This window comes from Heteronotia binoei, chromosome 12 (genome assembly GCF_032191835.1).
Source record: "Heteronotia binoei isolate CCM8104 ecotype False Entrance Well chromosome 12, APGP_CSIRO_Hbin_v1, whole genome shotgun sequence".
NCBI lineage: Eukaryota > Metazoa > Chordata > Lepidosauria > Squamata > Gekkonidae > Heteronotia > Heteronotia binoei.
In genome coordinates, this window is record NC_083234.1 from 82,842,355 (window position 1) to 82,985,848 (window position 143,494).

At 49.0% G+C, this 143,494-nt stretch overlaps 2 protein-coding genes across 2 annotated transcripts; one reads left to right on the top strand and one right to left on the bottom strand.

Moving 5' to 3' along the window:
* Window positions 1-41,308: 41,308 nt before the first annotated feature.
* On the top strand, window positions 41,309-64,028 carry AGPAT2 (1-acylglycerol-3-phosphate O-acyltransferase 2). Its single transcript, XM_060251222.1, has 6 exons — window positions 41,309-41,605; window positions 56,947-57,080; window positions 58,192-58,367; window positions 61,558-61,653; window positions 62,731-62,803; window positions 63,219-64,028. Exons 1-6 carry the CDS (start codon window positions 41,400-41,402, stop codon window positions 63,383-63,385), a joined length of 852 nt encoding a protein of 283 aa, XP_060107205.1. The 5' UTR covers window positions 41,309-41,399; the 3' UTR covers window positions 63,386-64,028.
* Window positions 64,029-64,968: 940 nt separating this feature from the next.
* Window positions 64,969-104,069, bottom strand: EGFL7 (EGF like domain multiple 7). The gene is given in 11 exon segments (XM_060250872.1): window positions 64,969-65,719; window positions 66,175-66,343; window positions 66,654-66,724; window positions 68,078-68,227; window positions 70,632-70,727; window positions 75,532-75,647; window positions 76,856-76,913; window positions 76,916-76,962; window positions 77,302-77,493; window positions 99,924-99,994; window positions 103,896-104,069. Coding segments are annotated over 11 exon segments (1,083 nt in total). The 5' UTR covers window positions 103,950-104,069; the 3' UTR covers window positions 64,969-65,660.
* Between the last annotated feature and the right edge of the window lie 39,425 nt (window positions 104,070-143,494).

A 143,494-nucleotide genomic window follows, 5' to 3' on the forward strand; every position in this document is an offset into this window, starting at 1 on the left:
GCCGATGTAATATCTTCTTTAGCATTTTCCAAAAGATATTGTTTGACATTTAATTCCAATTCATTTGTATAATATGTTGAGTAAAGTAGCAATTTATCAAGAGACCATGACCTTGCCTGAGGAGAATCATTATCTGTAAGCATCACACAAGATACCCACACATGGTCAGACTACATTATGTTACCATATCAGCTTCCACTATTTTACAAGCCAAAGTTTTTGAAGTGATGATGTAGTCAGTCTGAGTGTATACACCATGTCTCGGCGAGTAGTAGGCATAATTTTTTTCTGATGGGTGTAAATGCCTCCAAACATCTAAAAGATGAGCTTCTTCCAGAAGCACTGACAAACATGTGAGCAGAGATTTCTTGTTCCCTTGGTTTGGTGTAGTAGATCTATCAAGCCCATAGTCAACAATCAGATTTAAGTCTCCCCCAAGAATTATTTCACCTTCCTGAAAGGACTGCAGATATGTGAAAATATTATCAATAAATGTCACCTGATTATCATTTGGAGCATAAACAGTAGCTAGGGTATACATTTTGTCACCCAAAAATCCTTTAACAAAGAGGTACTGGCCAAGTGGATCCTTTTTCACTGCTTTGTGTTGAAACTGAACATTTTTTGAGAGCAAAATTGAAACTCCTCTGGATTTAGATGATCCATTGGCATGGGATTGTTGTCGAATCCACAATGTTTTTTAAAAGGAGGGGGGGAGAGCTTGAATGCAGGTGTGTCTCCTGAAGAAATACAATTTCAGCATGAAGTTTGTTAAGATTTGTTAAAATCTACTTTCATTTGATAGGGTTGTGAAGACCGTTAACATTCGGATCTGCCTGTCCCGCATTGTCAGCCACCAGCGAGCCTGCAGCAGACGTGGACTACTGCACCCTTCTTAAATCTTCGTTCGCGAAGTCAAGCCGAGAGAGAGAGAGAGAGAGAGAGAGAGAGAAGACCATTAACATTCATAGTAATTATCTTCAAAGAATGAGACATATTCACACTGGGACAGAGTGTCTTGAAGAATTCGCTGTAAGGTTGCAATAACAGGCAATAGCAGGCAACTTGGGCAAAGCAGAAATACAGAAAGACAGTATAGGAAAATAATAGTAATACTAATAATAATACTAGAAATAATAAATGAAGAATCAAAAGGATAAAATAAATAATTTTATTTATTTTTTTAAAAATAAAGATATCTATCTATCTATTAAATAAATGAAAGAATAAATGGATGGATGGAGCTTCGATCAAAAGAAAGCACTAGATTTGGGGTGAGTCAGACAGCAATTTAAACCTCAGTTCATATATACTGTATAAGTACACAAATTATTAATGTAAATATAGTAGTTCTATCTAACTTGCTATTGCAATGAATTTTTAATTTAAATGTCAACTCTATATTTACTAGTAAATATGTGAAGAACACACAGAATTTAGTATAAGAATTAATTCACAAGGAAATTTAATCAAACTGTAAATTAGTGCTCCTATAATAAATTTATTTTAATAAATAATTATTCACCCTAAGAATTAATTACTATAATTTTCTAAGCGGTATTATGATTCAATGAATTATACAATTAATATCTAGATTATTAATAACAATTAATGAATAATATAAGTATTTAAGGTTTTTATATAAAGCGTATATAAAAGTTTAAAGTACAGAAATGGCTTTTCAGATCAAGAGAAAATCTTAAAAACTGTGAAGAATATTAAGAAGTTCTGGAACTACTATCTACTACCTCAAACAAAACTCACAACACTGGAAAAATAATTAAATACACAAGAAGCAGAATTAATTATTGTTATATATTTTTAAAAATGATATTATTAAAATGTATTATCTAATATTATGTTTTTTATTTAATTTTTAAAAAAATTCCCCTTCAATTGATTGGAGTAAAAATTAAACGTATACCCACACCAACCCATCTATACACACACAAACAAAGGAATCAATGTTCAAAGACTTTTCAAAGCAAGTAAAAACTTGGAGCAATAATAATAGTCCTCCCCACTCCTCCCCCCAAACCCATATATTCATTATAAATATCAGTAACAAGTAACCTGAATGTCAACCATTGTAATCATATAGACAGAGGCACTTAATGCTATTGTAATATTACAAAAGCACTGCAGTTTAAAGTTGAATAATCAAGACTTTTTTATCTATCACTGGAGAAGGTGTCTGTTCCTGTTTACACTTAGAGGCTGGCTTCCCAAAATCAGCAGGCATTGGCACTTGGAGATTCTGAAGAAGGAGTCTCCCAGATTCCCACTGTAGGGTGGCCATAATGTCTGAAGGCCAGCCAGGGACACCTTTGGGGGGGGGGAAGGTAGGGGGGCGTGCGCGCGAAGCGCGCGTGTCACCAGAAACAGGAAGTGACATCACTTCCTGCGACATCATTCCCTCTTCCACCCCCCCCCCACGCCACCTGCCGGAAACGGGAAGTGACATCACTTCCTGTGACATCATTTCCCCTGCGCCACCTGCCGGAAACGGGAAGTGACATCACTTCCTGTGACATCATTTCCCCAAAATGACATCATTTCCCCCAAATGCCAGTCAGATTCCAGTGAGATTCCAGTGAGACTGTGCTGCATAATGCAGCCTATTTATTTTGTCCTGTTTGCCCTGTTGGCTCTATCTGCGCCACCTTCATCACTTTTGGGGTGTGGATCCCCCAGTGGGGTGGTCTCCCGACTCCCTCCGCCGGCTGTTTCTGATAGCCCTGCGCCCCCTCTTTCATTTGATATGTGTCCCGTGCAGGTGCCACCCTCCCGCCGGGAGATGCCGCAAAATGAGCCCCCTTGAGGCTTATGGCGGCAGGGCTCGGGGGAAGCGAGCTAGACTGCTGTTCTTTTGAGGGGTTATAGAGTATTTCGAGCCTGTCCCTGTGGCATCGGTCCCATCGTTGTGGGACCCAGGGGGCCGGCGCAGCGGCACGCCGAAGCAGCCTGTCACTAATAACACAGGTCGAGATGCAGGACAGGAACCCGGAAGTGACCGACAGGCTGCTTCAGCATGCCGCTGAGGTCCCGGTTTAGCCAGCCCCGGAGGCGGTGGGCCGCGCGCGCCGGCGGGGAAGGCGGCGAGGGAGGGAGGGAGCATCCCTGCGCGTGCGCAGGGGCGCTCCCTCCCTCCCTCGCCGCCTTCCCCGCCCGTGCGCGGTGCCCGGCGGCGGAGAGGCCGGCGCTGGTCGCTGGAGGCCCTCCAGAGACTCTGCAGGGCCTCCAGGGACCAGCGCCGGCTTCTCCGCGGCCTCCACTGGTCACTGGAGGCCCTCCAGAGTCTCTGGAGGGCCTCCAGGGACCAGCGCCGGCCTCTCCGCGGCCTCCGCTGGTCGGCGCTGGTTGCTGGAGGCCCTCCAGAGTCTCTGGAGAGCCTCCAGCGACCAGCGCCGGCCTCTCTGCCGCCTCCCCGGCCTCCGCCACTGCCGCCGGGCCCCGCGCGCTCCCGTCCTCACTCGCCGCCTTCCCCACCGGCGCGCGCGGCCCACCGCCTCCGGGGCTGGCTAAACCGGGACCTCTAATGGTCCCGGTATAGCCAGCCCGGGAGGCGGGAATAGGGGGCCAGAACCGGGACATTCCCGGGTGCCCGGGACGGTCTGGCCACCCTAATTCCCAGTCATCAGCATTATATGTGTGTTCCTTGTGAACTACTTGTATTTTGACTAGATCTTTCCAGCGATAAGGAATGTGTGCATATCCTAGAGCAGTGATGGTGAACCTTTTAGAGACCAAGTGCCCAAACTGCAACCCCAAACCCACTTATTTATCGCAAATGCCAACATGGCAATTTAACCTGAATTCTGAGGTTTTAGTTTAGAAAAAAGAACTCATACATGAACACCTTTTGTCTTAAAAGAAAAACACGATAGCAGAGCTTTCAATGATACAAACAACTTTTTATTGAAAGGTAAAAGTGTTCATTTGGCATGCTTTTGAACAATGAATGTGATTTTTGCTGTTGTATGCATGCTGCTAATTTGTCTAACCTTGGCTCATACTTTGTAAGTTTGAGAGCAACATATGCAGCACTCAGGTTAGTCTGTTTCTGGTGTCAGATTTGACATAATTCATAGCTGAAAACAGCTGCTCACAAGCATAAGATTATCCAAACAAAGTAAGGAAAGCAATCCCCAGTGCTTTCATTGACTTAAAATTATTTGGCAGAAAATTCCACACTTTAAGGATTTCATTTCAGAACTAATTGTGCTGTCCTTTGTCATCCCTGCTATCTTCTCAAGAGTTTCACGCAGGTCATAGAATTTATTTTTCCAGATAGAGTTTTCTTGAAATTCCAATAGCTCCATTTCCAAATTTCCTAAATCTAACCAGGGTAAGCAGGAAAGAACAAGTTCTTCAAATCTGGCTTTATCTGGATAAATAAGAAAACACAGGGTTGTCTCCATCTTACGGAACTGTAAAAATCTGTTACTAAAATTCACTTTTGCAGCTGCTACAATGCTAGAAAATTCCTTGTAGATTTCCCGATGGCTTGTAGGGTTGTCTGCAAATGTTGTAGAATTTTCTAAATGCATTTTAAGATTTGGAAAATATTTCAGCTGCCCACTTTCAAGGTCTCTTTCAAAAACCTGCGGTTTTATCTCAAATGTTTTGATATCACAAAACATCCTTTCTGCTGTTTTCCATATACCTTGTAGTTGTTTGTTCAGTACATTGAAGTGTAGTGTAAAATCTGTGAAAAACATGAGGTTGGTAAGCCAGGCCATATCAGTGAGCTGTGGACATTCCTGCCGTTTTTCATTCATAAACAGCCTAATTTCATCCAAGCAGGCTACCAATCTCTCCAGGACTCATCCTCTGCTCAACCACTGGACATTATTGTACATAAGTAAACAATTATACTGTGCCTGAACCTCCTCAAGCAGTGCTTGAAACTGTCGACAATTCAGAGCATGAGCCATGATGTAATTCACCATTTTTGTGACATCTTTGAGGACATCATCAATTTTTTTTGCCGCTTTCCCTGGCACAGAGAGCTTCTTGATGTATAATACAATGGAACTGAATGCCTTGATGTTTTATTCCTTTAACAAAGAACTGTATGAAACCCTTACCATAGAAGGTGCCCCATCACTAGTAATTGAAACCACTTTTTCTGGTCTTATGTTTTGTGACAAAAAAGTCTCCATCACAGCACTGTAGATATCTATTCCTTGTGCTCTTTCAGGCAAAGACACCAGTTTCACCAGCTCTTCTCTCATGTCACCAACAGCATAACACAAAATTACTGCTAGCCTTGCATGATTATTTATATCTGTGCTTTCATCCCAGGCTGCCTTTTGTAAGGCACTGGTGAGCTGCTGACTAACATCACTTGCCATGTGCTGGACTCGATCTTCAACAGTATTTCTGCTAAGTGGCATCTCAGAGATGCGTTGAAGAATTTTATCCTTGTTTGGGAAATCATGAAAAAGGGAATTGCTCCCAGACAACATGGCTGTTTTGATAACATTCCCATCAGAGAGGGGCTTACCATGTTTTGCTATGCACAGTGAAAATTGAAAACTGGTAGCTGTCAGATGATTTGTTCTAGAAAGATATTTGCAAAAAATAAGAGATTGGAAATGATATTTCCTCAATTTCACTTCAAGAAACTCTTTTTTCAGTTTCACCAAGTTTGGCAACACTTTTGTGGTTGGTGTCAAAGTGCCGTCTGACACTTTATGTGCGACACACAACACTTTCATTGCACAGAATACATAACGCTTTCCCATTGTGTTTAGTCACTCCAAATGACTGTCCAGGACTCTTGGAATGATCTTCCACTATCTATTTTTGCCATACTCATTTTTGGGTGTTCAAGACTTGGAGTCTACAATGACTTTAAGAAAGTTGCAGAGACCTTTCTGCTGGGATTACAAATGGAAAAATTTCCAAAAGAAGATAGAATTCTAATTTGGTATTTGCTCTCAGCTGCTAGGACATTGTATGTGCAGTTGTGGAAGCAAGAAAAAATACCAGAGAAGTGGACTTCCGGTGTAATGGCGTGGTGAGGCAGAGCGATCTTCCCGAGCTCCGGGGAAAGCTCTGTTTTGATGGGCATTTGAGAGGGCTTTCCGGAGGGGAAGTACCTCTTAAAGAAGTGTCTGGGGACACTTCGTAGTTCGGGGAGCTTTTGGGGAGTGGAGGGGGAGCGGAGGCTCTCTATTCAGTCCCAACTTGTCCCTTTGGCCGGTGACTAACCGGGCCACCGGGTAAGGAGCTGACGGAGACAGCGTTTTAATTTCCTCAAAGAAGACACCGACAAGAGGGAAAACTATAAAATTGATCCCAACTGGAGCTTATGGATTAAAAGAAGAAGGGACGGTCTTGCAAAAGAAGAAACTCAGTGGCACTAACGGAGACCAGGTGAAATCCGCGGGCGAAGCGGGGGAAAGCAGGCCATGGATGGTAGCAGTGGTGGTGGCTGAACCTCCAGTGTTTGTGGAGTTGGTGAGTGGATGAGAGGAAAAGAGACGGAGGGACTGAGAGATGGGAAGAGGCAGAAGGAATAATAACTGGCCAAAAGGACGGAGACAGGGAAGCAGAGATGAGGTGAAGTCGGCGGGGAAGTGGACGGTGGACAGCGGTTGTGGTGGCAGCAGCTGAACCTCGAGGGCTTGCGGAGCTGGTGAGCGAACGGGAGCAGGGAATGGCTGAGAGACGGGAGGCGGAGAGGCTGAGAGACGGGAGATGGGAGAAAAATATAATAACTTGCTGAAAAGAGAGAAAAATAAGGGGACAAAAAGAAGAAGGAAGTGGCAAGTGGTGGAGAGGTGGATGGTGTGGACAGAGACGAGGGTTAATGGTGGCGTTGGTGCCTTTGATAGTGAAAGTAGAAGGTAGAAGGAGAAATGGCAGTTCCTGGCAGTGAGAAGACTGAGCAGACTGAGCAGAGGGAAGACTGAACAAACTTAACTGGCCAGGTTTTGAGAAGACTGAGAATAAACAGTTGTCAAAAGGAAGTTAGAAGAAAAAGGATGGAGGTTTGAAGATATAGAACTTTGTAAAGGGTGAGGAGGTAGTTTTTAGCAGTGGCTTCATTGCGGCTGTCTCTTCACCGAAGATGGGTTTAGAGACAGTGTAATAAATTGAGTAAATAGTGACAACAAATAGATTTAGAACAACAGAAGGGAATAGTTGGAAGAAAGAAAGAAGAAAGAAGGTGGTGGATAGAGGAAGAAGAAGAAAAAGGAGTTAGAGGAAGAAGAAGGAGGAGGAGAGAAAAAGGAAGTGAAAAGAGTGGACTGAGCCTAATACTGAGTAGAGACTGTAGACGGAATAGTTGAATACTTGTAAGAACTTCAAGTAAACATCTGTTAAATATCTATTAAGCAAAATTGATGTATATAGCTGAGAGAAGTGTTTAGTAAGTAACTAATAACAACAATAACAAAATGCATAGGTCCATACAAAAAAGCCCAGCAGGAACTCAGTAGCATATTAGACCACATCCCCTAATATTGTATATTAGGCCACACCATCTAGGATAATCAAGTGCAAACTGAACTGTGACAGTAATTTTTCCAGGCCCTGCAGAAGAAGATGATATTGGATTTATATCCTGCCCTCCACTCCAAAGAGTCTCAGAGCGGCTCACAATCTCCTTTACCTTCCTCCCCCACAACAGACACCCTGTGAGGTAGGTGGGGCTGAGAGAGCTCTCACAGCAGCTGCCCTTTCAAGGACAGCCTCTGCCAGAGCTATGGCTGACCCAAAGCCATGCTAGCAGGTGCAAGTGGAGGAGTGGGGAATCAAACCCGGTTCTCCCAGATAAGAGTCCGCACACTTAATCACTACACCAAATTGGCTCTCCGCAATTCTGGCTGGCCAGCAATTCTGGCCGGCCAGCCAGGCCCCAGGGAGGCTGCCGCGCAGTACATCTGGGCCCTGTGATCCCTGCCTGGCCCTGGGGAGGCTGCTGCACAGTGCGGCTGGGCCCCACGATCCTCGCTGGCCAGCCAGGCCCCAGGGAGGCTCCCACATGGCTCAGTTTGGTCCAGCAATCCCCAAGGGCCACACCAAGTGACGTCAAGGGCCATATACAGCCCTCGGGATGGAAGTTCCCCATCCCTGGTAGAGCCTGCTCTCAGTATTTATACAGACATCACTCTACAGATCGCCAATCCTCCTCTGCTTCTCCAGCTTGATACCATTACGCAGCACGTTTCTAAGCACATCTTACAAGGTATAACTGGCAAGAATTTCTGAGGATGCATTCCCATTTGGGATCGTGTGACTGAGATGCACCACTCCTGCACCCATCCTGATCCATCACACTCAACCTACCGCCACCTACAGCCTGCAACTGTAGTTTCTAAACCATCTGCAATTCAGGTTCATCAGATGCCTGCACAAACCTGGCATCACACTCAACCACTCAGCGGCTTTGAGAGCAGTCTCGGGACCAACCATTTGAATCCATGCCTGATGACCACATGGGAGTGGACATTCCTAGTTCCAATTTGAACACAGGCGACTCAGATCTGGCTTCCAATGATGAAGATTCAGCCTCTGATGATGATGACTCTCCATAGAAACCAGTTGATGTAGACATATGTCCTCCAGGTACACTCTCTCCCTCAGAAGGCTCCAAGGCTTTCTTGGAGTTCTTACAAAGGATGGCCACAGCACTTGAGATATAACACACACCTGAGATGCCAAAAATATCAAATGTTTCATTACCTGCTCCAAACAGATGTGCCACCAGCTGCTATAAGGTCCAGCACAAGGATGCCGAGTTCCTATTCCACTGCCTACCACCTAACTTTGTCATCATACAGTCTTCAACAAAATCAACGCAAGGACAACAGATGGCACCACCTGCCAAAGATGGTAGGAAAGTGGACATCCTTGCCAAGAAAGTCTACTTCTTATCCACCAAGATGGCAAAACTACAGACTTATACAGCATTCTTTGTAGCTTACAACGCCCATCTTTCTGCCCAACTAAAGACTATGGTTCCTAATCTGCCTACGGACAACAGAGAAGATGCCACATCTTTGACACAGGAGATTGTCCATGTATCAAAACAGCAAATCAGCACAGTCCACCACACAGTTTTCTGCCTTTCCAAGACAGTGGTCATGTCAGTAGCCTTATGTTGATACACTTGGCTGAAACCCACAACTTTATAAGCTGATGTGAAGTCAAAAGCTGTCCTTCAGTGGGGAGGGCTTGTTCAAGTCAACTACAGACAAGACTAACCTCTGTAGATGACAGCTGTAAATGGGCATGAAATCTGGGAGTATCAAAAGCTTCCACCCACTGTCAAAACAAGCTGAACTATTCAAAACTCTCACTTCTCTCATTCCTTGGATCCTTGGAAGAAGAGAAAACTATCTTCCAAGCCAGTGTATCAACCCAAAACTAAGCAACCTCCTTAAAAATGTGCAACCCATACCACCAAACAATCGCTCTGAGCACCATCACCCCTCCCCCTGCCATAAGAACCAGGTTGCTTCCTTATGTCAACACCTGGGAGGCAATACTATCAGATGCCTGGGTCCTCACCATCATCAGAATGGGGTATGCCATAGAGTTTGCTTTGCTACCAGTGATGCCACACTTTACTCCTGCCATAATTTCGACTTTCCTCATCCACAAAGTCAATGCACTCTTAAAGAATGGAGCTATAGAACCAGTTCCCACTCCTCTTCATCATCAGGATGCTCCCCGTCCGTTCTCTTGGTGAGCTTCGCGGGGGCCGAGAGACCTCTGGCGATCTCAAAGGTGGCCTCTCATGCGGCTGTCGTCGGTAATCCTGTTTGCGCGTAGGTAGCATTCGACCCGCTCCGTGTAGGTCTCCCACCTCTTGGGGTTGGCGGGGTCGAACTCAGCAAGATGGCCTGTCGTTACACTCGGGTTCGCCATGGCGGCGGCGGGCGCTTCTGTCTCTTGCAGCTCCGTGCCTTCCTCGTCTCCAGCCAGGTCAGCGATTTCCCGCTTGGGGAGTTCTCCTAGCTAGATCCCATCCTCGTTGCCAGTATAATGTACTCGAAGACAAGATGTGTTGAAGGCAACATACTTTATTAGCTGGTACATCACAAGAGGGCGAAATGCGGGCCGGTCCCGCTTTATATACACTACCTGGAACAGCCCTCCAACTGGCCCAGTCCAATCCTGGCCAGTCAAACTTCCCACCACAGATCTTAATTGGCGGAGTACTTTCGCGCGCTACACCCAGTGACCAGGGGATTTACTCTGGTCACTTCTGCCGCATCGCTGTGCAGTACTTCCGGATTTCATTGCAAGACACAACAACCAGCTTACATCTGTTGTCATGGAAGACTGCATTCCTCATTGCTGTTACTTCAACCAAAAGAGCAAGATAATTGTGTGTTTTTCATGCATATGCACCATTTATTTCATTCCACAAAGTCAAGGTGGTACTTCACCCAGATCCAAGATTCATCCGGATCCAAGCCTAAGGTAATTTCCCCTTTTCATTTTGGACAGCCTATGGTGTTACCAGTTTTCTTTTTAAATCCATCTGATGATGCCTAAAGGACACTGCACTCCTTGGACTTTCATAGGGCACTGGCACTTTATCCGTGATGAACCCTTGAATTCCATGTGGACTCACAGCTGTTCATTTTTTACTCTAATCCTACAAAAGGGTCACAAGATTTCAGCCCAAAGACTTTCAAATAGGTCTCCTTGGCTATTGAACTGTGATATAAATTAGCCAGAGAACCCTCACCTATGATTCTTAGGGTTCACTACACAAGGGCCATCTCCACATCTGCTGCATTCTTACTGGGTGTCCCAGTTTAAAGTCTCTCTCGGGCCATGACTCGGTTCCCCCTCAATCTTTGCATGTCACTATGCCTTAGACATCAGGGTCCAACTTGATGCATCCTTTCGATGGGCAGTCTTACAATCCATTTTTAAATGATTGCCATAGTGGACCTGTTAATAAATGACATACTGTTGTTATTATGTCCACTGACTTGTTTTGTTGGTGATTTTTTGGAGCTGCCAGCACCCGCCATCTGGTCAGGTTCAGCTCGCATGTCACCCATATGCAGGACTGCACAGAGACCATGAAGAAGAAAAACAGGTTGCTTTCCTGTAACTGATGTTCTGTGAGTGGTTATCTGTACAGTCACACATGTTGTAGTGAAACGCTAATTAAAACAAGGTTTTAAGTCCTCTGGTGTGTCGCTTCTTAGGTTACACTAACAAGCAATTTCTTTTTTATCTGCAATTACAATACAGCTGGATGGGCACTGTTGACCTTGAGAGAGGAAAAAAAAAAAGCTTGGGAGTTTGAGCACTCCTTTTCTCAGACCCCCTCCCGTATCCAAAATAGAGCAGTTTAATCTAACTCTCTGAGTGCCAGCCCATGGAAATTGCATGGCTTTTTATTGTGATTACCTAAGCTGGCAGGAGTCTTCTGATTGGCTCTTGGGTTCCTGCCCTGAAAGATATTTCCTACCTATGATTTCCCCTGGATGTGGGGTATCTTCAGGATGCAGACTGTCACCACATCAGTTTGAAAGAAGATTCTCCAGGATTGCTTCTCTTTTATATATCTGATAAACTTCTTCTCTGCCTCCTTCTGGTATAAAAAATGCAAACAGGTTGCTTACCTGTAACTGATGATCTTTGAGTGGTCATCTGTGCAGTCTCACATATGGGTCTGTGCCTACACTGCATTCAAAATCAGAACTTTTAAGACTAATCCCCTGCCTTTTGGCAGGCTTTTCCCTCTGCTCCCGGGAGGGGAAATAGACTGTGAACACATAAAACAGGGAAAATCTAGCATATAAAAGATAATGTTGTATTATGCTAGATTCAGGTCAGTAACTCTTTTGATTTAATTAAAACCCATCAGTTCTGATCCTACCTTCTGGGACAACAGAAAACAATTCCACACCATCCTCTATATGACAGTCCTTCAAGTACTTGAAGATGGTGATCATATCACCTCTCAGCCGTCTCCTCTCCATGCTAAACATCCCCAGCTCCTTCAACATTTCTTCATAGGTCTCCAGACCCCTCACCCTCTTTGTTGCCCTCCTCTGCACCCGTTCCAGCTTCTCTATATCCTTCCTAAAATGTTTTGCCCAAAACTGAACACGATACTCCAGGTGAGGTCTTACCAGAGTAGAGTAAACGGATGGTACAAGACAAGGGTGTCCGTTGTCGCCATTGCTGTTTATAATGACTCTTGAAATTCTTTTGATGCAAATACAAGATGATAAAAAGATAGAAGAGGAAGGTAAAGGAGATTGTGAGCCACTCTGAGACTCTTCGGAGTGGAGGGCGGGATATAAATCCAATATCTTCTTCTTCTTCTTCTTTAAAGGACTTTCTTATAAATACAGAGCATTTGCAGATGATATTATGTTTATAAATGAAAATCCTTTGCAAGTAACACCTTTGTTGCTAGATAAAATACAAGAATATGGAGAACTGGCAGGACTTTATATTAATAAAGAGAAATCAAAGCTTCTATTTAAAAATATGCCAGTGAACAAACAAAAGGAGCTGCAGAAATTAACTGGATGTGAAGTAACCCCTAAAGTAAAATATTTGGGGGTAGAAATTACAATGAAAAATATTGATCTGTTCAAAAACAATTATGAGAAGCTGTGGCGTAAAATGGATGAGGACATGATAAAATGGAATAAACTTAATTTGTCATTGCTTGGAAGAATAGCTGCAATTAAGATGAATATTTTGCCAAGAATAATGTACTTGTTTCAAACTATTCCGATTGTGAAGGATAGTAAACAATTTAGTAAATGGCAAAGGAAGATTTCTGAATTTGTATGGGCTGGGAAGAAACCAAGGATCAAAATGAAAGTATTAACGGATGCTAAAGAAAGAGGTGGTTTTCAACTGCCGGACTTAAGACTGTATCATGATGCAGTTTGCTTAGTGTGGATAAAAGATTGGATGATGCTGTTGAATAAAAAACTTATAATGTTGGAAAGTTATGGAAATAAATTTGGCTGGCACGCATATATGTATTATGAGAAGAAAAAGTTGGATGGTCTTTTTTCTTACCATTACATAAGGAACAATTCGTTAAATACTTGGGTGAAATATAAGAGATACGGTGATGAAAGAAAGCCATTATGGATAGTACCAGCAGAAGTGATAAAAATAACAGTTGAGACAGATGAAGGAAAGCAGCTGTCATACAATCAACTATTGAAAATACAAAGTGGCAAAATAGAATTAAAAACTGCTGAAGAGCTGAATAACAAATACGATTGGTTCCAGATGCAGCAAATAAAAAGTTTGGTGGAAAATGATATCAAAACTGTAGGAATTAGACAAGAACGAACTGAAATGGAGAATGTCTTGCTTGGAGATAATGAAAGATTAACCTCAAAAGTATATAAATTATTGTTAAAATGGTCTACAGAAGATGAAGTAGTGAAGTCTCAAATGATTAAAAGGGCAGTTAATGTAAATAGAGAAATACAGATGGATACTTGGGAGTATTTATGGGAAAACTCTATGAAAATTTCAACATGTCATAGTATAAAAGAAAATTGTTACAAGATGATGTACAGGTGGTATATGACTCCTAAAAAATTGACAAAGATGAACAATAAGATGTCAGATAGATGTTGGAAATGTAAAAAACATGAAGGTTCTTTTTACCATATGTGGTGGACTTGTGAAACAGCAAAACAGTATTGGCAGATGATTCAACAAGAAATTTCTAGGATCTTAGGGTACGAATTCAAGAAAGTGCCAAAGATCTTTCTCTTGGGATTACAAATGGAAAAGTTTCCAAAAGAAGATAGAACTATAATATGGTATATGCTCTCAGCTGCTAGAACATTGTATGCGCAGTTGTGGAAGCAAGAAAAAATACCAGAAAAATGGGATTGGATAGTTAAAGTTATGCCATGGAGTGAAATGGACAAATTAACAAGAACTTTAAGAGACTATGATTTGGAGGTTTTTAAGATGAAGTGGAAAAAATTTAGAAGATATGCAGAAAAAGAGTGGAAAGTAAAAGAACATTGGACAATTTTTGATAATGATTAAGTCTTAGAAGAAAGAAGAATATTAATTTTTGGTTTTAGTAGTTAAGTGGATCTTTAAATGTTAGTAGTTTTTGATAATGATTAAAATTAAGTTTTAGAAGAAGATAAATATTGGTTCTTGATTAGAATAGAGTACCTTTAAATATTATTATTTTGAATTATTTAGGGGGGGGAGGGGGTGGGCTCCCTATTGGGTATCCTGCCCCCTCAGGGAAAGTGTATGCGCAGTACATAGCCTCTCCTTCCCGGTGTAGTGAACGCCGCGTGGTCACTGTCCGGCTATGCCTGGCAGATGGTCACTGCAATGGCCTCTCCTGCATTACTGCATCCGTGGCAACACCTTCCCACTGGTCCCCCCCATTTCTCACAAAGTTTGCCACGTCATGGTGCGACCGAATGTCCGGCGGTATAACCGGATGGGCAGGCTGGGCTCACCAACCTCGCCAGCCAAGAGAAGGAAAACTCTAACATCAAACCTGGGCAGATAGAGCTCGTTAATGTAACACCTACCACCTGGAGGACTCGCTGCCGGCGTCCCGGCTTACTGGGTCATGGCAGATGACCCCAAGGTGAAAGGGTGGAGCCAGTACCACGCACACTGTGCTTCACCTAAAAATTCCTCTGCGCAGGCCTGAGGGGCATATCCACATCCACAACCCACAACACACCAAGTCCTGCAGTGATGGGCAAGGGGCGAAACGGCAGGTGGAAGATGCCACTGGAAGCCGCAGTCCCGATCCTGCATGTAGGCGATTCAGGATATTGGTCGCCTGATGCTGACCCGGAGACGAAAGCATCTTTCGGCAGCACCCTGAACGACCAAGCAGCGTTATCTAGGGACAGCACTGCTTGCTCCACACGGAGAGGGGCCTAGAAAAGGTGGCCTAAACAAAGCTCGTCTCTCCCACCCCAGTTGGCTAGCCGCGGTCAACAGGCATCTTTACTTGCGGTAAAAAAATAACAACAAAGAAAAGGCATGCACCTGCCTCACAAAGTGTGCAAAGACTTAAGCTTGCGTGTTGGAACATCAGAACCATGCTTGACACAGTAGACAGTGGTCGCCCTGAACGACGCTCTGCTCTAGTTGCCCACGAACTTCTCAGGTTGAATATTGACATAGCAGCTCTCAGTGAGGTCCGTTTCCCTGAGGAAGGTAGTCTTCAAGAACATGGTGCTGGCTATACCCTCTACTGGTCGGGTAAGTCAAAAGCTGAGAACCGCCTTTCTGGCGTTGGCTTCATGGTCAGGAACTCCATTGCCTCCAAACTCGAAAACCTGCCAACAGGTCACTCAGATCGCATCATGTCCATGCGCCTCCCACTTCAAAACAAGCAGCATGCAACACTCTTCAGTGTGTATGCCCCAACCCTTCAAGCAGATCCTGCAGAAAAGAACAAGTTCTATGCTGATCTACGCAACCTCATACGGGAGACCCCTACAGAGGACAAGGTGATCATCCTTGGCGACTTCAATGCCAGAGTAGGTAAAGACTCGGAAGCCTGGAAAGGAGTACTTGGCAAACACGGCATTGGCAACTGCAATGATAACAGGCGCCTCCCGCTAGAATTCTGCACGGAGCACCAGCTCACCATCACCAACACTATCTTTCAGCAGAAGAACAGCCTGAAGAAAACCTGGATGCACCCACGGTCCAAGCACTGGCACCTTATCGACTACATTCTGGTGCGCCAGAGAGACCTTCGAGATGTCTTACACACCCGAGTAATGCCCAGTGCGGAATGTCATACGGATCATCGTCTTGTATGCTGCAATCTCGTCTTCACTTTAAACCCACACCCAGGAGAGGAGGTATCCCTCGGAGGAAGCTTCAGGTTGGCAGCCTTCAGTCAGCCGAAGTTAAAGCTGCCTTCCAGGCAAAACTCCAGTCAAGAATTGAGGACCCCAGTTGCCCCACAGACCCTTCTCCAGAAGCACTCTGGGAACACCTAAAAACTAGCATCCTGTTGATCTCTGAAGAAGTCCTCGGGTTCTCCGCAAGGAAAAACAAGGACTGGTTTGACGCGAACAATCAAGAGATCCAAGAATTACTAGCGAAAAAGAGATCTGCCTACCAAGCACATCTTGTTCAGCCCTCCTGTCCCGGGAAAAAAGCAATCTTTCGCGCTGCATGTAGCAACCTCCAGCGCAAGCTTCGAGACATTCAGAACGAGTGGTGGACCAAGCTTGCAGAGAGAACCCAGCTGTGTGCAGACACTGGTGATTTAAGAGGGTTCTACGAAGCCCTGAAGGCAGTATATGGCCCATCATATCAGGCTCAAAGTCCCTTGTGTAGTGCAGACGGCCACGTGCTCCTCACAGACAAGGCATCCATACTGAACCGGTGGTCGGAGTATTTTCAGGTTCTCTTCAGTGCCAACCGCATAGTTCAAGATTCAGCAATCCACCTCACCCCACTTCAACCAGTGAAAACAGAGTTGGATGAGATCCCCACCCTAGAAGAGACTGTTAAAGCCATCAAGCAACTGAAAAGTGGCAAGGCAGCGGGAGTTGATGGAATCCCACCAGAGATCTGGAAGCATGGGGGCACAGTACCACATAGCACACTTCACAAAGTACTTGTCACCTGCTGGGAACAAGGCAAACTACCACAGGACTTTCGCGATGCAATCATCATCACTCTACACAAGAACAAAGGAGAAAAGTCAGACTGCTCCAACTACCGGGGGATAACCCTGCTCTCCGTCGCAGGCAAAATCCTTGCTGGAATACTCCGGAACAGACTGGTGCCCACCATTGCAGAAGAACTCCTCCCAGAGAGCCAGTGCGGCTTCAGAGCTAACAGGAGCACCACTGACATGGTATTTGTTCTCAGGCAGCTCCAAGAGAAATGCAGGGAACAGAACAAGGGTCTATATGTGACTTTTGTCGACCTTACCAAAGCTTTCGATACCCTTAGCAGGAAAGGCCTGTGGCAAATCTTGGAACGTTTAGGATGTCCCCCAAGGTTCCTCAGCATGATCATCCAGCTACATGAAGACCAGCGAGGCCAAGTCAGACACTGCAACGACCTCTCGGAGCCCTTCCCAATAGGCACAGGTGTAAAGCAAGGCTGCGTTCTCGCGCCAACTCTCTTTACGATCTTCTTTAGCATGATGCTTCAAAGAGCCACAGTAGATCTAGATGATGACGATGGTGTCTACATCCGCTATCGCACTGATGGCAGCCTGTTCAACCTGAGGCGACTAAAGGCTCACTCCAAGACAATGGAAAAACTCATCCGAGAGCTACTATTTGCTGATGATGCTGCACTCGTCTCCCACTTGGTATCAGCTCTGCAGCATATGACGTCCTGCTTTGCAGAGGCTGCCAAGCTATTCGGCCTAGAAGTTAGTCTGAAGAAGACAGCAGTTCTCCACCAGCCTGCACCCCAGGAAGATTATCACCCTCCCTGCATCACTGTGGGTGAATCAGTTCTGAAGACAGTCCAGCAGTTCAGTTACTTGGGGTGCATCATCTCCTCAGATGCCAAGATCGACAAGGAGATTGACAACAGGCTGGCAAAGGCAAACCGTGCATTTGGCCGACTGCACAAAAGAGTGTGGAGCAACAAGCATCTGAAAAAAGGCACAACGATCAATGTTTACAAAGCGGTTGTGATGACAACCCTCATCTACGGGACCGAATCTTGGGTTTTATACCGCCATCACCTGCGACTCCTTGAGCGCTTTCATCAGTGCTGCCTTCGCACCATCCTCAACATCCACTGGAGTGACTTTGTGACCAACACTGAAGTCCTCAAGAGGGCGGAGGTTACAAGCATCGAAGCACTGCTGTTGAAGACGCAGCTGCGCTGGGCAGGGCATATTTCTAGGATGGAAAACCACCGCCTTCCCAAGATTGCTGTCAGAACTTGTAACTTTCTCTGCCTATTGTTAGCCAAACTGACTCCATGTTGTAACCTAACTCTAACCCAGAATATATAGCCTAAGCAGTTAACCCAAGTGCCTTGCAAATATTCTAAATACTCTGTGCTCACTGAAGGGTGATAGATAGGCTCTGGTCAACATCCACAGGTGCCCTTTGAAGCTGGGCCGTTTGGCCTTCGAGATGGGAGAGCATCCTCCCTTCTGATAACAGAGCTTGGGAAAGGAGACGCTTGTCTGTAACCCGTGTGAATGATCTTTTTATTGTACTTTTGCTGAAGGCATAAAATGTAACCAAATGCCGGACTCGGCATTACTGTTATCTCGTAGCTCTAGCACTGTAGTTCTCTAATAAAGATTCTATACTTTGCAACAAGTCTTGGAATCGTCTGAAGTTCATTCCAGTTCTGACATTATAACAGTAATCCTTTATTCTGGGACTTATCTGAACTGGCAACCTGGCTGAATGGCAGCAAAGGCTCCAGACAACGGAGAGCCCAGCACTCCCACAGAAGAAGAACCGTTAGACCCAAAAGTGACGGGGGTGAGACGCAAGCTCAAGGTCCCAGCACCATTCTCTACCGACGCCTTCCCCTCGCGGAGTTGGAGCCCTCGAAAGTCCACGGCAGCAATGGAGGCCACGGAACAACGGTACGGGTTCTCGCCACCGGCGCAGGGGGAGACGAGGAGGACGAAGACAGAGAAGAAGGGACCGGCGCCAGCTCCTCCGCCTACGGCGGAGGGGACCCGATCCGAGCACTATGCATCGAGCTGTTCGATTGGGTGAGGGACATCCACGACCAGGTCCACATGTCCCGGGTGCAAATGGCTGAAGAAATGCAGCAGAACCTGGGCGCAATTCGCGACCAGATACGCGCCCTGCAGGGAGGCGTGCCCGCGGCCCCGCCACCGCCAGCCCCGGCGCCTGCTGGCCCGGGTGACGGAGGAGGAGGGGGCCCAGCTGGACCACCACCCGCAGCCCCGCCGGCCCCACCACCAGCGGGACCAGCACCCCCCGCGCCGCCACCAGCGCCAGCGGCCCCGGCAGCGCCCGCCGCGCCCGTGGCACCGGCGCCTCCTGGCCCCGCGGCTCCGAGAGCACCAGTACCGGCAGCTCCAGGGGGACAAGTCGGAGCTGACGGAGGGGGGACCCGAGAACTGAAAATCACGTTCGACGGGGATGGAGACGAGGTGGAATATTTCACCATCCAGTGCAACAATTTTTTCACACACTGGGGAGCGAGTTACCCTACGGAAGCGAGCCGAGTAGACCACATTGCATCCAGGCTGAAGGGAGCGGCGCGAAAGTGGTACGTGGGGTTGTACACCGGGCGCAAGCCCGAGCTAGCCACAGTGGCAGACTTTCTCCAGGCGATGCTATGGCAGTACGGGGATCCCCTGCGGGAAGAGAAAGCCATCGAGGCCCTACAAAGGATCGAGCAAGGGAACCGCACGACCCGCGAATACACCACCGAATTCATGGGGCACTGCGCGGCCGCGAGGGGTTGGAACGAGGTGATGAAGTACACCGCGTTCAAGAACGGACTGAACGCGAACATCCTCGACCGGTGCTACCACCAGGGACGACCCGACACCCTGGTGGGGTGGATCCAGCTGGCGGGAGAGGTAGAAACCGACCTACAACATGTCGGGATGCGCTGCCGGCAGCAAGGCAAGAAAGGGGGGAAGCCGAGCCCAGCACCCAGTAAGACCGACGGGAGGCGGCCCCCCGCAACATCTACTCCCGTGGCTGCCGCCCGGAAATGCTTCAGATGCGGGGACCCGGGTCACCTGGCCGCCAACTGCCCCGTGAAGCAGACGCCGACCCCCACTCCGCCCAAGGGCCCCGCGACCGCGCAGAAGAAAGGAGGGGGCCGCTCCAAAGAGCCCAGTCGGGGCACCGTCGCCGCTTCCATGGCGATTGACGAGGAAGTTACCACCATTGGGGAGTCGAGCGAGGAGTCGTGGGATCAAGAGTCGGCGGAAAACGACAACGACCTGCTTTAATTGGTGCCGCAAAGCAGGTCCGAGAGACGCCGGCACCAGTAACGGTGAGAACTACCGGGGGGCTCTTGTTCATGGCAGTGACCCTATTGAACCCCAACCTCAAACGATTTATGCACACCCGAGCCCTAATAGACTCCGGGTGCACTCGAGACATTATCACCCCACGGTTGGTAGAGGCGCTAGGCCTAGCCACGTCCCCCCTGCCCCACCCGATCCAATTCGAACAAATGGACGGGTCCGTCATGTGTGGGGAACCCTGCACCCAGGAAACCCAAGCAACCCCCATGGGGACAGAAGATCACTGGGGAATAGAGACTTTTGTAATAGCCCCCTCCTCCTCATTCGACGTGGTGGTGGGTGCAGGGTGGCTCGCAAGGCATCAACCAGACATACGTTGGGCGGAGCAGAACGTGCGCTTCCCCGACTGGCGCTGCGAGCACCACCACTGGAGAACCGAGTGGGGCCCCAGTGCACCTCCCCAAAACGAAAGGATTTGCCTCACACTTGAGGAGGTAGGGACAATCCCAAAAGAGTACCAGGACTTGAAAAGGGCTTTTAGCGAGCGGGAGGCGGACGAACTGCCCCCCCACGGCCCCACCAATTGCGCCATCGAATTAATACCAGGGCAGTGTCATGCCTGCCCCTGCTGACTCGGAGCAGGTGCCTGCTTCAGACCCAGCCCCTGCTGTGCAGATGCCTTTACCAACATCGGACGTAAGTCCCGAAGGAGCAAGCCAGCAGCAGGGGCCACCTGGAACCGATCAGGCTACACCAAGCACTAGCTCATCCCCTCCTGAATCACCACCACCTGGAGACCGGCTACGCGAGAGGAGACGGCTGGAGTTCAGGAACAGGCGTAGAGAGGCACGCAGGCGTGCTAGGAGGGATCTGAGCCCAGAATACTAACAAGCTAATTAGCCAGCACAGTATATCTGGAATCCTGGCCTCAGTACAAACTGTGCTGGCAACAAATGATCACCCTCGGACGTGACCGCGCCCTGCACCCTCTTGCCTGCTGAGCAAACCTGTCTGTTCCCGACCCGGCTTGACTTTTGGACTGGACACTGGACCCTGCTTTGACTCTGCGACTTGGCTAAGTACTTTGGATATATTCGGCTTGCTTTCCCCGGTTATTGACCCTTTGCATTCCTGACACCGTGCTTTGCTACTCCCTTCGGCTGGACTGATTTATGGTGAAGACCAATTAGGACTGTTAAGATAACGCTTGAGCTCCCTTTGCAAACACTACAGACGGCAGCCCGCGTCCTGGCCGATTGCCAGGGCAACAGAAGCTGCCCGTCGCTGCCTGCAGGTCTGGGTCGTGACAGGCAGGAACTACCCAAAACCAAACTCTACTCGATGGGTTGGGTGGAGAAGGAGGAACTGAGAAAATTCATTGACAAGAACTTGAAGCGGGGGTTCATCCGGCCCGCCACGGCCCCCCACGCTGCCCCCGTCCTGTTTCGCAAGAAGAAGGACGGAAATCTGAGACTTTGCACAGATTTTCGCGGGATAAACGGGATTTCTATGTCCAACGCTTACCCGATCCCGCTGATAAAAGAGCTCCTAAGCACAGTAGCCGAAGGCAAAGTCTTCACCAAACTCGACCTCCGCGACGCGTACTTCCATGTGCGGATCAAGGAGGGGGATGAATGGAAAACGGCGTTCAACACGCCAATGGGACAGTTCGAATATCTAGTCATGCCTTTCGGACTACAAGGGGCACCAGGGGTATTCATGAATTTTATAAATGAAGTACTGCGGGAATATTTGTACAAGGGGGTGGTGGTGTACCTTGATGACATCATTATTTATTCGAAAGATCTCGAATCGCATGTTCCATTAGTACGAAAAGTGTTAACCACCCTGTATCAGAACAAATTGTATGCCAAATTGTCCAAATGTGAGTTCAACAAAACGGAACTAGACTACCTGGGGTTCTGGGTGTCGGGGGAGGGACTAGCCATGGACCCTGCGAAAATCCAAGCCGTTCTAGATTGGGAACCACCTCGAACCCGACGGCAGCTCCAATCTTTCATCGGGTTCGCAAATTTTTACTTCATGCGAACAGTGGTGGGAGGGAATGCGTAAGGGGTGGAAGGTAATTCAAGAAAATCTGGAGGAGGCGAAGGAAGAGTACAAACGGCACTTTGACAAAAAGCACGCCCCCCAATGGGAGCTGAAGGAGGGGGAAACAGTGTTCCTGTCAACCAAGAATCTCCCTCTCCCTCAAGGATGCCGCAAACTGGCCTCCAAATTCCTAGGGCCCTTTAAGATTAAGAAGGTTATCAATAAGGTGACCGTAGAACTGGAACTGCCCAAATTACTGAGTAAGATCCACCCTGTGTTTCATTGCAGCCTGCTTCGCAAAGATCCTGGAGCCACATCCTATCACCCTCGCCCTCCAGAACCGCCTCCTACTCGAGTGAGGGGCCAGAGCCACCATGAAGTGCAAGAAATCCTAGATTCCAAGATCCAGCGGGGGGTTTTGTACTATCTTGTCAGGTGGAAGTACTTTCCCCCGAGCTGTGATGAATGGGTGAAAGCATGTGATGTATCCGCTCCGCAATTGCTCAAAAAATTCCACCTACTGTACCCACACAAGCCCAAGGCGAAGAGCTTAGGGGGGGCAGTATGTCAGAACTTGTAACTTTCTTTGCCTATTGTTAGCCAAACTGACTCCATGTTGTAACCTAACTCTAACCCAGAATATATAGCCTAAGCAATTAACCCAAGTGCCTTGCAAATATTCTAAATACTCTGTGCTCACTGAAGGGTGATAGATAGGCTCTGGTCAACATCCACAGGTGCCCTTTGAAGCTGGGCCGTTTGGCCTTCGAAATGGGAGAGCATCCTCCCTTCTGATAACAGAGCTTGGGAAAGGAGACGCTTGTCTGTAACCCGTGTGAATGATTGTTTTATTGTACTTTTGCTGAAGGCATAAAATGTAACCAAATGCCGGACTCGGCATTACTGTTATCTCGTAGCTCTAGCACTGTAGTTCTCTAATAAAGATTCTATACTTTGCAACAAGTCTTGGAATCGTCTGAAGTTCGTTCCAGTTCTGACAATTGCTCTGTATGGCGAACTTTCCACTGGCCATCGAAATAGAGGGGCACCAAAGAAGAGGTACAAGGACTCCTTGAAGAAATCCCTTGGCACCTGTCGCATCAACCATCACCAGTGGTCTGACCTAGCCTCAGATCGCAAAGCAGGGAGGCACACCATCCACCAGGCTGTCTCTTCCTTTGAAAACGCACGCATAGCTGGTCTTGAGGACAAAAGGAGATTGAGGAAGAATTGCACTGCTACAGCACCAACCCCAAATCAGACTTTTCCCTGCAGCCACTGTGGCCGGATCTGTCTGTCCCGCATTGGTCTTGTCAGCCACCAGCGAGCCTGCAGCAGACGTGGACTACTGCACCCTTCTTAAATCTTCGTTCACGAAGTCAAGCTGAGAGAGAGAGAGAGATTTTGAATTATTATCATCAGCAGGAGCCAAGTAACGGGGGGAGGGTAATTAGAAAGTAATATAGGGGATGCTGGTGAAAAATGATTAAGGATGTAGAAATAGAAATTGTTACCTTATGTTACCAATGTTTATAATTAAGACTGGGGGGGAAGGGGGAGGGAAAAGGGTAATGTATGGGGAAGGCATTAAGTGATTATTAATATTTTATTAGTATTAGATATAACTGCCATATGTTACCAATAAAAATTGTTTTAACTCAGAGTAGAGTAAAGGGATACCATCATTTCACATGATCTGGACACTAAGCTTCTGTTGATACAGCCCGAAATTGCATGTGCCTTTTTAGCCACCACATCACACCGTTGACTCATGTTCAGTGTATGGTCCACTAAGACCCTGAGATCCTTTTTGCATATACTATTGCTAAGACAAGTCTCCCCCATCCTATAACCATGCATTGGATTTTTCCTACCTAAATGCAGAATTCTAAATGTATCCCCATTAGAATTCATTTTATTGGTTTTAGCCCAGTTTTCCAGCCTGTCAAGACCATTCTGTATCCTGTTTCTGTCTTCTACTGTATTTGCAACCCCTCCCAATTTAGTATCATCTGAAAATTTAATAAGCATTCCCTCTATTTCTTCATCCAAATCATTTATAAAGATGTATAAAATCATTTATAAAGATAAAGGCCCCAGTACAGATCCTTGAGGAACTCCACTTGTCATTCCTCTCCAAGAGGATGAGGAACCATTCACAAGCACTCTTTGGGCGCAATCCGTCAACCAGTTACAGATCCACCTAACTGTTACAGGATCCAAACCACATTTTACCAACTTGTCAACAAGGATAGTATGTGGAACCTTATCAAAAGCCTTACTGAAATCAAGGTAAACGATGTCTACAGCATTCCCCTGATCCAGCAAGGTAGTCACTTTCTCAAAAAAAGAGATCAGGTTAGTCTGACATGACTTGTTCTTGAGAAACACATGCTGGCTCTTAGTAATCACAGCCATCCTTTCTAAATGTTCCAGGTGTCAAGCCCTGATATTCCAATAATGAGATCCTTTGGGTTTTCAAATAGATGCATTTATAAAATGACAGGGGATGCTTCACTGTCACTTGTCAGTAAAAAGACTGAGGCAATACAGGTTACACGTTCACTATGTAGGATAACATAAGCCATTACCAAATGGCAGCAACATTCAAACCTAAAGGTTACCAGGTTAATATAAACACCATAACTCTCCAGTACAAAGCATTCTAGCAGGGACCTATGAATAGATAAGGACTCTGGGAACCGGAGAGGATGACATGTTGCATTCCTACCGGAGACACAACAGGCATTATCTTGGGTTATAAACAACAGCATGCCAGATTTCCAGGTCAGCTCAGCAGTAAATAACAAGGTAACGGGAGACCTTGAGCAATAGTTAAAGAGAAAATGGAGGGGCTTGACACCAGGACTGACTGACTGATCATTTGTTCTAAAACTTTTCCAGGTATAGACATCAAGCTGGCGGGTCGGTAATTACCCAGATCCTCCTTTTCCCCCTTCTTGAAAATGGGGACAACATTTGCCCACCTCCAATCTTCCACCAAGAATTCTCAAAAATAATGGCCAGAGCTTAGAAATTACATCCCCAAGTTCTTTTAATACCCTGGGATGCAGTTCATCTAGACTTGAGGACTAAGACCGTTTTCGCACACAGCTCACCTCGCAGTCACAATCCTGTTCCCTCAGCAGCGTCTGGTTGGATTTCCCACCATCTGCACCAAAGTTACAGGAAGTGCCGCAGCTTTTGCGTAGCAAACATAAACCACTAAGACCCAGTTTACATTTGCTATGCAAAAGCTGCGGCACTTCCTGTAACTCCAGCGCAGATGGTGGGAAATCTGACAGACGCTGCGGAGGGAACAGGATTTTGACTGCAAGGTAAGCTGTGTGCGAAAACGGTATTAGTTTCATTTAAAGAAAATAGGTGTTTATGTACTATCACTAGGTTGCAACTCCCTACCCTCATTATATGTTCTGTTTTTGCCATGTTAAGTACTGTTTCCCTCAGAAGAGAAGACTGAGGAAAAGTAGGAATTGAGCAGTTCCGCCTTCTCTTCATTACCTGTTACAATTTCACTTTCCTGTCCTTGCAATGGACCTACCATGTCCTTGCTCTTTTTCTTAATTTGAACATAAGAAAAGAATGCTTTTTTGTTTTTTTAGCATCTTTTGCTAGCTTAAGCTCATACTGAGCTTTAGCTTTCCTAACTCTTTCTCTACAAGCACTGGTTATTTATAAGGCCCTCTTTCCATTTCCTAAATGAGTCTTTAGACAGCTGTTTATGGAGCCACTTTGGTTCCTTTAGGCTTCTCCCGTTTTTTTCTTCTCATAGGAATCATCTGTGATTGTGATTTCGATATTCAAGAACTCCCTTCTTCTTAAGACAGCTAGTCTGGTTTAGTGGTTAAGTGTGCGGACTCTTATCTGGGAGAACCGGGTTTGATTCCCCACTCCTCCCCTTACACCTGCTGGAATGGCCTTGGGTCAGCCATAGTTATCACAGAGCTCGTTCCCATTGGAACAACTGCAAGCCGATTCTATCTGCACCTATTTAGAAGGCCCAGCGGCTGACTGGTTTGTGGCATTATATGAAACCAACGTTCCCGTGCTATACTCCATGCAAGAATTCTTGTGATCGTTGCTGCGGCAGTTCAAGGATCCGATGAAGGAACCCAATGGCATTGCCCAACTAGAAGCCATCAGGCAAGGCAAATGGCTGGTGAGGGAGTATGCTCACAAGTTTCGTTTGCTTGAGGCCAAGGTGCGTAGTTAGGATGAGCAAATGAAAGTGGCCGCCTACAAATGGGGGCTGTCAGCAAATTTGCTTCAATGGCGTTGGTGCAGGGAGATCTGGATAATCTCGTGGATTGGATACAATTAACAAGCGAGGTCGACACTCACTTATGCCAGGTGCAGTTACAAGAGGAGAGAGAGCACCTGAGAAAACCGAGCAAAGCCTAAACCTCCAGGGAAGCAACCAAGTACAGGGAAGAATGAGAGGCTGTGTTTCCAGTGCGGCTCTCCAACACATTTCACTGTCAATTGCCCACGGGAAAGAGGCCCGCTGCCCCGGGCCACAAAACCAACCCTAAAAAGGGAAAGGGAGGCAAAGCACTAAACCCAGGAGAGACCAGTGGGGGGGCTGCAAATTCTGGAATTATCCCACTCTGGCAGTACTTGCAAGAGGTGGAGGGGGGTTCCTCTCCATCCGATAATGAATGAGGAGCCCTGCTGGGAAGCGAAACTGCAGGCACGGTAAGAGTCAAAACTTCAGGAAAACTTTTATACCTGCCAGTAACTCTTTTCAACTCAGAACTAAAACGCTACACTCACATGTGAACGCTGCTGGATTCAGGCTGTACCAGGGACCTGATTACACCCACCTGGTCGAGGCCCTGGGGCTAAACACAATGGCCTTACCCCCACCCAATGACTTTTGAACAAATGGACGGATCCCTGATGAGAGGGGAACCATGTACCAAAGAGACTGCACCCACCCAGGTGGGTCTAGGGGAACATTGGGGGAAAAGACCATTTGTAATAGTCCCCACAGCAGTGTTTGACCTGGTCTTGAGTGTGGAGTGGCTCAGAGACCATGAACCTTATATCAGGTGGGAAAGCAGAATAGTGTACTTTGTGGATGAGGGCTGTGACACCCATAGTTGGAATAGCAGCTGGGCCCCTCATCCTCCCTCAATAGTGGAGAGACTTTGCCTTACAATAGGTGAAAAAGCCAGCATTCCCCAGGAATACAGAGACATATAAAGTGTTCAAGGAAGGAGAGGCGGATGAACTACCCCCACACTGACCCATAGACCATGCCATAGAATTGAAACCTGGAGTACAATTGCCTAAAGCAAAACTATACTCCATGAACCGAACTGAGAGGGAGGAATTGCAAAGGTTCTTGGATGTTAACCTAGCACGGGGTTTTATATGCCCCTCATCCTCCCCCCATGTGGCCCCAGTTCTCTTTAGGAAAAAGAAGGGCGGGACACTAAGACTTTGCACAGACTACCAAGGGTTGAACACGGTCTCTAGGTCTAATGCGTACCCCCTGCTGCTGATCCAAGATTTGTTAAGCACCGCCTCTCAGGGCAAGATTTTTACTAAATTAGACTTGTAGGAAGCCTATTATAGAGTACGCATTGGAGAGGGAGATGAATGGAAAACTGCATTTAATACACCTGTGCGACAATTTGAATACAAAGTAATGCCATTTGGATTACAGGGAGCCCCAGGAGTTTTCATGAACTTGATAAATGAAGTATTGAGAAAGTATTTATTCTAGGGAGTGTTGATTTATTTAGATGATTGCTTAATTTATTCAAAGGACCTCCCATCGCATATAAAGTTGATCCAGGAGGTACTAAAAACGTTATACAAAAATAAACTATTCGTAAAGCTGTCCAAGTGTGAGTTTTATAAAGAACAGCTGGATTTCTTAGGATACAGAGTATCTGGCAAAGGACTAGCAATGAACACAGCAAAAGTCAAGGCTGTAGTAGATTGGCAGGCACCTCGCACCCAGCGGCAATTACAACTTATAGGATTTTGTAATTTTTACAGAACCTTTATTTCTGATTTCTGTCTTCTACTGTATTTGCAACCCCTCCCAATTTAGTATCATCTGAAAATTTAATAAGCATTCCCTCTATTCCTTCATCCAAATCATTTATGCAGATGTTGAACAAAACAGGTTCCAGGACAGATTCTTGAGGCACTCCACTTGTCACTCCTCTCCAAGAGGAGGAGGAACCATTCACAAGCACTCTTTGGGTGTGATCCGTCAACCAGTTACAGATCCACCTGTTACAGGATCCAAACCACATTTTACCAATTTGTCAACAAGAATAGTATGTGGAACCTTATCAAAAGCCTTACTGAAATCAAGATAAACGATGTCTACAGCATTCCCCTGATCCAGCAAGGTAGTCACTTGTTTCTGCTCTTTTTCTTACTCTGAGCCAGTGGTGGGATTCAAATAAATTAACAACAGGTTCTATGTCCTAATGACCATTTTAACTATACCAAAAGATATACTGAAAGGTAGTTTAATAATTCACGCATTAAATACTGCAATAAGAACAGTAAAAGAGGTAAAGACAACTAGATTATGTTTAAAGAAAGATTTATTGAAGATATTTCCATATTGGGAGTTCTGGCCCTCACATTTAAAGGGACGGCACACCTTTTCAATGCCTTCCTTTCATAGGAAATAATGAAGGATAAGGGCACCTTCTTTTGGGGCTCATAGAATTGGACCCCCTGGTCCAATCTTTTTGAAACTGGGAGGGTATTTTGGGGAGAGGCACTACCGTCCTCCACTGCGAAGACTGCCCATTTATACTCACTCTCTGTTTCCTATTACTCAGCCAGTTTTTGATCCACAAGAGGACCTGTCCTTTTACTCCATGACTCTCAAACTTTCTAAGGAGCCTTTGATGAGGAACTTTATCAAAAGCTTTCTGGAAGTCAAGGTAAACAACATCTATTGGGTCCCCTTTGTCCACCCCCTCAAAGAACTGTAAGGTTAGTGAGGCAAGATCTTCCCTTACAGAACCCATCCCGAGTCTTCCTCAATAACCCGTGTTCATCAATGTGCCTGCTCATTCTGTCCTTGATAATGGTTTCTAACAACTTTCCCGGTATTGAAGTCAGACTGACTGGCCTGTAATTTCCCGGAAATCCTCTGGAACCCTTTTTAAAGATGGGGGTGACATTTGCTACCTTCCAGTTTTCAGGAACGGAGGCAGATTTCAATGAAAGATTACATATTTTTGTCAGAAGATCAACAAGTTCAACTTTGAGTTCTTTCAGAACTCTCGGATGTATGCCATCCGGACCTGGTGACTTATTAGTTTTTAATTTGTCTATCAGTTGTAGGACCTCCTCTCTTGTCACCTCAATCTGACTCAGGTCTTTCAACACCCCTTCCAAAATTAGTGGTTCTGGAGCAGGCAAACACTTCTCGTCTTCCACAGTGAAGGCAAAAAATGCATTCAACTTCTCAGCCATTTCCCTACCCCTGATGTAGCCCATCTTTGTATTCAGGTACTCATGATGTTATACATGGTTTACTAGCCTTCCCCTTTAAATCCGCACAACCTTGTGCAGTAGGTGGGGCTGACAGACACAGCACCATCCTTAGGAGATCTAACTCAGACTCTCACGCAGGTCTATGCAACTGGGCTGCATAGGGAAATGGCTTTAGGATTGCGCTGATAGTGACTGATTGAAATCAGCCTGTGAGCTTTGCAAGAATCTGACCTTCAGTCTTCCCAGTCCAGAATTCTGATTGCAACAAATCTTGGCTTCTTCTTCTGGCCAATTAAATAAAACACGATTGCTCCTAACTTTGAACAATTTGAACAATTGCTTTGAACAATTTTGAGGAAGAGAAGAAGAAGAAGAAAAAAAAAAAGAAGACCATAGATTTATACCCCACTCTTCTCTCTGAATCAGTCTCAGAGTGGCTTACAATTCCCATTATCTTCTTCCCCCACAACTGACTCCCTGTGAGGTAGGTGGAGCTGAGAGAGCTCTTCCAGAAGCTGCTCTTTCAAAGACAACCTCTGCAAGAACTATAGCTGACCCAAGGCCATTCCAGCAGCTGCAAGTGGAGGAGTGGGGAATAAAACCCATTTCTTCCAGACAAGAGTCCGCACACTTCACCACCACAACAAACTGGCTCTTGATAGAAAGGATAAACAGGATAGAAACCTGGTAAACTAGTCACTAACTGCTGTTAATACACCTATGTCCTTAGTAATGTTTCATTTTTTCCCTCTTCAGTGTTGGATCCAACCATTTTCTCGCCATAAATACCAACAACTGTCCATAGCAATATAATTCCCAGGGTCCTGGGTGGGACGTGCCAAAAAAGTACCTTTTCAGGTTCAGGTATATTGGACTGGGAATAATAATTCCAATATTCCTGAATTCCAGATACCTGTATGGTAATTGGATTTGGAGGGTCCCCCCCCCCATTTCCAGTTTTTTCAGGACCATTATTCTGTATGGGGAATGGCTGGGGAAATGGAACAGTTGTTTTGAAAGATTTCCAGGTGGCCGGGGGAGTTGTTTTTAGAAGAAGAAGAAGAAGATATTGGATTTATATCCCGCCCTCCACTCCGAAGAGTCTCAGAGGGGCTCACAATCTCCTTTCCCTTCCTCCCCCACAAAAAACACCCTGCGAGGTGGGTGGGGCTGGAGAGGGCTCTCCCAGCAGCTGCCCTTTCAAGGACAACCTCTGCCAGAGCTATGGCTGACCGAAGACCATTTCAGCAGGTGCAAGTGGAGGAGTGGGGAATCAAACCCGGTTCTCCCAGATAAGAGTCCGCACACTTAACCACTACACCAAACTGGCTTTTAGAGGCACAAGCACCACAATCACAGGGAAGCTGCTGGTGCCTGTCCTTTCAATCAGTGGCTCCCAACCTTTTTGGCACCAAGGACCAGTTTTGTAGCAGACAATTTTTCCACGGACTGTGAGGGGTGGTGCAGGGGTTCTTGCTGCCCCAGGCCACCCTGCTCCCATGTCCCTGCCCCCATGGGGGTCTTTAAATACGGGGGAGACTGGGGCTGCTTCTGGCCACCTCCCCTGGAAGGGGAGGCAGTTTCAGAGCGAGGCCACACTGCCTCTTTCATCCACCACGGTCTTTGGAGTGAGGCTGTGTGGGTGGGCAAAAGGGGTGGTGGAGCAAGCCTGCTCTCCTCTATGCCTGGGAAGCAGGGCTTGGAGGAGAGCACACGCCGCTGATCCATCCCACCGCTCTCAGCTTCCCAGATCTGTGACCCAGGAAGCCAAGAGTGCTGTCCCTGTGCAGCCTGGATGCTAACACACCACGGACTGGGACCGGTCCATGGCCTGGGGGTTGGGGACCCCTGCTTTAAATAACCCCCAAGTTTCAAGTTGATTGGACCAAGGAGTGAGTCCAATTTTATGGGCCTCTGAACACTATTTCCAGTGGAAGGGGGGACAGAAAACCCTGCAAGCTGCTTCCAGGGCAAACCCCACCCCCATGTCTGCAAGTAGGAATCACTGACAGACAGCAAGTTCAGCAGAACTTCTACAGAACTCAGTAATCCCAGAGGAACCACAAGCCAATGTGTCAAGCCAGAGAACCAAAATCAAACCAGAGAATCTTGCAGTGGAACCTGAAGCGGGGTGGGGGTGGGAGGTTCAAGCCCGTTACAACCAGTGTACAGACTGCTATGGAAGTGTCAAACTCATTTTGTTATGAGGGCCGAATCTGACATAAAGGAGACCTTGTCTGGCTGGGCCATGTCAGGCTGGGCCATGTGTGTTCCTATTTAAAGATTAGGTAGCAAAGATACAAACTTTATAAAGGACACAAACACAAATATATTTCCTAAAAAACTTAAAACATGCTAAAAGCATTAGCACTTGTTGGTCTTAAAGGTGCTTTCTTTGTATTTCTCCCATGGGATCCAGGGAACTGGGCAAAGGAAGCTCTGGCTCTTTCCTTCCTTCCCCAGGGGACTGGGGGGGGGAGCCTCAGCAAATAGAAGGAAGAGAGGCTTCACTCAGTATCTCTGCTGTGCGATTGAGGGAGCCTGGCAAAGCAAGCTATTCCTCCTCCTTCCTCCCCAAGGGAGGAGCCTCAGCCAATGGAGAAAATAGAAGTTTTGCTCTGCAGTTCCTGTGCAATTGAGGGAGCCTTGCAAAGCAAGCTGTTATACAGAAAGGAGAAAGAAGGAAGCAGATGACAGTCAGTTGCTCAGGGGCCTGATAGGAGCCCTCCGAGGGCCTGATTCGGCCCCCAGGTCAGATGTTTGACACCCCGGCTTTGCAGAACCAAGTGTCACTCTGGCAATGTGAGCTTAAAAGGCTGGCCTCCCTAAAAAAGCAGTGTGCCAACCAAAGCTGGTTATACAAGCTTGAGCAAACACGGGTGGAGGACTCACATGTCCAGGCAGAGGGGTTTTTTTACCATCACCTGAAAGCTACTACAGTTGGGGCACCCAAACGCATGCCACAGAACCCATCTGAACAGATCAACCGTTGGCTGGGGAAAAGCCCGGCTATCAAGCCTTGTTTTGCATACATGGCAACACGCTCCAATATTTATCTCTCTGCAAAAAGAAAAATCTGTCACCTAATTTGACTGCCATTTGCAAAAAAACCAAACAAGCCCAACGCCCCACAAGTGTTTGCAGCCCACAGACCTTCGCCTACTCATCCTTCCAGGAATGAAAGTGGGCGGGGCTTCCTGACTCCGCGAGCGCGCACGAGCGAGCGGAGCCCTTCTTTGCCGAGGGGCATGCCGGGTCTGGTAGTCTTTTGAGCCTCCTGCCCGCTGCGCTACCGAGCGCAAGGACTACGAGTCCCAGAAGGCGCCGCGGTGGTTAGCTTGAGCTGCTTTTTCCTCGGTGCCTGGGTTTTAATCACACGTGGGAGTGGTGAAGCTGGAAGGGGCTGGAGGGAGTGAGATGCAATTCCTGGCAGGGCGCGCGTCTAACTTGTTCGCTTGGGCTTTTTTGCAGTCTGGTGGGGAAAAGAAACTGGTGAGTTTTAGGCACTTAGAGGTGAAAGTCCCCGTTGATTCGAGGGCGCCCGACCAATAAACGGTTCTATAGAACCGATAGCGCATTAGGTAACGGTTCCATAGAACCGGTGCAAACCGGCTGAATCCCACCACTGCTCTGAGCATAAGAAAAGAACCCTTTTTTGTTGTTCTTAGCATCTTTGGCCAGCCTAAGCTCATACTGAGCTTCAGCTTCCTAACTTTTTCTCTACAAGCACTGGTGATTTGTTTATATTTATCCTTGGTTATAAGGTCCTCCTTCCAATTCCTAGAGGAGTCTTTTTTATTTCTCAAGTCTTTAGAGAGCTGTTTATGGAGCCAACTTGGCTTCTTTAGGCTTTTTTCTTCTCATAGGAATTGTCTATGATTGCGCTTTCAGTATTTCGCTTTTAAGAACAACTTCCTTCAGTGGGGAAGTTGTTCGGCTACACTCGGAGGTGGCCCCAGATCATTACTAAGAAGCAGCCCAGTTTCGCGGGGTTCCCATCAAAGCGGGCTTCATGCACTTTGGGGCCCCCGGTAGCAGGAAGTGGTTTGACCGGCCCCTCCGGGGGCCTCCTGGATAGGATCTGTCCCATGGGTTGGACTGGTACTTCTCAACTGGCTGGAACGTCCAGTGCTCCCCCCCCCCCTCCGGGTGCTCCTGCACCATCCAGAGGGACTGGGGGGACAGCGGGTGGATGCTGCTTGGGAGGCGCCCCAGGGACCTGAACAGCCAAGTCTTGTAGCTGACAGATGAGGCCACTCACCTCCCGCATGAAGTAGTCATTCATGACTAGCATCTCTTCCTGTATCTGCTGGCCCTGCATCAGCATAGCATCTTGGATCCCCTCAGGCATTCCTTTGCTCCCTCTCCGGCACAAGGTTCGAGCAGCATCCTCAGCTTCATCATCTGATCCCCAGGATTGAAAAGCCCGGTGTAGGGCCAAGGAGCAGGATTGGTAGTGAGGTCCCCTAGGCTCTCTGGCATCTCTCCCCACCAGGCTCCCGGATCTCTGCTCCTTCTTCCTGACCATCACAAACATAGGTACCACTGGAGGTCCCTCGGGCTTTGGTACCTCGTGGGTCAGTTTGAATGTCCTTAGATTTGACTTTTTCCTCTTCCGACATACTCGGTGATGGCTAGTCCACTAAGGATATAGGAGTCTTTGCAATATGTCAAGACCTCCCTGAAGTTCTGGAAATCACACAGTCCATTCCAAAAAATAGCAGGTTTATTCACTGACAGACATGGAGGCTAAACGAGTTTTGCAAAAACTGGCACTCTCCATCAGAAGTCCCCTTATATATGGTATCATAACAATTATAATTTCAAGTAAAAGTGGGAATGCTAAGTGAGAACATTTTGCGGGCAATGTACGACCCTACAACTGATAGACAAATTAAAAACTAATAAGTCACCGGGCCCGGATGGCATACATCCGAGAGTTCTGAAAGAACTCAAAGTTGAACTTGTGGATCTTCTAACAAAAATCTGTAATCTTTCATTGAAATCTGCCTCCGTTCCTGAGGACTGGAAGGTAGCAAATGTCACCCCCATCTTTAAAAAGGGTTCCAGAGGAGATCCGGGAAATTACAGGCCAATCAGTCTGACTTCAATACCGGGAAAGTTGGTAGAAAGCATTATCAAGGACAGAATGAGTAGGCACATTGATGGACACGGGTTATTGAGGAAGACTCAGCATGGATCCTGTAAGGGAAGATCTTGCCTCACTAACCTGTTACATTTCTTTGAGGGGGTGAACAAACATGTGGACACCCAACAGATGTTGTTTACCTTGACTTCCAGAAAGCTTTTGATAAAGTTCCTCATCAAAGGCTCCTTAGAAAGCTTGAGAGTCATGGAGTAAAAGGACAGGTCCTCTTGTGGATCAAAAACTGGCTGAGTAATAGGAAGCAGAGAGTGAGTATAAATGGGCAGTCTTTGCAGTGGAGGACGGTCAGCAGTGGGGTGCCGCAGGGCTCAGTACTGGGTCCCATGCTCTTTAACTTGTTCATAAATGATTTAGAGTTGGGAGTGAGCAGTGAAGTGGCCAAGTTTGCGGATGACACTAAATTGTTCAGGGTAGTGAGAACCAGAGAGGACTGTGAGGAACTCCAAAGGGATCTGTTGAGGCTGGGTGAGTGGGCGTCAACGTGGCAGATGCGATTCAATGTGGCCAAGTGCAAAGTAATGCACATTGGGGCCAAGAATCCCAGCTACAAATACAAGTTGATGGGGTGTGAACTGGCAGAGACTGACCAAGAGAGAGATCTTGGGGTCGTGGTAGATAACTCAATGAAAATGTCAAGACAGTGTGCGTTTGCAATAAAAAGGCCAACGCCATGCTGGGAATTATTAGGAAGGGAATTGAAAACAAATCAGCCAGTATCATAATGCCCCTGTATAAATCGATGGTGCGGTCTCATTTGGAGTACTGTGTGCAGTTCTGGTCGCCGCACCTCAAAAAGGATATTATAGCATTAGAGAAAGTCCAGAAAAGGGCAACTAGAATGATTAAAGGGCTGGAACACTTTCCCTATGAAGAAAAGTTGAAACGCTTGGTACTCTTTAGCTTGGAGAAACGTCGACTGCGGGGTGACATGATAGAGGTTTACAAGATAATGCATGGGATAGAGAAAGTAGAGAAAGAAGTACTTTTCTCCCTTTCTCACAATACAAGAACTCGTGGGCATTCGATGAAATTGCTGAGCAGCCAGGTTAAAACGGATAAAAGGAAGTACTTCTTCACCCAAAGGGTGATTAACATGTGGAATTCACTGCCACAGGAGTTTAGATAAAGAGGGGTTTAGATAAAAATAGCCACCTTCAAGAGGGGTTTAGATAAAAATATGGAGCAGAGGTCCATCAGTGGCTATTAGCCACAGTGTGTGTGTATATATATAAAAAATTTTTGGCCACTGTGTGACACAGAGTGTTGGACTGGATGGGCCATTGGCCTGATCTAACATGGCTTCTCTTATGTTCTTATGTTCTCCCTCTAAAGTCCTGGGAATGCAGGTGTTTTCTAATCAGTGTCTGGTTCAGCAACCGGCCTTGAAGTTGTGGTTCAGGCCGATGGAAAGGGTTGGAGTAACTCGCTACAAAGATAAGTGAGGCCAGAAGCAGGGAAGCAAAGCAGCAGTGTTAATGAATAAGTCACATTACAGAAATGGTAGAATATAAAATCATGGCAAGACACTTGACACCTGTCCCTTGTGAAATCCCCTCCTGAGAATATGCCCCAGGCTAGCTACCATCCACTCTGATCAGGATGCCCCAGGTTAGCCTGATCTCACCACATCTTGAAAGCCAAGCAGGGTCACTCCTGGTTAGTACTTGGACGAGAGATCACCAAGGAAGTCCAGAGTCACCACACAGGCTGGTGATGGCATAATCTTAATTAACATTGAGATCCTTTGGGGCAACACAATCCATTTTAATTCTTGCTATTCCAGTATGAAGAGAACATCCTTGTAAGATTTTTTGTTAAATGAGTGTTGCTTTTATAGCTTTTTTGCAAAAATTCATTAGTTATAACCCTTTTGCAAGAATTAAATTGGGTTTTGTAGCCCCAAAGGGTCTCAATGTAAATTTAGATTATTCACTTTTTTCTGTAAGAATGTCTATCTCTTTAAATGAAGTGTCATCTGCTATAGCCTCCTTGTAAGATTTTTGGTTGCGTTGTTTTTATAGCTTGTTTGTAAGAATTCATTGCATAGAACCTGGTTGTAAAAATTTGGGCCAAATGTAGCATCATCTTTGAGCTTTTTTGTAAGCTTTTTTTAAGAACTGTTTATATATATCCCTTTAAATGAAGTGGTTCTTGTTACAACTGTAATCAACAGTTTTGTATTTAGAATGGGAGAGCTTCTGTCACACAGAATAGGTTTGAAAATCTTTATTTAAGTATTTTGCCTACAATTTTCGGCCATTGTCCACTTGGTCTTTGGCACTATGATCACCATTATCTACAGGCTTGTTCACTTTCTCAAAGAATTCCAAAAGGTTGGTGAAGCAGGACACCTCTTTGCAGAAGCCATGCTGATTTTCCTTTAGCAGGCTTTGTGCCTAATAATTCTATCTTTGATTACAATTTCTACTAATTTGTCTGGAATTGGTTTGGCTGCCTTGAGACAGAAGTTGGGTTAAACTCCTCACATTGTTTTCAGGATTATTATTTTTGCTGGTATGAAGCAAGGCAGTGGGTTGCCTGATAACAAGGAATGTGAGTGATTGGAGGGTGTGAGTTTGAATGGGCTGGCCAAATATGTTTGCATACATTTCAAAAATAACAAATAATACTTTGGAAGAAAAGAGTATACCTTGCTAGAGGAAGGCACCATCTTAGATGGCTTTCTCGCCAGCATGCGAGAGAAGTCTTTTTGCACAGGTACTTCTACATGATTTCTTTCTTTCTTCCTTCCTTTGAAGGATATGGCTCTTTATGGGGACCCCCCCTCCATGCAGCCAGAGGATCTTCAGTCCCATGGATGCCCTTGCTGTCTTGCTTTTCCCTCCCCTCTACTCTCTGTCATCCTCCTGACTACTGAGATGAAGCTCCTTGAGGCAGGAATCTTTTTCCTTATGTAGCTGTACATTCATAAAGATAGCCATTGCAAGCAAATGAGAGGGTCAAATTTCTGAAAATTTTGAAGCCATGGAGGAAAAAAAACATGGGAAAATATTACTTTCCTATCAACCCTAAATTTACTTTGCTGCTGTAACAATATAAAAAGCATAATTTGCAAATTAAAATTGCACTCACTGGCATATTTATGGAAATATAAATGTTCTAGTGTTCTACAAACAAAACTGCAAATATAACTGTTCCATCTTGTGCTACCTTAGCACAAGTACCTTAATTTTTGCAATATGAAAAGAAGGGGGGAAGTTGAAATTAAAGAACAAATTTTATATTAAGGAGGTCCTCCCCACAGTGGTATCATGATCCTAGACCCAGTACGGTCTACAGGCCTCAGGGAAGCCTGTATCAGAGTAGCTACAGAGCCTACATTTCCCAGGATCCGTTCTGTCCTGATCGAGTGGGCAGAAGTTCTGGAGGAAAAACTTGCCAGTAAAGAACAGAGTGGATAGGACCTGGGAGAAAAACAATACAAGGACTAGGTAGAGAGGGAGCAGGGGCAGCCCGACACCCCGTGGCACCCTAGGCAGACTCACTGCCTGGCGCCCCCCCAAGCACCCCCGCGCCTCCCCCCTCCTCACTGCGCCTGCTCCTCCCTCCCTGCAGACCCTTCCCCACCCCATGTCAATTTCAATGCCGGAACTGGCTCTAGCGCTATGTTCCAGCTATCTAAAGCCGATCACTCAATTGTGGGTAAAACTGCGCTGGGGGGCTGGGAAGCGCTTACAGTCTGTCAGGATCAGCATCCTGAAAGCGCGATCCCGCTGCCGCTGACTCCTCTCCCATCAAGGAAGCGGGGAGGGGAGGAGTCAGTGGCAGCAGGGTAGCGCTTTCAGGAAGCTGGTCCTGCAAGACTGCAATTGCCTTCCAGCCCCACGGTGCAGTTTTACCTGCAATTGAGTGATGGGTTGGGCAGCCGGAATGTGGTGCTAGAGCTGGTTCCAGCATTGAAATTTACATAGGGTGGGGAAGGGTCTGAAGGGAGGGAGGAGGAGGCGCAGTAGGGAGGTGCGGGGGGCACGGAGCCACGGGGAGGTGAAGGGAATGGAGGGGGGGCAGCAGCAGCGGTGGTGGCGGGTGACGATAGCGGCCGACCGGTGGGGACGGCAGGCAAACAAGGTGCTTGCCTGGAGCACCAGGAGGGGAGTGGGGAGCCCAATTTGGTGCCCCCACCCTCTGGACACCCTAGGCAACCGCCTAGTGGTTTTGCCGGCTCTGAGAGGGAGGGTTGTTCTCTCTGAAAAAGGCTGAGCTGGGGAAGAGGCTGCAGTTAGGACAGCTCCCTCATCCAAAGAGTGGTGAGTTGGAATCAGAGGCAGGGAACATATAGTTAGTTGTGTCAGAGCTTTTATTTCTTTGCAACACATTTACTGTTTCCATGTTCACTATTGCACTAAAGTTACAACTCACTTGTTTGTTCTTGAGCAGTTAGAATAAACTAATTATTGTTACACTGCCTGAGTCTGCACGCCTCTTCAGTCACAGAAAAAAGGTGCTTGATGAGAAGGAAGAGAGGGTTTGGGTGGGTGCTCTGGACCCTCCCAGACAGTCCCTTACCAGAGTGGTAGCAGCCAATAGAAGGCCTTCCTTGGTCCCCAGCTTGTGACAAGTGGCCCCCAAAATTTCCATTTTTCCATCTCTGACAGGGTTATTGTGAAGAAAAAACGGAGCAGACAGGAAGTGCAGCATACAAATGTAGAGATACGGAGAAGACCCTGTTACTTGGTATGATCCCTGGTCACTTGAACACAAGCAAAGCAAGTCTGCTCTGGTTTTTATCTGATAAAAATTCTAAGATCACATGCCAAGTTGCTATATTGTGTGCATTCATTCTTAAATTACAACAGGGGTGGCCAACTCCCAGCCAGCATGGCCAATGGCTGGGGCTGATGGGAGTTGTAGGCAAAAACATCTGGAGAGCTACCGTTGGCCACCCCTGAATTACAAGAATTGCATTTTAAAGTTTCTTAAATTTGAATCTGTATTGTTGTATGTTATGTTTGATTAAACTGTATGCTGGTCTTAAGAAGACCATAAAAAATGAATAAATGAATGGGGGGGGGGGATGAACCCTGTGACAGATGCTGAGAGTGACTCGCCCTAGGTCTCTGCACCTGAATTTGAGACTTGAAGGCAGATCTCCCCACAGCCACTCCACCCCAAAAGGTCTTGGACAGACTGGAGAGGAAGGCCTCTTGCATAATTGTCCAAGTGGGAGGGGGGTGGCTTTGCGGGCTGTGAGGCTTCTGAGTAAACTACTAGGCTTGCATCTCTTTTAAAGTATTAAAGCAGCTTAGTGATCCGATCCTCTTTTAGAGAGAGGGTAAAAATACACACACTCACAGGCCTTGGATTTCGGTTGGATTGTGGGGGGGTTTGGGGGGAGGGGGTATGTGCTCACTAAGTAAAGGTCTCCTGAAGTTAAAGATGAAACTCTGAGGATGAGAGGATTCTGGAGCGGGTGAAAGAAAAGATTTACCAAAAATAGCTGCACCCTGCTCGTTATCCTGAGCATGACCCACCAGTAATATTGGCTGTACAAGCAGAGTCATTTGTACAAGCAGAATGCATTTGTCTAGGGCTCATAGAGGGTTCAAAATGCACCCTCAAATAGTGCATGCATCAGCATGTCCCCCCTCCTTTCATTTAGCCCCAGGTCTAGACAAGCCACACAACCGAGCCACCTGCACACAAGATGGGCTTTCTGCTTCCTCAGGGCCCTCCCCCCCGTCTGCAGAAGCTGGTGATCAGGTAAATGAACCAAAAGAAAAGAAACCAGAAACACTAGTCCAATGAAAGTCAAGTAGGTCCCAAGAGGGGCAGGAGGCAGCAAATGAGCTGGCTCAGTCCCTCCGTGTCAGGGGTGGCCAAACTTGCTTAATGTAAGAGCCACATAGAATACACCTCAGAAGTTTGAGAGCCGCAAGACATGAGCATCAGATGTTTGAGAACAGACAGGCAGGCAAGCAAACAGATGGGGGGAGGAAGGGAAACATAGAAAGAAAGCAACTTGAACTTGGCTGCTGGGGCGGTGGGGGCTTCCAGAGCCACACAGTGTGTGAGAAAGAGCTGCGGTTTGGCCACTTCTGGTTTGCAGAACTTGGAAGGGGCCGCCAAGTTACTCTCAGAGTATGATGACTTTTCCTAAGAGCCTTGCTCAAGGCTCAGGAAGAGGGCCCTGGCGGCTTCCTCGGTGGCCTGCTCCATCCATCTCGCGTCGTCTCCGTCTTCTTGTGCAGCAGGCGGGGCGGCTGCCTTCCACTTCCCTCAGCAGGAGGGCCTTTCTCAGCCTTCTCATGATGGGAATCAAGCGCAGCCGCCTTCCTTCAGTCACTGGAGCGTCTAGGGGAGTTCGGGCACGACTGGCCCTAGGACCCTCGGCTTGCTCGGGGGGGGGTGTAGGGCGCACGCAGCATTTGCAATGGATCTACTTCCGGGGGGGGGCTAGACAGAGTCCCCCCCGCCCCGGGTTTCCCCAGCGGGTTGGCGCCGAGGTGACGGGGAGTGGCGGAGCGCGTGGTGCGGAAGGAAGGTCGCCTGCAGGGCCCCGGGCCAGGCCAGGCTGGGGCTGAGCGGCTCGACCTGCGCGACGGCTGCAGAACCGGTCCGGCCCCCGTGCTCGGCGCCGCGGCAGGCCGAGGAGGGCGGTCCGCGAAGAGCCCGCCCAAGCCGGCGGACACGTGTGGGAAGGAGGAAGCAGCAGCGGGCAACTTTGCCGGGCAGCAGGCAGGCCGGCCAGTCGCCGACGGGACGGGAGCCGCGAAGCAGCCCATGGAGTCGTCGTCGTCCTCGTCGTCGGGCTGGCTGGTGTGGGGGCTGCCGCTGGGGCTGCTGCTGGCGCTGCTGCTGGAGCTGAGCCCCCGGCTCAAGTTCTGGGCCAAGGTCTTCTCCTACTGCACGCTCTGCCTGGCCGCCTCCACCTTCACCGCCCCCGTCTGCCTGCTCCGCCACGGCGGCCGCACCGTCCACAACATGAGGTAGGCTGCAAGGCATGGGGCCCCCCTCCCCCCTCCCTCCGCCAGCCCCAGGTCCGCGCGGGAAGGAGCCTCCTCGCCGCAGCCCGCCCGCCCGCCGACGCCCGGCTCTGGGGTGTGCTGAGCGGGCGTCGAGGGCTCCCGCCCGCCTTCGGGAAAACAGACCGCGGGGGGGGGGGGGGCTTGGCCGGGGAGCGGGAGGAATGGGCACGGAGGGGCGGGGGGAAGCGCACCTGCGGGAGCCGGACTGGGCAGGAGGAAGCAGCCTTTCGCCGCCGCCCCCCCCCCCCCCCCGGGCCTTGTGGTGAGCTGATCACGACACGGGGGGTGGAGGGGGTTGGATTGGAAGGGAGGCATGAGCACCCCCCCCCCCAGGAGGGGGGCAGACTTCCAGGCGGCAGCAAACCCCCGCCCTCCCCCATGCGGAAGGAAGCAAGCAAGCAAGCAACTCGACTTTCCCTGCTTTGCTGTAATTCTGGCAGCCAAAACACCGTGACAACGCCTTTAATTTAAACTTCATGGAGGCAGATCCTTAAACAGCTGTTGCAAAATCAAAGTGAAAGTCGAAGCTTTTGTTTAGATGGCCTTGATTTCTGGACGGGTTGGATTTGGGGTCTTGTCCGTTGTATTTTTTGAAGATCAGATGAAAATGTTGCACGAATATGCCCAGCGTTTCACCACATCTTTGGTGGGTTTCTGAAAACTATAGGCCAGCTGCTTTTATTGTGTGCCAGATGCAACAGGTTGCATACAGATTTGTGATTGCGATGCATGCACAGACATGGACCACATGGATTAGCTTCCAAATGTATGTAGTTGTAGCAAACTGGACCTTTACATGCTTTCTCTCCCTGCCCCCTTTAGATGTAGCCATGGTTTTGCCCCATAGCAGATTAGGAGAGTGTCACCTGTAAAGGGACCCCAAAACCATTGCCTTGTATGCTCCATAAAAGTGCCAGCCAGCCAGCCGTGCTCCCTTTAAGCTATGGAGTCTTGTGAGCAAAACTTCTGCTTTGTGGGCTGCTGGCTTTAAAGTTGTGGGCTCCTGTATAAATTAGTTCGCTCTAGGGCCGTTTTTCCCGAGCTAAGACAAAAATGTGTGAGCCGGAGGCTAAAAAATGGTGAGCTGGCTCACACTAACTCAGCTTAGAGGGAACACTGGCAGCCAGTGCAGTTGAATCCTCACCTCCTGCTCCATCACGCTGTGCCCAAATGGAGACGCTTGGGTGTGGAAGGAGGGCTGTTCCTATGACAAACATCTGTGGCTCTCTTTAATGCCCCAGGGTGTGTTGCAAGCCTTAATCTCATTTTAAGAGCCGGTTTGGTGTAGTGGCTAAGAGCAGTGGACCAGGTTTGGTTCTCCACTCCTCCACCTGAAGTCAGCTGAGTGACCTTGGGCCAGTCACAGTTCTACTCTCAGAGCTCTCTCATTGTGTGAAGAGAATCTCAGTCTGTTGTGAGGAGAGGAAGGGAAGGAGATTGTAAGCCGCTTTGGGTAGTGAAGAGTGGGGCATAAAAACCAGCTCTCCTCTTAAGAGTCAAAAGTCAGCTGGTGTCTTACTGAAAGGGAGAGCTTTTGTGCTGGGCCCTCGGGGAGCTTGGTGGCAGACTGGGGGTTTCTGTGGCTCTGATGCTCTCTCCATTGTGTCATGCTGCCTGTCTGCTGCCTTTTTTCCTGGTTTTTTTAGACCACAGGAAACAATAAAGGATAACTGACTGCTGAAGCTGAGACTTCTCACCCTTTCCCAATAAGTCTGCGGCTTCTCTTTATCCAGACAATGTGGCATCTGGTATGGACTTCCTGGCACCTTGTTGGTGCCATCTCTGCTGCTTCTCTCTACCTGCTTTTCAGTGTGTGGTTTATTTATTTATTTGCTTCATCTTATAACCCATTTTTCTCCCTAGTGGACACCTCAAGCTGTTTTCATTGTTCTTTACTCTTCTGTTTTATGTGCACAACCTTGAGGAGTAAGTAGAACAAAAGTTTGAGTCCCGGAGCACCTTTAAGACCAACAGAGTTTTATTCAAGGTATCGGCTTTCATGTGTATGCACACTTCCTCGGATACATTGAAATGGAAGTGAGTAGTCATTAACATAGCAAATTAGCATACAGCATAATGAAAATTAGCATACAGCATAATGTTTTAACCGATGCAAACAGGAATAACAAGCTAAGTTTAAATCCACCATTGTTTGGATTTAATTCTGGGGGGAAATAGCGAGAGATTTATTGAGATTAGATCATGGTGGTGTTGCTGGTACTGATGGCCTTGATCCGCCTTAGAGCATTATGCCAGTTTGGAATCCTCCTGGAGAAGTTACATTCCCACACTATCTTACAAAACATTTAGCAGTAAGCAGCGCACTGATCAACGGTGAGTGGCGTGGAATGGGGACGCCTTTTTTGAAAATGTGTGGAGCCCCCTTTGCTGGAAGAGTGACAGTCAAAGCAGTGAAGTCGACAGCCTGCACATCGGGACTCCTTGTGGAAGGAATGTCATGAATTATGTTTTGTATTTTGTATATGCACTTTATTACATAGTAATTTGTCACTAACGATTGAGTTGTGTATATTGTTGGTACTGATTATGGTGCATGGGTTTCCACAAGGGGAAGGGACGTTGATGGTTGTTGACCTGACCCAGGAAGGCATCTGGTTGAAATAGGTGCCTCCGTACTTGCGTGGCAAGACTAGTCCAGTCTTGTCAGATCTTGTAAGCTGAGCAGTGCTTGGATGAGAGACCTCCCAGGTTGTTGTCACAGCCAGGGGATGGAAACCACTTCTGAATGTCTCTTGCTTTGAAAGCCCCTTGACGGAGTCACCAGAGGTTGGCTGCAATTTGACAGCAATTTGTGTGTGCACATACACACAACCTCCCGAAGGAAGTGATGCAGGGAAGCCTCAGATTGTCTCTGGGTAACTGGAAAGTTGGAGAAGTGCTAAAAAACCCCTCCTATGGAATGTTTCCTTTTTGGAATGAGTGGAACACAATAATTTTTTAAAGCCAGAATTTTGCTTACTCAGAATGCTCAGAGTGAAGATTTCTATGCAAGACAAGAATGATCGTGGTATTGCAGACGTAGACTGTCAGAGTTCTGTTCATTCTTAAATGGGACTCCCTCGGTTCACAGTTAATATGCTGTAACCTGCATGGCCATGATCGTATACTGTCGAAGAGTTCCGCTTTTTCAGTGTTGAAAAGGAGGTCTGGAAGGCTCCCTTGCTTAGACTTTCTGTGCAGTGACAGAGGACACAGATTTTTCTAAAGGGAAGTAGTGGGATGGGACAGGATGGAGAATAGTTTAGCACAGCCTGCGCTCATCAGATCTCAGAAGTCCAATGGGGTCAACACTTGGATGGGTGACCACCTAGGAAGCCAAACCCTTTGCTGGGGCTGCCCTGCGTGGGCTATGGCTTGATGGCTCTTTGCATGCGCACACAGAATGGGGTGGTTCCAGAGAGCACTTTTGATCAAGAGGGTGCAATTTTGATCTCCTGCACTGCTTATCGCATGGGTTCTCTTGCTTCTGCTGCTAGGACTTCTGCTTCTCTAATCCATTTTCCACGGTGCTTCTGGTGTTCCTTTACCTAGACCATTTGTGTCTGTGTGGTCTCCTGATCCCATTGCATTGATGATTGGCTGTTTGATGCTGCCTGGAGGCATGGTTCTGAGGTTTTGTCACCTGCTTGGAGTCTCAGGGTGAGAAGGATGGACTGTAAGTAAATTAGGTAAATAAATTAATTAATACGCAAATATGCTGTTATTCCTGTTGGGACCCTACAAGACTGGTTCCATTCAAATAACACAATTGCTTTTTCTTTACTACAAAATTGGCACTTTCTGTTTCTGCTTTCATCTCTCCACTTCTCAGATGGTAAACAGTAAGATGCCTGACTTTCACAATTATGCCCGACTGTATATATTACCTGAATTTAAAATGATGCCTTGTAAGGCAGGAAAGATCAGCTTAGGCTTTGGTAAAGTGTTGGTGTATTTCATTTTCCTCCTCACACTTTAGGAAGGTTTTTTGTGTGTGTATGGGGGTGGGAGGGGGGGGGAGAATGGGAGAAAGTGTTTTCTTTCCATGGCTTAATTTTTCCATCTCTGCCCCAATGCTGGACTTCTTGTAAGCAGCACTTCCTGAGGAGCCAAGTTGAGGCAAGAGGAGTGTGGCTGAATCTTGGCCATCTTCTTTGCTCCAGGGGAAGGGTTCATTCCTCTGTGGTGTGACTAAGCAGGGTGGTGTGACAACATGGCCAGGGAATGGTACTGCCTGATGTGTGTGTGTGTGGAGGCTGTGCCAAAAACAGGGAGGAGGTCAGAAGACACTCGGTGGCAGGAGACCAGTGCTGCTCTCCCCCTCCCAAGGAGGATTATGGGTGTTGCTTTTGAAAACGTTGTTCTGTGGAGACAGTCCTGCCAAGTTTTCTTTGTCCTTGAGGGCTTCTTGGGCTTGAAGTGCCCTTGCCTGGATTCCTGCAGCCACTCAGTCCTGCCTGGCCCACTCTGAACATGGGGGTTCCCCAGTGCCATAGACGCAAATGACTTTCCTGGATGAGTCCTGCAGCCTGGAAGGGAAAGTAACAGCATGCCCTTCAGAAGTCCAGGCTGTCTAGTTTGTCCTCCTGGCCTTGGAGCTTGGAAGTGGGGCAAATGATCGCTGCTCCCCAGAGGATTGAAAATCTGAAGAAGAGGCGCCTTTGCCTTCCTCCTCTCCTGCCTTTTGCAGCTTGTTTTTGACATGGCCTCCTGGAAAGGGGGCTCAGAAGGTGATGAGCTCCCCTTTGTTTGGCTTGTTGCCACGCCTAAACTGGCTGAGGCCAGGTGCCTTCCATTTGCAGGGGGCAGTGGGGGAGATTGGCAAGTGAATAGTGAGCAGGAGAGGAGAGGCTGATAATGCATGTAAAAGGTCTAGCTGGCATTTTGCTGTCAGTTGTGACACCTTTTCTTTCTTTCTTTCTTTCTTTCTTTCTTTCTTTCTTTCTTTCTTTCTTTCTTTCTTTCTTTCTTTCTTTCTTTCTTTCTTTCTTTCTTTCTTTCTTTCTTTCTTCCTTCCTTCCTTCCTTCCTTCCTTCCTTCCTTCCTTCCTTCCTTCCTTCCTTCCTTCCTTCCTTCCTTCCTTCCTTCCTCTGAGCACCACAGTTCTTTGTCTTCCATTTTATCTTCACAACATCCCTGTGTGGGAGTTTTGGTGCCATCCTGGCCTCTCAGTAAATGACAAAGTCGCCCAGGAATCCTGCACGGCCTGGGGGAGTCAGGGTGGGGGTCTCCTATCTGGGAGTCTCGGGTTCAAATCCCCACTTATGCTGCAGAAGCTGACTGGGTGACCTTGGGCTGGTCACGCTCTTGCAACCTTGCCTGCCTCACAGGGTGGTGGTTGTTGGGAGGATATGATAGAGGAGAGGAGAGCAGCTGGTGCCACTGAGCATCCCCATTCGGGACAAAGGCATGTGTGAATTAAATGATTTTTAGAATCACATTTATATGCTATCTTACCCTTTTAAATGCTCAAGGCAACAGCAGTTTTAAGAGAAGAAAACGATAGAAAGTATGGAATCATGAGCCAGAAAGGCAATGGCTACCATTCTTCTTGAGGGAAATGAGGTGGATAACTTCCCACCAGCAAGATGGGGAGGGGGGCAACCTTGAACTTTGACCTCCAAAATTTTGGTGTGCCCTGAAAGTGCCAGCTCTGAATCCAAAGAGTCAGCCCTGTCTGACTCTAGGAGCTGGACTCCAACTCTTACCCTGCCAGGGCAAGAAAAGAGTCTCCAGGTTGGTGTCTCTGTTTGTCATGCCACCTGGCTTCTTTCCAAGGGCTCCTCCCTCTTGGACTGTGCTTGCATCTCTTACACCACCTTCATTTCATTTCATTTCATTTCACATTTTATTTGTATCCCGCCCTCCCCGCCGAAGCAGCTCAGCATTGCGAAATGGACCCTGCCCTCTCTCTGGTGAGACTTCAGTGTGGGCTGGGTGAGCAGCCAGCCAGTTCTCTCTCTCTCTCTCTGAGTTCGTGTGGGGTAATGTGTAACCAGCCTTCCCCTGATCTTGGCCTTCCTGAGTAATCCGGCTTTGGGAGTGATGGCTTTTCACTGTTCTAGCTAGTTCAGAGTGAGGGCCTGATGATGGTCTTGGAGGGACCATCTCCTCCAGTCCTTTATTTATCCTTCGTCGCTGGAGAAGGTTCCCACTGAATCCCATTGTTGTTCCATTCTGAGGGAGTCGAGTGGGCCTTACGCGCTACTCCAAGCTCTAGCAGGAGGCTAGGAAGTGTTGAGGGATTGTTTGGTATGTTTCAGCATGTGAGATTTCCCCTCTGCTGTGCCTTTTCCAGCTTCTCTCTCAACTGAACTGGAGCCTTGGGTTCCCCAGTTCCCAGTGCTGCCATGGGACCCTGGATGTGGTTGCCTGGTTGGATTTTTCTTTGCCATGACCAGGCAGTCTCTTCTAAGCACTGTCTGGTGGTGCATTTGGGCAGCTCTAACTTCAGGAGTGGGGAGTAGTCGTCAATCTAGACACTCTTGGTGAGAGCTGAGGGTGAGAGGGACACTGGGACAGAGGGCCAAGTAAGACCAGGACCCAAGGAGGAGGAAGCAAGGAACCATTGCCACCATGCCAGTCTCAGAAGCCTCCGAGCCAAAGCGAGGGAGCTGGTTTGTCCGGGGCCAAAGTCTGTTTTAATTTTATTTATGAAATTCATTGACTGTGTTTCTCACTGAGGCTCAAGACGGAGTATGGAAAGTGACAAAGTTAGCAGGATGGGACATTCAGCAAGCAACACAATCGGACTAGAGTTGATGGAATCTGAAATGAAGCAAAAATCTGAGATAAAGGTGACACAAAGCATAAGTGTTAGTGTGACATGCTTGAATGATGCAGAAATTACACAGCAGGAGAGATTACGTTGATGGTATGGCTCTGTCAGCAGTGTGGAAAAGTCTTCCTGAATCATTCAGTTCTGCATGGGGGGAGCCTTCGCAACTTCATCAGGCAGGCCAGTCCATAAGGTGGGGGCTGCAACAGAGAAGGCAGTTCACACAAGCAGTTGTTGATCTGGCTCATTTTCAGGGTGGCCCCTGCAGAAGGCCTGGCTCCCCTGGAGCATGGTGCAGTACCTCTGCCTCACTCCGTGGCCTGGTTGCTAACAGGCCACAGACCTGATCTAGAGCGCACTTGTCTTTTTCAGCAGTCCACGGTATCTGTAAAACTCTCCGCCAACACCACATTTCAAATGAATCAAGTTTCTTCCTGTTAGCTTCTTTCATTATCCAACTTCCACACCCAGATATAGTAATGAGGAATCCTGTGGCTTGAATTCTCTTGATCTGGGCTGGCAGCAATACATCCTGACAGTGAAGAATCTTTTCCAGCTCCTTCCTGGGTGCCCTGCCCAGTCTCAGCCTCCTTCTGGTTTCTTGGTTGCTGCAGCCTCTCTCTTGGTCAGTGATGGAGTCAAGGAATAGAACATTTTGAACAATTTCAATTCCTTCACCATTGCCCTTAAAGTTGTGTAATTCCCCACTAGTCATGACTCTTACCTTCTTGGTGTTCAGCTGCAGTCCTGCTTTGGGACTTTCTGCTTCAACCTTCAGCAGCTGGAGTCGTTTCAAGCCAGTAATGTGGTGTCATCTGCATATCTCAAACTGTTAATGTTCCACCAGTTTTCACTCCACCTTTATCTTAATCAGATCCAGATCTTATGATATGTTCTGCACACAGATTGATAAAGTACATCCTTGGGCAACAGCTTTCACACTTGGAAACCATTCTGTTTTCTCCATATTCTGTTTTGACAGTGGCCTCTTGTCCAGTGCACAGATTGCACATCAAAACAATCAGATGCTGAGGCACACCCATTTATTTTAAAGCCAACTGTAGCTTTTCATGATCTGCACAGTCAAAAGCTTTGCTGTATTCTCTGAAATATAAGCTGATTTCTTCTGAAATTCTCTTGTGTGCCCCAGTAACCAATGTAACTTTGCAATATGAACTCTAGTGCCCCTTCCTTTTCTGAATCCAGCTTGAACTTCTGGCATATCTTGTTCCATATATGGTAGCAGTATTTGCTGTAAGATTTTGACCATCACTTTACTTGTGTGAAAAATTCACACAGTCATCCGAAAGTTGCTGCAGTCCTTGATGGCTCCCTTTTCTGGAATTGGAATGTAGTAAAATTTAGTGAACAAATTAGAAAAGGACATCATATTTTTTAATAAAAACCAAAATATTGTTTCAATTTTATAGTCAGCAAAATCAGAGCCTAATGTGTTGCACAGATAGGGGACTGTGCCCACAAAATTCTGTTAACTTCTGCACATCTCAATGGAAGGTTGACACCAAAGTCTACATCATTCATACTAGATTACAAATGAAGAAACTTTATGAAAATGAGGGCTTTTCTGAAGGAAGCTGAAAGGTAGTATCAAGACAGTCAAATCCTTCCAGGATACTCCAGATCTATTTATATGCAACATAATTGAGACCCAGAGGAAAGGTATACTTGAGATTAGGACAGGTACCATCACATCTAAAGGGATGCCAGCTTTTGATAAGATACGTCACCAAAGATCTCTCTGTAAGATTAGCAGTTCACAGAGTAAAAGAATGGTTACTTAAAAAAATATCTGGAATTGGAGGCAAGCAATATAGTGGCCAAATTCATGAATGATACCAGATTATTCAGGATGGCGAAAACCAAAGTGGATTGTGATGGACTATTGGGGCGGTAATTCATTCGTCTCTTCCTCGCTACTTTGCGTAGGTCTCGATACTCCTTGGGGATGGATCGGACCTCCTCCACTGACACACACATCTTTTCATTCTTAGGGGGCGGTGTCGGCCCCCACTGACCCCGCCAATTGTGGTGGGTGCACCGTCGATCGGTGAAGTCTATCGTTTGTTCCCCCCATTGTATGTCCGGTTGGTGTCGGGCTAACCAGCCCACCCCCAGCACTACATCAAATGATGAGGAGGGGGCGATGACGAAGACCTCTGCTTCCCAGTGCTCTTTTATTCCCACCGGCAACCCTTGGGTCTCTTCGGTGCATGGCTCTCCCCTCATGGCGGTCCCGTCCATCTGCTCGAATTGGATCGGGTGGGGAAGGGGAGTTCTGGACAACCCTAGGTCGTCCACTAGTCTTGGGGTTATGATTTCGCAGGTGCAGCCCGAGTCAACTAGAGCCCAGGCATGCATGAACCGCTTCAGTTTTGGGTTCAATAACATCACTGGTACAAAAAGTAGGGCCCCAGTTATTCTCTCCCGAAGTGGTGCCGTCAAATCCACGACCTGCCGTCCGGCACCCTTCAGTGCAGGTTGTTCTCGTTTCCCGCCGGCTCCAGCTCCCACGATTCCTCACCCGAATCATCAATGGTTATAACATCCTCGTCAAGCACCAACGATGTGGTGGCACTGCCCCGACTGGGCTCCTTGGGCTTCCCCGGTGTCTTCTTTGGCCCCGCGGCGGTTGGTTTCGGAGTCAGGAGGGGCCCTCAAGGCTTCTCCAGGCAGTTGGCGGCCAGGTGCCCCGGGTCGCCGCACCAGAAGCACTTCCAGCCTGGCGTTGGCTTGGGGTTTCCTCCCTGGGTTGGTGCTTTCTTGGGCTCGGTCTTGACCCCCGGTCGAGCCTCGCGTCCCCCCTTCGCCCCTTGTTACTGCTGCCGCTGCAGGGCGATGTGTCTCATGTTGGTCTCGACTTCCCCCGCCAGCTGTATCTGTCAGCAAAGGGTTCATTGAAGTTTCAAAATGACGGATAAGACTGCAATGGAAAACAGGGTGTATTTTACTAAACAGTTTTTTTACTAAACAGTTTGGCTTAGGGCGGCTAGCTGAGCGTTTGCACTTCAAAGGCCCTACTGGCCTCTGGAGTTTTGGCAGCCTCCATTCCCACCCCTCCTTCCTTTCTTGCAGGGCACATAGGTTAGTAGCATGGCATTTTATTTAATGGTGATGTTAGTAAGCATGGATTAAATACATTCAGAAAGCAAAGAAACTTCAATGAAGCATTGCCTGACATACTGCCCTCCCTAAGCTCTTGCTCGGGGTTTGTCTGGGTGCAGTAGGTAAAATTGCTTAAGTAGTTGTGGAGCTTTGAGATCTGAGGACTTCACCCATTCATCACATCTGGGAGGGAAGTAGCGCCAACGGACCAAGTAATGCAAGATCCCCCTTTGTCACTTAGCATCGAGAATCCCCTTCACTTCGTGATGTTTCTGACCCTTCACCGGAATAGGTTTCGGTTCGGGGTTCCGAGGATGCCACTTCGAACCACCCGGATCCCGACGGATAAGACTGCAATGGAAAACAGGGTGTATTTTACTAAACAGTTTGGGACGCTCCAGTTCTACGGTTACTTTATTGATCACCCTTTTGATTTTGAAGGGTCCTAGGAACCAATAGGCCAGCTTTCTAGAGGTCTGCGGCAGCGGGAGATTCTTGGTGGACAGGAATACAGTCTCTCCCTCTTTGAAATCCCACCCGGGGCTGTGTTTTTTGTCAAATTGGGCTTTGTAGTCCCTTTTCGCTTCCTCCAGGTTCTCCTGGATAATTTTCCAAGACTTTTCTAGCTTCCCCCACCATTGCTGGCAATCTGCGGAGAGGGGGTTGTCCCCGCCTCCGGGGAGAGAGGGGAAGGGCTTTCTCTCGTAGCCGTGCACCGCTTGGAAGAGAGTCATTTTGGTGGAGCTGTGCAGGCTGTTATTGTATCCGTACTTGGCAAAAGGCAGAAGCTCCACCCAGTTAGACTGTTGAAAGTTTATGTAGCACCGCAAGTATTGTTCTGGAAGCCCGTTCACCCGCAAACTCTGCCCGTCTGTTTGTGGGTGATAGGTGGAGCTCAGTCCTTGCTCCATCCCGGTGAGTTTACAGAACTCCCGCCAGAAGTTGGCAACGAACTGTGGCCCGTGGTCACTAATGACCTTGTTGGCCCGGACCACGTGCAAGAAGAATAGATAGGCGAGCTCCTCTGCTGTGGGGAGTTTTCGACAAGGAATAAAGCGTGCTTGTTTAGAGAAAGTGTCCACCACTACTAGGTTCACCGTTCGCCCCCTAGAGGGCGGCAGTTCTACGATAAAATCCATTGACACAACCGACCAGGGCCGCTCTGCGGTAGGGAGGGGTTGTAGGAGCCCTGGCACCTCCCCCCCCCCCGCTTCGTTTAGCCATGAGGCAGGTGGGGCATGTTTGCAGAAACTCCAAAATGTCTTTTTTCATTTGTGGCCACCAGAACTGTCGGTGCATGAGATGGAGGGTCTTCACATACCCGAAGTGCCCGGCTAGCTTGTTGGTGTGGCAATGTTGCAGGACCTCCACCCTTAAGGACTTCGGGACGTATAGTTTCCCCTCGTGGTACCAAAACCCTCCCTCTCCCCTTTTCAGGCCATCCGGCCGGTCCTTCCCCTCTGCCTCTGCTTCTACTATCAGTCTATTCCCTCCCCAGGGGTCGGTTTTCCGGGCCGCCGTTTTTGACCGGGTTTGGGCTACTCCAGCCACGGCCTCGGGGGGTATTAGGGAATCTATGACTTCTTCCCGTTCACTCTCGTGCTGCGGCAGCCAAGAGAGTGCGTCCGCCAAAAAGGTTTTGGAGCCGGGGATGTGGTGTAAAGTGAAGTTGAATTTAGCAAAGAACCCCGCCCACCAGATTTGCTTCCCTGTCAGTTTACGGCGCCCGGTGAGCGCCTCTAGATTTTTATGGTCAGTCCAGATTTCGAACTGCACCCTTTAGTGCAGGTCGGCCCCGTTTCCCACTGGCTCGGTTTTCCACAGGTCTTCCCCCAGCTCTTCCAGTATTATAGAATCCTCGTCAAGCACCATCGATAAGGCGGTGCTGCTCCGGCCCGACTCCTTCGGCTTGGCCGGCTTCTTGGTGATGTTAGTAAGCATGGATTAAATACATTCAGAAAGCAAAGAGACTTCAATGAAGCATTGCCTGACAGTATCCACCCCACCAGGGTGGTTGATCGCACCTGGTGGAATGCCCGGTCCAGGAGGCTCGCGTTGAGGCCCCGTTGGTAGGCTTCAATTCTCATCCTCTCATTCCAGCCCTGGACCTTAGCACAGTGGGCTCTAAAGTCAGCCGTGTACTCCCTCACCGACCTTGATCCCTGTTGCAAGTCGCGCAGGGCTGTGAGGGCCCTCACCTCTTGGAGAGGGTCTCCGTACTGATGCAGCATCGCTTGTAGGAAGCCCTCCACGTTGGTTAATTTGGGGGGGTCAGCTTTCGTACAGGCTCACGTACCATCGTCTGACGGCTCCTTTCAGCTTCGACCCCAAATAGTCCACACGGCTGGGTTCATCAGGGAAGGTGTTCCCCCAATAGTGCATGTAGCTGTTACTCTGGATAGTGAAGTACTCCCTCCGGGTTGCAATCGAAGATGATGTCCAGCCCTCAGCCCCTGCCTCCGCCCCAGGGCCCCGGCATTAGTGGTTGTGGGGCAAACGGTCCCATCGGCCACGCTGGCAGTGCGGCCGAGATTGGTGGGGTGAGTGGGCCCGGGACCACCGGAGGTCCCACCGGGGCTGGCGGCTCGGCTGGTTCTCCCGGCGGAACTGTTGGTGGGTCTGGTTGCGGTACCAGCTGATTCGGCTGCGGCGCTGGCAGGTCGGGTTGCAACACCAGTGGATCGGGTTGAGGCGCAGGCGGATCGGGCGCGGGTCGCAGTTGCTCTCGCATCTGATCCAGTTGCCGTTGCACCTCGCGGGCGATGTGCACCGTGTTGGCTTGGATCTCGTTCCGGATCTCCCTCACCCAGTTCCACATCTCGTCTCTCAACTGTTTGATGCTATCCTCACCCCTCAGGGTCTGGCCATCGTCTTGCCCATCCTCGGTGTCCTTCTTTCTCGGGACGCCGTCCCCGCTAGTGTCCGATCTAGCGAATATGTTTTCGTACCGTCCCGCCGCCTCGTCCATGAGGCTTCCACTTCTGTGGGGTGATGAGGAGCATCTGGAAGTGTAGCGGGGACCCCCCTTTTCACCGGACAGCGGTGACTCCGGGAGGGGTCTTCGGTTCTTCCACAGGGTAGGTGGGTTCTCCGTTATCCGGAAATTTGGCAGCCATTCAGCTTTAAAAGTTGCCGGTTCGGATAAACCCGTATTGGATCAGTTCCAAAATGTCAGACAATGGAACTTCAAATTAAGCCAACTCCATTTGTTACAATGTTAAGCCTTTATTTGATAGTTCATAGTTTCTGAGCGCAGCAAAAGATTGGAACTGATACTTTTCCCTAGAAGCATAGATATTTTAAACAAGTTGTACATCAAAGGTTTCTAAACAAATCTACATTCCCACAATAGAGTGATACATTTCACACGGTTGTTTTCTCTTATCTCGTTGCGGTTCTCATTCTCACAGGGACGGCTCAACCAGCCTTCCTTGAGGCATTTTAACTTCAAAGGGAGGTTGCCTTTGTTAGTGTCATAGACAGGGATTCACACCAGTGTTAGTAGCAACTTTACTTCTGCTTTGATATGCAAGGTTTATACTTGGTGTTAGTGACATATGTTAGAAAATGGAGTCAGTTAATCTAAGCAGTTCAGTACATTTCAGACCCAGTATCATATTATATCATGGGAACTTTCCAGTGTCTGACAACCACAAACATAGAGGGCTTTAAAAGGAGTTAGTAGAGAGATTCACAGAGAGGTCTTTCAGTGGCTAAAGGAAACCTCCACATTCGAAGGCAGCAAACCTCTAACTTCCAGTGACAGAAGGCAACTTAAAGGGAAGGTCTTGACCTCTGTGACTTATATGTTTGGCCCTCCAGGGTGGCTGGCTGGCCACTGTAGGATATCAGAGGCTGGACTGTATGGACCTTCCCAGGTCTGATCCACCATGACAACACCTTTTATGTTCTTTAAGACATGGGCTGCTTGCCAGAGGGATGTCAGTAAACCACTGCTGCGTGGTCCCCTTCTGACTTGGCTTTGGGTGACAGGACTTGGTTCCTTGCAGCTGTGGCAGCTACAAGGAACAGGACCAGTCAAGCCATGAGGCGCCAGGAGATGCCAGCAGCTTTGGCCTGCAGGTACTTTAGAGCTACCAACTGGGGGAGGGCTCTTCTGTGAATCTGTTGGTTACTTTGTTGGGTTCCTGCTGCTGCCTTGGAGTTTGTTTGCCGGGTGTCTCCTTTCTGCCAACACATATGAGGCATATGCCCATTCCAAAGAATGACCTGATTTGTTTCATTTAATGGCATGACACAAAAGGAAAAAGGGATGGGGGACAAACTCTGGTTGCAAAATGGTGACATACTAAGCCAGGACAGGAGGGAAGAAGCTGAGTGAGTGGCTGTTTAGCCTGTCACAAGCTTGAGTTGATTTGATTTCACATCCACTTGGGGTGCTGCTGGAAGATACGTTGTGTGCTTGAGATTGGGAGCTTGGGCAGGTTCGTAGGCCCAGTCAGTCCCTGGAGCTGCCTGTTCAGATTCCTTTGAGAAAGGGCATCAGGGGAAAGCCTGTGCCTAAAGCTTGCTGCCAATCTAGATACAGATGCCTGCCCTGGCTTGCTATGAGGTAACTGGACAGACTGAGGATCTGACCCACATAATATTCCAGTGCCTTTGTCAGTCAATAGAAACAGAAAAGTTCCTTGGAACCATTTAGTATGACTCTTTGGGAAATCAGATGGGGTTAATGTTTCTGTTGGTGGACAGAGATAAATTTGTTACAGCTTGGATGGTAAGATGTGTTGCCTCAGCTATGAAGTTAGGAAAACCTGTAATAACAATCCCTCTTGTCATCTCACTCAAGGTCCCCTTGGTTACGGATATTTGATCTGGGGAATATTTTATTTAGGCTGTCAAAGATTTCTAAATAGTAGCATGCTTTTATTGGGGCTTTAAATTTTGATATTAATAATTGCAATTATGCTTATGTGCTATTTGGAACTGGAATTACTAATATGTCATGCTTATTTTCGTGGTTATATGTATGGTGGTGAATTTATTGTATTTATCGCTGTGTCTGGTGGGCCAGGCCACCAGCAAAAAGAATGATGGTGTGAGGCAACTAGAGAAAGCAACAGTCTAGATGAACCATCTAACTGTCACCTCATAGCTGCATGTGAGCTGCTCTGTTAGGCAGTACCAGACCGCATTTTCATAGGCAGTCCAGATTCCAGACCCTTTTATGCATTCCAGGGAGTTCCGTCTGTTCCAGAACTGATTTGTGACTGTTATTTCCCCCCTCGAAAATGAAATCCTTGTGGTCGCTGTCCAGGTAGCACTTCAGGCTCCTGTCCCATTAGATGTCTCTCCCTTCCTTCCCCTGTCATCTGAATTGTCTTCCTGTTTCTTTCCCAAGTCAGCAGCTGTGTTTGACCTGATTCTGTCCTGCCTGCAGGATCATCAAGAACGTTGTCCGGAGCTTTAAATACCTGTATGGACTGCGGTTTGACGTGAAGGGCCTGGAGCACTTTGAGGTGGAGGGCCCATGTGTCATTGTGTCCAACCACCAGAGCATCTTGGATATGATGGGTGAGACCTTCTGGAGGGATGCCAGGGAAACGTGGGCACGCCTAGCCAGGCCCCTCACTGGGCCACCCACGCTTGCCCTGCCATTGCTTTCCCCCTTTCTGGACTGGGCAGGGGAGCGGTGTCTGGAAATGATTTTGCTAGTTTAAATATTTCCGCCTTCTGTGCTTGTCATTTGTGGTTTTTGAGGTAGTTGGCATTCAAGCAATGATTACAAATATCAGTAAAACCATTACAACTCTACCAAACGATGTTGAAACTTAAGACCAGTAGAATCCTAAACAATTAAAAAAGTAAGACAAAAATTTCAAAGTTGTGTAAAAGAAGCACAAAACACAGTAAAAGGAGGAAACGTTTGTAAAGTGGCATCTTAAAGCCAGCTGGCCTTATGGTTTTCCCCAGGCAAAAGGAAAATGTGTGGCAGAAAAGGAAGGCAGCACACCGCTGCTGAGCCCTGCCTGGGAACACAGAAGACGCTCCAGCATAGAAGGCACAGAGACTGGGGGGGGGCTGCATCTTTTCTGCTTGCATGCCTTCTTTATGGTAATGGAGGCAGGCAGTCTAACTGCCAGGTGTAGAGTTGCCAACTCCAGGTTGGGAAATTCCTGGAAATTTGGGGGTGGAGTTTGGGGAAGGGAGCGACCTTAGTGGGGTACAATGCCGTAGAGTTCACCCACCAAAGCAGCTGTTTTCTCCAGGGGAGCTGATCCTGCACTCAAGTGGGCCTGGAAATGAATAGGCAGCTCTGAAGACAGGTGATGGGGAGCAAGTTGACTGCTAGACTGGGCACTCACTGGGGCTCTGGGCTGCCTTCAAGGTCACAACCTGCCTCTCATCAAAGGGCCAAACAGGGAACTTGGGTGTCCATCTGGAAGTGCAAACCTGATCTGAATCCAGCTGCCTCCCCAAGGCCCTGCTTAGCCCTGTCGACCAACAGACCAAGAGCTTCTAAATGAAGCACCTGCCCTTTTGTGGCAGGCTTATCCCATGGTTGATTTGGAGCTGGTGACCCCTCCCCCCCAGCATCAGCCAAGGTCTTTCCAGTCCTGCTGTCCATGGTCTTCTCTGCTCCATGTCGTCTAGAGCCAACCTGACCTGCTGTGCTCTTCTGCAGGGCTGATGGAGGTCCTGCCAGACCGCTGCGTCCAGATCGGCAAGCGGGAGCTGCTCTACTTCGGCTCCGTGGGCCTCATCATGTACCTGGGTGGGGTCATCTTCATCAACCGGAAGAGCACCAGCAATGCCAAGTCTGTGATGTCTGGGGTCGGCCAAGCCATGACCAAGGACAATGTAAGTAAGATGTATTGGTGGGGGGGAGAGACTTTGTGGGGGGTTGTTTTGCTAGTCCCCAAATTCTTGGCTCACAGACTGCTTCAGAAGGACCCCTTCAGCCACATGGAGTCCCTCAGGAGAACTCATGTTGTAACGGCAAAAAAATGAGTTTGCTTATAGGGAGCTGGTGGAAGAGGTGGGCCCAGGTGCCCCTGATGGTGAGTCACCCTGGCGAGAGCACAGGCAACACTGGGCATGCTCCATCAAAACAAAGGCCCTCCCAAATCCTGAGATGAGCAAGTGTCTTCCCCCCACCCTGAGTAAACCCTGGGAAATGCAGTTTGGTGCTGATAGTCTCTTCTCCCCATTCTCACCCCAAAATACTGGGGAGAGGGACAAATCTGAAAGCAGGCAAGATAAACCCGCAAAAGGTGCACTTCACACACATTTGTTGACACGTCACTGTTTTGTGTGGACATTGGGATGCATTTAAAAGTTTTCCCAGTTACAGGCCATGGCTTTGTTGTGTGCTGCTGTTGGATTTCTATCCCACCTTTGAATTTTTTTAAAAAAAAAACTTTTAAAAATACATTTTAAAGCAAGGGTTTAATTTTTATTTATTTATTTGCCATCAAGTCAAGCTGACTCCTAGTGGGGCTTGAAGGCAAAGAGGTGGCTGGCCATTGTCTGCCCCTGGGAGGCCTGGCAGGTGGCCTCTGGCCCTGCTGGGCTGCAGCTGCACTGTCCAGGGCAGGGCTGCTGGAAACAGGCCCTGTGAACACCAAACGGTTTATCTGTCACCTTCATTTTCTGTACATGTATTATAATACTGGTTAACCTCCAGGAGGAAGCAGGGTAGAGAGGTCGTTTTTCAGTTCTAGGACTGGTTGCATCTGCAGTCCAGATTTTTGCCAAGGCAGCCTGGTCCTCATGGCCTTGCCCATCCTGCCCCTCTTGTGGCCTTTGAGAGGCCTCCCCCCCCCCCCCGGCCCAGAGGACAGCCTTGGCTGTGCCCCCCTTCTCCCTCCAAAAAGCTTGACTTGGGGACAAATGAGGACCGTCAGCGGTTAAGCAATTTTTAGTGGGGTGATTTGCCTTTAATCAGTTACAGTCCAATAACATGGTGTGTTACAACCCATTGCATTCCATAGCTGCCTCTTTGAAAGCTTGCCCTTTATTGGATGAAAGCTGCTTAGGAAGAAAGGAAAGGACCTCTCCTTTCTCTTCCTGCTGCACAAATACACCAGAGCACAGTTGCCCCCAAGAAGCCCAAGACGTTTCTTCCCTCCCAGCCCCAGACTGGTGACTTCCATGGGCATGGCCCCACCCAGGAGCTGCTTGTGATGCTGCAAAGAGATGCCACAAGTCTGCCACCTGGGGGAAGCCAGGCCCTATCTCTTCCTCTTCCCTCCTCCAGTTGTCCTGCTGGAGGGCTACTGTTTCCCTTCTGTGGTTCCTCCCTCCTGATCATTCCTGGTGTTCTCTCTTAAACGGAAGCCAAGAGCTTCACAGCTTATCCTTCCCAGGTGGTGTCATAGTACCCTTGGATCCCTTTCCTTGTTGTCATTGGTCACCTCAGAGGCATTCAACCCCTCCCACCCCCACTTCGCATCAAGGAAATGTTTCCCTCCCAGAATCTTCAGGCCTAAATTCAAATGAGGCCCTTCCTCCTATTGGCTGCTTCCAGCTCCACTCAGGGACTGCAACAAAATCTTCAGGGGGCAGGAATGGAAGAGACTTGACGAGAAAGGACTTCTTTGGAATTCTATACAGTTTAATTTATGAGCATCCAAGACTGGTTTTCTCTGTTCCTATCTGGGTTTTAATTTCTTTAAAAAAAAATCTTGATTAGGAACTGGAACACTTGGCTTGGTCCTTATATCTTGGAGCGTGGAGTGATTTCAGATGCCAAATGATAACAGCAGACATTGGTAACAGGACAGGAAAACGAGATCTCTGTTCAGCCTGGGAGGAAGGATTGTCTTGCACTTCATTATCAGGTGCAATTCAGCAGTCTCTCTTTGTAATCTACCTTCGAAATTCCTCTGTAAGAGCACTGCTACTCTTAGGTCAGCAACTGAATGAAGTCAGACTTAGTCCATTAATTCTTTGCATCTTCCTGGACCGAATCCTCCCGGATGATGATGATTGGATTTCTATCCCACCCTCCACTCCAAATCACAGAGTCTCAGAGTGGCTCACAATCTCCTTCACCTTCCTCCCCCACAACAGACACCCTGTGAGGTGGGTGGGGCTGAGAGAGCTCTCCCAGAAGCTGCCCTTTCAAGGACAACCTCTGCCGAGCTATGGCTGGCCCAAGGCCATTCCAGCAGCTGCAAGTGGGGGAGTGGGGAATCAAAGCTGGTTCTCCCAGATAAGAGTCCGCGCACTTCACCATTACTCCAAACTGGGTCCCCATCTGCAATATTCAAGCTCCCTGCTGCCCATTGCTACCCAGATGGGCAGGCCAGGGAGTGGCTGTGCCCAAGGAGACCACAAAACACAGAGCCTGACCGGCATCTCCAGCCACAGTCGAGAACCTGCCTTTGTGCTGGCAATGAGGAGGGTCAGGCACATCCCTTTGGAGGAGAGATGGAATAGAGACCTTCTTGTCTCATTAGCAACGCTGCTAGCTCCACACCTACAACCTCTACATATCACACCAAAGCCAGTCAAGCCTGCTATTGCCCTTCAACATCTGAAATCACCTTTATAAAGTTTATATCTCCGGTACCTCGTATTATATTTTATGGCATGTATGGCCTGGCCCAACAAAGTGACATTTATGTCAGATCTGGCCTTCGTAACAAAATTAGTTTCACATCTCTGTTATAGATCTTAGAGGGGTTTTGTGGCTAACAGATTTATTTTAACATGAAGGTAACAATCATGGTTGCACAGATGTTACAGCTTATGAGAATGGGCATTCTACCTGGAAACTGGGTTATTTTCCACAGCCCCCTGGTTGGTGTGCTGTTGCTTGGGGTTGGTGCACTGTCTTGCACTGGCCCCGCATGGGGAAGCTGGAGGGCAATATTTGGTGGGCCCCTGAGCATCTTGTGAGCTTCTTCCAGATGATGTCCAGGGGTGGGGAGAGGGAGGTGCTTGGCAGCCCTTCCAGGCCCAGCTGGGTGAAATGCTGGTCAGGTGCGGGCAGCCAGAGTGGCTCTGATTCTTTGACATGAGCTCTTTCCTATTCCACGGGCAGGTGAAGGTCTGGATCTACCCAGAAGGCACAAGAAATGGGAATGGGGATCTCTTGCCATTTAAGAAGGGAGCATTCCATTTGGCCATCCAGACACAGGTAATGGGAAAGCTATCAAGTCCAACCCCCTGCTCAATGCCATAAACTCAGACCTTTCCCTACCAATGGCTGCCCAGGCTTTCCGTGAAGACATCTAGTGGAGGGGGGAGGATTCAAAGAGAGCAGAAATATCCAAGTCCTTCTCCCCAGTCTTCCATCTGCAATATTCAAGCTTCCTGCTGCCCGTTGCTACCCAGATGGGCAGGCCAAGGAGTAGCTGTGCCCAAGGAGACCACAAAACACAGAGCCTGACCGGCATCTCCAGTCACAGTCGAGAACCTGCCTTTGTGCTGATGATGAGGAGGGACAGGCACATCCCTCGAGAGATCACAGCACGGCAGAGTGGGGGGTGCCTTTCTGCATGTGGTCTCCAGTGCGCAAGGATGCCATTGCCCCAATACCCCCATCACACCACATTTGCTATCTGGAGAGTTTGCCTCTAAATATGAAGTTCATCTTAGGCTAGTAGCGGATGTTGGGCAGACTTGCCACAGAAGAAACATCTGTCTTTTTGTAGGGCCATCAAAGCAGAGGAGATGGCATCACCTTGCAGTAGTCAGTTCTACTGGTGAAATGTGTTTAGCGCAGGCTTTGGCTTACTTTTGTCATTTCTGATTCTGCTTCTAGTCAGTGCAGTTGTTGAACAAAGTTCATGTCCAGTGGGGCACCTTCCAAGATTGACAAAGTTTTGTTGAAGGGATAAGCTTTCGTGTGCAAACACGCTTCTTCAGATACATTGAAATGGAAGCTCATACCTTGAATAAAACTTTGTTGGTCTTAGAGCTGCCACTGGACTCGAACTCTGCCTTGCTGCTTCAGACCAGAATGTAGTTGTAGTTTGTGTTTACTAGAGACGTCTCTACCTCATAAGCTGATGACTTCTGCTCCCCACCTCTCTCTGCCCATAGTGGCTTGTTTATTACAAGGGGAAAGGGGAGGGCCCCTGATGAGTTGGACCTCTCTGGCAGAGGATGGGGTCAGTCACTGGCCCCTGTGGGCTCCCCCCCTCCCCCCGCGCACACAGTGTTGTATCCATTGAGGCCTGCTTTCTGACCTTCTTCCTGGTCTTGTTCAAAGGTTCCAGTCATTCCTGTGGTGTATTCCTCCTTTAATACATTTTACAACCCGGAGAAGAATCTGTTTACATCAGGTGTGTTCCTGGATTGAAAGCTCTCTTGACTCCAGCCAAGGGTGAGGCCTTGCCTCTCAAAAGCATGGGGGAGGGGTCTGACTAATCAGAGTTCCAGGTTTGAATCCCAGCTAGCTGGTCACATTCCGTTGCTTCACATGGTGGGTATGAGGATAAAATAGAGGAGAAAATAATATTGTTGGCCACTTTGGATCCCCGCAGGGGATCAATTTTCTTGATGGAATCGAGCTGACTGCCCCCTCCAAATTGCACCTCCAGTGAAGTTCATTCTGTTAGCCTAAATTTAGTGGAGGGCTTCAGAGGGCTTGACTTGCGGCTCCCAGGTCTGTCCCCTCCCTCAGCATCCAGAGCTCCCTTCCCTGGTGCCACAGATGGGAGCCGTTGGTGAGTTCCATCTATTTTCTTCTGTTGCCAGGGAGAATCCAGGTGGAAGTCCTGCCACCCATCCCCACCAGTGGCTTAACAGCAACAGATGTCACGAACCTCAGCGACAGGTGCTATGCCACCATGAGGGAGACCTTCTTCAGACTGTCAGGAACAGCTGGCACAGTGAATGGATCCACACCCAGCTGTGCTCATTAGTGGCACACCCAACCTAAGGACTTCTGCCTGTTGCCAAACACGTCAGCGGCTCCCTTGCTTGGGGCAGGGATCTCTCTTCCCCCCCCCCTTCAGAGCAGCAACCCCTGAGGGAAGAGGTCTGGCTCAGTATTTACTGGAGCACTCTCCAGAATTCTTTGCTTGGAGCTACCATTGACCCAGTGGGTACTTTCCAGCTCTCAAAATGATGAAATGCGGAAAGATGCCCTCTCGCTCCCCTCCTCACAAGTTTGGAGTGGGAGGGTGTCTTTGCAGGCCTGGGGCTTATAGGGACCCTCTCATCCTTTCAAGGGATGGAGACCACTGAAGGGCTGGATTCCACATGGCCCTGGCCTTCCTGGCTGATGAAGAGCAAGCCACAGACTTCACAAAGGGGGGGACCATAGCCTTGCTGCAGGACTGGAGGCCTGGGCTTGGCAAGGGCAGCGGAACTTCCTTAAGTTTCCTCCCCGCCCTCCTCAGCCGGTTCGAAAGCCTTGCTGGGCAGGTGCCAAGTTGCTCTCTCAAAAGGAAAGTGAAGCGTCCAGGTTGGTCAAACACACTCAAGGATCACCTCTCCCCAGAACCATTGTCACAAGTTGATAGTTTCTGCTTCTTTGGCAATAAATATGTAAAAAAAAGGTCATTAAAGCTGAAAGCTCCTGAATGATGTAGAGCTCGCCACACACACACATCTTGGGTCACTCACAAGGATGTGCGGATCACTGCACAGGTAGTGGGGCTTTTGTTGAATTACAGCCTCTGCACACCTCCTCTGCCTGCTGGATCAAAATGCATCTGCTTTAGGTTGTTTTTTGCCCCCCGTGTTGGGAAGTGTTGTTCTGTAAGTACTGTTGAGTATTCCCATTGGCTATAGTGGGATTGTCTTTTTGGAAGGCACTGATTTTAGGACTACAGCCCAAGGGCACACCCCTATAGGAAGTCTCCAGATGGAACACAAAGCTCTTGTCTGGTTTCCCAGCCATGGGGAGATACTCTTGGACATGAGAGTTCATACACCCTTTTTGCAACATAAAACACACATTACTGTAATGATGGGGCATGATGAAATGAACAGTTTGGTCGTGTGATTGTTAACTGTGAACGTTCCAATGTTTTAGCCCTCCCCCCCCCCCCCCCCCCCCCCCCGCTTCTGCTTGTCAAAATGCAGTCCTGATTTCCAGCCAACGGATTCTGTCAGTGCCATCTGGCCACTCTTTGCAAAGTTTTCCGAAGTCTGCCTAAGCCCCGTGGGGCTTCCCACTGCCAAGGCAGAACAAAGAGGGGCCGGGCCAACCTGGGGCTTCTCTTCTGTGTTGGGCCAGCAGAAGGGCAGCATGACGTGTCTGCAGAGGGCCTGGCTACTCTGAGGGTCTTCCGGAGCACTTGCCCCTTTCCCAAATCTATTGTCCTCCTGCTGACACAAGGGGGGGGGGGAGATGCCCTGAGGGAGGCTATTACAGAAGAATGAAAACTGTATGTGAGGTCACTGGACCAATTCAGAATTTGGCATCATGTTCCCTGTCACCCACGGGAGCAGCTGCCCTTCTTTTCTCACCATCTTCTCAGCTGACACACAAACTGTATTTTCAGAAATGGGATTTTTATTGCAATCAATTTCAGGGGAGTGGGGGGAGGTGACAATCTCAGGCCCTCTCAATTACTGGCACAGAGTCTCCGTGTATTAAATGGTAAGTAATTGTACCATTTCCAGCCCTTGTCTGGCACTCTCAGGATGCAAAGATCTCAGAAGGGAGTTCTTCCTCACAGTGGCTTGATCTGCAACCTGTATTAATCTACCAGGTTAACACAAGACCTTTATTGCACATGAAAGAAGTGTCCTTTCCAAAGAAGGAATAGGCACGTTCTGCAACTAAACAGAGGCCCTGCAGCCCCTTCTGCAGTGGGAGAACTGACTTCTTGAGGGCTGCGTTCCCATTGTGGTGGTCTCTGCTTTGCACCAGAAACATGTTTTGTGATTAGAGAGGGAGAACCATTTGTGAATCCTGGCACCCTCGCCAAACTACAGCTCCCAGGAGCTTTGAGGAAGCCCTGAGTAGCAGAAGATGCTGAAGCTGGTAGTGCAGAAATGCCTTTCCTTCTTCCATGCTCACAGGAGTGCCATCTGTCCCTCGTATTGTGTGGGCCTGGGCGGCTGACGCTCCTCTCGGCAAGTGGGTGGGTGAGAAGCTGTTCTGTCCATTTCTCTCAGCCTGGAGGGGAGTGCGCTCCATGGGGCTGGCTCCCAGTTCTCAAGCCCTGGTGTGAGGTGACAAGGTCAGAAGGGGGGGCTCCTCTTCCTGCTTCTTCGGCCACCCTCTCCAGGCTGGCAGCTGCCTGCAAGGAGATACAAATGCCCAAATCCATGCGCAATCCATTCTTACCTCATCACCAACTCTCAGTCCACCCCAGCACTGAGCTCCAGCCAGGATATCTTCTGGTTCTTGAGACTGGGCAGTATCCCCTGTGCCTCCCCCTCCCCCCCGGACACTCCCCTGACCCACAGGCTCCTAAAGGTGCAAGGGCCCACAGTGGGGTTTTCCATGCAGATGCTTTCTGTTGGGGGGAAGGTTAATAGGGTTTTGTTGTATTTTGTATAATTAAAATCTTGGGATTATAAACTGTTTTGAGGCACAAGGGAAAAGTGAGGAACATTTTATTAAATAAAACAACCCACTTTGGGGCACAAAAAATATTGACAACTTATAACGAGTTGAAATGGGGTATCTATTGCTGGATGGTGTGGACTGCACAGCAAGAGGAAGAGGTAGTGAGGCCCCACCCCCCATTACATGTCTCCAGTTGCTCCTCCAGAAAAGAGATTTGCTCGCTGAGGGAATCTATCCTGTCCACCTGCTGCCAGACATGCAGGAGCCAGCGGAGTGTGTTGCCGTTGCTGCTGGCGCTCTCCGGCCCTGGCGGCTCCAGCCTGAGGAAAGGGGCCAAAGCCTGCTGAAGCTTCTGCAGAGAGGGAGAAGAGGCCAGACTGTGGGCTCTGCACATGCCACCAAGGTAAGGTGAGAGCAGACGTGGGCCCACCACCCAGCACGCTTGCCTTGCTGAAGAAGGCCAAAGTTCACCTTGTCCAGTCAGCCAAGTGCCTCTGGAAGCTGCCATGCAGCCAGTGTGCGGTTCAGCCCCAGCCTCTGCCATTCAGAGCATGGAGGCTTCACGGGCAGGCAGCAGCAGGGACATGCTTCACAGCTGGCCGCACAGAGTGGACCACCCACCATCCACAGAGTTAGCATCTTGTGCCACCAGAGGGACTCACTTCCTCCAGGGCCAGCACTCTGGTTCTCAGCTCCTTCACGTCCTCCTGCACGGTCCGGTTGGAGGCTCCAGCTAGGCAGAGTAATGGCAAGCAGAGAAGAATTCATCAGTCTGACCCCAAAAGGACCCCTTTGGGGAATTCAGAGGGAAATGGGCTGGTTGGGGGTCAGTGATGCTAGAGCTGCATCCAAGACCATACTTGCATGGGGGACAGGGCAGTCCCAAACCATGGCCTGCCAAATGGCCTCCCCAAAAATGTTGCGTCGGGCAGCAAGCGCAGACTCTGCTGTGTGTCCACATTTTTTTGCTGTGGGCAGAGCCAGCCCCGCTTGAGGGATTCCTCCCCCCCCCCCCATGCCCCCGGAGTGGATAGGATGAGCAGGGGGGCTCAGTCACTTCCTCCCTCCCACCACAGCAGGCTTCCCCGTGGAGCGGCTCCGTCCATCAGTGATGAGGGAGGGGCTCCCCATCCTCTTGCAAGGTGCCCATCAGATGATGCCCAGCCTCGCTGCTCCCGCCAGCTGTGGGTGCCAGCCCTCTGCGCATTATTACTCACGGTACGAGTTTGAAGTGGCACAGCGCGTACCAAAAGTAATAATGAGCCGTGGTCAGCATAGCCTGGCTCTCCTCTTCTGGACGGCTGGTTCCTCCCAGGAGGCAAAAGGAAGACCAGGCAGCAGCCACAAGCCCTGGGTGGGCTGCCTCCAAGGGGGGAGGATGCATCTCCAGAGCAGCCCCCATGCCAGCTTTTCGGGCTGGCGATGCAAGCTGGGTCTCCAGGCCTGGGGCAGGGCTGTGCGAGGGCCTGTGCTGCTTCCTACGGAAAGGACTCTAGGGATTGACGTCCTCTTGCTATCAGCCCAAAAGAGGGGCTGTGTGGCTCCCTTGACCAAGTCCATCCAGTTCCTGCTGCTTTCAAACTTTTCCTAGCAGGATTGTCTTTTCCAGTCTTTTCTGCAATACACAGAGCAAAAAAGTCCCTTCCCCAGCAGCACCAAGTGATACCCGCGCTGAGCCACTCGGCAGAGGAAGAGCCTTGGCAGAGCATCTGCTTTGCATGCCCGAAGTGCTTAGATCAATGCCCACCCGATCAGAAAGCAGCATGAAAAACTTGGGCAGGCAGCTGCTTGTCAGAACAGACAACACCAAGCTTGGCAGACAGACTGACTCACTAGGGAGAAGGCAGCTCCCTGTGTGTGTCCCCCAGGGCAGGCAAATCCTGCGGAAAGGGATGGAGCCCTGCTTCTGCCCCCAAGGACGACTACCCGGCCCCAAGAGCCAACGCCCTAATGTGTCACTGTTCATGGGGTGCTCCCCAGTGAGAAAAGCTTCTCTTGGAGGCACATTCTGATGCTTTTCCTTCCTCTTACGCAGCTGAAACAAGGCAGCTCCCTAATGGGTTAACCTGGTCAGGGTCCACCTTACCCAGACCAGTGATGCCAAGGGCAGGGGCCTGGCATGTCTTCCCGTCAGCCTGGAGCTTGTGCCCTTTCTGGCAGCTGCAGCTGTAACTCCCAGCCACGTTGAGGCAGGCCTGGCTGCAGCCGTGTCTTCCTCCAGCACATTCATCCACATCTGTAACCACAGGAAGAAAAGTTGCCCATCAGTTGCCTTTGGGACACCTGCTGGAAAGGAGGGGGCAGCAGTTCCGCCTGGCCTGCCTCTGCCATCCCCACCGTGTTTGTGCTTGCAGGCGTCACGGATCGCCCATGGACTGGGGAACAGCTCAAGGCTCCCCAGGAACAGCTGTACTGTGCCCCTGGCAATGGGGAGCGCCCCCTTGGCCACCTCCCAGGCTTCCCACCGTGGGCCAGGCCAGCAAATAGCCCTGCTCATCCTTCACTGCAGAAACCGCCCCATGGCTGCCAGTCCTCTTGGGTCTATCTCCTGGCTGCTGTGCTGCAGGACAAGCAGGCAGGTGGCGGTAAGGAGCCTCCCCCTCCTGCCAGACTTCCCTCCAAAGACTGGCCAGGTGCTGCAACTCCCTCCCTCCCTCCCTCCCATGCCCACTCGTGAGCTGACAGGTTTCCTTCAAGCAAGTATGCTTCAAAACAGCCTCTACACCAAGGGGCTGAATCAGGCTCCCGGAGGGCTCCTCTCAGGCCCCCAAGCAACTAGCTCTTGTCTGCTTCCTTCTCCCTCTCTTTGTTTCTTTCTGCATCACAGCTTGCTTTGCAAGGCTTGCTCAATCGCACAGGAGCTACAGAGCAAAGCCTCTGTTTTCTCCATTGGCTGAGGCTCCTCCCTTGGGGAGGAAGCGGGGGGGGGAGGCAGAGCTTGTTTTTCCAGGCTCTTCCAATCACACAGCAGAGCTCCTGAGCTGTTGAGGCTCCTCCCCCCCCCCCCCCCGGGAAGGAAGGAAAGAGCCAGAGCTTCCTTTACCCAGTTCCCTGGATCCCATGAGAGAAATACAAAGAAAGCACCTTTAAGACCTTTATAAAGTTTATATCTCTGCCACCTAATCTTCAATACATGGCCCAGCCCAACAAGGTCTCCTTTATGTCAGGCCAAGACCCCTGCTCTGCACCCCACAAGGAACCACTGGGCATTTGGGGGGTACAGCTTGGCCTACCGCTGGTTCCCCATCATCATCTGCCAGGATGCAGTTTCATTGAAGCCCCTGGAGGACCTTTATGTTGCAGCTACAAATAACTCAGCAAGTCAATGAACCAGCTGCCTCATGAATGAGTGATACTTTGGGCCAAGCCCCACCCTCAGACCCACTCAAGGAGCAATCCTGATTTGGCAGGTCTACTCCACATCCTACTCATGGCGACTCCATTGGGCGGACTCCCAGAAGAGGGTGGGCTCTCAGAATTGCTCTTGATCAGGGACTGCTCATTTCCGCAGCTTGAAACTTCCGCGGAAAGAAGGAAGCTGACATGCTTGCAATGCTGAATTCTGCATCACACAAGACGGCAGAGGGCAAGTGCAAAAGAGACACACAACACTCCAAATCCACATGGTAGATGAGGGGGCACAGAAGCCAGTCCTGGCAAGCTTCCCCCCACCCCCCTGGGATCCAACTGGGAATTGCCACAGGAACTGCTCAGCTCCATTGCAGCTCAGAAGTTGGGGGAGGCACCCCACCCAGTACCTCTTAGTCCAGACTCTGGATTCCCTCAACAACTGATGCCGCGTAGGCAGAGAAAATTCAATATCTCCACCCCAATTACACAGACCAAAGTGCCCAATTTTGCTTGCCTTGTCCAACTGGACCGTGCTTGCTAGTTGCCGCCACCTTGACACCTGGAAATCTGGTTTCACAACAGCAGCCACAAAATCCCAACTTCCTCGCCACAAGGCCCAGAAACCCTTTGCGACGTTGGATGACCGCATTCCGTTCCCTCCCCCCGAGCCTTGAACAGAGGAACTGGCCCAGCATCACTGGCTCCATTTCTGCCTCAAAAGGTTGTTGTGTGAGGAGGACCAGCTGTGCAGTGGAGCTGCTGGGAAGCTGGCCTTCCGCTAGAGGAGGGTGAGCACCACCTCCTCCCTCCCTCCGGCTTCAGCAGCTGATGTTCTGAACAGCCACCACTCTCACTTGACACCCCATCCCCCAGTGGCATATGCCAACCTCCATCTCCTCTGGCATTCTGTCACAGGGCTGAAGATCTGCATACTCCTCCCTGCCCCCCCCCCCGAACTCAGAATGCATGAGCCTCAGCCTCTCCCAAGGGAACCCTGAACACTGCAGTCCAGAGGAAGGGGAGAACTGAGGACTCCCCCCCCCCCCCCCCCCCCCGCCTCCAGAGCCCTTTTCCTCCACTGCCTGTTCTCCATCACTGGAGGCTACTGTTGGGCAGAAGGCACCATATAAATTCCAGCACCGCTTCCCATTCAACTGGCATCAAGGCAGTTGGAGTTACTCCAGCCACTGTGACTGCCTGCTAATGTTTTCAGTCACAGCTGCAATCAGTTGGGGCCATCATCCCCCCCTGGAAGACCCCTCGGCAGGGAAGGCAGGCAGTGGGCCTACCTGTCTGGCAGCACCTTCCAGTCCACCCTGCAGGGCAGGCGCATTGGTTGGGGCGTGAACACTTCCCTCCATTCTGGCAAGGCGGCTGGCAGATGGCTGGAAAAGAAAGCTGCTGATGAGAACAAACCGCTGGAGCCACAGGCAGGGGCTCTGATTCCTGGGGAAGGCGGAGAGGGCATCAGACCCAGCCCCACAGCCCCACTCTGCCCCGCTTGGGAGCCACATCCCTGGGGAAGGCGGAGAGGGCGTCAGACCCAGCCCCACTCTGCCCTGCCTGGGAGCCACATCCCTGGGGAAGGCGGAGAGGGCGTCAGACCCAGCTCCACTCTGCCCTGCCTCAGCTCAGGCCCTGTCCCCCAGCCTGCCCTGCTTTCCAGGACTGCTGTGAGGACAGAGGGGGGAGCCAAACGCACTGCTCTGCATCCCTCGAGAAAAGGATCCCAAAGAAACAAGCAGGGGAGGGCTGGAGCCCCCGGGCTTGCTTCCAAGTGCCACCCAGCGAGACAATAATTCAAAGCCTTGTATGATGCCAGAAACTGGGGATAAGAACACTAAAGATTTGCAGAGAGAGCACACACACTAGCTAATGTTAACTTGCAGGCATGTATGGAAACGAAACCCTTGGAATGTATAAAACATGGATTCTGATGTCTCTACACTAATGCACAGAGTATGGGAAACAAACCAGGAAGAACTGGAAGTCCTAATATGAGGAGGAGACTGTGACATAATAGGCCTTACTGAAACTTGGTGGGATGACACTCACAACTGGAATATTAGGATTCAGGGGTACAACCTATTTAAAAAGGACAGACAAATTAGAAAGGGCGGAGGCGTACCAGTATATGTGAAGGAGGTATATACTTGTGAATAAATATAGGAATCTGAACATGGTGGCTCAGTTGAGAGTCTCTGGGTAAAAATAAAAAGAGTAAGAAACAACAGTGATATTATGGTGGTGGGGGAGGGGGGTCTGCTATAGATCACAAAGCCAGGCAGAGGACTTGGATAAGATACTCCTACAGCAGATTTCAAAGTTCTCCAAAAGAAGGGAAACAGTGATCATGGGAGAGTTCAATTACCTGGACATCAGTTGGAAGTCCAACTCTGCTAAAAATGAAAGGTCAAATAGGTTCCTGACTTGTCTTGCTGACAACTTCCTTCTCCAGAAAGTGAAGAAGGAAACAAGGGGATTTGCTATCTTGGGTTTGATTCTCGCCAACAAGGAAGAATTGATTGAAGAAGTGGAAATAGTGGGCACCCTGGGCAGTAGTGACCATGTGATTTTGGAATTTACAGTCTTAGCGAAGGGAAGAGATATACGTAGTCAGACTTATAGGCTGGACTTCAGAAAGGCAAACTTCAACAAACTTAGAACTAGAAATACTTAGGAAGAAGGCGGTTCAGGAGGGGTGGGAATTTCTTAAATGCAAAATACTGAAAGCACAATCACAGACAATTCCTATGAGAAGAAAAAAATGCAAGAAGCCTAAAGAAGCCAAAGTGGCTCCATAAACAGCTCTCTAAAGACCTGAGGAAAAAAAAAAGACTCCTTTAGGAATTGGAAGGAGGGCCTTATAACCAAAGATGAATATAAACAAAACACCAGTGCTTGTAGAGAAAAAGTTAGGAAATCTAAAGCTCAGTATGAGCTTAGGCCAGCAAAAGATGCTAAAAACAACAAAAAAGGGTTCTTTTCTTATGTTCAGAGTAAGAAGAAAAGCAAGGACATGGTAGGCCCGTTGCGAGGGCAGGAAAGTGAAATCATAACAGGTAATGAAGAGAGGGCAGAATGATCAATTCCTACTTTTCCTCAGTCTTCTCTTCTGGCAAAAGGAAAGGAAAGGACCCCTGTGCAACCACCAGTCGTTTCCGACTCTGGGGTGACGTTGCTTTCGCAATGTTTTCACAGCAGACTTTTTATGGGGTGGTTTGCCATTGCCTTCCCCAGTCATCTACACTTTCCCCCCAGCAAACTGGGTACTCATTTTACCAATCTTGGAAGGATAGAAGACTCAGTCAACATTAAGTTGGCTACCTGAAAACCCAGCTTCCACCAGAGATTGAACTCAGGTCGTGAGCAGAGTTTAGGACTGCAGTACTACAACTTTAACACTCTGCGCCACAGGGCTCTTAACATGGTGAAATCAGAGCATATAATGAGGGTATGAAGTTCCAACCTAGGATCAGCATAGGGGTAGTACATAAACAGCTAGTTTCTTTAAATGAAACTAAGTCCTCAGGGCCAGATGAACTGCATTCAAGGGTTCTAAAAGAGCTTGTGGATGTAATTTCTGAACCTCTGGCTAGTATTTTTGAGAATTCTTGGAGATCAGGAGATGTACCGGAAGATTGGAGGTGGGCAAATGTTGTCCCCATATTCAAGAAGGGGAAAAAGGAGGATCCGGGTAACTATTGACCCGTCAGCTTGACGTCTATACCTGGAAAAGTTTTAGAACAAATCATCAGTCAGTCAGTGTTGGAACATTTAGAAAGGATGGATGTGATTACTAAAAGCCAGCATGGGTTTCTCAAGAACAAGTCATGTCAGACTAACCTGATCTCTTTTTTTGAGAAAGTGACTACCTTGCTGGATCAGGGGAATGCTGTAGACATCGTTTATCTTGATTTCAGTAAGGCTTTTGATAAGGTTCCACATTCTACCTTGTTGACAAGTTAGTAAAATGTGGTTTGGATCCTGTTACCGTTAGGTGGATCTGTAACTGGTTGACAGATCACACCCAAAGAGTGCTTGTGAATGGTTCCTCGTCCTCTTGGAGAGGAGTGATAAGTGGAGTGCCTCAAGGATCTGTCCTGGGACCTGTATTGTTCAACATCTTTATCAATGATTTAGATGAAGGAATAGAGGGAATGCTTATTAAATTTGCAGATGGTACTAAAGTGGGAGGGGATGGAAATACAGTAGAAGACAGAAACAGGATTCAGGATGACCTTCACAGGCTGGAAAACTGGGCTGAAACCAATAAAATGAATTTTAACAGGGATAAATGTAAAGTTCTGCATTTAGGTAGGAAAAATCCAATGCATGGTTATAGAATGGGGGAGATTTGTCTTAGCAGTAGTATGTGCAAAAAGGATCTAGGCGTCTTAGTGGATCATACGTTGAACATGAGTCAAGAGTGTGATGCGGTGGCTAAAAAGGCAAATGCAATTCTGGGCTGTATCAACAGAAGTATAGTGTCCAGATCACTTGATGTGATGGTATCGTTTTACTCTGCTGTGGTAAGACCTCACCTGGAGTATTGTGTTCAGTCATATAGACTAGCTGGAATGTGTCCAGAGGATGGCGACAAAGATGGTGAGGGGTCTGGAGACCAAGTCCTATGAGGAAAGGTTGAAGGAGCTGGGGATGTTTAGCCTGGAGAGGAGGCGACTGAGAGGTGATATGATCACCATCTTCAAGTACTTGAAGGACTGTCATCTAGAGGATGGTGTGGAATTGTTTTCTATGGCTCCAGAAGGTAAGACCAGAACCAATGGGTTGAAATTAAATCAAAAGAGTTTCCGGCTAAACATTAGGAAGAACTTCCCGACTGTTAGAGCGATTCCTCAGTGAAACAGGCTTCCTCGGGAGGTGGTGGGCTCTCCTTCCTTGGAGGTTTTTAAGCAGAGGCTAGATGGCCATCTGACAGCAATGAAGATCCTGTGAATTTAGGGGGAGGTGTTTGTGGGTTTCCTGCATTGTGCAGGGGGTTGGACTAGATGACCCTGGAGGTCCCTTCCAACTCTATGATTCTATGATTGTGTTCAATTTTGGGCACCACATTTTAAGAAGGATATAGATAAGCTGGAACGGGTCCAGAGGAGGGCGACGAAGATGGTGAGGGGTCTGCAGACCAAGCCCTATGAAGAAAGGTTGAAGGAGCTGGGCATGTTTAGCTGGGAGAGGAGAAGAAGAATTGCAGATTTATTCCCTGCCCTTCTCTCTGAATCAGAGACTCAGAGCGGCTTACAATCTCCTATATCTTCTACCCCCCACAACAGACACCCTGTGAGGTGGGTGGGGCTGAGAGGGCTCTCGCAGCAGCTGCCCTTTCAAGGACAACTCCTGCCAGAGCTCTGGCTGACCCAAGGCCATTCCAGCAGGTGGAGGAGTGGGGAATCAAACCCGGTTCTCAAAGATAAGAGTCCACACACAACCACTACACCAAACTGGCTGAGAGGTTTTTAAACAGAGACTAGATGGACATCTGACAGCAATGAAGATCCTGTGAATTTAGGGGGAGGAATTTGTAAGTTTCCTGCATTGTGCAGGGGGTTGGACTAGATGACCCTAGAGGTCCCTTCCAACTCTATGATTCTATGGCCAATGCAGAAGGCTGGCTTGCTGCCATACACAGGCAGGGGGCAGTGGCTGAGCCACTCGGATCAAATAGGGCAGAAACACCCCCAGAACCCCCTGCCAAGCAGGACCTTCCACTCCTACAATGCAAGGGAGGCTTGGCTGGAGGCCCCCTCCCCACTCCTCAAGCAGCTCTCAGCCTGAGGAGGGGACAGACAGGGCAGTCTCCCCACCCCCCAGCTAGCCAGAACCCCTCGGACTTGCTGGGGGACAGGGACACTTTTAGGGCCACACTTTCTCTGATGTGTGACAAATCTGGTTGGTTTCATCTCTAAAGTGTTTGCTGGCAGGAAAGAAAGACCCCTTTCATGAGCTCCAAAACAGCTGGGGTTGGGAGTGCTTTGTGCCAGCTCCAAAGTCCCCAGACTGAACAGCACCCCCTTCTGCAGCAGCCTCTCTCCTGCAGGAAAGGAAGCCCTGCTGGCTTAGCACTTCCTGGTCACCTTTTGTTTTTAAACTGAGAATGGAGAGTCGCCAGCTGCTGGGTCATGGAGGAGAAAGAAGGGTCTTGATCCTCGAGACAGAGAAATGGCTTACCTGTGTTGCATCCCAGCCAGGCACGGCCACTCACCCGCCTCCATCCTGGACAGCACCTGTGTGCCGGCTGAGAAATCGCCTGATACATCTGACAGTGGGAGACCCGGTAGGTGGTGCTAGAGATGGAGCAGAAAACAAAGAGTCGGACTGCAGCACTTTGACACACAAGAGCCAACTGCCTTGTTCCAGGAATGGCCCAAGAAGGAAGACGAAGGGAGGGAACAGTGCAGCCCTCCCACCCCGGCCACGCAGCTTCTCTAGCTCCTGAAATGAAGGAGGCTTCCAGAACAAGAAATGGGCAAATCTTCCACCAACAATGTCGTGATGCTCCATGGTGGAAAAACCATCTGCAGCCAAGCTCTGGTCCTCCGGGAACAAGCTGCCCTATACAGAGCCAGATCATTGGTCCACTCAAACTGGCAGCAGCCCTCCAGGGTCTGAGGCAGAGGCCAGTTTTCTAGCTGGGACACCGGGAAGCAAGAATGTCCAGAGGCATCAAAACAGGTGGTGGATTTCGGCCAGGGCTGGGGATACCCTGAGCTGCGACCCGTGGATCCCGCAAGGCAAGCCCACTGCTACGTCTTCTTCCCTCATGCATCATCATTCATTCCTCTGCTGCTCATATGAGGCAATAGAGGTCAAGGGTGAGCAGCTGCTGCTGCTTCACCCCTTCTGGGCGCCTGAGGTCTCCCCAGGCACCGCGGGCACACCGCTCAGGCCTCTCCCAGCTTTTTAAAAGGCAGAATTCTAGGGGAGCTGGGTTGTCCACTGGCAATGACCTTCAGCCTTCTTTGGTATGCCTGGGGGACATATCTGCAATCCTGGCAGAAGGCCATGGAATGTGCATGGAGGGAGAGCAAATGCACACCAGCAGGAGAAAATGCTGCTCTGGAGAGCAGGAATCAAGCCCTGGGTGCCAGAACCCTGACTCCGTCCCTCCATGGTCCCACCAAGGCCCTGCTATAGGTTCTGAATTGCTACCATTTACTGTTAGCTCCACACTAACAGCTTGCTGTGGATGAAGGGTACCCACTTGCTGATTGGCTCCCACAACTGTCACTCAAGAGGTATGGTGTCTCCATAGGTGTAAGTTTCAACTTAGCAATCATGCTTCACTTCCCTGTCCATTTGTCCTTAGCCTTTTTCTCCCTTCAAAGACAGCTGACATCACCCCCTGACTACAGGTTGCGGGAAGAACTTCCCTCACTCCCCCAGCCTGGAAGGGAGCAGCACTCAGCCTCCTTGCCTGACACCCCCCCTCCTTCCTGCCTGGCACTGGGATGGAGAGATGCCACCAGTTGCCAGGAAGAGACCTGCTCCATACCTGTATGTAGTGCAAAGCCTCTGTCCCTGGCACATGGTGAGGTAGGGCTGGTAGACACCAAGAAGGACACCATGTGGCTCTCCACTGCCACAGAACACACTCGGCGTCTGCGAACAGTGTAAGAGGAGAAACACCAGGAAACAACCCCCACAGCAAGAAAGGCCTGCCAGAGCACATGTTCATTGGCACAGCATGAAATCTGGCACTGATCTTCCTGTTCCACACCAGCTCCACCCCCTCCCCCCCTTCATGGAAAAATAACCAGGGGCTGCCCAGGAGCCGTCTGGAGGAACTGCATCTCATCTCTCCAACGGGGTTCGCAACAGGCAGCCCCAAGTGCAATCTAGAGCACACAGTGATACTTAGCAACGCAGACATTTGCCTGGCATCATATGGGAGGAGCCCCCTGGGAATTTTGCATGTAGCTAATCAGGCCCCAGGCTTACCCTGGCTGGGAGAAACATTCAGCCTCAATCACTGCAAGCACAAGGAGACATCCTGAGAGGAGGAAGAGGCGGCTGCTGACCCTCCTCATTTCCTCTCCTCTGCTGGGACCTTCCTCCACTTCAATGCAGGATAAAAGAAGAATGGAGGATTTGCACAGAGAGCTAGTGGAAGGTTCTGTCCCACAAGCAAACCTGGAACCAGAAAAAAATAAGTGCTATGAGTGGAAATGCAGCCCCTGAGCTGTGAGCGCGGTCTAACAGGCATTTGAAGGCAGGAGCTGCCTCAGGAAGAGGAGGAGGAAAAGACTGGCACTCTCACACTGTGCCCCTGAGTGTGAAGCTTTCCTAGCCAGCAGAACAACCTCCAGCCCAGCTCCACTGTTGGACCAAGCAAGTCAGAAGACAGGCTTGCACTGAACAAACAGCTGACATGTCAAATGAATCAGGCTGTTAAGTGATGCCAAATCTGAGAGCAATTATTTGTTTACTACAAATAAGGCCCATTGAGGGGGAAAATACAACAGGCTCTAAAAGAGGTTCTGGGCAAGTGTCCCCCTACCCTTGCTGTCTTCCCACCCACCCAAGGGAGCCATTTTCTGTAGGGGAATTGAGCTGACTTCAACATTGCATCTTTTCCCTCCTGTAGCCTCTACCTAGGAAAGGTACAGTCTTTCTCCATAGTGGGAATCTAAGCAGTTTACATCATTATCTCTCCCTTTTGAGCTGCACAATAACCCTGTGAGGTGGGTTAGGATGAAAATCTGTGATTGGTCTGAAATCATAGTGTGTACCAAAGCAGGAGAGAAGTGATCTCAGCAGGGTATGATGACACAGAGTCCGGGGGGGGGGGGGGGTGATCTCTGCCATCTGAACAGCAGCTGTAATTTTGAGTGATCTCCAGACTTCACCTGGAGTTTGGCAACAATAGTTCCCCAGGAGGAAATGGCTGGTTGGAGGGCAGTGAGGGAGCTGAGACAAGCTGAAAGCTCTCCAGTCAGGTTGCTACAGAGGTAAGACATATAGTCCTCCTCTGCAATCCCCCACTGTTTGGCTGCCCTCTCAAAGTTGGAGAGGTATATGGAGGGGTCTTCTCCCTCTTGGTACACTGCAAAGTCCTTGGGGGTGACTTGGATCTCTTTGCTTAGTTCAGCTTCCAGACGTAGCACCTCAAGCTCATGGCGACGTTGCTCTTCCCGCTCCCGTCGGTGGATCTCAGCTCTCTCTCTTTCCTCCTGTCTGCAGAGCTCAGCTTGTCTCAGCTCCCTCTCTGCTTGTCTTTCCTCTCTCTCTCGTTCCTCCCGTCTGCGGTCTCGGTCCGCCTCGATACGCATTCTCTCCAGTTCCATCTGTAGCCGCAAAATTGCTTCTGACTGGGTAGGGGCCACTTTTGCAAGTGCCCCTGCATGCTGATGATACTCCAAAAGGAGGTCTTTCATATCTACTAAAGTCATGTTGTCACACTCCAGCTTGTGCTTTGCACACTCTTCCTGGAGCTGTGGCTTTGTCATCTTCAGGATTTCCCGCATCTTAGCACGCTCCATCCTAACTAGCTAAACTTTCCCTACTCCAGTTGACCCGAAAATAAAACAAAACCTCTGTTGCTTCCTCTGGGTGCTTGCACGCATCAAAAAACAAAAATGCCTGGCCAATCAAGTTCTCTGTTTGTTCTCATCCCACCGCTGCCGCCAAGTGTGACGGAACCGGCCCGATTCTACCTTCAGACCCGGTCCCGTCAGCTCCCTATTGAGTCGCCAACTCCTGGAGGGAGCTATTTCTCCTCCTGCCCCTTGGGCTCGCTGCCACCACCTGCTCAGTCCCGGGGTTCAGATTGAGAGGAACAGGACTCCCAATCCCCCTCTCCAGCTGTGAGGCTAGGCCTCCAGGTCCTCTGCCACCCTGCACTTGGGTTTCACAGAGACCTCAGCGCTTCTTTGGGGCACCCCTGGAATATTGGCACCTTATTCAACTGCATGCCTTCCCCCTTCCCCGGGGCCCCCTTCTCAACACAGCGTGGTCTAAAGCGGTTTGGGGATCTATGTGGTACAGAGTTTGACTGCCAGCATTTAAAACAAAAAAAAACATTTATTTAAAAGAGAACAGGATAGGGAAAGAAAACAAAAACAAAAACAGTTGCATCTACAAAATTAGCACAGCACCGCACAACATAGCAAACAGCATAACAAAGAAAAGTTGATTATAAACGCATCCGGTTGGCCCTGATCTAGACATGCCCTGTCTTGTGAATTACTTACTTAGTCTGCCTGCCTGGGTCCTCCCAGGCAGGAGCCTCCATTGCTCACCACATGCTCACTCGAGCCCCAGTTCAAATCTGGCTTCTCTTCCTGCCTAACACATGCAAGGAACAACAGCACTTCCTGCCTCTCTAGGAGATTTTCCCCCTAGCGTTGTTGGTTTGGCTCTGGAAGGGAGGGGGGGAGTGAGGGGAAGGCTACAAAGCCGGCTGAGGGATTTACTGACCCCTGCCAAATGAAGCACCACCACTGACTAAAATGGCGTTTCTCCACAGTACCAAAATTGCAAAAATTGATGAATACGATAAGAATAAAAGGGGAAGTTCCAAAAACTTGGAAAGAAGCTGTAATTTCATTGATTCCCAAGGAAGATAGAGATGTCACAAATGTAAAGAACCAATTTCATTATTAAACAATGATTATAAGATATATACAAGAATCTTGGCAGAACGACTTAAGCAATATTTGATCAATTTTATAAAGGAAGATCAAGCGGGATTTCTCCCTAAAAGGCAAATAAGAGATAATGTAAGAACTATTGTAAATATTGTAGAATATTATGAGAAGCATCCAGAAAAAGAGGTAGCGTTATTTTTTGTAGATGCAGAAAAAGCCTTTGAAAATTTTGAACTGGGACTTTATGTTTGCAGTAATGGAAGAAATAAATTTGGGAGAATATTTGATAAGAATGGCGAAAGCAATATATACGGATCAATACGCAAAATTGTGTATAAATGCAGACCTTACAAAAGAAATGAAGGTGAGCAAAGGTATAAGACAAGGATGTCCGCTTTCACCATTGTTGTTTATAATGACTCTTGAAATTCTGTTAATGCAAATACAAGACGACAAAGAGAAGGATTGAAAACTAGAGGATTTTCTTATAAATATAAAGCATTTGCAGATGATATTGTGTTCATAACTGAGAATCCGATTCGTGGTACCTTTGTTGATAGCTAAGATAAAAGAATATGGAGAAATGGCAGGACTATATATAAATTTATGTATTTATTTATTTTATTCGATTTATATCCTGCCCTCCCCACCGAGGCGGGCTCAGGGCAGCTTACAACAGAAAAAAGCTAACAAAGATCAATTTAAATACGTTAATAATTATACAATAAAATACATAAAAACCTAAAAATACATAAAACTCACATCGATATACACTATGCTATGTTTCCTTAAATCAGTCTTCAAATTTTCCAGTATTCAATAATCTGATGTTTGAGATTTAATATTCAGGCATTCCGATCACAATTAATTATATGCCAACCGGAAGAGGGTTGTTTTACAGGCCCTGCGGAACTGTTCAAGGTTCCGCAGGGCCCTCACCTCCTCCGGGAGGGAGCTGCAATTGACAAGGCCCTGTCCCTGGTCGCTTTCAGATGGGCCTCCTTTGGCCCAGGGATTGTAAGGAGGTTCTGAGACCCCGACCTCGGCACTCTCTGGGGAACATGTGGGGAGAGACGGTCCCTAAGGTAGGCAAGTCCCAGACCATAAAGGGCTTTAAAGGTCATGACCAACACCTTGTACCGAACTCAGTATGTTATCGGCAGCCAGTGCAGTCCCCGAAGCCCCGGCTGAATGTGCTCCCATCTAGGGAGCACTAACAACAGCCGGGAAGTGGCATTCTGCACTAGCTGCAACTTCCGGGTTCGGCACAGGGGCAGCCCCATGTAGAGGGCATTGCAGTAGTCCAGCCTCGAGGTGACCGTTGCATGGATCACTGTTGCCAGGTCGCCGTCCTCCAGGAAAGGGGCCAACTGCCTTGCCCGCCTGAGATGAAAAAATGCGGACTTGGCAGTGGCTGCTATCTGGGCCTCCATAGTTAGAGTAGGCTCCAGTAGCACCCCCAGGCTCCTAACCCTGTGCGCCGCTGACAGAGGCACACCGTCGAGGGCCGGTAAGGGAATCTCCCTCCTTGGACCACGGCAACCCAGGCAAAGGACCTCTGTCTTCGTTGGATTTAGCTTCAGCCCACTCAGCCTGAGCCATCTAGACACGGCCTGCAATGCCAGATCCAGGTTTTCTGGGACACAGGCAGGCCGGCCGTCCATAAGTAGATAGAGCTGGGTGTCATCAGCGTACTGGTGGCAACCCAGCCCATATCTCCGGGCAATCTGGGTAAGAGGGCGCATATAGATGTTAAACAACATCGGGGATAGAACTGCTAAATAAAGAGAAGTCGAAATTTTTATGTAAAAATATGCAACAAAATAGACAGAAAGAATTGCAGAGTTTGACGGGATGCGAAGTTACTTCTAAAGTTAAATATTTAGGTCTAGAAATAACTATGAAGAATATCGATTTGTATAAAAACAATTATGAAAAGTTATGGTGTAAGATGGATAAAGATACGATGAAATGGAATAGACTCAATTTGTCCTTGTTGGGTAGGATTGCTGCAATTAAGATGAACATTCTGCCAAGAATAATGTATTTGTTCCAAACTATTCTGATTGTGAAAGATAGCAAACAATTTAACAAATAGCAAAGGAAGATTTCTGAATTTGTATGGGCTGGGAAGAAACGGAGGATTAAGATGAAAATTTTAACAGATGCTAAGGAGAGGGGAGGTTTTCATCTTCCAGATTTAAGATTGTACCATGATGCAGTTTGTTTGACATGGATAAAGGATTGGATGATGCTGTTAAATAAAAAACTTTTATTGTTAGAAGCTCATGGGAACAAATTCGGCTGGCATACTTATATGTACTATGGGAAAAATAAGATGGATAGTCTTTTTTCTCACCATTATATCAGAAATAACTTACTAAATACATGGATAAAATATAAGAAATATGGTGATGAAAGAAAGCCGCTATGGATAGTGCCAGCAGAAGTAATAAAAATAACTGCTGAATCTGATGAAGACAGAGGGATGTCATATAAACAACTGCTAAAGATTCAAGGTGATAAAGCTGAATTAAAATCTGCAGAAGAGTTAAATAGCAAGTATGACTGGTTTCAAATGCAACAAATAAAAAGCTTGATGGAAAATGATACTAAATCTGTTGGAATTAGACGTGAGCAAACGGAATTGGAAAAAGTTCTGCTTGGAGATAATGAAAAATTAATATCGAAAATATATAAATTATTGTTGAAATGGTCTACAGAAGAAGAAGTAGTAAAATCTCAAATGATTAAATGGGCAATTAATGTAAACAAGGAAATGGATACATGGGAATATCTTTGGAAGAACTCGATGAAAATATCAACATGTCAGAGTATTAAAGAGAACTGTTTCAAGATGATGTATAGGTGGTATATGACTCTGAAAAAACTGGCAAAGATGAGTAAAAAGATGTTGGATAGATGTTGGAAATGTAAGAAACATGAAGGTTCTTTTTACCATATGTGGTGGACTTGTGGAAAAGCGAAAAAGTTTTGGCAGATGATACAAGAAATATCTCAAATTTTGGGATATAATTTTAAGAAAGTAGCAGAGACTTTTCTGTTGGGATTACAAATGGAAAAATTTCCAAAAGAAGATAGAACTCTAATTTGATACTTGCTCTCAGCTGCTAGGACATTATATGCGCAGTTATGGAAACAAGAAAAAATACCAGAGAAATGGGATTGGATTGTGAAAGTTTTATCATGGAGTGAGATGGATAAACTAACAAGAACTTTAAGAGACTATGATTTGGAAGTGTTTAAAAGGGAATGGAAGAAATTTAGAGGATACATAGAAAAAGAGTGGAATTTGAAAGGACATTGGAATTTTTTAACAATGAATTTAAGAAAAGGGAGAAATTGAACCTTGATGGGTTAAGGGTACCCTTATAAGTGAACTTAAGTATATAACATCGGCGGAAGTCTAGTAAAGGAGGGAGGGGGGATTAGAAAACTATCATATGGGTTAGGGATAGTAATTATATAATTAGATATTGTTACCATATGTTATTAATAAATTGTTTTAAAACCAAAATCAGGGCTTTGTTTTTAGCAGAAAGCCATTTGCATATTAGGCCACATACCCCTGATGTAGCCAGTGCCAGATTAAACCCTGTGGAGGCTCCAAGGCAGTCAAAATCTTGGGGGTTCCCTCACAAACTATCTCAGTCAGAGCGCCCCCTCCATCCACGGCCCCCACTGCAGCCTGCAGGCACCTTCTCAAAATCCTCTTTGACAAAGCTGTGGGGGAGAGGCAGAGAGGCAAACTTGGTGACGCCAGCAGCAGCTGCACCAGGCAAGTCGGGCAAAGAGTGGCTCAGTTGCTGGCTGTGCTTGCAGGCTGGGAGGGCTGCAAGGAGGGGGGAAATGGAGGGGAGCTGGCCCAGGGCCCCTAAAGTTGAGACCTAATTGTTAATCCAGCCCTGGATGTAGCCAATTCTCCTGGAATTTACAGTAGGCCCTGTGCTAAGAGCCCTGTAAGCTCTTGGAGGATTGGTTACATCAGGGGGGCATGGTCTAATATGCAAAGGAGTTCCAGCTACGAAAGAAGCCCTGATCAAAATCTAGAGACAATGTCTGTGCTGTAGCAATTTTGAGTATGCTGTTTTCAAGTGTGTATCTGTAAGTTGCAAACCTACTTTTGATTTATTGGCATTCATTACAGAAATCTTACAGCCAATGCTGTGAGCCTAAGTCCCAGATGAAAATATAAAATGGATGATCATTGTGAGCTTCTTGTGCTGGTCAAGAGCATGTAAAGACAAAATGATGCAAACTGAGAGCTATGTGTTTGTCTACAAAACTACAGTCTTCCCCAGAGAAATAACAACTCCTATGAGGCAGTCCAAGAATACAGAGACAGCAATGTATAGTGGTCAGTATCAGCCTACTTATATGGGAAGACTAGATTAAAATCCCCAGTCTACAAAGGAAATGTGGTGGGTGAACTTGGTCTGGACATACTTTGCACCTAATCTGTAACGTACTCGAAACGGAGACGAGAGTAGGGCAACATGGTTTATTGGGAGCACGTAGCAGAGGGAGAACACGCGGGCCGGGTCCCGCTTATATACAATCCCGGGTACAGCCTACTGTGTTGGTCGGGCCAATCCTGCCCCGTTGAACTTCCCGCCACAGCTGGAGATAGGCGGGGAACTGGCTCCCGGCGCTGGGGCTCCTGGGACTGCCCAGTTGCCCCCCCCCCCCGTCTGGTCGCATGACATTTCTTGATACACTACACCCCTCCCCCCCTGGTTAATGTACAAAGTCCTGTAAATATGCGGGGGGGGCGGCGCTCCCGGGTGGACCGTCTGGGGGTTTCGGGTGGAGGCGGCGCGGCCGCCGGGGATGGTGCTTCGGGGGGTCCTGGAGTGGACGGGGGCGGCCCGTTCGGTTCTGCGGATCCCTCGGGCTCGGTCGGCCCCGGTACCTCTGGCGCCCGCATCCCGGATGTTGGGATCGCGTCTTCTAGGCGGTCTCCGTTTGGCTCCTCGCGGGATATAGCCTCGTCTGTATCTGCGGGTGCCTCCGGGAGAGTGCGGCGCCTCAACTGGTCAATGTGCCGCCGTAGCACCTGGCCCCCCTCCGTTGATATGTCGTAGTGGCGGGACCCGGTTACCCTCAGTACCCGCCCCGCCACCCAATCGGGGCCCCTTGCATAGTTTCGGGCGTAGACTGGGTCGCCCGCGAAGAAGCCCCGGACGGTGTCTCGGACTTCGGGACTCCCGCGGGTGTCTGAAGCTCGGTCGGGATGCAGCCGGTCCAGCCTGGTTATGAGTTTGCGTCCCATGAGGAGCTCAGCCGGGCTGACTCCTGTGACCGGGTTGGGTGTGATCCGATTATCGAAGAGGAACGCGGCCAGCCTGTGGTCCCAGTCCCCCTGTACAATTCGGCCGAGGGCCTCCTTTGTTGTGCGGACCATCCGCTCTGCCTGGCCGTTGGTGGCCGGGTGGAAGGGAGCCGACCTTATGTGCCTGATCAGATATCTTTGCAGGAACGCCTGGAAGTCGGCTGAGGTGAAGGCGGCCCCGTTATCAGAGACTATGGTGTCCGGGATGCCGTGTGTGCATAGGACCCTGCGCAGAGCTCTGACCGCGGCTGTGGACGAGGGGGACCCTACGGGGATGACCTCCAGCCATTTGGTGTAGGAGTCCACTATTATGATGAAGGTTTGCCCCTGGAAAGGGCCCGCAAAGTCGATGTGGAGTCTCGACCATGGTTTCCGGGTGGACTCCCACCTAGTGACGGGGGCGCTGGGCGGCTCGGGCCGCGATTCCTGGCAGGTCTGGCATCTGCGGACCCAGCCCTCGATCTCCCCGTCCATTCCCGGCCACCAGACGTAGCTCCTGGCCAGAGCCTTCATTCGCACTATGCCGGGGTGAGTCTCGTGTAGGGATTCTAAAACACGCCTTTGGAGCGGGGGCGGAATCACTACCCTACTGCCCCATAGTATGCAGCCCTTGTGTGCGGCTAATTCCTCCCTCCTCGCCTTGTAAGGCCTGAATTCCTCACCCATGTTTCCCTCTGGCCACCCCCTCACCACCCAGTCGAGCACCCGTGCCAGTGTCTTGTGTTTCTGAGTGGCCTTGGCCACCTCCGCGGCGTGGAGTGGCGGCTCCGGGAGGCTCTCTATCATCATGACCTGGTGTGCGGGTGCGGGGTCCGGACCCGTCTCCGGGAGCGGCAAGCGGCTGAGCGCATCCGCGTGACCCATAGCCTTGCCGGCCCTATGAACCAGTGTGTATGTGTATGAGTTGAGGAATTGGTTCCACCTCAACACGCGCTGTGAGAGTATTTGGGGGGTCTGTCTGTCTGGGGCTAGTAGACCTAAAAGGGGCTTGTGGTCCGTGGCAATTGTGAACCGTCTCCCATATAGGTACTCATGGAACTTGCGGACCCCCGCCACGATTGCCAAGGCCTCTTTGTCGATCTGCGCGTAGTTGCGCTCGGCTGGGGTGAGCGTGCGGGAGTAGTATGCGACCGGTACCTCCCTCCCATCTGGCAGCTGATGCCCCAGGACTGCCCCCACCCCATACGGCGACGCATCGCATGCCAGGATGACGGGGAGGGCCTCGTCAAAATGGTGGAGCACCGCATTGGACACCAGGACGTCCTTGACCGCCTGAAACGCGGCGGCTTGTCGTTTGCCCCAAACCCAAGGGGCTTTCTTGTCCAGCAGCCGGTGAAGGGGCTCCGCGAGGGCAGCCTTGTGGGGGAGGAAGGAATGGTAAAAGTTGAGCACCCCCAAGAAGCTTTGTAGCTCCGCTTTGCTCGTGGGGGCCGGGGCTTGTACGATGGCTCGGGTCTTTTCTTCCGTGGGGTGGATTCCAGTTGCGTCTACGGCGAACCCTAGGAACTCCACCCGTGGAACCCCCAGCAAACATTTCTCCCTCTTGACCTTGAGCCCCGCGGTCTGGAACCGGCGGAGCACCTCTCGGAGGCGGTTGCCAAATTCTTCGGGGTCCGGGGCGGCGACTAAAACGTCGTCGAAGAACGGCTGGACTCCGGGAATTCCTTTAAGGAGAGAGTCCATTATGCTCTGGAAAATCCCCGGAGCGACGCTCACCCCAAACTGCAGCCTCTTTACGCGGAAGGCCCCCCTGTGTGTCACGATCGTTTGGGCCTCTGCCGTCTTGCTGTCTACTGGGAGCTGCTGGTAGGCTTGGGCTAGGTCTAGCTTCCCGAATATCCTAGCCCCCGCTAGGGCGGCTAGGACGTGGCTCACTACCGGCACCGGATAGGGGTTGTCTTGTAGAGCCTTATTTATGGTGCATTTATAATCGGCACATATCCGCACCTCCCCGGTTGGTTTGATGGGGGTAACGATGGGGGTTTCCCAAGTGGCGTAGTCCACCGGCTCAAGGACGCCTTGTGCCGTGAGGCGGTCTAGCTCTGCCTCAATCTTAGGTTTCAAGGCGAACGGGACCCTCCTGGCCTTGAGCCGAATCGGCCTGACTGTGGGGTCTAGGGGCAGGGAGATGGCCGGCCCCCGGTAGCTTCCTAGGGACCCATCGAATACCTCGGGGAATTCCTTGCAAATCTCCCCGAACCCACGCGGCGTTAAGGTCTGCCCCACCCCCTCCACGCGGATTCCCATGGGTTTGAACCAGGCCAGACCTAGCAGGGTAGCCAGCTGGCGCTTTACCACCAGGATGTCCAGCGGGCCGTGGAAGGACCCCCGCTCGACTTGTACCCGCGCCCACCCTGCAATTTGCACCGGGTTCTTCTGGAAGTCCCGGAGTATGAAGTCTGCCGGCCGAAGTTGCAGCCGCTGGCGGGGACACAGTTCTCTTAGGGTTTCCTCCGCTATGAGGGAAATGGAGGACCCTGAGTCCACCTCCATTTGGCAGGGGTTCCCCTCGATAAGGACCATCACTTTGATTTTATCGGGGGAATCGTGGGGCAAGTTCAGTACCTGTAGGGACGTAGAGTCTATCGCGTGGGACTCCGCGGACTCGTGGTACGTGGTCGGCTTCCTGCGGTTGGGCTTGGCTCGGCAAGCCCTGGCGATGTGGCCGGTCTTCCCGCAGCTCCTGCAGTCCCAGGTCCGGTACTGGCAGTCTCTCCTCTCGTGGGGGCCGCCGCAGCTGGCGCACTTGGTGGCCGGGGCTCTCTCCGACGCTGGTGGTCGGTCGGTCGCTCGGGGGCGTTGGGTCGCTCTGTTGGGTGGCCCGGCTGGGCGGCGTAGCTGATGGGCTTCCTCCTCCTCGGGGCCGTCGTGGTCCAGCTCTTCGTGGTGGGCGGCTTCCATCTTGGCCCGGGGAAACGTTCGGGCGGTTCGTTCCCACACCACCGCCTCGCTGAAGGCGGCCTGGAGGGTAAGCTCTTCTTTGGCGAAGAGCTTTTGCTGGAGCCTTTCGTCGCGGAGGCCCCACGTGAATCTGTCCGCCAGGGCTTCCTCCAGTTGGGGGAGGTTGCAGTTCCCGGCGAGTTTGCGGAGGGCCGCCAGGTAGTCCGCGGCGGACTCGCCCGCGATCTGGTCCCGTTTGTGGAACAGGAACCTGCGAGCTACCCGCGAGGGCTGTGGTGAGAAGTGTCCCGTGAGGAGTCGGATGATCTCGTCATAGGATTTCTCCGCCAGACGGGCGGGTGCCGAGAGACCCTTGGCGATCTCGAACGTGGCAGGCCCGCAGACGCTCATGAGAACGTCCCTCTTTGCTCCGGCGTCAGTGATCTTGTTGGCCCGGAGGTAGAACTCGACCCGCTCCGCGTAGGACTCCCATCCCTCTGGATTCGTAGGGTCGAAGGGCTCGAGGTAGCCGGTGATTCCTCCTTGGTTGGCCATGATGGCGGCGGCGGTCGCTTGTTGCCCAGATCTCCGTCGTAGCCGCTGAGGCTAGTATCCCATCCTCGTCGCCAGTGTAACGTACTCGAAACGGAGACGAGAGTAGGGCAACATGGTTTATTGGGAGCACGTAGCAGAGGGAGAACACGCGGGCCGGGTCCCGCTTATATACAATCCCGGGTACAGCCTACTGGGTTGGTCGGGCCAATCCTGCCCCGTTGAACTTCCCGCCACAGCTGGAGATAGGCGGGGAACTGGCTCCCGGCGCTGGGGCTCCTGGGACTGCCCAGTTGCCCCCCCCCGTCTGGTCGCATGACATTTCTTGATACACTACATAATCCACCTCACTGGTTTGTGGTTATTCCTCATCTAAATAGTTCACATTGCTTTCCTACTGAGAAAGACTGGATCATGAAGGCATGAATACCGAAAAACGAAAGAAGCAAAACCCAGTTGCACCCAGGAGAGCCCTGGCATAATGAGCCAACACACACACACACACACTCATGGGCTGATAGGAGCCCTCTGGGGACCTGATCCAGCCCCCAGACCGTACATTTGACACCCCGACTTACATTATTCTCCTCTCCCCACTTTGATCTGCGAGGTGGGTTAGACTGAAAGTCTGTGGCTGGTCCAAAATCACCCTGTTAGCTTCTACACCAAGAATGTGGGTCTGGCAGACTCCACTCTCAAGCCCTAACTCCTATGCCATACTGGCTGTCATCAGAGGGTTGCTGCTGAACAATAGCAAGCAGCCAGGCCTGGGGTAGCCAACCTCCAGGTGGAGCCTATAGATCTCTTGGTATCACAACTGAACTCCAGACAAGAGATTTCTCCCCTCCTGAAGAAAATAGCTGCTTTGGAGAGTGGGCTCTATGACATTATATTCAGTTGAGGCCTCTCCCCTCTCAAACTCTGGCTTCCATAGACTCCACCACAAAATCTCCAGGAATTTTCCACCAACTTGGAACTGGCAGGATTGACCCCAATGCGTTCTCCCTCAAAGGCCTTTAGTAATACCTTTCAGACCAACAATCTCTCTGATAACACTGTTGGTCTTAAGCACAGGACTTTATTATTTCTCTTTCTCTTACTTTCCTCCCCACCCCTCTGTATCTGGTTTGCTGCCATGGGATGCCATTTCCCCCCCTCCCTGTCTCTGGATGATTCGCTTCCAGAGGAGAATAGGGAGGCACCCTCAGCCAATCAAGGGAAGGCTTTCTCTGGCTCTTTCCCTCCTCTTCTCTCCCTCAGCCAGTTGAGCGAAGGCTTTGGTATAAAGCCAGTTTGGTGCAGTAGTTAAGAGCATAGACTCTTATTTGATTCCCCATTCCTCCACATGTACATGCTGATGCGACCTTGATTTAGTCAAAAGTTCTCGCAGAGCTGTTTGTCTGCTATTGGATTTTAACTTTGTACAATTTGCATTCCAAACCCCACCAGCTATATGTGGCTCTGTTTACCGTACCTCATTTCTCGTTTGAAGAAGTGCGCATGCACACGAAAGCTTACGTTCTGAATGAAACTAAGTTGTCTTAAAGGTGCAATCAACTCCTATTTTGTCTGAAGAGCAGTTTCTGTTAGAGCTTTCAGCCCCACCTACCTCACAGGGTGTCTGTAGTGGGGAGGGGAAGGGAAAGAAGATTGTAAGCTGCTCTCCTTCAGGTAGTGAAAGGTAGGGTATAAATCCAATCTCTTTTTTTCTTTTATCTCCACTGTGAAACAGTGGCTCAATCCTTGTCTGTCCTGGAGTTGGAGGGTGGGAGTTGCTCTTTATTGAGATTGAGTGACAGGAAGCTCAGCCAATGGGAGAGTAGGTGAACAATGGCCAGTCTGAAGAATTAAAGGAAAGATTACAACCACCTGATGTGGTAAGGAAGTCTTAGGTTTTAATTCATAATAACGTGGATTTTAAATGGTAATATGCTGAATTATTGTATCTTGATTGGCAGAGAATGGAGCGGGATAGAAGTCTAAAAAAAAAAAAGAAACTCAACAAAGACAGCAAACAGCCCCCAAGTGGGGTGACTGCACACCTCGGCTGTCCAAGGAATGCCAGGAAGCCAGGGAGTGCCCAGTACTGGAGGCCAGCTTTCTCCTTGTTTTTCCTCTGGAATTCTACAAAGAGCCCCCAAATACTGCAGTGTTTAAAAAGTGTAGAAATGACACATAGCACTTGCAAGCCTGGTGTGGGGGGGGGGGGAGGAAGAGAGGACTTCTCCCAGAGGGAACTCCTGCCATCCAGACTACCCTGTGCCAGAAAAAGAGAACACCATCAAGTGAGTTTCCCCAACAAGATTCAAAAAAGTGAGCCCAATCACAAGTTCCAGAGGAAAGCAGCCTTGCCAACTGGCAGTCAAGGCCCAGGTTCTTGCATGAGAGACAAGCCTTCCATTCAAAGGAAGCCACCCTGGGCACATGCCCACTTGCCATCCACTTGCTACGCTCCCTACCCACAAAAAAGCCAAAACCACAGCCTTAGAGAGGGATGAACAATCACACCAGACCATCTGGATTACTGTAAAGAGGCCACCACTAAGCCAAGTGCTGCCCCACAGCTGCCCCACAGCCCCAGACTGGGAGCCAAGTCAGAAGGCACAGGGCCTGCACTGGGCGGGGTGGGGCACTGGGGGCTTGATCAGCCCCAAGCAGGTGGACGAGCAGTCTCCCCCCCCCCCCCCAGTCACACCCCGACTGCTCTGGCAGCACCAAATCACAGCTTTTCTACAAAAACACTCCTGCACAAGCACATCCTTCACCTCCATTCTAAAGAGAGAGGATTCATACAATAGGAAGGAGGAAAAAACACTGTAAATGAGGTGAGCTTGGAGATGTCGCTCCAATGAGATGTGGCTGACCTCAAATTGCATCTTTATTCCCTGCTTGCTTTACATTGACTTAGTGGGAGGGGAAAGCCCCACTCTGAGCTCTCAAAACACTTTCGTGTAGAGAGGCTCTTAGGCAGAAAGCTGGCTTGCTGGCTTTCTTTAAGAAGGCAAATGTTGGTCCAGTGACAATACAAGCCCCAAAGCCAGGCCAATTTTGCAACTGTGCCATCACAATCTCATACATTTTCCCAGGGCCCTGCTATGAAATCTGGTTTCCAGAATTTGGAAGACCTTATTTAAAACCATCCAAACTCTGCCAAGAACAGCACCAAACATCTTTGCACAGAGCAGGTGCCAAAGACCAGGCTGGACAGTTCTTGAGGTTTCTGCTTCCCACGGGCATGCACAACTTGCTTCCGTCCCACTGCCTGTTTTTGGTCAAACAGGTTTGGCAGGTCTCACAATCTTAACAAACTTGCAAAAGTGGGACGTGCAACCCACATGCAGCAGCAGCAACCCCTTTTTCTGGGTGTCTCCAGCCCTCATCCATCTGCAGTCTTCACGAAGGAAGAAGAAAAGTTGGTTTTTAAATCCCATTTTCTCTACCCGAGGAGTCTGAGTGGCTTCCAATTGCCTTTCTCTTCCTCTCCCCACAACAGGCACCTTATGAGGTTGGTGGGGCCGAGAGAGCTCTCAGGGAACTGTGACTGGCCCAGGGTCTCCCAGCAGCTTTGTGTGGGAGAGGAGTGGGGAATCAAACGCAGCTCTCCAGATTAGAGTCCGCTGCTCTTAGCCATGACACCATACTGACTCTCCTATTTGAACCACAGAAATGTTCAGAACATGCCTCCTTCACCCTCACTGAGGTCAGCACACCAGACTTGCCCTTTTCTGTAGGCCCTGGGAAAGCCGCCCCCAAATCAATTCCATCTGGTGCCGGCTGGATCGCTGTTACATATGAACATATGAAGCTGCCTTATACTGAATCAGACCCTCAGTCCACCAAAGTCAGTATTGTCTACTCAGACTGGCAGTGGCTCTCCAGGATCTCAAGCTGAGGTTTTTCATGCCTATTTGCCTGGACCCTTTTTAGCTGGAGATGCCGGGGATTGAACCTGGGACCTTCTGCTTACCAAGCAGATGCTCTACCACTGAGCCAGCGTCCCTCCCCTACATGTAGTACACAAGAGGAACAGATAGCAAATGTTTGAGGTGGATCTTCAGCAGATAGCTGGAAAAAGAACCTCTGTTGTGCCTATTAAGCATAACACAAGCAGGGAACCTGCAGAGACTTATTGGAGGCATCAGATTTGGGGTGTTTTTACACTGACATTTTGTGACTCTCTATTACCACATTGGAAACTCACTTTTTACATTACCTAACGTTCTCACTACTGTTTTGCATTGTTGCTGCCCGAAACATCTACATTTGTTTCGGTGAGATGGGTTCTAGTGCTGCTGCTGCAACGTTTTTCTCAAAACTAGTTTTGATCCGGTCATTTCTCTACAGGCATTTCAAACTTGTATTGTAGAAGTTTTCATGTGTTTTAAAAGACTCCTTCAAAAGCCACAAGGTGCAGTAATTTGCATGAGAGCTGACAGCACTTGAAATTTTTACACATCATTGCTTGCCTCATCTTGTAATTTAAATATGTATTGTTTTTGCAGTGTTGACATGATTTCCAAGCAATACATTTAACTAAGCACTGGTATTCCGGCTGCCGTCTGATCAGAGACCCCGCCCCCCAACTGAAACACTTTCAGCAGGCAATATAAAAGTTTGGCTATGCAAAGTGAGCAGAGTAAGTCCACAAATGTAAAAGGAAAATAATTAAAGTGGAATGGTGGCAGGCAATTTGAAGACTCTAAAACTCTGGATCAAACTGAATGTAAAAACACCCTGGCCGTTTTCCCACTTACCTTACCCCGGAGCAATGTCCCTCTTCACCGCGCTGCGTCTGCACGGATTTCGCACAAACTGCTGCGCAGCACCAGGAAGAGCCGCGTAGTCCCGGGGCTTTTGCGTCGCACATGTAAACCGCCAAAAAGCAGGTTTACATTTGCGACGCAAAAGCCCCGGGACTACGCGGCTCTTCCTGGTGCTGCGCAGCAGTTTGTGCGAAATACGCGCAGACGCAGCACGGCGAAGAGGGACGTCGCTCCGGGGTAAGGTAAGTGGGAAAACGGCTCCTTTCTCTGCCCCACAATTTCCTCTTTCCCTTCCCTGAAAGTCCCCCACCTCTCTCCTTTTCCTGCTTCCTTCTCTCCTTTCCACCCACCTGCCAACCTCCTTTTAGCTGCACCTTCCCACCGCCTCCCCCCTCAGCCCAGAGGAACTACAGCAGGAACCCTTGTGGGGCGGCACCTCTATATCTCCATCCCCACACAATTTTCATTTCCCTTCCTCCTGGCAACCCCTCTCATCCTGACCTTTTCCTGCTCCCTTCTCTCCTTATTTATTTTTATTTTATTCCATTTATATCTTGCCCTCCCCGCCAAGGTGGGCTCAGGGCGGTTTACATATGCATGAGGAGACATAGTGGTGTGACGTTAAAACCATAAAAACATAGAATAGTATGTTTTTCCCACCCATCAAACTACCTTTTACCTTCAGCTATATTATGATTTATTGACTTCATTTATATCCTGCCTTTCTCCCCAGTGGAGGCCCAAAGCACCTTAAATATTCTTCTGTCCTCAACAAGAACTCTGAGAGACAGGTGAGTCTGGGAGAGTGACTGGCTCGAGTCACCAAATGAGGTTCCACGGCAGAATGAGGGTTTGAGCCTGGGTTTCTCAGATCCCAATCCGAAGCTCTAACCGCTACACTTCCCAGGCCTTTGTGTGGTGGCTGCTGTTAAAACTGCAGTGATCTGCCAAACCTGGCGGAAGTTGCTAACACACCTGGATCAAATAAGTCCTCCATCAAAGGCCATCCCCTGCCTTTTATTGACAGAAACCAATGCCTGAAAGCTGGCAATAGTGTTGTGGTTGCCTAGAAACCCACACAATGGCCACAGCAGAGCACTGTGGTTTATTAAAGGCACTGGTGATGCTTCTATTATTGGAGTTAACCTCCGAATTTTAAGATTTCAGATTTTCCTGTGACCATGGGGCTTTTCTCAGGTTTGGAGAAGCATATCTCGTGTGTTCATGGATCTAGTCTCTTGATTTAAGCATCCACAGATGAGGCCATGTTGAGAACTGTATATATTGATAAGAAACTAGCTACATCAAGGCAACAGGATGGGGCCACCAGCATTTCTAAAGAACAAGACAAGAAGTAAGTTAGAATTCTTCACCATTCCCTCAAAGCAATGATTAGTGCACACAGGTCAAAGACAGAAGGGGGGGGGGGAGGCTGGCACACGGAGTCCAGACACTTGTTCTATTTGTCCAACTGTGATGCTGTTTTTCCCTTCTCGTGTGACTTGTTCCAAGCATGGGACTCAAGGTAGCACTTCATTTGTTACCATTTACTAAGCATAGTTCCAGTTCTCAGGCAGGTGTCCTTAGGAAAGCCAGGGAGGCTGGATCTGACCAAGACAAAAGCACTTTTTTTGGGGGGGGGGGCTTCATCATGACACCACATCTCTTTCAAGGAGCCCTCTGGGTCAGTGTGAAGAATTCTTTTCCCTCAACCTGCATGGCATTGAAATCTGATCCAGACTTTCCACAGTAAAAAAACGACAAAGAAAACTGTAAAACCTAAGAGATCTACCCAGTGTTAGAACAAAGTTAGAATCCAGTGGCACCTTTAAGACCAATAAAGTTTTATTCAAGGTATCAGCTTTTGTGTGCAGGCACACTTTCTCAGATATAATGAAATGAAAGAAAACTGAACAGCCAATTAGCATATGACATGATGAAGATATTTTAAGATATGCAGAGACAAAACAGGAATAGCAACTTAAGTGTATAGATTCAACAGCTGTACGGATTTAATTAAGGGAGAACAACAGTGAAACAATAAACATGCCAAAATAGGAGATAAATGTGTAAGAGAGAATCCTTTTCAACTATGGGAAGTTAACTGAGACTCCTTTATGATGCACCATTCATTTTCTCTCAAGCATGAAGGTAACAAACAGCATTGCTTTTTTCTTTTGTTGTGGTGAGGTGCAATGTGATGAAGAGAAATATATTTCTGCTTTCATTGCATTACAATCACTATACTATATCAATATATCATTCTTTGTAAGTGTTATATCAGAAAAAATCTATTCCTATATATTGCATTGCATTACAAACACTGTTCCAACATATTATCCCCCAAAAAAGAAATGCATAAAAATACAGAGAATGTAAAGTTCTTGGTGAGAATAAGTTTAGCATCTGTAATGAGATAAGATAAGTCCTGAGAGGTGTTTGTTCTGAGTGCTGCTATTCCTGTTTCGTCTCCACGTGCCTTAAAATATATTCATCATGTTACATGCTAATTTGCTGTTCAGCCTCTTATACGTCTGAACAGTTTCCTTCCATTTCATTCTATGTGAGGAAGTGTGCATGCATACCATGAATAAAACCTTGGAAGGGCACAGACAAAAACACTATTGAGGCACAACACAGATCCATCTGTGCAAAAAGGTAATGTAAGAAAAGTCACGTTTCCTCATGTGTAGTAGGCCTGCCAACAGATTCCTGGCTTGTTTAAAGTCACATTTCCTCATGTGTAGTAGGCCTGCCAACAGATTCCTGGCTTGTTTTGTGTGTGGCTCAACACACCAAAATTTACAGTAAACTTTGCCCCCACATTGCCAACTGTCAGGTTGCTCTGAAAGACACAGGATCAAACCATAGTCTTCACCTTCCCAGCAACCAACCCTCAGGTTTCTTCCCCCAGCATCTGCCAAGTAGAATAAGCAGAGGTGCCACAGAGCTCCCCTGGTTAATAATCACTGCTACATTTCAGGGCACCCACTTTGCTTCAAGATGACCTTCATGCCCATGCTGCCCCGTTGCCATGCCTAAAAGCCATGGCAGTCTGTGGACCAAGATATGCCACCCACCACCCAGCACAAAGGCCTTTGTGATGCTCCTCCCCTGGCAATTGCAGGGAGGGGCAGCTGCTTTGGCCACGGCTCTAAGCCCACTGTTGGAAAATGCACCGTCATCAGGCTCGTGATGCGAGTCATCCCCCCCCTCCTGATCAGCAGACCCTCTGCTCAACCCTGCAGTGGAAGAGAAAGCTGAATCACCCCCCTCCCCCTCCTCCTTGTGCAAATACATTTGCCCAATAGTTACACACTATTATTGACGGGACGGTGGCTCAGTGGTAGAGCATCTGCTTGGGAAGCAGAAGGTCCCAGGTTCAATCCCCGGCATCTCCAAAAAAGGGGTCCAGACAAATAGGTGTGAAAAACCTCCGCTTGAGACCCTGGAGAGCCGCTGCCAGTCTGAGAAGACAATACTGACTTTGATGGACCAAGGGTCTGATTCAGTATAAGGCAGCTTCATATACTCATATGCTCACACAGCTGCAATCCATGTTTTGAAAATCCCAGGTCACCACAACTTGGTAACAGAACTATGTTTGTAGGCAACTGAATTCCAGTGGCAGGACCTGACTTTGAGCCAATCAGATATTCAGCATTCCTCAAAATCAGCACCCTTGAGAACGTGCTCGGCTAATAGCAAGCATTCTTGTGCCACATTATGAAGAAAGTGCCCATGAATTCTGGAGGGCACAGAGCCTAGGAGGCCAGATTTCAGCTCTGCAAGCTCTTCAGCTCATGCCTCATTCCCAGGGAGACCCCAATGACCTTCCAACAGCATCCAGCCGGGTGCTTCTGGGAAGCTCACAAGCCAAATGCCCTGACCTTGGTAGCAGGCCAGCCTGATCCTGTCAGATTCCAGAAGCTCAGCAGGGTCCCCTGGATTAGTGCTTGGATGGGAGCCCTGCAAGGAGTCCCGGGCAACAATGGCAAACCACCTCTGAGCAGTCTAGCTTGTACTGGCATACGATCATTCATCCAATAATTACAAGCAAGACATGAAGAAGCGGCATCTCAGGCCACACCATCGGTCACTCGGAGCCACCCTGCCTCTGAAGGGCGAGGATCCTGGCCTAGCAGCTGATTACTTTTTATTCAAGGCAGAGAATCAATCCAGAGCGGAGGCCGAAGTGTTCCCGAGCCCCCCCCCCCCCCCCCCCCGAGGACTGCAGGGAAATTCAACTGCATCAGACCCGCCCCGCCCCGCCTTGCAAGCGCTTCCTCGGGGCCCTTGGCTGGCCTCTTCCAGACCTGCTGGCGCCCCCGGCCTGCGGCGGCAGCAACAAGCAAGCCGAGCTGGACCGTCCCGGGCAGGGCGCGAAGCAAGAGGCCGCCGACTCCCCCCCCCCCCCCGGCGGCGGCGGCTTCAGGGCTCCTCGTGGCGCCGCGGGATGGAGAGCGGCTCTTGCTTGCCGACGCCAACTTTGCGCCGCCCTCTCCCCCCGCTGCCCCCCAGCCTGGGCGTGCCGCGGCCCTCGAGGGACGCCGAGAGAGGAGACGAGGCGCCCCCAGGCTGGGGCTCTCTCCCAGGCGCCCCGAGCTGACCTGCGGAGGGCCCTCGACGGCCCGGCGTCCCCCAGCGGGGCAGCCTTATGGGGCTTCCTTCGCGGGAACGCGCCGGGCCGTTGGGGGCTGCCGGCGGGGCCACGGAGGCCGCGCCTGAGTGCAGAAGCCAAGCCGGGCTGCCCAAAGGGGCGCAGGCGGGCGGACTCCGAGGGAGGCGGAAAGTTAGCCGCAGAACTTCGCCGGGAAGCGGCAGGCGGCCTGGGAGAGTCTCTCGCCAGACTCCTCGTCTCCCGCCGGATTGGGCCCTTGGAGCAGCCGCCACCACTTGGTACCTGAGAGGAAAGGCGCTGGCCGAGAATTCACCCAGGATCAGCAAGTTGTGCTTGTTTGGCGCAAGAGCCCGTTTGAAAGAAAATCTGGCAATCGTGGGATATTGCATGGCAGCATGCTTTTCCGGAAGGGAAAATCCCACATATCAAAACCTAATACATTTGCTGCCAAAGAGAAGGAAGTTGATTCTGTTTGGAGGCACCTGCCCTTGATTTGGTACCCTTGGGTTGCCAGTGCCAGAGAGTTCCCCACCGGCCTTTAACTGCAGTTTGCTCTGCAGACATTTGCAAGGCATGACGCCCAGCCCCAGCTCCATGCACCAGTGCGCTGGTTGTGCAAATGTTAAAAGCAGGCAACAAACCCGGAGTGTGTGCGTTTCTGATCCATTGCATCCTGCCTTATCTTTTCCAGAAAATCCAGTTTTCTGTGTTTCCTTTGAAATGGAGGGACAGTCAAGCCATTCCACCCCCACCCCAGCTCCAACACCTGCTGTTGCCTGTGTGGTCAAGGGCAGAGATTCTTAGGTGTAATAGAGAAAGGCTGCATAAAAAGAGCTGATGTGAATCGCATTAAATTAATTGCACACAGATTTGTGGGTTGGAACTGACTTTCCTTCACACATTGCTCTAAAATTCACAGTTGTCAGAAGTTCTATCAAGATGGGTCACCGTGTCTGTGGCAGCAGAAAACAGCCAGAGTCCAGACCAACATTTGTGGCTGCAGGCAGGAGCTTTCGTGAGGCCTGCAGCAGATGAAGAATGAAGTGAGATATTCAAATATGGAGAAGTAAATGGCGACTCACAAAAGCTCATACCTTGCCACAAATTTTGCTGGTCTTTAAGTTGTTAGAAGTGACACTTTTTCAACAAAGGAAACTAAATGCACTGAACATTTATTTTATTAACTTTGGGAATGTTTATTCTGTCGTCCTAGGGCCCTACTTATGAGTGAAATAATGCCATAAAATATTGTAAATCACCAGCAGGCAAACAGAATGAGCTGGGAGCATCAAAATACAACCACTGAGTAGCCACAAAACCAATCACAGTTCATAAAAGGTTTAAAAGATAAAAGCCTGGGAGAAAAGAAATGCCCTGGCCTGGCACCTAAAAGACACTGGTGAATGGCAGGTGAACAGCAGTGAGATGCCACCACCGAAAAAGCCCTGTCATTGGTTGCCGCCTGCCTCCTCACCTCCTGCAGGCAGGGGCACTGAACAGGGCTTGGAAGGCAGATCTTGCTGGGTTGGGCAGTCCTTCAAGTACCCAGTCCTCAAGCCATTAAGGGACTTCATGGTAGATTTTGAATTGTCCCCAGAAACAGTGGGGCATTTAGGGCAGTCAGCACTAGCTGAAACGTTTCTTTACAAATGTGCACAAATAATCCATAGGCACTTCCAGATGACATCAGTATATCTACCCAAGCTTAACATATTACTAAGGCTTATGAAGCTGTGAGCCACAGTTTCTCTGCCCTTGGAGATCTACTGCATGATTGCACAATCCAAATGAATCACAAAACTCACCAGATCCATTTTGGCCAGTCATTTGTTGCTACACAAGAGTAGGTCCCTCTAGAGAGCTCCTTGGCTTCTTCCTGTTTGTTGGAGAATGAGAAACCCAGTTATGCAGGCCCCTGCCCTGGTCCCCGGAGAAGAGGCTCTTCCAGCCCTTTCTGAGATGCTTGTTTCATGCAGCTCTTTGCTCGCCAGCTAGTTGGGCAGCCTTTGCTCCCGGGCCTTGAACTCGGCAGCAGCTGGTGCAAGGAATGGTGCTCTTCCTCATGAGTGCAGATCACACTGCTGTGAAGGGCAGGAGTTAGACCAGTTCGTTTCCAGGTCCATTTGCCCCCTGATATCTCCAGCACGCGAAGCAGCAGGAGATGCCTGATTGGGGGGGGGGGGGTTGGAGGGGGAAATCAGCCCAGGTGGCACAAGAATCTCAAGGGGCGTGGCATCTGCACACCACACTGTCAGGAAGGGGAATGGGTTCAACCACATTCCCTCTCCAGATCTAACAGGTCCCAGGTCCCTGTGTAGTGCTCATTGTTCCTGTGGCTACAGAGCCCCTCCTGTCGCCACGTCCCATGGCCACCATTCCTCTGCTGCTCCCTTGGAGGGCTTTTTAGAGCCCTGGAACAGGATAAAAATCTAGTAGGGCCTGTGAATTCCCAGCTTTCATTTAGAAACAAAAAAGTCTTGAGCCCCTTTCATCATACAAATTTGAGGGGAAAGGCATCTCCCCACCACGAAGGGCTAGAACTAACCTTGTTTAATGAGATCTGGCAATTCAGAGGAGCTAGTGGAGAACAGTTGCATTACAATGCTATACTGTTACGTCAATTGCCAATCTTTTTTTAAGTAGGGAGGGGAAAGAAGGGTCCTGTGGGGTTGGGGAGGCAAAGAAAATGGTGCCAATAGGGGCAGAACCTGTCAAAATGTGTGCCTTTACTGTGATCCTTCCAAAAAGATCAGGCGAAGCCTGGCCTGGGAAAGGAAAGGAAAGGTCCCCTGTGCAAGCACCAGTCGTTTGCGACTCTGGGGTGATGTTGCTTTCACGTTTTCACAGCAGACTTTTTACAGGGTGGTTTACTATTGCCTTCCCCAGTCCTCTACACTTCCCCCCCAGCAAACTGGGGACTCATTTGACCGACCTCGGAAGGAGGGAAGGCTGAGTCAACCTGGAGCCGGCTACCTGAACCCAGCTTCCGCCGGAATCGAACTCAGGTTGAGAGCAGAGAGTTCAGACTGGGAAAGATGGCAGCAAACTAGAAAGAGCCACCCAGAGCCAAATTTCCCTGAAACCTGGGCAGGGAGCCAGCGAGGGCACCGTCAGCAGGGGATGCTGTTTCTGTCCAGGCAGCCTTCCTGGGTCTTCTGCTTTGATAGATAAAGTTGTTTTCGAAGCAGGTTGCTAAAACACTAAATAGCCAACAATGCAAACACATCAAAAGAGCAATCAGTCCATTCCTGCCCAGGTGAAACATTCTTTTTGATTCCAGTCAAGCCAGACACTCCAGCACTCTGGGGATGAAACAGTTTCTGGCCTTTGAAACCCTCAGCGGAGTTGGCCAGGTGAGTTTCCCTCGGCAGGGAGGTCCATGGGGGGGGGGCAGAGCGCCATCTGGGCTGGCCAGGGCTCCAGCTCCCCAGTGGTGCCAGCCTTCCCCAGCATGCCTGCTGCGGCGGGGATGCTGGGGAAGGTGTAGGGAGGCATCTTTAAATGCCCCCCCCCCCCCGTGACTCCAGCCTTCCCCAGCACACCTGCTGCAGCAAGTGTGCTGGGGAAGTCTTGGGGAGGCATTTAAAAGCCTCCCTGAAGGTTCCAGCCTTCCCCAGCAGGCATGTCACAGTGGGCCTGCTGGGGAAGGCTGAAGTCATCGGGGAGGCATCTTTCAATGCCCCCTCTAAATCCTGTGTGTGTGTCGCAGGCTGCCATAACTGAAGGGAAGGCAAATTGTCTTCAATGAAGGGAGCGTGCTGCCTGGGGGGGGGGGGAGCTAATTCGCCTTCCCTTCAATGATGGGACCCCCCCACTCCCCCCCCCTGCTTCAGCGGGGCTGGGGAAGCCATTGGGGAGGCATTCCAGCTACTTTGTTTTGGGTGGCCTTCAGTTAGCGTTATGAACCGGGGAGCTGGCCAGTTGTTTCAGATTGGCTTGTCAAGTTGATGTTTTAGTTGGTTTTATTGTTTTATACTTATTGTATTTATAGTTATTGTATTTTAAATGCAAGCCACCCCAAGGGACAGAGCCAGGACAATCCCTTTTTTCCCACCCCCAGGACAGCCACCCAGGCTTTGTCATAATCTTTTCCAAAACTTCAGAGCAAAGCAGGTTTGAGAAAGACTGAGGGAAAGCAACAAATGCACCCCCAAAGCTGTGGGGAAGCAGAGTATAGCTCACTTTCCAACAACATTGAACTCTGTGCAAATAAACCAGGTGGAAACACCTGTCACCTCCTATTACCTTTCCCCTGCCCCATATCTGATGGCTCCGTGAAGTCCCAAAGGAACAGATCTAACGCCCAAGACACACAACTGTGGCTCTTCCAAGGACATTTTGCATCTGCAGTTCTCTCACCAGTGTGACTCTTTTTTCTACTCCCTGTTTGTGTCACAGTCCACCCACCAAGAAGGACAGGAGTCCTTAGCCTCTGAGAGAGGCCATGCACATCTGCCAGAACCCTCTTGGTCACCTTTTTAAGAGCTCATCTTAGAGTATAGAGATTGTTCCAGTCTGATCGTAATGATTCTGTGAACCAACCAAACCTGGAGTGTCACTGAGGTGTGACAGATGGAAAAACTGCCAAAGGCAGGGAATCACAGCTTGAAGGGTCATCTAGTCCAGCCCCTGAACAATGCAGGAAACTCACAAATACTTTCCCATCACGCACACCGAATGACCTCAGTGGTTCCATGCCCAGAAGATGGCAAAACCCCCCAACCCTCTAAAATCCACGGCCCCTGCTTTGATGGCACTTAGAGTCCTGCCTGATGTGTCATTTTACATGCAATGCCTCCATGCTTCCCAGGCACAAAGGCATGCCGCTGCCCCACAGAGCCCTCTGAACTTCCTGCTGGCCAGGCAAACCAAGGGTCAGGATACCCTACACCTAAGGGATACCTGCTTGCAATGCTATCCAGCTGATACAGAAACAAACCACCCAAATGCTTTGGGGCTGCCATACTCTTGGGCTTGCCTCCCTGGCAGTTGTCACTGAGATGAAAAACATCAACACAATCAGGTTGGTCTTTGAGGCAGACCCCAGAGACACACATAGGGACTGCCCCTCTGACAGACAAAGGCCTAGCAAGTCCATCACTCTGTTTCCAACTGGGATCAGCAAGGGTAGGCTTGTGGCAGGCGGCAGCCCAAACCCCACAGGCAGAACTTCCTTTTTGCCTCAGAGCCAACCCTTTTCAGTTCACATGTTCTACATGGGAGAGAGATTACAAGAGGGAAGCTGCTGGAACATCTAACCTCTGGTGAGTCCACTTCTCTAACCTCTGTATAACCAACAGCAGTAACCATTGCTCCCCACTGCCACCCCAGTTTTCTAGTTCTGAGGAAAAGCTGAACGGCTGCCATTCCAGGGGTATGTGAAGCAGCTGTGACTGAAAAGCAAATTCTAGCCAGATCTTTATGCTCTGGAGGACTGGTCTCCTGTTTTTTGGTTCCTTGGACACTAATAATTGCAAGAGGTTACAGCAGTATCCGATTTAAAATGAATGTATAGGTTCTACACACTATGTAGCTTGAGTGAATACACTCAAGCGTAATTGGTTCCTGCCAAGGTTCCACAAAAGAGAAATCCTGCAGAGCAAAAGTGAACTGCTAGAAGGTCTTTTTCAAATGTTGCATCCCCTCCCCCCCACGACCTTTAGCAAAGATAGCCAGCAGTTGCTGAGGGTAGAAATGAAATGCTCTCCACCGTGAAACCCTGACAGTCACAATGCACCTCTGTGGTCCACAAGAGCCCCAGCTCACGAGAACCGTACCTGCCATGTCCTGTGGTGGCCATGGGCTGTAGACCAGAGTCCTGTCACCACCATGCCTGCTGCTCCTTGCTGCCTTGTGGTGAAAGGCCTGGCTGGCTGAGCTGGACGCACTCGGTGCTCGCGGTCTCCCTCTCCAGCCCAGCCAGTCAGTGGCCATGATGTGCAGAGGCAGGAGGTCCCTTTGGAGGTGGAAGGGTGGCTTTTTATGCCCTTCTTCCTGTGTAAATCAGGGCTGGGATGGACAATCCAGACAGGAAGTCCTGCGGGTGTTGCTGCCTGATAAGGAGTCCTATTAGCAGAACAAACACAGCAGCCAGCTCATGAGGGCCCAGGAGGGAAATGAATAGAAGGGAAGGGAATGAGCATGAGAGACAAAACTGGATCCTTCAGAGCACTTCTGAACCATCACACTGGCTCACTTCAAAATATGGGGTTCCGTGGTGAACCATTCCTCACACTCCCCTTTTTTGGCAGGTGCATCGACAAACCTATGCGCCACTCCCCAAACGCCCCTCAGGGTGGCCCCATGATGCCCGCCCTCCGAGGCAGGCCTTGCCTCCAGCGGCTCCTCTGTCTGTGGTGAGGGGGTCAGGGCTCTTCCCCTGCAGGCCCAGCAGGAGGGCCAGTCTCTTCAGACCAAAGGCCTGGATATGGCTGGGGGGGGGGGCAGAAATATTCAGTGGGCCAGAATGTCAAATGTCACCATTAAAAAGGTAAAGGTAGTCCCCTGTGTACGCACCAGTCGTTTCTGACTCTGGGGTGACGTTGCTTTCACAACGCTTTCACGGCAGACATTTTACAGGTGGTTTGCCATTGCCTTCCCCAGTCCTCTACACTTTCCCCCCAGCAAGCTGGGGACTCATTTGACTGACCTCGGAAGGATGGAAGGCTCAGTCAACCTGGAGCTGGCTACCTGAACCAAACTCAGGTCATGAGCAGAGGGCTCCGACTGCAGTACTGCAGCTTTACCACTCTGCACCATGGGGCTCTTAATGTCACCATTACAAATACAGAAATGACTGTATTTGAAATCTGAGTCTTTGCTGCTCAATTTTACTTCAAAAGTCAAAATCTGAGCTATCCTTTGGCTTGATCCTACATTCCCTCAGCAGAGAGGAAATACGGAAACAAAAACTCCATTCCAACCCCCAGTCGAGTGTCCGAAGCAGCTGACCTGTGTGCTGATGCTGCCTCTCACTGGCTTCTGTTTGAAAAATCCAATGCATCACTTTAGGACAGGGGAGACAAGTCTTGGCAGGATCTAGAGGTCTGAGTGGCCTGGTCCTGCCTGCTGCAGGCTTTGGGGGAAGAAGGGCTGTTGAGGCAATGCGCCTTGCAGGTGGGGAGAGGCTGGAGACATGCTTGCTGCTGTTTCAGAGGGCAGCCATGTTGGCCTGAAGTAGAAGAGATGGATTCAAGTCCAGTAGCAGCCTCTTAGAGACCAACAAGATTTCCAGGGTAGAAGCTTGTAGCTGATAAAGGGAGTTCTGCCATTCAAAAGCTCCTATCCTGGAAATCTGGTTAGTCTCTGAGGTGCTGCTGGACTCAAGTCTGTCTGTTGTACCTGCAGCAGTCCTTTCCCCCTGGCTTACTTTGGCTTTCTTGTGCTCCAAAAGTAAGCATTCCCTTGCTGTATAACATGCTCTTTCTCTGGGATTCTCATCTCCAAACCCACCCCACCATGTATGTTCCAAGTGTGCATGTCAGGCAGCCAGAGAAACAGAAAAAGAGCCCCATACCCTCTCATCTGGCAGCGCTGGAGGGAAACTGGCACGTGGATAATTTGATTCCTAAGTTGCACCAGGCTTTGGGGCAGGAGGAGGAAGTTGGCCACATGAACACATGAAGCTGCCTTCTACAGGTTCAGTGTTGTCTACTCAGAGGCTGAGGTCTTTCCCCTCACCTTCTGCCTGATCCTTTCAACTGGAAATGCTGAGGATTGATCCTGGGACCTTCTGCATGCTCTACTACTGAGCCATGGCTCCTGCCCATCCTGGTTTAGGGGTTCCCAAACTTTTTGAGCCTACATGGGGACCTTTGGAATTCTGACACAGGGTGGTGGGTGTATCCACAAAATTGCTTCCAAAAGAGGAGGAGCCAACCACAAAATCTCAGGGAGTGGAGTCATGCATAACTCCACCATTAACTCTTCAACAATTCAGGCAGAAGCTCAGTTTAATAGGATGCCTTTCAAAATGAACAGATGGCTTAAAAGTCTTGTCTGGCCTGAACAGAGCTGATTTTCAGTTGCACAGGCAGATCTTTGTGCTGTGGTGGCAGCTGCTGCTCAACAAATCTACACAGGCATTCAGATCTTCAATGCCCAATCAGAAGGCCTGCCAGGCATTAGCCCCACCCACTTTTAAAAATGTTTGGTGGGCACCGGGAAAGATGTCCACAGGCACAATGGTGCCTCTGGGCACGACAGTGGAGAGCCCTGGCTTCATCATTCCCTCCTGGTGTCCCAGTCCAGGAGTAATGGAGCAGACCAATGCTGTGCAACCAACATAGAATAATAGAATGATAGAGTTGGAAGGGACCCCCAAGGCCATCCAGTCCAACCCTCTGCACAATGCAGGAACTCCACAAAAACCTACCAGCAGTGCTGTCAGATTAAGCATTGCCTCTGCTTAAAAACCTCCAAGGAAGGAGAACCACCACCTCCCGAGGAAGCCTGTTCCACTGAGGAACTGATCTCACTGTTAGGAACATCACACAGTTCACACCAATGTATTGGAGTGCCTCATGGGTAGGAGGTGTCAAGTTGCTGGCTGGAACATGCAGCAAGTGAGAAGGCCAAACACCCCCTCTCACTACAGCCTTGACACACACAGATCTCCACCAACCTATCCATGTACCAGGGTTGCCAGGTCTTACTGGGCTTCCAGCGGGAGCCTCCTGGGTCCATCCTGGGATCTTTGTGCTGACATCACCCAGAAGTGACATCATCGCACCAGGCATGTCACACATTGGTGCACGGGCATTTTGGCCAGATGACATCACTACCAGGTGGAATTGATGACGTCGATGCGGGAGGGAGCTGTTTGGGGGTGGAGCTTACCCCACTGGCCAGCTCAAGGCAAAACCCACCCTAAGGGTTTGGCAAACCTACTGCATACTTTCACTTGAGCACAGCTGCCTGGTCCTTTTCATTTCAATTAAGAACCAAAAGGTTAAAGAAGTCAGAATATGAGGGCCCAACAGTTCTATATCTGAACTTAAAACATAAATATTAGTAAATATACAAAAAATTATTACAAATTAGATAAAAACAAATGTAGGCCAAAATAGTAGCCTCAAATCAGAACATACAACTATCTCAGGCATAGACAAATTTTGACCCTGACCAAACATGTTTTGGCCAATTGGCCTTCTTCATTGGTCAAACAATACAGTTATTTCTTAAACTTAGACCAAGTTGAATTTGTTTTATAATCAATATCTGTGACCTAAGGCAAAGATCTAATGCAGAGACCTTCTTTTAAATAACCTGCTGCCCTTGTCGGGTGTGCGTGTCTTGAATGGTAATTCAGTTGTGTACCTTCTTCTCCTGGTCCAAATTTTTTTTTATGCAGTCTTGAGCCAACAGTATGTAATAGTGACACTGTTCCCATTATAATTGTAATATTTGGAGCCACTGTACAACAACAGGAACTATAGTTATAATATCCCCAACAAGTTGGTAACCCATTATACTTTTATAATATAGTGGGTTCAATGCATAGAGGAGACGCAGTTGCAGTGATCATAGTTCTTTATTGAGTTGCGGCATGGTAAGAAGTAGCTACAGAAGACTCATAGAATCTGTAATGTACTGAGTGACGAGACGTGTTGAAGGCAACATACTTTATTAGCGGGTACATCAGGGAGAATGGCGGGCCGGGTCCCGATTATATACATGCCCCGGAACAACCCTCCGTGAGGCCAGGTCCAATCCTGGTCAGTTAAACTTCCCGCCACAGATCTTGATTGGCGGTGCGTATTAGCGAGCTACATTCTGGGACCAGTGGGGTTCCACTGGTCGCCTCTGTAGCGTGCGCTGTGCTGTACATAGGGATTAGAATGCAGGACATAACACTCCTCCCCCACAGTTCAGGACACATAGTCTTTCAAGTACGCCGGTGCCCAGTGTTCCCTGGTCGACCTCAGGGTTGCTTGGGGAGTCGGTGTGGCCACTGTGGCTGGCGGGGCGGCGGTTTCCCCTTGTTGAGGTGTTGCCAGACACTGACTGGCCATTGCTTGTTGCTCGTCCGGAGTCTCTTCTCTGGTGGGGTTGCTTCCACCGCTGTGGTACTCTTCCTCCTGTGCAGTCGGTGCGGCCGGCACGGGCAGGGTATTTTCCGGGGGTGTTGCTGTCAGTTCTTCCCCGCTTCCCCCACCCCTCATGGCAGTCAGTTCCTCTGGCAAAGTGCGGCGGCGCAACTGATCAATATGCCTCCTGAGAACCTGGCCCCCCTCTGTCGAGACCTCGTATGAGCGGGATGCAGTCACGCGCAGCTCCCGGGCGGCTAACCACTCCAGGCCGCTTGCAAAGTTCTTAGCGTACACCGGGTCCCCTGGGAAGAACCCCCTGGTGGCTTCCCTGGTTTCGGGGGAACTGCGGAGGTCAGTGGCCCGGTCGGGATGTAGCCTATCTAACCTCGTGATCAATTTCCTCCCCATTAGTAATTAGGCAGGGCTTGACCCGATGACGGGGTTGGGGGTGATTCGGTTGTCAAATAGGAAGGCTGCCAGGTGGTGGTCCCAGTCGCCCTGTACAATATGCCCCAGGGCCTCTTTGGTGCTGCACACTATGCGCTCAGCCTGGCCGTTAGTGGCCGGATGGAAGGGGGCGGACCTAATGTGTTGAATGAGATATCTATTCAAGAAATCCCGGAATTCCCGGGAGGTGAAAGCGGTCCCATTGTCCGTGACCAGGGTATCGGGGATTCCATGTGTGCAAAAGACCCTTTGCAAGGCTCGGACCGCTGCTGCTGTGGAGGTGGAAGCTACGGGGATCACCTCTAACCCCTTGGTGTATGCATCAACCAAAATGAAGAATATTTGGCCCTGGTATGGCCCTGCAAAATCTAAGTGAAGCCGGGACAACAGCCTCCTGTTGGACTCCCAGCGGTGGACGGGGGCGCTAGGCGGATCGGGCCGGGACTCTTGGCAGGGTTGGCACCTTCTCACCCACCCCTCTATCTTGTCACCCATACCCGGCCACCATACGTAACTGCATGCCAGGGCCTTCATCTGCGCTATCCCCGGGTGTGTTTCGTGTAAAGCCTCTAACACTTGCTTCCGCAGTGAGGGGGGGACTACCACCCTGCTACCCCAGAGTATGCACCCCTTGTGTGTGGACAGCTCATCTCTGCGCGATGCGAATGCCCTGAATTCTGGGTCCAGCTTGCCCTCGGGCCGTCCCCTTCCCACCCAGTCCAAAACACGTGGGAGTATACGGTCCCTCCCCGTGGCCCGAGCCACCTCAGCGGCGTGGAGGGGCCGCTTGGGCAGAGTCTCCGTAAGCATCACATGGTGGGCAGGGGCGGGATCTGGGTCCGTCGAGGGTAATGGCAGGCAGCTGAGAGCATCAGCGTGTCCCATGGCCTTGCCTGGGCGGTGAACCAGGGCGTATGTATACGAGTTTAGGAACTGGTTCCACCTCAGGACTCGCTGTGATACAATTTGTGGGGTCTGGCAGTCTGGGGCGAGGAGGCCCAGGAGTGGCTTGTGATTGTGAAGCGCCTACCATACAGGTAGTCGTTGAATTTATGTACACCCGCCACAATCGCCAAAGCCTCCTTGTCGATCTGAGCATAGTTGCGCTCTGCGGGGGTCAGGGTCCTCGAATAATATGCCACAGGAACCTCCCTCCCGTCAGGAAGTTGGTGCCCCAGGACTGCGCCCACCCCGTACGGGGAAGCATCGCACGCCAAAATCAATGGTAGGGCTTCATCAAAATGGTGGAGCACTGCATTGGAAACAAGGAGGTCTTTGACTGCCTGAAAAGCGGCGGCCTGCTGATTCCCCCAGACCCACGGGACGTGTTTATCGAGCAGCCTGTGGAGGGGTTCCACGATGGCTGCTTTGTGGGGCAAAAACGAATGGTAAAAATTTAATAATCCCAAGAAAATTTGTAGCTCCGCCTTGCACGTGGGGGGCGGGGCGTGGACTATCGCCCTGGTCTTGTCCTCTGTCGGGTGGATTCCCTCGACGTCTACCGCAAACCCCAAGAACTCCACCCTCGGCACCCCTAGTGAACACTTTTCCTTTTTTTACTTTCAGGCCCGCCGTCTCTCGGGCGGCTGCTGAACTCCTCTGGGGCCGCGATCAGAACGTCATCAAAGAACGGTTGCACTCCAGGGATCCCTTTGAGAAGAGAGTCCATTATGCTCTGAAAGATCCCTGGAGCTACACTAACCCCAAATTGCAACCGCCGCACCTGAAAAGCTCCCCTATGGTTCACAATAGTTTGAGCCTCTGCTGTCTTGGTGTCTACTGGGAGTTTCTGGTACACCTGGGCCAGGTCTAGTTTTCCAAAAACCTTGGAACCCGCTAGGGCCACCAGGAAGTGGCTGACCACTCGGACGGGGTATGGGTTGTCCTGTAGCGCTTTATTGATAGTGCACTTGTAGTCATCCTCGTTCGGCTTCACTGGGGTGACTATGGGTGTTTCCCAGGCAGCATAGGATACCGGTTCCAGCACTCCCCGGGCCATGAGTCGGTCCAGCTCCGCTTCTATTTTAGGTTTTAGAGCGAATGGAACTCGCCTGACCTTCAGTCTTATCGGTTTAACGAGGGGATCGAGAGGTAAGGTGATGGGCGGCCCCTTGTAACTCCCCAGGGTCCCATCAAAAACTTCAGGGAATTCCCAGCACATGTTCTCGAAGTTATTCGTTTGTATCTGCTGCACCCCCACTAATTGAATACCTCACGGTCTAAACCAGGCCAGCCCCAGTAATGTGGTGAGCTGGTGCTTAACCACTAGAATGTCCAGTGGCCCCCTGAAGTTCTTCCTCTCTACCTGTACCGTGGCCCAGCCCAAAATGTGCACGGGGTTTTTCTGAAAGTCCCGCAGTATAAAATCAGCTGGTCTCAATTGGAGCCAGCGACGGGGGCACAGTTTTCTTAGGGTCTCCTCCGAAATTATAGATATGGAGGAGCCCGAGTCCACCTCCATTTTGCATGGAGCGCCCTCGATTAGGACCGACAGTCTAACTTTGTCAGGGGCGGTGAGGGGCAAGTTCATTACCTGCAGGCTGGTCGATGCTGTTGTGTGAGCATCAGTCGAGTCATGGTGAGTGGCCTGGCGTCTGCAAGTTGCCTTGGCCCAGAAAGCCCGCGCTATGTGGCCCACCTTCCCACAGTTCCTGCAGTCCATGTTGTGATAGGGGCAGTCCCGTCTCTTGTGGGGGTCGCCACAGCTGGCACACTTGTTGGTCGGTCTCTCTGTGGCTCATTGCCATGTGGGGGCTCTCGGGCCTTGTTGGCGGCGGAGCTGGAAGGCCTCTTTGTCCTCTGGGTCGCCGGGCGCCATCTCTTCCTGGTGGACTTCTCCTCTTGGGTTGTTGTATGCTTTGGTGGTTCTTTCAAACGCGGTTGCTTCGTTGAAAGCTTGTTGAAGGGTGAGCTCCTCCTTTGCGAAGAGCTTTTGCTGCAGCCTTTCGTCTCGGAGGCCCCATACAAATCGGTCTCTCAAGGCTTCCTCCCGCTTGTCGAAACTGCAGTTCCCTGCAATCTGGCGGAGAGCGGCCAGGTAGACAGCAGCCGTTTCTCCAGGCCCTTGATCTCTCTTGTGGAAGAGGAATCGGCGGGCGATGATGGAAGGCTGGGGCAAGAAATGCCCGGTGAGGAGTCTGACGATCTCCCCGTACGTTCTCTCGGTGAGCTTCGCAGGGGCCGAGAGACCTCTGGCGATCTCGAAGGGGGCCTCCCTGCAGACGCTCAGGAGTACGTCCCTCATGCAGCTGTCATCGGTAATTATGTTTGCGCGTAGGTAGCATTCGACCCGCTCCGTGTTGGTCTCCCACCTCTCGGGGTTGGCGGGGTCGAACTCGGCAAGATGGCCCGTCATTACACTCGGGTTTGCCATGGCGGCAGCAGGCGCTTCTGTCTCTTGTGGCTCCGTGCCTTCCTCGTCTCCAGCCAGGTCAGCGACTTCCCGCTTGGGGAGTCCTCCTAGCTAGATCCCATCCTCGTCGCCAGTGTAATGTACTCAGTGACGAGACATGTTGAAGGCAACATACTTTATTAATGGGTACATCACAAGAGGGAGAATGGCGGGCCGGGTCCCGATTATATACATGCCCCGGAACAACCCTCCATGAGGCCAGGTCCAATCCTGGTCAGTTAAACTTCCCGCCACAGATCTTGATTGGCGGTGCGTATTAGCGAGCTACTTCCGGGGACCAATGGGGTTCCACTGGTCACCTCTGTAGCGTGCGCTGTGCTATACATAGGGATTAGAATGCAGGACATAACAGAATCATATAGAATCATAGAGTTGGCAGGGACCTCCAGGGTCATCCAGTCCAACCCCCAACTCACTAACTGGGCCACCAGGGCCAACTATATACAGTCTCGGGATCCCACGCTAGAACACCATTGGATTGTTTGAACCATCAGGGGGCTTCTGATTGGACCAGGGCAGTAGGGATTTGGATCTTACTGCCCATTGTTCTAGAGTCCCCAAGTTCAGTCTTCAAGGCTCCAATGAGCCAGGTAGAAACACTGGTAAGGGAACGTAAGCATGAGTTCGCATACACAACATCTCTCCCCCCCAGTCCACAAGCGCTAACATACATCGTCTTTGATGTACACAGGCTTGCGGTGCTCCCATGTTGACCACCTGGGTGCTGGAGTAGGCAGAGTAGTGGCAGGGGCTTGTCCTAAAACCATGGCTTCAGGTGCAGTGAGTGGAAGGGCAGGTGATGCTGGTGTTTCAGCCGGTGTAGCAGGATCCTCGGTTTCCATCAACTCGGCCCTTGGTGTGGGAGCTGGGTCCTCAGATCTAGCCGGCTCGGCTGGTTGAGGTGCTGGAGCTTCCAGTTGGCTGATGGGGCTGTAGCTAGTGACCTCGTCCTCCAGAAGGGTGCGGGACCTCAGCTCATCAATGTGGCACCTGAGGGTGAAACCGTCTTCTGTGTTCACCTCATATGAAACGGTCCCTAGAACTTTTGCAACCCAGGTTGGGCCACCCGCAAAGTTCTTTGCTTAGACCGGGTCCCCCAGAATGAATCCGCAGGGTGCCCTGAGCATGTCGGGGAACTCCTGTAAGTCCAGGGCTCTATCTGGGTGCAACTGGTCAAGGAGGATGGACAGCTGCCAGCTCATGAGGAGTTCGGCTGGGTTGCGGCCCATGTGGTGCGGGGGATGGTATACTGGCCCAGGAGGAACTCTGCGAGGCGGGCCTCCCAGTCCCTGTGGATGATGTGGCGGAGGGATTCCTTGGTGGTCCACACCATCCGTTCCACCTGGCTGTTCATCACCGGGTGAAAGGGTGTCAGTCTGATGTGCCTAATCAAGTTCTGCACACAAAAGTCCTGAAACTCCCCGGACATGAAAGCAGTCCCATTGTCTGAGCCAAGGGTGTCTGGCAGGTTGTGTTTAGCAAATGCCCTGTGGAGGGAGCCAATGGCCACCTGAGAGGAGGCAGATGCCACGGGGACTACTTACAGCTGAGTGAGAGTCCACAATAAGAAAGAAGATGTCTCTGGAAGGGGCCTGCAAAGTCCAAATGAAGGTGGACTCCCAGTGCTGCACTGGAGTGCAGGGTGGTGTCGGTCTGGTCTCCTGGCAGGATTGGCACCGGGTGACCCAGGACTTGATTGCGTCATTGATCCTGGGCCACCAAATGTAACTGGTACCCGGCCAGGAAGATGGACCAATGCAGGACTTCTGGAGTGTCTGGCAGTTGGGAGCGAATAGGCCGAGCAGAGGTTTGTGGTCCATCAGGATCATGAAGGGCCAGCCATGGAACTTTTCTACCCCCACAACAATGGCCAGACCCTCCTTATCTATCTGTGCATAGTTGTGCTATGCAGCTGCAGAGTCCTGGAATAATAGGCTACTGGGACATTGCAGCCGTCTGGTAGCAGATGAGCCAAGACAGCACTGACCCCATGAGGTGAAGTGTCGCAAGCTAGAATGATGGGTAGCCACTTGTCAACGTGCGCCAGTAAGCTGTTGGAGGTGAGAAGGTCCTTCACCACTTGAAAAACGGTGGCTTGCCTGTGGCCCCAGACCTGTGCTGCCCTTTTTCCAGTAGCTGGTGGAGGGGCTCGGCTACTGCAGACTTGAAGAAGAAGAAGAAGATATTGGATTTATATCCCGCCCTCCACTCCGAAGAGTCTCAGAGCGGCTCACAATCTCCTTTACCTTCCTCCCCCACAACAGACACCCTGTGAGGTGGGTGGGGCTGGAGAGGGCTCTCACAGCAGCTGCCCTTTCAAGGACAACCTCTGCCAGAGCTATGGCTGACCCAAGGCCATTCCAGCAGGTGCAAGTGGAGGAGTGGGGAATCAAACCCGGTTCTCCCAGATAAGAGTCCGCACACTTAACCACTACACCAAACTGGCTCTCCTTGTGGGGGAGGAATGGGGAATGGGGGAGGAATGCATGATAGAAGTCCAGGAGGCCAAGAAATGCCTGGAGTTCCGCTTTGTTGGTGGGTGCAGAGGTGTCACAGATGGCTCAGAGCTTGTCTTGTGCGGGATGGACTCCGCTGGCGTCCACTGTGTACCCCAGAAAGTCAATGTGGGGGACCCTTAGGAGGCACTTCTCCTGCTTCACCTTCAGCCCAGCCGAGTAAAAAAACTGGAGCACTGCGCGGCGGTGGGAAGTGAATTCATCCTTGTTGGCGGAGATCAACACATCGTCAAGGGACAGCTGGACCCCGGAGATATCTTTTAGGAGAGAGTCCATTAAGTTCTGGAACATCCTCGGGGCAACGCTGACCCCGAATTGTAGGCACTTGACCCGGAAAGCACCCCTGTGTGTGACTATGGTTTGCACCTCTGCTGTGGCCTCATCTACCGGGAGCTGTTGGCAGGCCTGGGCCAGGTCCAATTTTCTGAAAATTTTGGCCCCTGCCAGTGAAGCCAAAACATGGCTGACCACAGGCACTGGGTAGGTGTAGTCCTGCAGCACCTTGTTAATCATACACTTGTAGTTCACACAGATACAGACACTCCCATTGGGCTTCACTGGGGTGATGATGGGGGTCTCCTACCATGCATTGGAGACCGGCTTTAAGACCTCTCGCGCCACAAGGCAGTCCAGCTCCTCCTCAAGTTTTGGTTTTAAAGTGAAGGGGGCATGCCGGGCCTTCAGCATTGTGGGGTTCAGTTGCAGGGACACGGGGGGCCCGGTGTAAGTTTCCAGAGTGCCATTGAAGACAGAGGGGAACTCCCCACAAATGCATTGGAAGTCCATGCCTACGCTGGCCTGGTGAATGCCCATTACATGGATCCCTGGTGGATCGAACCACAATCGGCCCAACAAGCTCAAAAGGGACCTGGCAACGACTAGAAGGGGCAGAGTTCCCTCGGATTGTCCATATTTAACCCTAAAGAAACCCACCCCATGTCAAGTCAGCTGAATTCAATAACGAGTCTTTGGTTAAAACAAAGTTTCTAGCAGAAACGAAGACCATGATAACAATTGAAGGACTGAGGTACATGAACATTAACCAAGCATTTAAGGTATAGATCAAAGGATTCCTACGGGCGGGGTACTCTAGGCAGTATATTTTCACACTAGGATGTTACTCCCTCGTTCCCATGCCAAGGCCTTGGCGCTTCGCACTCCCACAGACACCCGACTTGAGAAGGCTCCACAATCTTGTTCCCATATCAGCATTTCAAAGCAGACTACACAACAAAGGCATAGCTAAGAGGAGGGGGGGGGGAGGAGAGTTAGCTAGCAGCATTCGGTGTTCAATATGGGACCAGAATCCCTTGCTTCTGAACCAGAGTTAGAAAACATATTAATAAAAATACAGCAGACTTGACATACTGCCCCCCCTAAGCCCCCCCTACGGTGCGGGCTCGAGGTTGTTCTCGATCATGGCTTTGTGCTTTGGAACTTGGGAGGATTCGACACTCCCCTTTGCTCGAGATGGGCGTTGATTCTGATTGATGCCAATCGGACGAGGTCGGGCTCCGACGTAACAGGCTGCAATGAAACACAGGGTGGACTTTACCAAGGGCCGGAGGCAAATCTAATTCCACAGTTACTGGGTTAATCACTCGCTTGATCTTAAAAGGACCTATGAACTTAAAAGCCAACTTTCTGGATGGTTGGGAGAGAGGTAGATTTTTCGTTGACAGGTAAACTGAGTCCCCAACTTTTAGTTCCCAGACTGGCACATGAGACTTGTCGTATTGTTTCTTGTAAGCCTCCTTTGCTGCTTTTAAGTTCTCCTGGATGGAGGGCCAGCATTGGCTAGGTCCCTGCCACCACTGCTCGAAGGCAGAACCCGTTTCTGGACCCTCTCCCCCCCGGCAGCATCGGGATTGGTTTTCCCTCATACCCAAACACTGTGGAGAAGGGGGAGGCTTTGGTGGAACTGTGGGCACTGTTGTTGTAGGCATATTCTGCAAACGGGAGGAGGTCCACCCAGTCAGACTGGCGTTGACTCACAAAGCATCGTAAATACTGTTCCAGCACCCCTTTCACTCTCTCCGTCTGTCTGTCCGTCTGGGGGTGGTACGCTGAACTTAACCCCTGCTCCATCCCTAACAGTTTGCAGAACTCCCGCCAAAAGGTGGCAACGAACTGAGGCCCCCGGTCACTAATCACTTTATCTGGGATTGAGTGGTGTTTGGCCACGTGATCGAAGAATAGGGTGGCCAGCTTCTTGGCTGTGGGTAGTTGGGCACAGGGAATGAAATGGGCTTGCTTGGAAAACGTGTCCACTACCACCAAAATGACCATCTTCCCCCGTGAAGAGGGGAGCTCTACTATGAAATCCATAGACACAATGGCCCAGGGGCGTTTGGCTGTTTCTAGCGGTTGCAGCAGACTGGGGGGCTTCCCCCCTCTCTTTTTCGCCATTATGCACACCGGGCAGCTGGTTACGAATTCCGACACGTCCCTTCGAAGGGACGGCCACCAGAACTGCCGGTTTACCAGGTGCAAGGTTTTTACATAGCCAAAGTGCCCGGCCAATTTGGATGAGTGACAGAGCTGCAAGATTTCTTTTCTCAGAGTCATTGGGATGTATAGTTTCTCCCCTTTATACCATAATCCATCCTTCCCCTTCTGCACCCCCTCAGGCCGCCCACCTCCCTCCCTCTCGGCCTCTAGGGCGATGCGTTCCCGGCTGAGCCCGTCCAGCTCCCTCCTTTTCTGCGAGCGGGTAGTGACCATGGCCGCCACTTGCGTGGGGGATATTAAGGAGTCAACCACCTCTTCCCTCTGACTCTCGTGTTGTGGGAGCCTGGACAGGGCATCGGCTAAGAAGTTACGGGTCCCCGGGATGTGTTTCAGAGTGAAATCGAACTTGGAAAAGAACCCCGCCCACCTGATCTGCTTCTCGCTTAGCTTTCTTTTCCCAGTGAGTGCCTCGAGGTTTTTGTGATCTGTCCATATTTCGAATGGCACTCTAGCCCCCTCTAGCCATGACCGCCAGGTTTTTAGCGCAAACATGACTGCGAAAGCTTCTTTGTCCCACACTGACCAATTTCTCTGTTCGTCTGAGAATTTCCTTGAAATATAGGCACAGGGTCGCAGTTTCCCTTCCCCATCCCTCTGCATGAGAATGGCTCCTACGGCGACATCAGAGGCGTCGCATTGGACCACGAAGCCCTTGAGCTCGTCTGGGTGACTCAGGACCGGCTCGCTAGTGAACAGTTGCTTGAGCCGGTCGAAAGCCGCCTGGCAAGCGGGCGTCCAGTTAAGCTTGGCCCCAGGTCACTTAGCGTCCTCCCCCTTCCCTTTTGTTTTCAGGAGGTCTGTCAGGGGTAGGGCGATTTGGGCGAACCCCTCAATGAACCCTCTGTAAAAATTTGCGAATCCGAGGAAAGATTGGAGCTGTCTACGTGTCCTCAGGGGGGCCCACTCTACTACCGCTTGCACCTTCGTGGGGTCCATAGCTAGGCCATCTTTGGACACACGGAACCCGAGGTAGTCTAATTCTGTGCGGTGAAACTCGCATTTAGACAGTTTGGCATACAGCTGGTGCTCCAGCAGGGTGGTTAGTACCTCCCTCACCAATTTTACATGGGATTGCTCATCCTGTGAGTAAATAATGATGTCATCCAGGTACACCACAACCCCCTTGTACAAAAATTTTCTCAACACATCATTTATAAAATTCATGAACACTCCAGGCGTCCCCTGCAACCCAAATGGCATGACTAGGTACTCAAACTGTCCCATCGGGGTGTTGAACGCCGTCTTCCACTCATCCCCCTCCTTGATGCGCACTCGGAAGTACGCATCTCTCAAGTCAAGTTTTGTGAAGATCTTCCCCCCCCCCCCGCGCCACCGTGCTCAGCAAGTCTTTGATCAGGGGGATGGGGTAAGCGTTGGACATGGAAATCGCATTTATCCCGCGAAAATCAGTGCAAAGCCTAAGCGTATTGTCCTTCTTCTTCCTAAACAGCACTGGGGCCGCGTGGGGCGCCGTTGCGGGTCTGATGAAACCCCTCTCCAAGTTCAGGTCTAGGAATTTGCGTAGCTCCTTTTTCTCGGCCCACCCCATCTGGTATTGTTTGGCCCGGGGGAGGCTCTCCCCAGGGATCAGTTCTATTGCGCAGTCCGTGTTCCGGTGGGGGGGTAATTGGTTGGCTTCCCATTCACTAAACACTTCCATTAGGTCTTGATAGGCACTCGGGACCTGGTGCGCCTCCTCTACTAGGACACACGCCCTCTCCCGGGCGGCGGGCGCTCGCGGCCCCCACGCCGGGTTCCACGAGTGCCCGCCACAGTTGGGGTCGGGGAACCGGATGGTTTGCGCCTTCCAGCGAATGAGGGGCTCGTGTTTCTCCAACCACCCCACCCCAACACCACCGGGTAGCCGCAGGCCTGGGCAATGACGAAAGTCTCTAGATCCCAATGGCCCTCGATCCCCAGGGGGCATGGTTCTGTTTCCTGCGTACAGGGTTCCCCCCCATCACTGACTCGTCCATCTGCTCAAACAGCCGATAATTAAGAATCCCACCACCTCATGAGGGTGACTTCCAATGTCAAACACACCTCACCATCAGGAAGTTTTTCAAATTTAGACAAATCCTCCTTTGCTGAAGGTTTTTTAGTCCCAAGTCCTGTCACCCAACATGACTGAAAACATATCCACCCCATCCTCCTTGTGGCATCTAAGTATCAGAAGAGTATCATCATATCACCTCACAAACGTCTTTTCTCCAGCCCAGAGATTCCCAGCTCCTTCAGCCTGTTCTCATAGGAAATGGTTTTTAAACATCTCTCCAGCTTCAATGCCCTGTGATGGACTCCTTTCAGCCTCCTGACATCCTTCCTAAACTGTGGTGCCCAACAGGGAACACAGAACTCAAGGTGAGATTCTATCAAAGCTGTGTACTCATAACTCACATTACCCTGATTCTACACTACTGGTAATGCAGAGTAAAATTGTGTTAGCCTTTTTTTAACTGCTGCATCACACTGCTTGCTCATATTAAGTTTGTGACCCTCTAGAACCCCTAGATCCTTTTCACAGGTAGTACTACCTGGCCAGGTTTCACCCATCCCGTATTTATTTATCATTTATTTTAAACATTTCAATGTCACCTTTCCACCTAAGCCAGTTTGATGTAGTGGTTAAGTGTGCAGACTCTTATCTGGGAGAACCGGGTTTGATTCCCCACTCCTCCACTTGCAGCTGCTGGAATGGCCTTGGGTCAGCCATAGCTCTGGCAGAGGTTGTCCTTGAAAGGGCAGCTGCTGTGAGAGCCCTCTCAGCCTCACCCACCTCACAGGGTGTCTGTTGTGGGGGAGGAAGGTAAAGGAGATTGTGAGCTGCTCTGAGACTCTTCGGAGTGGAGGGCGGGATATAAATCCAATATCTTCTTCTTCTAATCAGGATCCAGAAGGCAAATATAAAAGTATTAAAACATTTAAACAATTAGAACGCATTAAAATATAAAATTCAATTAAAACATGTAAACAATATTGGAAGCACTGCTGATGGACCAACAACCATTATTGGGGATATGCCAGACAAAACAAAAAACAAACAAAAAAGTCTTTATATAACTGATTTTTACTACTCAAATGCACACTTTACACTTGTCCCTATCAGACATCCTTTCATTTGCCTGGGTCCATAGCTGCCAAAGTCCAGCTGCAGCCTGTTTCTCTCCACTGATTCATTAACTCCCCACCCAGTTGAGCATCAGCTGCCAACTTGACCAGCACATTTTGCACATCTGCATCAAAGTCATTTATAAAGATCAGAAACTGGGCCCCAAACAGAACCCTGAGGCAACTCACTTGTCACCTCCCTCCAGGTTGATGGGGAGCCACAAACTGTCACCTTTTGGGTACCATCTACTAACCAGGCCTTAGTTAATCTAACAGTCTATATCTCACCAAATTCCCAATGAGCACTTCACGGGGCACCATGTAGGCTTCCCAATCCCCAGGTCCCAGAAGGGGTTCTCCTGCTTTCCCAAGCTCCTTCCCACTCCCAGTCAGCTGACCAGTGGGTGGAAGCTCCGCCTCCACAGCTACCATGTGCCTTTCCCCTTCAGAACACTAGGAGAAAGCTTGCAAAGGCTTCCTTTTGGGATGGTGTGTCTGAACAGAACATCATGGCTGCTCCCAGTAGCTGTGAAAGCAGCCCAGACCCTCCATTTGTTATACAAGCTTTTCAGAGGTTGTTTGCATAGTAAAGCGCAAACTTTAACCTTTGGTTTCCCTGTGTTATTGGAAGTTCAGCAATTTGCAAATAAATTGCCCCAGTGAGACCACACGAGTGTGGGATTGCAAACTGTTTTATTTTTGCTTCTGTGTGTGTGTGAGAGAGAGATGATTTGCTTGGGTGAGGAAATGAAGACTGTATTCAGGGAAACTGCACTGCTGTGTTTTTATTTATTTATTTTAGGGAAAGTCTCCTGGCCCCAGCCCCAAAGTCCCCAGATATTATCTGTGTTAGACTTGGCAACCCTAGCACCATGTCAAAATTTTTTACTAAAATCCAAATATCCACAGCAGTTCCTGATCAACTAAACGAGTGACTCTGTTAAAAGAAAAAAAGATTAAATTAAGGGGAGGGACGGTGGCTCAGTGGTAGATCATCTGCTTGGTAAGCAGAAGGTCCCAGGTTCAATCCCCGGCATCTCCAAAAAAGGGTCCAGGCAAAATGATGTGAAAAACCTCAGCTTGAGACCCTGGAGAGCCGCTGCCAGTCTGAGAAGACAATACTGACTTTGATGGACCAAGGGTCTGATTCAGTATAAGGCAGCTTCATATGTTCATATGTTCAAATTGGTCCAATGTGGCTTATTACTAACAAAACCATGCTGAGATTTAACAATCATACTGTGTCTCTCCAAATTTCACAAGCAGGCCTCTTCATAATCTGCTTTACAATCTTTCCAAGTAATGATGTCAAACTAACTGGCTGATAATTTCCTGGATCATCTTTCCCCCTTTCTTAAAAATAGGTACAACATTAGACTTTCTCTAAACTCTTGGCACCTCCCTCATGTGCCAAGATTTTTCAAAAATTAGAGAGGTTTCCTAGGGATGCCAGCCTCCAGGTGAGACCTGGGAATCCCCTGGAATTACAGCTCATCTCCTGACAGCAGAGATCAGTTCCCATGAAAAAAGGAATCTTTGTAGGGTTGTCTTTGGAGTGTTTTGAAATTTGTGGGTCATTTTGCACAGCAGCTTGCTTTCCTAAGAGCCCCGTGGTGCAGAGTGTTAAAGCTGCAGTATTGCAGTCCTAAGCTCTGCTCACGACCTGAGTTCGATCCTCAGCAGAAGCTGGGTCTTCAGGTAGCCAGCTCGAGGTTGACTCAGCTTTCCATCCTTCCAAGGTTGGTAAAATGAGTCCCCAGCTTGCTGGGGGGAAAGTGTAGATTACTAGGGAAGGCAATGACAAACCACCCCGTAAAAAAGTCTGCCGTGAAAACGTGAAAGCAACATCACCCCAGAGTCGGAAATGACTGGTGCTTGCACAGGGGACCTTTTCTTGTTTCCTTTGCTTTCTTACCTTTCCTCCTTAAACATTTCAATGTCACCTTGCAGTCCTAAGCTTTGTTGCTAAATCCCCAGGTGAGAGCAGGGGATTCCCTGGTTTGGAGCCCCCCCCCCCGCTTCAGGGTCATCAGAAAGTGGGGTGGGCAGGGGGGGGGGAATGTTTGCTGGGCACTCTTATTCCCTATGGACACCGATTCCGATTGGTTATAATGGAGAATTGATCTGCAGGTTTCTGTGGCCCTGTTTATTTAGGTAGAGGCACCAAATTTTCAGCATAGCATTCAGTGCCTCTCCCCAAAGTACCCTCCAAGTTTCAAAAGGAATGGAACGGAGTGTCCAATTCTATGACCCCCAAAGAAGCTGCCCTTATCCATTATTTCCAATGGAGGGAAGGAATTTAAAATGTGTGCAATCCCTTTAAATGTGATTGGAGTTCAATTATGCTTGTCACAACCTTGCTGCTAGCTCCACCCCCAATGTCTCCTGGCTCCACCCCCAAAGTCCCCAGATATTTCTTAAATTGGACCTGGCAACCCTAGGTCTTTGGGGGGAGGGCTCTATGGCATCATACCCCACTGAGGTCCCTGCCCGCTCCCCCTTCCCTCCCGGCTCTATCTCCAAATCCTTAGGAGTTTCCCAACCCAGCTATGGCAACTCTGCGCTCCCATCCCCTACTGTCAAAAGGGTCCACAAAATGCTTAATACAAAGGACTCAGAGGTTTCCTAAGGGCACCCTGAAGACATTCCCCATAGCAAGAGCTCATAGAGGGCATTCTTTCAGTTACAGTTTTCCAGGTTTTGGGGGGGTTGGGGAGGGGAAGGATGCTGAAGGCTTCTCAGCTCAGACTTTGTCCCTTCCAGGCCTAGGGGCTTTGCCAGCTAGGCTTGGCACGGTCTACAGCTGAGACCCTGAAATCTACTGCTGCGCACAGTGGGTGGGGCATTATGTTCTTATTTGCCCTATCCATTATTTCCAATTGAGGGACAGCATTTAAAAGGTGTGCGGTTCCTTTAAATGTGATTGCCAGACCTCCCTTCAGAGTTCAATTGTGCTTGTCACAGCCTTGCTGCTGGCTCCACCCTCAGTATTCTGGCTCCACCCCCAAAGTCCCCAGATATTTCTTGAGTCAGACTTGGCAACCCTATCTAGCAATCACATTTGTAATCTTCTGCATGGCATCTTATCCCTTATTCCTCGCCGGTACAGAGCTGAGTCAAGATTTCACCATCCCAGCTGTATAGTCAGTCAGTGATGAAGCCAGAAGCAAAGTCTTATGAAAAGTCACAGGATAAAGGAAGAGTCCAGGGACACCTAGAAGACCAACAAAGTTTTATTCCGCTTCCGTGTGTCACACACTTCTTCAGATACAATGAAATGGGAGAAAAGCATTCACATTTAAAGACAGAGTTGAAAAAAATGAATTAGCATATAACATGATGTAAACATTTTGAGACAAAACGTGGACAACAATTCATTGTATCTGTAGAAGTGTGTGTGTGACACATGAAAGCTTATACCTTGAATAAAACTTTTGTTAGTCTTAAAGGTGCTACTGAACTCTTACTTTATTCTGATGCTTCAGACCAACATTAGAGGAGGGACGGTGGCTCAGTGGAAGAACATCTGCTTGGTAAGCAGAAGGGTCCCGGTTCAATCCCCGGCATCTCCAACTAAAAAGGGTCCAAGCAAATAGTCATGAAAAACTTCAGCTTGAGACCTTGGAGAGCAGCTAAGTAGACAATACCGACTTTGATAGAGTGAGGGGGGTCTGATTCAGTATAAGGTGGCTTCATACGTTCAACACAGCTGCCCGCTTGGATCTCTCTTATGAAAAGTCCTTCATGAGGCAGAGAAGCCTCAGGAATTCCCAGAGCCCCATCTCTGCTCTGCAGTGCAGGAGGGAGGGGTTTCTTTGACAGGTGAGGTCTCCAGTCCCTCATGCGTAACCCCAACCAAAACTTCTTCAGCACATTGGGATTGGGGTTTAAAAAAACCCAGAAAATGTTCTATCCAAAGGCTCCCGCTCTTAATGTCCTCTCCCTATGTACACGTGAGCTCATACTCTAAGAACCTCCCTGTCAGAAACAATTTTTTCATGACTGTTACAATGGGAAAGACACAGCAACCAGCAGATGCAGAAGCCAAAAGCTAAGAAAGGATCATAGGAAAACAAACAATGTGCTGATGAATTCTGTTTTTCAAGAGTTTCACAAATCCCACTCCACCACCACCACCCTGTGACTCAGTGTTCCAATCACATATCTCACCCCCCGACCCCACACATGGGGGGGCTATTCTTCTCAAAGAATGCACAGTTTGTATTTTTGATAATGATTACTTTGGGTTGTGAAAACTTCCTGATTTGCAAGTCAAGTCTGCTTACTCCTGGCTATGGCAGGGATGAGCTGAAACCTGGAGCTCAGGGCGTCTCATGCTTAAAATCACAGAAATGTGGATCTCTCGCTTACAGGGCAGGCAAATTCCTTCCTTGCTTCTTCTTCTGCACCAGCACATAAATGGTGGGGAAAGGACGACCTTTAGGAATGAGCCGCCTGCCATGCTTTTGTTCAGATCAAGCACACACAGCTCACCCCACCAGAAATCTCCATTTCCTTTCTCTGGCAGGAAACAGGAAGAGAATGCAAGAGGGAGATTGGGAGTTTCCTTAGAAAAACAATTAAAATCTCATCAGAGAGGAAATGGAATCTGCGTCAGGAAAAAATCACTTTGTTGGTGAAGGAAGAGGGAATGACCTTTGTGTTTAAAAGCCTGGAGGGCTGACGAGGCCCACAGAAATAGTGCCTTAAAAGGCCTTTTCCTGACAGGAGGCTCTTAGCACCTGACCCCACCATGTTGGCTGAGCAGCCCAACTGCTGTGGCCTCCAAGTTAAATACCTCCAGGGACTGCCTTCCAGATTGCCAACTCCCCATCTGGAAATTCCTGGAGATGAGGCCTGGGAAGGGAGGAATCTCTGCAGCGTATAATGTCATAGAGTCCACCCCCCAAAGCAGCCATTTTCTCCGGGGGAATTGATCTTGCTTATTTGGAGATCAAGTGTAATGGCAGGAGATCCCCAGGTCCTGCCTGGAAGTTAGACAAAAACAAAAAGGGGAAAGCCATGGAAGATAGAAAACTAGGAGAAAACCGTGCTTATATAATTACAACGTATCACTAATTAGACTGACTTGGTATATTTTCTGATGACCATTTATACCATAGAACAGGGATGGCCAACGGTAGCTCTCCAGATTTTTTTTGCCTACAACTCCCATCGGCCTCAGTCATCGGCCATACTGGCTGGGGCTGATGGGAGTTGTAGGCAAAAAACATCTGGAGAGCTACCATTGGCAACCCCTGCCATAGAATAAAGCAATTACTAATACTTCTTCATGAACATACATCAGATGACTGAACAAAGTTTACAAAGTATACAATTCATATACATAACAGTTGTCATAGACAAAACAGAATGGTCCACTGACATATGAAAAGTCAACAGGTCCACACTTATATATGGTGCCAAAGTCCATAAAATCCAGAAAAATACAGTATTGTGACATGGCTCTGGTAAACAGTTGTGTTTCGATGGCAATTCTTCATCTGACAAAAATTACTTTTTCTGGAACTAAATATGAAAATTAATATATACAAATGAATATAATGAATAAATTAAACATACATACTTCTGTTAGACTAACCAAATGAATTACAACCACGTGTTATGTATATGAATTGCAAACTTTGTGCCGTCATCTGATGTATGTTCATGAAGAAGTATTAGCAATTGCTTTATTCTATGGCATAAATAGTCATCAGAAAATATATTGTCAGGTCTAATTAGTGATACTTTGTAATTATATAAGCACGGTTTTCTCCTAGTTTACTGCCTGGAGGTTGGCAGCTCTAGAATCCCATTTGGCCTTCCTTCAGGGTGTGGCAAAGAGGCATGCTACTTGTTTTGTAACAGGGATATTAGTTTTAAGTTAGCAGAACAATAAATTATCACTTATCCTTTCCAACATTTTGTGATTATTATTTTTTTTAAGTGGATACAGAAGGAAAGAGAGCCCTGTGGTACGGAGTGGTGAGCTGCAGTCCAAGCTCTGCTTGTGACCTGAATTTGATCCCGGCAGAAGCTGGGTTCAGGTAGCCAGCTCAAGGTTGACTCAGCCTTCCATCCTTCCGAGGCTGGTAAAATGAGTACCCAGCTTGCTGGGAGTAAAGTGTAGATGACTGGGAAAGGCAATGACAAACCACCCCATAAAAATTCTGCCAAAAAATGTCATGATGTGACGTCACCCCATGGGTTGGTAACAACTCGGTTCTTGCACACCTTTACCTTTTTACAGAAGGAAAACAGGGGAAGGGGAAAGTATGAATTCATCAGTAATTATCAAATATTATGAATAGTTACAAACAACAAGGAAAATCAACTGTATTGGTAAAAATACATATTTCAAATGCGAGAGCAGATAGTAAAATATCATTATTACAGAATTTTGAAGTGAATTTTCTCTTTAAAAGAACAGACAAAAACTTTATTGGTTGCAGTATTCTATTAACAATAAAAAGGTTACATATTTTACAGTTAGACAAATTCCTGCACTAAATTTAAACCATCCTAAAAAACCTAGATATATTGAAGCAATAACGTAAATTCATCCTAATAAATGATCTTTCACTTGTGAAATAATCTTTTCAAAGTAAGTCAGTTCTTTATAAATGCCTCTCTTGGTACAGATATCATTTTTAAGTCTAGGAGAAATTAGAAAATATGCCCACCATTTTATTTCCTTTCCTTCTTCTTTGATCTCTTGCCACATCTTGAGAGTTTATCATATCGTCATACATTATAAAGTCATTTCTCCTTGTGAAATTATTGTAATAAGCATCATTGGTGACATTATTTGTAGGATTGTGGAGCTGATTATCTTTCACAGCATTTCCCAAATTTTAAATAAGCTATCTCTTTTATCTTGGGTTATGTTTTTTTTTTGTGTTAAAACAATTTTATTCCAGTAACATATGGTAACAATCAATTCTTGCATTACTAATTACTTCTTTTTATCTCTCCCATATATTACTTTTCTAACCCCTCCTCCCCCCATTACTTGACCCCCGCCAGTGTTGTATACTTAAAATACTAATATTTAAAGGTACCCTTAACTAATAAAACAAAAATTTCTATTTTTCTTTCTTTTAAGACTTAATCATTATCAAAAATTGTCCAATGTCTTTTTATTTTCCAGTCTTTTTCTATATAACTTCTAAACTTCTTCCACTCCAACTTAAAAGTTTCTAGATCATATTCTTTTAAAATTCTTGTCAATTTGTCCATTTCACTCCATGTTATAACTTTTATAATCCAATCCCGTTTCTCTTGTATTCTTTCTTGCTTCCACAACTGCGCATACAATGTCCTACCAGCTGAGAGCAAGTACCAAATTATAGTTCTATCTTCTTTTGGACATTTTTCCATATATAATCCCAACAGAAAAGTCTGCAACTTTCTTGATTTCATATCCCAAGATCCTAGATATTTCTTGTTGAATCATCTGCCAGTACTTTTTCCCCTTGGGTTATGTTTTTGAATATAGATTTTTTTTTTATCCAGAGAGAACTGTGTAGTCAATCATCAAGACTTGAAGATTCTAGTTTAATTGGTCTTTCATTGGGATTTTTGCTCCAATCCAATATCCAAACTAACCGAGCAGTTTGGTGGTATAATTTGATATTAGGTATTGCCAAACCATCTCTTTTCTTCTCATTTTGCAGTACTTTAAATCTCATTCTTGGCTTCTTATCTTTCCATACAAACTTTTGGAGTTTTTTGCCAGTCAAAATATTTTCAGAAATTGCAATTGGAATAATCTGTAATAAAGTTTAATTTTGTTAATATATTCATTTTTTATTATGGAAATTCTTTCAAACCAGAATAGTTGTAATTTGTACCATCTTTCAAGATCTTTTTGTATTTTAGACCAGGTTGTCATATAATTGTCTTTAATTAATGTATCATTTTGTCCCATAAGATATATTCCTAAATATTTGCCTGGATTGCTTGTTATATCACATCCTGAAATTTTCTTAATCTCTGTTTAATCTTGTTTAGATGAAAATGTTAAAATAATCTTGGTTTTCTTCTTGTTGATTTTGTAATCTGTACAGATTTCATACTTGTTTGCATGCTCCATTACATGTTGGAGAGATAGTTGGGGGTTTGAAATTGTAAAGCCACATTATCAGCATAACTCTTTAGTTTAAACTCTTCTACTTTCCAACATCTTGAAAACAAAAATGGGGGCAGGTTACTTAACACCCCAATTCTCATATTAAACTATGGTCGCCTGCCTCCTGGAGGCCCTGCTCTGGGGTCCAGACGTGGCATTCTCTTTCCATTCTACCCATTTAAATGCCGGGGCTGGTTAAAGAATCATACTCCCCAATGAACTTCTACTGCAGCAGACCACAAAATAGCACAGGGGTGGCCAATGGTAGCTCTCCAGATTTTTTTTGCCTACAACTCCCTTCATTGGTCATGCTGGCTGGGGCTGATGGGAGTTGGCCACCCCTGAAATAGCAGATGGTGCCCTGTGGGGTGCCTTACAAGCTGCAGACACTGCCCTCCCGGATTTAAGGTGTGGGGCGTGTGGGTGCCATGGTACCTGCTGATGCCTGCCAAATGATTTTAGAAAACCAGCTGGGTGATGTGCAGCTTTCGTCTGCTTCCCAAGAGCACTGAACCCAGTGCCAATAATAACCTATGTGGAACTGCCCCCCCCCCCAAGTATGAGTCCCATGCTGGACACAATGGGCATTCATCCAGGGCAATCAATACCTGTCTATCAAACCCTAATAAAACAGCGACACAGCTGGGACACAATCCATACATATATTGAACACTATCATGCATAGAGTTCCGAAGCAAGCAGATCGGATGAATAAAGTTCCCAGCTCTCTCGTTTCAGCATGGCTATTGTGTCCATTCATCAGGTAGTGCTCTCCCTGTCACTCCATGCCTGCAGAAATGACAGTTGCGCTAATCAGATGTGCCACAAACACACACACAGAATAAAATACTAAACCACATGAAAAGAATGTTAAGGGAATTTCTTTGTTTTAATTTTTTTTTTTTTTGTATTTATATGTGCATGTGTGCATTTGTGTGTGTTTGTGTGCACTTGGGAGTCATGGTGACCTCTGGTGACCTCTGAGGGCCTGGAGGATATTCAGGGAGGGGGCTGAATAAAGCCTGCCCCTGCCTCTCAGCTCCTGGTATTCCAAGGAGGTCTCCCATCCAAGTACTTGCCAGAGTTGACCCTGCTTAGTTTCCAACATCTGACAAGATGGGGCTTGCCTGGGCTCTCTGGGTCAGGGCATGTTAAGGGAATTTCTGATTGCTCTCATCTCTAACACACTGCTGTGAAGTCCCTGTTCTTCCTGGGCCCAGACACCACATGTTTTCATACCCACACAGTGTGATCTCTAACCTGAAACGGAAGCATCAGTTGCAAGTACAGTTTGAGGGGGGAGAGTGCCAAACAAAATTCCTTTGTTGAGGTTAGCGTCCTCTGACCACCAGCCTAAGTGCTTTAAAATGGTCCCAGGCATAGAGGAAAAATTGGTTAGGTGAGTCATATGTACTCTTGGGTAAAATACTTTTATAAATCCATTTTGTAAGGGTCACATCCATAATCTTGCAAATGGGACCACAAAAACAAACCCGGCCGTCGACCCCAGCAGCTTTTGAATGGCTGGTGCTTTCTGGTAGCAATTAGCTGCATATTTACAGACCATTTGTTTTTAAAAAAGTAACCTATCCCCTGGGAGAAGCATCTTCCTTTGTTTAGGACAGAAATTTTAACTTCTGTACCAAAGGCAGAATGGCTACCCCAAACTGACTGTCTGCAGGAGCCCCAATGCATAGGCAGAAAACCACTCTGAAAACCCATTCTTGTTTTTGCTCTCTATCTTCCACCTCTGATATTCGTATGATGCCAGAAACGGGATAAGAACATTAAAGATTTGCAGAGAGTGGCGCATACGCTAGGTAATATTAACTTGCAGGCTTGTACGGAAACTAAACCCTCGGGATGCATAAAACATGGATTCTGATGTCTCTACACTAATGCACAGAGTATAGGAAGTCCTAATAAAGGAAGGAGACTATGACATAATAGGCCTTACTGAAACTTGGTGGGATGACACTCACAACAGGAATATTAGGATTCAGGGGTACAATTTATTTAAAAGGGACAGGCAAGTGAGAAAGGGTGGAGGCGTAGCTGTATATTTGAAGGAGGTATATACTTGTGAGGAAATATGTGAATCGGAGCATGGCAGCTCAGTTGAGAATCTCTGGGTAAAAATAAAAGGAGTAAGAGACAACAGTGATATTATTGTGGTTGTCTGCTATAGACCACCAAGGCAGGCAGAGGACTTGGATGAGATACTCCTACAACAGATTTCAAAGTTCTCCAAGAGAAGGGAAACAGTGATCATGGGAGATTTCAGTTACCTGAAAGTCTGACTCTGCTAAAAATGAAAGGTCAAATAGATTCCTGATTTGTCTAGCTGACAGCTTCCTTTTCCAGAAAGTGAAGATGGAAACAAGGGGATCTGCTATCTTGGATTTGATTCTCACCAACAAGGAAGAAGATTGAAGAAGTGGAAATAGTGGGCACCCTGGGCAGTAGTGACCATGTGATTTTGGAATTTACAGTCTTAGGCAGGGGTCCTCAACCTACGGCCCGCGGGCCAGATGCGGCCCGCTGAGGACGTTTATGCGGCCCGCCGGGTTATGGCAAAATCAGACCGGAAGTGACGTTCGACCTAAACTTGCGTTAGCAACGCACACTTCTGGCACTGGGCTGAGGCGGCGGAGACAGAGTGTGAGGTGATACTGAGGTGAGGTGAGTTCCCAGGCCAGGGTGTGTGGTGTGGGGAAGGGAGAGAGATGCAGAAGACGGAGAACTGACGGCCCGCGGCCTTGTACAGTAACGGCAGTCCGGCCCTCCAACAGTCCGAGGGACAGTGAACTGGCCCCCTATTTAAAAAGGTTGAGGACCCCTGGTCTTAGGGAAGGGAAAAGCTATACGTAGTCAGACTTATAGGTTGGACTTCAGAAAGGCAAACTTTGACAAACTTAGAACTATGCTGGGTATAATCCCATGGTCAGAAATACTTAGGAAGAAGGGGGTTCAAGAGCAGTGTAAATTTCTTAAAAGCAAAATACTGAAAGCACAATCACAGACAATTCCTATGAGAAGAAAAAATGGAAAAAGCCTAAAGAAGTCGAGTTGGCTCCATAAACAGCTCTCTAAAGACTTGAGAAATAAAAAATACTCCTCTAGGAATTGGAAGGAGGGCCTTATAATCATGTATGAATATAAACAAATCACCTGTGCTTGTAGAGAAAAAGTTAGGAACGCTAAAGCTCAGTATGAGCTTAGGCTGGCCAAAGGTGCAAAAAACCCAACCAGAAATGGTTCTTTTCTCATGTTCAGAGTATGAAAAAGAGCAAGGACATGGTAGGCCCATTGCGAGGGCAGGAAAGTGAAATTGTAACAGGTAACAAAGAGAGGGCGGAACTGCTCAAATCCTACTTTTCCTCAGTCTTCTCTTCTGAGGAAAACAGTGCTCAACATGGCAAAAACAGGGTATGAGGGTATGAAGGTAATGAGGGTATGAAGTTCCAACCTAGGATCAGCATACAGGTAGTCTATAAACACCTAGTTTCTTTAAATGAAACTAAGTCCTCAGGGCCAGATGAAGTGCATCCAAGGGTTCTAAAAGAGCTTGCGGATGTAATTTCTGAGCCTCTGGCTATTATTTTTGAGAATTCTTAGAGAACAGAAGAGGTGCCAGAAGACTGGAGGCAGGCAAATGTCCCCATCTTCAAGAAGGGGAAAAAGACGATCCGGGTAACTACTGACCTGTCAGCTTGACATCTATACCTGGAAAAGTTTTAGAACAAATAATCAAACAGTCGGTCCTGGAACATTTAGAAAGAATTGATGTGATTACTAAGAGCCAGCATGAGTTTCTCAAGAACAAGTCATGTCAGACTAACCTGAACTTTTTTTTTTGAGAAAGTGACTACCTTGCTGGATCAGGGGAATACTGTAGACATGGTTTATCTTCATTTCAGTAAGGCTTTTGATAAGATTCCACATACTCTCCTTGTTGACGTTGGTAAAATGTGATTTGGATCCTGTTACCGTTAGGAGGATCTGTAACTGGTTGACAGATCGCACTCAAAGAGTGCTTGTCAATGATTCCTCATCCTCTTGGAGAGGAGTGACAAGGATCCTCAAGGATCTACTGGGACCTGTTTTGTTCAACATCTTTATCAATGATTTGGATGAAGGAATAGAGGGAATGCTGATTAAATTTGCCAATGATACTAAGTTGGGAGGGGTTGCAAATACAGTAGAAGACAGAAACAGGATTCAGGATGATCTTGACAGGCTGTAAAACTGGGCTGAAACCAATAAAATGAATTTTAACAGGGATAAATGTAAAGTTCTGCATTTAGGTAGGAAAAATCCAATGCATGGTTATAGAATGGAGGAGACTTGTCTTAGCAGTAGCATGTGCGAAAAGGATCTAAGGGTCTTAGTGGATCATATGCGGAACATGAGTCAACAGTGTGACCTAATATGCATATGAGAACTGGAGAACTGGGCCAACGGGACAACTATATACAACTCAGGTTTCTCACACTGATGCACCATAGGCTATTTTGAGCCAACTGGAGAAACCGCAATTGGTCCAGGGAGTACAGGAACTAGGATCCTGCTCCCATTGTTATGCATTTCCCCAAGCTCGGTTGGTGGCTCCACGTGCACACCAGATCCCGGCCATAGCAATGGCACTGTCTCCCATGGAGGTCCTTGTCATCCCCAGGCTCCCAACCTGGATCTGGCCACCCTCGCAGTAGCTTCCTTCCCTAACATGCCGCATGGAGTTCTGCAAGGAAAGGGGAGGAAGCCCCACACAAAGGTGGGAGGGAGGTGAATGGCTGAGAATCAGAGAATTCCAGATTTGTACTGCTTAAATCCCACAAAAAGGAATGAAATTTGTCTTGGAAAACTTCTTCAACAGTTAGAAGAACTGCAGAAAGAATCTGTGAATGACAACAGCAGTGAATTTCCCAAGACTCACATGGCTGGAACCAAGTGAGGCTGCAGGTCAGCCAGCCTGACAGGAACACCCCCACCCCCACCCTGCTTTGATTTTCCTTCCTGGTCTTCATGTGCTCAGGGCCCCACCAATACCATTGGCTTAGCTTTCCCAGGCCAGAGCCTGGTTCAGAAGATTTCCAAATGAAAATAACCGGTGGGTGGTGGGGGCAGGGAAGGGGAGGGTTGGCCTAAACATTTCTTTGCTGCTTTGTTCTTTTTTTCACTCCTTGCCTTGCTAATGGTTTGGCTTTCCCTGAGCCCAAGGATCCTGGCCCTCATTTGCCCTGTCCGGAGTAGCCAGGGGCCTGCCTTTGAGCTTCCTTCTGTGCAGTCAACGCAAGAGGCCTCAAAGCATCTGGGGAGGGTTTCCGTACAACCTGGAGCCCCCTTTGGACACAATGGATTACCTGCACGCTTTGGGTGCAAGTCTGGGTGCTTTCCCAGACTGGTCTTAAGACAGGAGGGAGGTTTGCCCTTGAGTGTGGTTGTTCTGCACTCTGTGAGACACTCTTGCCTGGTCATCCAAGAACACCCCCACGAAAAGGGAGCCTGCATGCTAGCAAAAGGTTACAGGAGACAGTCAACATTTCAGAAGAACTGCACTGAAAGGCATGCTGAAGTGAGCATAACATGCAGGCAGAAGCCCTCTCCTTGCCCACCTCTGCCCCAGGCAGGAATGCTGCTGCTGGTCAGAGGGAGGTCGAGGGGGGGCAGTTCTTGAAGTGAAAACCTCCTAATTGGTGTCCGTTAGGCTGAGGCAGGAAGGGAGCTGGCAAGGGGAGGGTTTCCTGCGGAGTCCAAAGATCCTGCTGTCAGTCAACAGCCGTGCAAGTGCAACACTGAGATAAGTCCCAAGCAATCCTCTACCATTTCCGCCTTTTGTTCTGGGCTTTTTTCAGGCTTTCCTGCAGAGGAGTGTCCCACTTGGGAAAACATTGTGCTTCTTCCCCTGCCCACACTGGTCATGGGGCCGGGGGTCTTTTCCCCCTTGGCCTGGGAGTTAGAGCCTTTTACAGGCAGCCTGGAGGCCTTTGATCTACCTGGTGCACACACACACACACACACACACAGCAAGGAAGGTGGCAAGTGGCAGCTGGAACCCAAAAAGGCAGTTTGCATCGCAGGGGCTTCCTTGGGTGTCGGTGTTCACAAAATGCTCTACAAAACCAGGCTTGGGTGTGGTGGCTGCTAAGGAGCATCCCAGAAGTCAGGCCAGGCCACCAGCTACTGAGTGCCCCCACCAAGCGGATACTTGGTGGCATTCTGTCAAGAGAAAGAGAGCCCTGCACTGGGGCTTGTAGAGGTGCCCACAGCCTCCAGGTGGGCCCTGGGGATCTCCCACAGGAATTATAGCTCATCTCCAGGCCACAGAGAAAGTGGATGCATGGAGGGAGGACCCCACCGAGGTCCCTGCCCTCCCCAGGCACCACCCCCAAATCACCAGGAGTTTTCCAACCTGGAGCTGGCACCCTTATGTCCTGTGCCAGGGGGAATGCTTGGGCTCAGGGGCCCTCCAGGGGAGCCTCTTCCAGCCGCACAATTCCCAGAGGGCAGGACAGGTGAGCATCTTCGCGACCACCCCTGGACACTCTGGTGAGGAGGGCTTAGTGGTATGTCCAAAGCCACACAAGGAACCCCAACTGAGGCAGGCTTCTGCACAGTACTTGTTCTGCCCCACCCCCACCCCCCGAAGTTTCCCAACACTGCATATTGCCAGTGGGTGACCTGGCTTCTCACATGGCTCTCAGTGTCTTGCTGTCTTTTTAATAGGGAGTAGACTTAAATGTAGCACAAAAGTAGGCTTGAAACTCAACATCAAAAAAACTAAGATCATGGCATCCGGCCCCATCACACCTTGGCAAATAGAAGGGGAAGACATGGAAGTAGTGACAGACTTCACATTTCTGGGATCCAAGATCACTGCAGATGGTGACTGTAGCCATGAAATTAAAAGACGTCTGCTCCTTGGGAGGACAGCTATGGCAAACCTGGGCAGTATAATAAAAAGTAGAGACATCATCCTGCCAACAAAAGTCTGTATAGTCAAAGCGATGGTATTCCCAGTAGTAATGTATGGCTGTGAGAGTTGGACCATAAGGAAGGCCGAGCGCAGAACAATAGCTGCTTTTGAGATGTGGTGCTGGAGAAGACTCTTGAGAGTCCCTTGGACTGCAAGAACATCAAATCAGTCAGTCCTAAGGGAAATCAACCCAGACTGTTCCCTGGAAGGTCAGATGCTGAAGCTGAAGCTCAAATATTTGGCCATCAAATGAGAAGGGAGCACTCCCTGGAGAAGATCCTGATGCTGGGAAAGACAGAAGGCAAAAGAAGAAGGGGGACATCAAAAGATGAGATGGCTGGACAGTGTTACTGATGTGACAAACATGAATTTGAGCAGACTTCGGAGGATGGTGGAAGACAGGAGGGCCTGGTGTGACTTGGTCCATGGGGTCACAAAGAGTCGGACTAGACTGTGCGACTGAACAACAACAAAGACTTAAATGTATATGAGTCACAACTTGAGGACTGCAGCATCAACTGATGGCTTTCTTTTGGGGATGGGCCAGAAAAGACAGAACACCACAGATGAAAACCTTGTGTGTCTCCAGAGCTCCACAAATGCGGTGCCTGTCACCAGACCCCTGCGAGGGATGCCAGGCCACCACCTGGCACCTTTGGGAACATGAGGCAGCAATGTGACGCAGTAGCTAAAAAGGCAAATGTAATTTTGGGCTCAAGTTGCACCTTTAAGACCAACAAAGTTTTATTCAGAATGTAAGCTTTTGTATGCTAACAGCACACTCCATCAGACAATAGTATGGAATGGCAAGCAGTCCTAAATATAGAGAAAGTGGGCAGTGAGTTAGTATGCAGAGTCATGGAATTTTGGGCTGTCTCAGAAGTGTAGCGTCCAGATCATTGCTTTACTCTCTCTGGTTAGACCTCTCCTGGAGTCTTGTGTTCAGTTTTGGGCACCACATTTTAAGAAGGAAATAGACAAGCTGAAATGGGTCCAGAGGAGGGCGATGAAGATGCTGAGGGGTCTGGAGACCAAGTCCTATGAGGAAAGGCTGAAGGAGCTGGGCATGTTTAGCCTGGAGAGGAGGCAACTGAGAGGTGATATGATCCCCATCTTCAAGCATTTAAAGGGCTGTCATACAGAGAATGGATCAAGGTGGGCAGTTGTGCTGGTCTGAAGCAATAGAACAAAGTTGGAGTCCAGTAGCACCTTTAAGATCAATAAAGTTTTATTCAGAATGTAAGTTTTTGTGTGCACGCACACGTCTGATGAAGCGTGTGTGCACACAAAAGCTTACATTCTGAATAAAACTTGTTGGTCTTAAAGGTGCCAATGTATTCCAACCTTGTTAAATAAAGGATGGTGCATAATTGTTTTCTGTTGTCACAGAAGGTCAGACCAGATCCAACGGGTTGAAATCAAGAGTCTTCAGCTAAACACTAGAAAGAATTTTCGGACATAGTGGTTCCTCAGTGGAACAGGCTTCCTCCTCAGGAGGTGGTGGGCTCTCCTTCCTTGGAGGTTTTGAAGCAGAGGCTAGATGGCCACCTGACAGCAACACTGATTCTGTGAATTTCGGCAGATCATGAGAGGGAGGGCAGGAGGGGTTGCATCAGGGTTTTGTTCTTGTGAACCCTTCTTACATGTTCAGGGAATGTTGTTCAGCACTTTGGGGTCAGGCAGCAATTTTTCTCCAGGCAAGTTTAGCCAGGGATTCCAGAGGGTTTTTTGCCATCTTCTGGGCATGGAGCCTGCAGAGGTCACTGGGTGTGTGTCGGGGATAGGTACTTGTGAGTTTCCTGCATTGTTCAGGAGGTTGGACTAGATGACCCTGAAGATTCCTTCCAACTCTATGATTCAATGTCATGTCCAGGCAAAACCCTGATTATACCACAGAGTTTCTAGAATGTCAGTCAACATGCTGACATCATGTCTGGGTTTTTGCATATTGTGCTGTAATCTCTACTCCCCACAGTTCTCCTGCTGGTCCCAGAGGCATGGAGGAAGGGAGCACCAAGGCAGGCAACTGGCATTCCCTGTGAGCTGCCAGGCATTAGGGATGCTGTGGTCGAGACTTCAAAAAGCAAGAATTGGCCATATACGTGCATCTTGCAACTGAAGCTGCTGAGCTTCTTCCTGTTTTCTTTACAGGAACAAAAAGAGTGGCCGTCCCACCATGCCTTGCGCTGATCTAGAGAATATGGAGGATGTGGCCTTATCAACGGAAGACCAAAAATAGTGACTTTGAGAGAGCTCTAAAACTGGCCATTTGCTCCTGCATCACATCTTCCCCTTGAAACGCCAGAATTTCTCCTGGATCTTTTACCTATCACAGCTTCTGTCGGTCTGCTGTGATTGGAGATACATCACCTGGTACCTGCCAGTTACCACACAATTTTTACCACATCATTCTTGAAGCCTCAATTTTACCAGTTTTGCAATGGAGCATTCCCCGCCCCCCAAAACACACACAGTCAGAAAAGACAGGATGTCACACTTGTGAGAGCTGCGCAGCTATTTGAAGGGAAGCCAGACACAGAGTTATCCAATCTTTCAGAGCAGACATTTCCGCTGGGCATTTCCTAACAACACAATTCACTCAGCTCCTTTAATAAATCATTGATACCTCATGGTTTGTGGTTCCCTTCAGAGAGGAAACAGAAGCCAGGAGAGAGGACAGTGGAAAGAGGGGGGGGTCCTTAGTTCTGAGGCAGTGAAACCACCCCCAGTATTCACCAAAAAGGTATACCAGGATGTTTTGAATGAACAATAGCCCCAGCAATTCCCTACTATGCATCATATAGAAAAGAGCCCCTTTTCCATGACATTCTGGCCAGACTCTAAACAAAGAGTTTGACAAAAGACTTCCAGGCCAACAACTTCTAATGAACAATAGCTTAAGGTGTAGCCATATTCCTTGTGGGCAGATAAATCAGCGCATTTCTCTCCCCCCACCCCAGACCATCTGAGCTGGGAATGGAAAGATTATTGTGTTGATCTCTCCCCTCCCAGTGGAAAAGATCAAAGGAATCTCTGTAAAGTTTCCACCTTGCTCATCTTGGTATCTTGCAGATGCTTTCTGAGGCACAAATAGAACTTGGTCTGTCCATGTTGGTCGGCCATCGGCTACTGACCCGCCGCCTCGCCGATGTAGGGGTGAAGGGGTCTGCCTTACAATGGCTTGCCTCCTTCCTCGAGGATCGGGGACAAAGGGTGGCAATTGGGGGCGAGCTGTCCCAGAGGCGCACACTGGATTGTGGAGTGCCTCAGGGGGCAGTTCTCTCACCAATGCTATTTAATATCTACATGCGCCCCCTTGCCCAGATTGCCAGGAGACATGGACTTGGGTGCCATCAATATGCAGATGACACCCAACTCTATCTGCTAATGGACGGCCGGCCTGACTGCGTCCCAGAGAATTTAGACCGGGCCCTGCAGGATTTGGCAACCTGGTTGAGGAAGAGCGGGCTGAAACTGAATCCAGCGAAGACAGAAGTCCTTTGTCTGGGTCGGGGCGCTCGGGGAGGGGAAATACCTCTCCCGGTCTTCGACGGGGCGCCGTTGAAAGCGGCGCACCGAGTTAAGAGCCTGGGAGTTTTACTGGAGCCTGCATTATCAATGGAGGCCCAGATTGCAGCCACTGCCAAGTCAGCCTTTTTCCATCTAAGGCGGGCAAAGCAGTTGGCTCCCTTCCTAGAGCGCCAAGATCTGGCAATGGTGCTTCATGCAACGGTCACCTCGAGACTGGATTACTGTAATGCCCTCTACATGGGGCTGCCTCTGTGCCGAACCCGGAAGCTGCAGCTGGTGCAGAACGCAGCGGCTAGACTGTTGCTGGGACTCCCTAAATGGGAGCACATACAGCCTGGGCTGCGCGAACTGCACTGGCTGCCAGTTACATACCGGGTTTGTTACAAAGTGCTGGTCATTACCTTTAAAGCCCTATATGGTCGAGGACCTGTCTACCTTAGGGACCGTCTCTCCTCATATGAACCCCAGAGAGCACTGAGGTCAGCCGGGAAAAACCTGCTGACTATCCCCGGACCGAGAGAGGTGAAGCTGCAAAGCACCCGTAACCGGGCCTTCTCCTCTATAGCCCCGAGCCTATGGAACCAACTTCCAGAGGAAATGCGGGCCCTGCGGGACCTAGAACAGTTCTGCAGGGCCTGCAAGACCTTCCTCTTCAGACTGGCCTTCCCTGATGAAAATGGAAATTGCGAAGGAAACCGCCATCAGAAAAAGTAAACATAGCACTAGCACTTTTAAAAATTAACTAATTTAATTTTAAAGCTTAACCAGATTTTAACTAAATGCTGATAATGTTTAATGTAGTTTTATTTACTTGTATAATTTAACTCTGAACCATGTTGTTAGCCGCCCTGAGCCTGCTCCGGCGGGGAGGGCGGGATACAAATAAAATTTGTTGTTGTTGTTGTTGTTGTTGTTGGTCACATCCAGATAGGCCAGGGGTGGCCAACGGTAGCTCTCCAGATGTTTTTTGCTTATAACTCCCATCTGTCCCAGCCAGCATGGCCAATGGCTGGGGCTGATGGGAGTTGTAGGCAAAAAACATCTGGAGAGCTACCGTTGGTCACCCCTGAGATAGTCCTTCCTTGAACAGCTTCCAAAAGGGATGGGACAGCAGTAAGGTTGCCATCTCTGGGTTGGGAAATACTTGGAGATTCGAGGGGTGAAGCCCAATGTTCCCTCTAAGCAGCAGAGTCTTGTGAGCAAAAATTCTACTTTGTGAGCTACTGGTATTAAAGTTCTGAGCTACTGACATTAAAGTTGTGAGCTCTGGGTCTGTCCTTCCTGAGCTGGAGGCTGAAAATCTGTGAGGTAGCTCACGCTAACTCAGCGTGGAGGGAACACTGGTGAAGACTGGAGTATGGGGAAGGTTGGGAGGGACTTCTGCTGGGTCCAAAGCCACAGAGTTCACCTTTCAAAGCTACCATCAGAGGTAGCCTGCACCAAAGCGCCAAGACAGCCCCTTCAGGCCTATTTATTTATTTATTATTATTACATTATTTATTACATTAAGCTTATATCCCGCCCTCTCCGCAAGCAGACTCAGGGCGGCTCACAACATTACATTACTACCATTAAAACCAATAAAACATATAAAACATAATTGCATATTAAATTATTTAAAACCATTTCATGGTGCTGTATTAATTTAGGCAGTTCTGAAAATTCGGTGGTGACCACCAGTACTCTATAAGGTGCTCTATATGATGTCCAGTGGCAGCTCTCTCTCAGTTAGATATCGAAGGCCTGTCGGAACAAGTTGGTCTTACAGGCCCTGCGGAACGTAGGCAGATCCCGCAGGGCCCTTATGGCCTCTGGGAGAGCGTTCCAGAGTTCTGGCGCTGCCACTGAGAAAGCCCTGGTTCGTGTCATACGCAACCTGGCTTCTTTTGGTCCAAGGATGGACAGTAGATTTTTCGTCCCTGAACACAGTGCTCTCTGGGGGATATACGGAGAAAGGTGGTCCTGCAGATAGACAGGTCCCTGACCATAAAGGGCTTTAAAGGTCAGTACCAACACCTTGAAACGAACTCAGAACACAACAGGAAGCCAGTGCAGCTCTTTCAGCACTGGCTGAATGTGCTCCCATCGGGGGAGTCTCATTAACAGCCACGCCGCGGCGTTTTGCACTAGCTGTAGTCTCCAGGTTAGCGTCAAGGGTAGCTGTCAGAACTTGAAGAACTTCAGACGATTCCCAAACTCATTACAAAGTATAGGATCTTTATTGAGAACTATAGTGCTGGAGGTACGAGATAACAGTAATGCCAGTACTGGCATTTGGTTACATTTTATGCAGTCAGGAGAGATACCATAAAGTCATCTTTCACACGGATTGCAGACAAGTGTCTCCTTCCCAGGCTCTGTTATCAGAAGGGAGGATGCTCTCCTGCTGTGAAGGCCAAGCGGCCTGGCTTCAAAAGGCCACCTGCAGATGTGGACCCGAGGCTATCGGTTACCCTTCAGTGATCACAGAATATTGCCAGGCCCTGGGATCTTGTGTTAGTTGTTTATACAGCATAGCATGGGTTAGTATCAGGTTACAGCATGGAGTTGGTCTGGCTAACAGCACATAGGAAAGTTACAAGTTCTGACAGTAGCCCCATGTAGAGAGCGTTACAGTGATCTATTTTTGAGGTGACCTAGTTGTAGCCTCCACCAAACATGCCCCATGGCCATGATTTGTGGGACCAACCTAGCCATGACCATCAAACAAGGCATTGAAAGTTTGAGTGCCCACTGTGCTGGAAGTGGCCCACCCCTCCCAGAGTCACGTGGTGGAGTTGGCACCACTTTCTCCAGACTCTTGACACCTGTCTGCGGCTAGGGTGGCCAGTTCCCAGGTGGAGGCTCATGGAATTAGAACTGATCTCCCAGCAACAGAGATCAGTTCACCTGAGGAAAATGGCTGCTTTGGGGGGGGGTGGATTCTGTGGCCCTTTAAAGTCCTTCCCCTCCCCAAACCCCATCCTTCTCAGGATCCACCCCAAAGTCTCCAGGTATTTCCCAAGCTGGTGCTGGCAACCCTACATTACACTCCACTGGTGTTATTTCCCTTCCCAAAACCTCCCCCCTTGTCCCCAGGGCCCATCCCCAGATCTCCAGGGACACCCCCACCCAGAACCGGCAGCCCCAAACCAGCCATGTGCACAGCTCCTCCATCCCTGGAACTCTCTCCTGGATGGAGGTCTCCTGACATAGGTTTGGGTGTTTAGAAGCTTATGCTATGGAAAATAGGTGGGTGTGATTTGGAAAGGGACACTATACTTCTGTTAATACAGTCCAATATTGCATTTGCCTTTTTAGCCACCGCATCACACTGTTGACTCATGTTCGGCTGATGGTCCACTAAGACCCCTAGATCCTTTTCATACATACTACTGCTAAGACAAGTCTCCTCCATTCTATAACCATGCATTGGATTTTTCCTACCTAATGCAGAACTTTACATTTATCCCTGTTAAAATTCATTTTATTGGTTTCAGCCCAGTTTTACAGCCTGTCAGGATTGTTTTGTATCCTGTTCCTGTCTTCTACTGTATTTGCAACCCCTCCCAATTTTGTATCATTGGCAAATTTAATAAACATTCCCTCTATTCCTTCATCCAAATCATTGATAAAAATGTTGAACAAAACAGGTCCCAGGACAGATCCTTGAGGCACTCCACTTGTCACTCCTCTCCAAGAGGATGAGGAACCATTCACAAGCACTTTTTGGGTGCGATCTGTCGACCAGTTACAGATCCACCTAACAGGATCCAAACCATATTTTACCAACTTGTCAACAAGGATATTATGTGGAACCTTATCAAAAGCCTTACTGAAATCAAGATAAACGATGCCAACAGCATTTCCCTGATCCTGCAAGGTAGTCACTTTCTCAAAAAAAGAGATCAGGTTAGTCTGACATGACTTGTTCTTGAGAAACCCATGCTGGTGTCAAGCATTGGTTTTTCGAATAACCAAGCAGTTGTTTGATACAAAGACTCATTTTATTGATAATCCAATACTTGCTCAAGGAATGATACGTTGGAAGTGATACAAAGCTTCACAGGTTTTAAGGGCTACTTCAAAGGCACTAGAAAAGATAGCTTCAAGCCATAACATACAGATGTGAATTGCTACATGTATTCAAAGAGTACTGCCTGCTACTACCATGTGATTATAACTTCCCCCCGGTTCCCAGACATTCCTGCTTCTCTTGATAAGCGGTATGAATGGGAACTACTCGGGGGAGGCGCCTTCTTTCCTTCTATCATCAAAATTACTTGCATATTCTACATTTTCTACACAGAGGTGTCAGAACTGGAACGAACTTCAGACGATTCCAAGACTTGTTGCAAAGTATAGAATCTTTATTAGAGAACTACAGTGCTAGAGCTACGAGATAACAGTAATGCCGAGTCCGGCATTTGGTTACATTTTATGCCTTCAGCAAAAGTACAATAAAACGATCATTCACATGGGTTACAGACAAGCTCTGTTATCAGAAGGGAGGATGCTCTCCCATCTCGAAGGCCAAACGGCCCAACTTCAAAGGGCACCTGTGGATGTTGACCAGAGCCTATCTATCACCCTTCAGTGAGCACAGAGTGTTTAGAATATTTGCAAGGCACTTGGGTTAATTGCTTAGGCTATATATTCTGGGTTAGAGTTAGGTTACAACATGGAGTCAGTTTGGCTAACAATAAGCAGAGAAAGTTACAAGTTCTGACA

Excerpts from the sequence above, each read along its gene's own strand:
- AGPAT2 (XM_060251222.1), top strand. The coding sequence starts at position 41,400 with ATGGAGTCGTCGTCGTCCTCGTCGTCGGGCTGGCTGGTGTGGGGGCTG. Across the intron at positions 57,081-58,191 it reads GAGCATCTTGGATATGATGG|GGCTGATGGAGGTCCTGCCA; the intron begins GTGAGACCTTCT and ends GCTCTTCTGCAG. Across the intron at positions 62,804-63,218 it reads GAAGAATCTGTTTACATCAG|GGAGAATCCAGGTGGAAGTC; the intron begins GTGTGTTCCTGG and ends TTCTGTTGCCAG.